Source organism: Larimichthys crocea, chromosome XI, assembly GCF_000972845.2.
Source record: "Larimichthys crocea isolate SSNF chromosome XI, L_crocea_2.0, whole genome shotgun sequence".
Classification (NCBI taxonomy): domain Eukaryota; kingdom Metazoa; phylum Chordata; class Actinopteri; family Sciaenidae; genus Larimichthys; species Larimichthys crocea.
The window spans coordinates 14,219,163-14,363,341 of NC_040021.1; the positions used below are offsets into that span (position 1 = coordinate 14,219,163).

The 144,179-nt window shown below is 40.1% G+C and overlaps 8 protein-coding genes across 13 annotated transcripts in view; 4 read left to right on the forward strand and 4 right to left on the reverse strand.

Moving 5' to 3' along the window:
- Positions 1-24,092: 24,092 nt before the first annotated feature.
- Positions 24,093-25,623, forward strand: LOC104924692 (thyroxine 5-deiodinase-like). The gene has a single exon (XM_010738117.3). It carries the CDS (start codon positions 24,215-24,217, stop codon positions 25,019-25,021), a length of 807 nt encoding a protein of 268 aa, XP_010736419.2. The 5' UTR covers positions 24,093-24,214; the 3' UTR covers positions 25,022-25,623.
- A 19,441-nt stretch (positions 25,624-45,064) lies between these two features.
- On the reverse strand, positions 45,065-70,830 carry ppp2r5cb (protein phosphatase 2, regulatory subunit B', gamma b). Of its 4 annotated transcripts, XM_027284132.1 has the most exons (16): positions 70,703-70,830; positions 70,141-70,200; positions 66,893-67,055; positions 55,383-55,582; positions 52,294-52,404; positions 52,093-52,185; positions 51,854-51,984; positions 51,684-51,743; positions 51,455-51,563; positions 51,306-51,359; positions 50,690-50,860; positions 50,450-50,577; positions 50,256-50,357; positions 49,942-50,014; positions 49,470-49,586; positions 45,065-48,023 (listed from the first exon to the last, which is right to left on the reverse strand). In XM_027284132.1, the coding sequence occupies exons 1-16, from the start codon at positions 70,727-70,729 to the stop codon at positions 47,889-47,891; spliced, it is 1,734 nt and encodes a 577-aa protein (XP_027139933.1). In that variant the 5' UTR covers positions 70,730-70,830; the 3' UTR covers positions 45,065-47,888. The 4 variants fall into 4 exon arrangements, with proteins under 4 accessions (XP_027139933.1, XP_027139934.1, XP_010736422.1 ...); XM_027284133.1 differs by lacking the exon at positions 49,470-49,586; XM_010738120.3 differs by lacking the exons at positions 66,893-67,055; positions 70,141-70,200; positions 70,703-70,830 and adding an exon at positions 60,294-60,493.
- Positions 70,831-72,962: 2,132 nt separating this feature from the next.
- On the reverse strand, positions 72,963-79,439 carry hsp90aa1.2 (heat shock protein 90, alpha (cytosolic), class A member 1, tandem duplicate 2). Of its 2 annotated transcripts, XM_027284130.1 has the most exons (12): positions 79,273-79,439; positions 78,864-78,926; positions 76,838-76,987; positions 76,255-76,621; positions 76,011-76,144; positions 75,588-75,926; positions 75,317-75,482; positions 74,999-75,189; positions 74,417-74,564; positions 74,029-74,297; positions 73,596-73,929; positions 72,963-73,424 (listed from the first exon to the last, which is right to left on the reverse strand). In XM_027284130.1, exons 2-12 carry the CDS (start codon positions 78,864-78,866, stop codon positions 73,312-73,314), a joined length of 2,214 nt encoding a protein of 737 aa, XP_027139931.1. In that variant the 5' UTR covers positions 78,867-78,926; positions 79,273-79,439; the 3' UTR covers positions 72,963-73,311. The 2 variants fall into 2 exon arrangements, with proteins under 2 accessions (XP_027139931.1, XP_027139932.1); XM_027284131.1 differs by lacking the exon at positions 78,864-78,926 and having other exon boundaries at positions 79,273-79,438.
- Positions 79,440-79,746: 307 nt separating this feature from the next.
- On the reverse strand, positions 79,747-84,285 carry hsp90aa1.1 (heat shock protein 90, alpha (cytosolic), class A member 1, tandem duplicate 1). Its single transcript, XM_010738125.3, has 11 exons — positions 84,067-84,285; positions 83,105-83,254; positions 82,631-82,997; positions 82,406-82,539; positions 82,002-82,316; positions 81,730-81,895; positions 81,368-81,558; positions 81,117-81,264; positions 80,738-81,006; positions 80,302-80,635; positions 79,747-80,189 (listed from the first exon to the last, which is right to left on the reverse strand). The coding sequence occupies exons 2-11, from the start codon at positions 83,252-83,254 to the stop codon at positions 80,080-80,082; spliced, it is 2,184 nt and encodes a 727-aa protein (XP_010736427.1). The 5' UTR covers positions 84,067-84,285; the 3' UTR covers positions 79,747-80,079.
- A 2,057-nt stretch (positions 84,286-86,342) lies between these two features.
- Positions 86,343-93,285, forward strand: wdr20b (WD repeat domain 20b). The gene is made up of 4 exons (XM_010738127.3): positions 86,343-86,643; positions 89,369-89,551; positions 89,685-91,124; positions 91,431-93,285. The coding sequence occupies exons 1-4, from the start codon at positions 86,395-86,397 to the stop codon at positions 91,485-91,487; spliced, it is 1,929 nt and encodes a 642-aa protein (XP_010736429.2). The 5' UTR covers positions 86,343-86,394; the 3' UTR covers positions 91,488-93,285.
- Positions 93,286-98,670: 5,385 nt separating this feature from the next.
- On the reverse strand, positions 98,671-102,345 carry mgat2 (alpha-1,6-mannosyl-glycoprotein 2-beta-N-acetylglucosaminyltransferase). Its single transcript, XM_010738128.3, has 2 exons — positions 102,166-102,345; positions 98,671-100,617 (listed from the first exon to the last, which is right to left on the reverse strand). The coding sequence occupies exon 2, from the start codon at positions 100,370-100,372 to the stop codon at positions 98,960-98,962; it is 1,413 nt and encodes a 470-aa protein (XP_010736430.1). The 5' UTR covers positions 100,373-100,617; positions 102,166-102,345; the 3' UTR covers positions 98,671-98,959.
- A 1,996-nt stretch (positions 102,346-104,341) lies between these two features.
- rps29 (ribosomal protein S29) lies at positions 104,342-105,368 on the forward strand. The gene is made up of 3 exons (XM_010738129.3): positions 104,342-104,498; positions 104,920-105,019; positions 105,255-105,368. The coding sequence occupies exons 1-3, from the start codon at positions 104,386-104,388 to the stop codon at positions 105,261-105,263; spliced, it is 222 nt and encodes a 73-aa protein (XP_010736431.2). The 5' UTR covers positions 104,342-104,385; the 3' UTR covers positions 105,264-105,368.
- A 36,885-nt stretch (positions 105,369-142,253) lies between these two features.
- LOC104919830 (MAM domain-containing glycosylphosphatidylinositol anchor protein 2) overlaps positions 142,254-144,179 on the forward strand; it is a 242,050-nt gene continuing 240,124 nt past the window's right edge. For both annotated transcript variants that reach the window (XM_019279067.2, XM_010731923.3), the window contains exon 1: positions 142,254-142,482. The gene's annotated coding sequence lies outside the window, so the exon portion shown is untranslated. The remainder of the gene's footprint in view (positions 142,483-144,179) is intronic.

A 144,179-nucleotide genomic window follows, 5' to 3' on the forward strand; every position in this document is an offset into this window, starting at 1 on the left:
AAAAAAAAAATCTGTCATCATCTTAGTCCTCATATGCAGGATGTTAGAAGCTACAAAAATGGCAAAAAGGGTGGCCTGTGTCTACAGCATTACAGCACATTGCCATTTTTCTATTTTTCACAACATTCAACTTCTAATGGTGCAAATAACTGGTGAGTCAGAGATACAGTGGGCAGCACTGTGCTCAACGAGAGACTGAATAATGGGTCAGCTAGAATAATCACCAAACAAACAGATACTGTGCTCTGAATTTATTCTGCAAATGTTCTGTATTTAAGTAGGTATGAAGTATATTTTCAAAACTGTAAGTAGAATTAGCCTTAAATCAAATTTCTACTCGAAATAGAAGATATTATTGTATTTTGTTATGTGTAGGTGTTGGTATAGTGTCTCTGATATTAAAGTTTGCAAAAATTAAACCTCTCATAGGTCTAGTTTGTCCAACAGAATATTTTACATCAAAGAAAACGTAAAGAAAGAAAACCAGGAAAAAACATCAGAGTGAGAAAGCAGAATGAAAGGCTTTTGAAGTGCTGCACAAAATGATGACAAAAGCAGGACATGCTGTAATAGCTTAAGAGTGTCCTGAAATGTTCGTGGACACATTTGGATAAAAGAAAAAACATCAGTGCAACAACCAAAAGGTAAGATATGGGTTGAACTCTACACTTATCTGTCTTCCTGAAAAATACTGTGCTTTGGAATTATTGACTTTCTCATTTCGCCCGCAAGGATTTTTATGTTCATAGCTAATCTAACAGCTGAATAAATATCTCAGATTACAGTGTAAATCCTTTGTAAGTCTCTTGTAGGATTATTGGATTTTATCAGATAAACACAGTTTGCTAAGCAATTTCATCATCTAAATGTGGCCCAACATTGTATTTCTAACAACTTAATGCAGCTGTAATCAGTTCAAATACAAAATATTATTTCCCCAACATGCTTTCAGCCATATATAGAACAAATATCCTAATATGGAAAGGTTCATTAAGATAAATAATGTCTTTCCCAACCTATTTAACTCATATTTTTAGTTTGCAAATGCATCATAACAAACATGACAAAAGTATAAAAATTTAATGAGGCAAAGCTTCTGCATGCAGACTGCGTCAAAGTCTCTGATCCACCCAGAATCATTACAGTGTGTTTTATTTGGCACAGTATTCTTTGAATATTATACAATAATTGGGTCAGACCAAGCTGATTAATTCCCACTTCTTACCGACAGCCACCAAACGTGTGAATAAAAATCTGTGTGTGCAACAATCCGGTAATCTTGGCCTCATGTGTTTCCTGTTTTATTTTATTTTTTTACTAATCTTTGCTGTTAGTCCCTGATTATTCAGAGTTCACCTGTACTCTATGGTACTCTAACCGAGTCTGTTTAAATTCTTTGAATATTATACAATAACTGGGTCAGGGAAAGGCTGATTAATTCCCTGTTTCTACCACTAGTCAGTACACTCCAGACCGGACAAAAGGCTAGAACTATAAATGGGCGGCTGAAGCTCCATGGAAGTTTACCATCTGTAAATGTTCTGATATCTATTTCATATATACAGTTTTATACTTGTCCGCTGTAAATGTATTTTATCCTAAATGTACTGTATTAGCCACATTTTTGTATGTCATGTGTGTCTGTGTGTGTACAGTTGGTGTACATCATGTACAAAGGGAGAGTGAGGTCATGACGGACAGCAACAGCAAAGCAAATATTGGATTTATGAAAACATGTAGGAGCAGGAATTTTTATCCCAGCCACATATAAATTATTTACTGTACTTGTAACACATGATGGGTTCCCATGAAAGTTAACTTCTTGTGAGAGAGGTATTCCAGCACTTAGCTCTACTCTAGGCATTATGGCAATTTGCTGAGGGTCAAATTTATGTGGTGTGAAGATGAAAACCTGTTTGTCCAGTATATGTTCTACTGGATGCAGTTTTGTCAATAAGATGAGATCTGCTATGGTCATTATGTGGCTTTTGCCTCCTCCTTTCCCATTTTTTAAATGCTATGTTCCTTCTTCTCTTGTACCTCTGCTTTGTCTGTCTCTGTTTGTGTGTTCTGCTGTGTGGCCTTCTGTTTCGCCTACACTTACATCCCTACATCCTTCTACCTCTGAATTGCGTGTTGAACCTTGCTACTGGAATCAAATTGCATGTAGGATTTAGTGGCATCTAGTGGTGAAGTTCCTGATTGCAGCCAACTGAATGCACCTCACCTCACCCTACCCTTCCAAGCATGGAGAAACTTTAGAAAACGTTAGTAGCATTATGCACTGTATGTAGGCCCTTTCCCAAACAAATAGTATCCTTGTCCATTAACGGTACTTTCTCCTAACAACCATGCAATGCAACCTATTTTGTAGATGTGGTCGGTTGTACAAGAACTAAACAATAAACAACACTGTCGGATGAATGTTCTTGGGGATACTAAGCAGGGTTGGCAAGAATCTGGAGTCCTCAAAAATTGTTGCATTTAGCTAATACTGGAATGTCTGAGTTTGAGCCTCATGTTCTTTGTCATCTAAAAACTCATCTCAGGCTCATTCAGGTAGCCCACATTGTCTGAGTTGACACCCTGTCAAGCTGCAAGCTATCTTCAAGTATGCCAACCACAACCAGCCACAAAATTATGTACACCACAAAATTATATTTTATGTTTTGTATTGAGGTGTCTGCACGTAGATGCATAGTTACATACTAATGCTAGTACTATTATATACATATGTTTTACATCAAGATAATTGTTTTGCTTGCTAGCTGTCATTTTGATCCATCCTGATTATTTGGATAGGGGTGCCAAAGAGGCACCAGGTTGGCGCCGCTGTCACTGTCAGGTATGTAGATGTTATGATGTAATGTATGTTGAGGAGGTCATGGGTGTTTCGGGTCTTGTGTGGTGTCCTGGATAGATAAGAGGTCAGGTCAAATGATAAGGCCTATATGTGGGGCATCCTGGGAAAGGAATTTCTCTGATCTGCCTGTCCCTCTGACTTGAGCCATATGATATTGTTTATTTTAGTTGCATGTCTTGGGGGCATAATCTCCACCGTATATAAGGGCTTGTCCCACATAGATCAGGAGAGTCTCATCATTCGGCCAAGGGCTCTCCAAGTAACGTTTTACTTGTTACGATACTGAACTTATTGTAATAAATTTGTTTTTTTTTTGTTTGGAGTTTTTCTTCAAACATCTTCAACTGCATCACCACCGATATACGACAGCACCATGCCAGATAGTGTTGGATAGTCTACAGATCTTTTCTTTCTTTGATTTTAGCTAGCTCGTTTTAAAAATAAATAAATAAATAAATAATATATTTTTAAAAATCTTGTATTTTGTTTTTTTTATTAATCTGCTTAATCCTGATTCTGAATAAAACACTTTTTTTTCCCATATTCCCATGTGGTTCCTGTCCTATTTATACTAGCATCTGATTAAGTTAAACCATTCCCAGGTCATTAAGTTCAGGTGGACCCATAAGGATCTCTAATGTGAATATTATTGTGAATTATTGATCCTTCATTTAAATAACTTCCTTAAATTGCCCTTGAAAAGTCCTTAATGTATTGTAACAACTTCCTTGCTCCCACTCTCTGTCCAAATATTAATTTTCTCATTTAGGGATATGCACCAAGTAAGCACAAGACTAAAATAATAAAAGTCTTGATACTAGATTTTCTCACCGTGAGACCCTACGAAGATACAGAGCTTTTATGGTTCATAGTAGTACATTTTAATTACAGTAAGCCCAGGGCTCCGGAATTTGGACACAGCCAATATGCTTTGTAACTTTTTGTGTTATTGACAAAATTAGTAGCAGTCTTCTTCACACACTCCACTCTCATGTTACACTGTACTAAACATCAATGAGACCTGTCACACAATAAGCAAACACTCAGTCGAGTGTTGCTATAAATCATTTATAAATGTGCTCCCTGAATGCATCATTTCTAATCATGCATTTGCCTTAAAACACTGTTACGTCAGTGCTGTGAGTGTTTGTGTACTTTTCAGGGTCAGTTCAGGTGGATTGATTGCCTGCTGTGGTGACACTGCTTGAAAGCCACATCAATAAAGGACATCACCATGAACAAAGGAATTAACACTGGGGTCATGTCCCCATTGCTGGCTCAAAGAGTCTCTTTAGGGTCCAAAAACTCTGGCCTGTGAGTGAGATTAGGAAGAGTGGGGAAAGACCAGCAAAAAGGGGGCATGGGAGACAGCAGATGATGGGATACCGCCACAAGAGCAAACATGTTTTTGAGAGAATGTCCTCAATTCATCCGTAACAGAGCGTCATATATTTTAATGACTCTGTTGTTTACATGGAAACTTGGTCGAAGCACTTGTAGTGAACTGTAAAATAAAAAACCTCTATCTAACATTTTATTGTGCACAGACATGTAGTACATATAATATCTTATGGCATTTTCATATGGAATTCATTAAACATCAACCAGAACTTTATGAGTTCTTATAGAAAGGATTCCCCATGAAGTAGAACAACTGATTTAATTATTTGTTTGACTGAAGCTGAAGAGGAAGGAGAGATGGTGAGGTCAGCATAAGAAAGGGAAGGGTTAAAAAGGACAAGACAAGAAAAGAAAGTAAGTGACCGGACACAAAATAAAAGGAAGGAGAATGGAGTTGAGAGGAGGACAGAGGACGAGAAAGGAGGACAGGAAAAGCAAGGGCATGTCCGCTTTGTAAATGATCACAGAGTTTGCGTGGATTTACGGTTGTTGCAGCTGAGTAATTTTCCGGTGCATTTGCAGGCCACCTGGCACAACAGCCCCTCTAACCCCCAACCTCCCCAGGACCATTACATAATATGAGAGAATGACACACGCACCTAAACTGTGTTGTTAATTAGTTTGTGACAGTGGCTGAACAACAATGAATTGAGACTCACCATAGATGACCTCAATCAGTTCACGGCTGTCACAGCTATCTCATTCTTGCAAATCACACCGTTACTACCCTTTGGATTCTGTCTCACTCCAGCAGTATTTAGAGATTTATTGCACAGTGGGTGTTAACAGTTGTAGTCGGGTGGAGGAGGATGTGTTGTTCAGCCTAGGCCCAAGCTCATGGGATCTATAAAGTTCAAACGAGGTGACAGATTTACTCAGATGGAGTTAGCTCAGGTCAAGTGGTGATAGTGAATAAGCACACGTCTCATGTCCTCAAAACCAGGACAGACTGCTCTCATAAACATCAGAGGGTGTTGTAATGTGTGTGTGATGCATGCCATGACTCATCTGCAGCCTTATTTTCAAAACTCTTTTGCGCACTGCTGAAAAAGTTTAATATCTGACTGTTTTGCAACTGAGAGGAAATTATACTTGAAGGATGCAGCATTTTCAGTCTCATTCAAATGTATATTACATAACAGGCGGTTCAGAAAAGCCTGAAAAATTCCATGTGGCACAGATCCAAGAAAGAGCAAATTTCATAATAGGAGTTTAACTTCAGTGACAAGTCACACTTCTGACATTAATCTGATAATCTCTGACGTCATTAATGAGGATACTACTACACAAATATTGGATGTACGTCTATGTGTTATTTATAGTATACAGCCGTGATCCAGCAGTTTCTGTGTCAGTGTCTGGTCATGTGTGGTCATTCTCCTCTTACAGTACATCATCATGGACTGCTGCTTACAAGATGTTTATTTGACGCTGTTAACGTTGTTAGCCAGACGCTGAGGTACATAAAAAACTCGGGCGGCCAGCTGTTCTTGAGATTACCAGTATGCTTCAAGCCAGATGTCATACAGTATTCAGCATGACTTGAATCATGTACAAAGTTTAATGTCTTGGTAATTCTTGTGAGTTTTTAAATGTTTCAACCAGGGTGATGTCTTCTAAACTTTTCTGTGTCCCTGCAAATTTGATTTCATGATAACCTACATCTTGCAGGATATGTACTTTCTAGGAAAAGAACATTTTGTTCTAAGCCAGTCTGACCTGTTTGAAAGGAATAGTTCAACATTTTGCTAAATACTTATTTAATTTCCTGCGGAGAGTTAAATCAAAAGGTTGCTACCCCCCCCCCCCCCCCCCCCAAAATAAGGCTGGAGGCAACATCTGGTTAGCTTAGCTTATCATAATGACTGGAAATGAGGAGAAAGACTAGTTCTTTCTCTTTCCAAAGTGGCAAAAATCTGTCTAATTCCCACATAGCTCTTTGTAAAACCATATAACATAACATAACCATAACATAACCATATAACACGCTAAACAAGTCTTTATGCTAAGCTAAGATAACTAGCTGCTGGCTTTTTCCTGGGAAAACGCAGAACGCTACTGAGTGATGTCCATCGGTTTGTACCCTGCACAACACGGCTGTCTATAAGTGTGCAGCATGAGTCATGAAAAAGTGGTATGTGTAGTTGGCATGGGAATCACTAACTTCTTAATGGAGCTTGTGACCCTCATAAAATATCCCAGGGCTGCTGATGTGTCAGTTTACCTACAGAAGAAGGAAACAAGGGCTTACACAAGAACACGTGTAAACCTCAAAAGATAAGGGTTTCTTTCAAAGGTGATTTAATTTGTCCTTAGTCCAACTGAGCAGACTTTACGTTACACCCTTTTCGTTAATCTCAACTTTGCGTTGACCTCTGCCATTGTAGGTGCACCCTTGTTACCATTTTGTCCTTTCTTTATGATTTGGAACCTGTCATGTGTTTTGCGTGCTCTGCATGTTGAGACTATATACTATGTGCTGCACACTGATAAGATGTATTATTACCCAGTGACATGCCTGTTTACAGCTGAAAGGCGAGGTTGAAAGAGGTTAAGTAAAGATAGTGAGCATCAACAGTTCTACTGTAACAGCAAACAAATGAATAAGCTAAATGGCACCATGTAATTGTCCATGTGAGAATTTCCCTAAAACATAATCTTTTTTAGCAGTCATCCATATTTTGTCATGTAATGGAAATGTGAAGTTGACTGCCACTCCCCCCTTTGTTTACATGGTTAAATACTACTACTACTACTAGTGCAGACAGGACAAATGGAATGACATAAAAAAAACACACTGCAAAGAAAATAAGAAGATTCAGAGGCGGTCCTGGCTAGATTTACGGCCTGGGCGAACCATCCCAACCTCTGCAGTTGCAAATTGATCCCCCTTCCCCTTGCCTCTTCTGACACACACACAACCTGTATGACTCCACTCCACTAACTTGACATGGAAATAAGCGGCAGTCTAGAAAACTGGCGAGTTTTGTTTTGAGTTTTTTTTTTTTTTTTAAAGGCGCTCGTGGGTGGTCACCCACATTGCCCATAGCAAAAACCGTTCCTGAGAAGATTTGCATGTACAAAGTATTTCCCCTCAGGGACAAACATAAAAAGTACATGTTTTCATACTTTGCACTTTGTGTCTTCTCTGTTTGAGCAAGTTGTTTCTCATTTGTTAGGCAAACAGTATGAGAATTCGAAGAATTGAATGAATGAATGAATTACCAATGTTGTCTCATTCTGAAAGCATTTTACGCCTTATACGACTTTTTCTCTTCTTTTTCTTTTTGTCTCAGTTCCCATAATGTTAGAGGTATAACTCGAATGTTGGGAAACTTGAGAGTTTTATTCTTACAGTTTGAAAAGCATTTCCAGTCAAGCCTTCGGACATTGAGTTCCGTCATAGTACCGCAGACTCACCTGACAATTTAAACGAGCACACACACACACACAGAGTTCCAGGTTGTGCAGCCAATCATGACACACTTATATATAGGTTTAAGATAGGTTTGCAGCATTTCAAAAGGGAAATCCAGGGCACTGTGGGGCATACTGCTTTTATCATGCCCTTGATATCAACATTCACCTCAGATGAACTAGGTATTACCTCATTCTCTGAAACTGATTCACCTGGTTTTACCTTGTGTTTCACATTCCTTCTGATGTAGGAATGAATGTCAAAGTATTTTGCATTTCTATGGGCTTCTAGCTTTTAGACATATGAGCCATACTAGTTAGACTAGTCACTCAGACGAATTCGGGGACACAAATCTGCAAGAACAAATGAAACATTATCTTAAAGATTCATCCAGTTCTCAGGCTAGCAGAGTGTTTTTGTGAAACACTGAAATATCTAAACTATTGGACGGATTTCCACAAAATGTGCTAATGACTGTTATGATCCACTATTCCTCTAGATGCCAGTAAGTCAAGGTCTTTATGATGTTAGCTTTTAGCTCAAAGCACCACTGTGCCCAAAAAGTAGGCTCTTCACTCACCAATTTCTATATATTTTGCAGTTATTCTCCTTAAGGTATCTGAGATCCTTTCAAAATGGTGATCACTGAGGATCAGGACCACACAGTTGGCTTGTATGTACTGTAGGTCACTTGATGTCAGTAGGGTCAGTCCCTTTACATGTAGCATATTTAACCAGGTGAAGTGGCCTCACTGGTTCAAAATATCATCTTTTAATCAGTTTAGTTACACTTAAGGTGGCCAAACAAACATTACGTATTTCTAGTGGGAGTAGGCAGAATAGTGGGATTATGAAGGCTATTTCTGTTCCTCAATCAGGCTAATGGTTCTTGACTGTTTTGAATAAAATGTGAAGGTATCTTTACTTTGTTTGCCCTAATCAAATCTGCGTAAGTTAGCTGTGGAACAATTTAATGCGATTCAGCTTGATGATCTTGAAGAGCACATGGTTCACACACATAACTTTTGCTTAACCACGAGCAGTTTACATCGTGCTCTGAGACTGAAATTCAGTGACAGCCCCACTCCCAATATCTATTTATATTGACCTAGTTTCACATTGTACAGAATGTATTTCGATATATAACACTATCAAGCAACAAAACCAACAGAGATATTACTCATGGCTTTGCTTTTGCTATACAAAATAAAGCTCTGCATGCTTGTCCGTATAACATGTTTTGTTGTATAGATGGTCCACTCCTGTCCTAGTTGTGTGGTCTTTTCTGGGTTATGGTTACATATTAACAACATGACTATTCATATGATAGGAACTGGTCTGCTATTGCTAATGTGCTCATAAAACATCACATGGCTCACATATTGCCATAGTGTAAAGATTATGCTCTAAAGGCTAGAATGGTCCAAGTTCAATGAATCATTTCTTTATGACTTGAGAATGTTTGGTGTGGTTGTTTACTGAATTTGAGAGGGAGTACATGAAATACACACAAGTAAAAAAATGTTGCCATGTAAAGATGTTAAGGATGCAATAGTCTACATGACTGTACAGTATTACCAACAAACCACATAATGAAAACCTACATCACCATCATCATAATGATGTCACAGACTTTCAGTAAATGAAATAATTGATACACACAAATTGTAAGTAGGAGAGCATGATTTTTACTACCCAGCTATAACTTCGCCTGTTTACTGGTGACAACCCACAAAATGTATCGTAAAGTTGTTTTCAACCCACTTTTCTTGGTCTATGAGACTGATTTTATTACTCACTAAAGTATGTCAGCAGTATGTACACCACTAAGCAAACTAATGAAACCTTGGGAGATGTGCCCTTCTCTGGAAGGGCACTTTGTACTAGATAGAGATACTACAGTATCTCCCTTCCTGTGACCCTGGTTCTTCACTAATCTCTCTCTATATTTACCAGTACATGTCTGGTACTGTTGCTGATAGTGCCCAACCCAGAGACTGCACCTTAGCCCCAGTTATTCATATTTATTTAATCTTTTGTTCAATTCAGTTAATGCTATTTCCAGTCATCTTCTCTCATTGCTCTAATCTAATATAACACCGGCATAATGTAATGTCATACATTAGGCCAAAATAAATTCATCTATGCTTGCAAAAGTGTCCTGTGGGTCTAGTTTTATCAGTGCTCATAAATAACCACAACTCCTCAAGCATTGTTTCTGTGCTGCTGCATATGCGTGTGGAGTATGTGTGCGTATTTGTGTAGGCCTCATGCATCCAAAGCTTGACACACTCTGGAGGCCCATTAAACACGTCACTGCAGTCGACAGGGATGGTTGGAACTTTCCCTCAGATAAGATCTGGTGTTGCAAGTTACACATCTATCTCTGCGCTCTGGCAGGCTTGTAACCTGTTCTGTGACTCATGTTGTCTCACCTGCTCTCCTCTTTTAACCTTATTCTACCCACATCCATGCCAGCTTTTTCTTTTTGTTACGTGTCACCCATCCACATGCCCAGCCTTTGCCTTGTACTCTGCTTGCTGTTCCTTGGAGACACCCTGGCCTCATGTGACCCCGCTCCCTCTGCGCAATCTCTACTTCCATGCCTCTTCCCTCCTGCTGTTACTCCTGAGTATCAGAGCGAGAGCCTGCTGTTAGATAAAAAAGCTTTCTCCCAGTAACTCCACCTCTGTTCAGCACATTTCCCAGTGCTGTGCGGCTAGGCTTAAACCTAGAATGGCGGTGTGAGGGAAACTTTAATTCTTTCTTTTTTTAAGGCTCGTCCTTATTTCATCTCGCTTTTCATTCCTTTCACTGAAAAGAACATGAATCAATCATTAATTCCCTTGAACACTGATGACTAATTCCTCTTTTACCCTTTCCCTTGTGGAACAGCTCCTCTATAACTTTTAAATGACATCCTCCACCTCTGCAGCTACTCTTTGAAATGTGATCATGTGTATCATAGTATGTGTCAAAACATATGGCCTCCTGTTAAACGCAATCAATTTGCAATACAGACTTCTGGTCTGGTGTGAGGTTTCACTAGGTAGCATACATGTTTTGATGGAAATACCATGTTGAGCATATCAATCTGAATTATTTTGCTGGATGCCATGGGTGCTTTAAAGGTGGCCTGTGGAGTTTTGGACCACCAGTGGTGCTATGGTGCAATGTTTAGATGAGCAGCTTCATGTTTTGTTTATTTGTATGCTCTACTAGCATAATTATCCATTATTAATAAGAGGAGAATGAAAAGAACATGTAAACCTCCCATTATTCTAATTATGAAGTATGTACGTATTACCCCCACTGATTAAACTTCTATTTTTGTTGTGTTACATATTTGTAGTGTTAGCTTAGGGTATAGCTTCTTCACTTGTACTGATTAGCGTTAATGTTGTTGATAGCCACAAAGGTTTTTTTAGACTTATTTATTATTATTATTATTATTGTTGTTGTTGTTGTTGTTGTTGTTGTTGTTGTTGTTGTTGTTTTACAATACAAATAAAAGCCACCTCTAACCATAAAACAAATTCAAGAGGCAATTGTGACCATTGTCACATGAAGAAGTCGATATCCATAAAGTTCTTTTCACAAAAAAAGATAATCAGAGCATTTCCATCCATCTGTTTGTCTACACATTTTCAAATTCACATAACAACAATGCCCTGGTTCAAATCCTGCCTAAGACATTTGTAGAATGTCATCCTGCCTCTTTCTTCTCATATTTTCTCATAACTATTGCTCCAAGAAGTTCAATCTTTCAAAATCAAGTACAACATTTTGCTGCAGTGGTGATTAGTATTTAATACTGAATAGACAAATAGTTGGTTTGCCGCTACTGAATTTTTACTCTCACCCTTATCAGATACACTTGCTCTGATCTTATTCTGTATACTGTGTTTATTCACAGTGGTACGTTTTGCTGCAGATATATTCAATTCATTGAAACATGAACATGAAGAAAATTAATTCATAAATTCAACTCAGTGAAGTTCAATCATGATGTGAACACATGGTGATAATGAACTTGAAAGCCAGTTATGAGGTCGTTTAGATCATAACCAACCTTGAACACAACAAAAACACTTTTGATAACACTGGATCCTCTCTCTCTCTCTTTCTTTCACTCTTTCTCTAAGGGGATGAGGCTCACTGTTCTTTCATCCTCAGATAAATGAATTTTAAAACTTTATTACATAACGCAGAGTGGAGAGGCATATCTCCATAGTAACAGCAGTATAAACACCCCATGATGTGGTAACTAAAGCTGTTCAGCATTCAGCCCCCTGCCTCTCATTTGATAAAGGCAATGAACATCTAAAGATGCAGCAGCCTGTCAGGGATGCCCCATGAGGGTCAGAAACACAGGATGATCATAAGTCGTGCATCGAAAGTTCAGTCAAAGATTTTGGGATGAAATGAAAAAGAGATGATGACGTTGTTTTACGTAATAAAGTACCTTGATCCACCCTCTCTTTCCTTTAGCACAAATTGTGCCAAGGTTGGTACTTCTTTGAAGCACAGTGAATCTGTAACTGCTGAAAAAGAAATTATATATCTCTTCTACACACACACACACATATATATATATAATATATAATATATATATATATATATATGGTACAATACCAGTCATAAGTTTGGACACACCTTCTCATTCAATGTTTTTTCTTCATCTGTTTTACGTTCTACATTGTAGGTTAACAGTGAAGACTTCAAATGAAATAACACCTATAAAATTTGGTGGTAAACAAAAAAAAGTGTAAACAAAGTCAAATGTTTTATATTTATTCTTCAAAGTAGCCACAGTTTGTTTTTAAAAAAGTGGCTTGTCAAAAATTCATTAGTGAAATTTCTTTGTTGGCATGCAGTAAATCACCCTATTCGACTACTGTAATAATCCAATTTATGGTGAGAACAAGTACTCAGTTAATTACTTTAAGACCTTTGAATGTTTTCAAGTGAGGTCACAAAAAACAATATGATAAAACTGGGTTTTATGAGGACCACTCCAGGAAAAGAAGACAGAGAGTTATATCTGCTGCATAGGATAAATTGATTACAGTCACCAGCCTCAGAAATAGTCAAATAACGGCACCTCAGATTAGAGGTTCACAGAGTTCAAGTAGCAGATACATCTCTACATCAGCTGTTCAGAGGAGACTGCATAAATAAGCCCTTCATGGTCAAATTGCTCCAAAGAAACGACTACTGAGAAAGAACGACAGCAAAAAGGGCATTGCTTGGGCTAAAAAAGACACAAGGAATAGATATTAGAACAGTGGAAATCTGTACTTTGGTCTCTCTGACTCAAAATTGTCATTTTTGGTACCAACAGGACACACAGAAAAGGTGAACAGATTGTGTACATGTGTGTTTCTACCGTGATGCATGGAGGATCAGGTGTGACACCGTGGAGCTGCTTTGCTGGTGACACTGTCGTCGATTTAATCAGAATCCTTAATAATCCTTAATAAATATACAAAACTGTGTGTAGGTGTTGTTAAGAAAGCCACTAACCTTAAACACATGAAACTGTCAAAGAACTATCTGTAGCTGCTGTGATGATTTTGGTGAAACTGGATTATATTCGAAGGAGTTTCCTGATGAACAGTAAGGAAAACTGCTATGAAATATAGCCGCTGTCAGCTAATGTTAGCTTAGTCTGTTAGCCAGGCTATGAGCTCAGAACAACTAAGTGTTTGTACCACAGGCGATTTAGATGAATGCGAAGATGAGGTTTTAAAGCCCTGGACGTGGGGGGAATGCAGATGGGGAGCAGAGCCAGTCTTTACTTGAATTCCTGCATTTATTGTGTTCACTATTTGGGTTTATTGTACAGTTTATCAAATGTTACTGTTACTGTGTATACTGTTATTGTTATGCATTGAATATAATATTGCATATCCATAAAATGTCACTTAGTCGGGGGTTGTCGCTTTACTCGATGACAGAAAAAGTGTCCTTGAACGAAAAAGGTTGGGAACCAATGGCTTGGCTCATCACTAACGATAAGTTTACACAGTTTACTCAATATTAGCAACCTACTGTTATAGTGCAGGGTAAACTCAACATTTAGTCAATCCAGTGATCCCAGTTGTGACTGAGCCTTTGATCAAGAACATGCTAATTCTGTTTGGCTTCAGACCTGCTTTCCATCTTACTAAGTAAAGGAACTCTTCTCTTGTGTACATTGGGGATTTTTTTGAGGATTACTGACTGCTCAACCCATACCTTAAAGGATAAGGCTGGCGGCATCCTGTTTTTCATACTATCAACAAGAAGACATTTTGTCAATATTTCCCAAATCCCCCTAGCTGTCTGAACACAATTGTTCCTACTGAACATTTGTCATATGTGTCATAAAGGTATTATTTCATTTTAAATAGTAATATAAATGGTTTACTAAAACATCTGGGAACTTTGAACAAATGTCACTCAAATAGGAGGAAATGTTGTATTTTCCAAGGATTATATTTAGCCGTGGATTTGCTGCTCTTCTAAGTATTTGTAGCAGCATGTGAGATGTATTACAACTGTACCAGTGGTTAAAAGAATAGAAAACATTTTGCGCATTTGAACCATGACTGTCTTGTGCTCAGTGCTCTCCCTTAGTGTTTACACACCGTTATCAGGTCAACATTATTGTGGCCATACTACATAGACAGCTTCATTGTCTTTTGTATTTCCTGAGTAGTCTCTTATAACTTTAATATTTCATATTTCAATTCTATAGCAAACAAGCAAAAAATTATTATTATTGTAAAAAATGTTCTAATCTCCTTGCAGTCTTGTCTGAGTTGGTGGAAACCCCCGTGCATTAGTGGCTTGGTATTTTAAGAGTATTTAAGACCATACTATTTGGAGGGAAAGTCCCAAAGTGGTCTAGTGCTATTTGGCCTTAAACAAGACCTAGTCAAGTCTTAATACTGTCTCTGTCAAAGAGGGCAGTGGAGTTTCTAATGGAAAATGGAGCATAAACTCAAGTTGACATAAATATTTAAAGGAAATTGTGTTTATCAAGAAGCAGCTGAAATAAAATCTCTTATTTTAAATTTTTCATGAAGGCACAATATTGCCATATTATGCGTTTAATAAAAACTTTATATTTGTGTTGTGTGTGCTCATGCAAGATCCGTGTATGAAGAGATCTTCATTAATATGTGATGTCTTGATTAAAGACAGGCCTTGGCATGTTAAAAAGAAGGACAAAAGAATACTACAGATGTACCCACCTCCTACCTGTTTTTCCCTTCTGTTTACAGCCACGTAAACCAACCTTCAGGTCATGTGAGGTGAAAACAGCTCATGAGGGAACAAGAAAGTGGTCTTTAAATTATGCAAAACTTTGCTTAGCTGCACTACTTAAAGAAATTCATATCAGCTTTTAAAGTGCAAAGGTTTCAGAAAGCACTTTTAACTACATGATACTTGTTGCTAATTGACAGTTTAGGATTTTCACATGTTCCATTACTGTTGTTGCAAACTACCTGACAGATAACAGCTGATACGTGATGAGCTGGACACATGTGATCAACGTGACTTTTTGAGGGTCAATGGTTCAAACTGAAAAACAAACAAAGTAAAATATATAGATTTTAAAAAGTAGAGCAAGTATGGCAGAGGTGTGTTCTCACAGAGTATACTGAAATATGAGAAGTACTGTTGCGTTATGATAAAGTTAGTAAGCTACTGCTAAATCCCAAGACATACATTTGACAAATGACAAAGATATTTTGTTTAACTTGATTTTAGAACGAAGACCAAGAAGTCAGGAGAATGTGGAGCATTAATATTTCTACCAAAAACATATATTTCAAAGTGAAGGTCACTGTGCTCTATATACTTTCAACACAATTGTGTTAAATATTAAAAGATGTTTTGTGCCACAGATTAAGTTGAAGGTTTTCCGCTTTGTTAACTATGTTGAATGTATTCCAGCTTTGATATGAACCATACAGTGGACGTCCTGTTCTTACTATTTAAAGAACCCGTAAAAGTCAAATGACTTTTAATGCACAGGTGAGCATCCACAGGCTCGCCATTCATTTCACAGACTGCACAGAAATACAGTTTCCTGCTATAAATATTCTGTGTTTGGATTAGTGAGGATCCTAAAGTTTACAAATCCCCAAAATATATGAATTATTATGCTTTTAACACAGTTTCCAGTGTCGTCTTAGCAGTAAATAATCAGGTCTGACCTAAAATCTATTCGCTTTGCAGGCAAAGCTATTAGGAGAGAAAATATAAAAAATAATACATAGATTTCATTTTGTCCATTTAACATATTTGCTGTTACTTTTTATCACAGGTTTAAAAAAGTATGATTTTTACATTAAATGTGACATATTGCAGTATAAACTCATTTCCTTTCTTGTCGACTGAGAATATCACTATATATATATAGTCTATATATATATAGTCTATATATATGTATAGTGATATATAGGTATATAGACAGCTACAAGTACCTTGGCATCCCACAGGCTAATGGAAACCATGAAGAGGCCACAAGGTAGTCAACCACAGCCAAATACCTCCAGAGAGTAAGGCAGGTCCTGAAAAGTCAGTTGAATGGTAAGAACAAGGTCCAGGCCATCAACATGTACGCACTACCAGTCATCAGATACCCCGCTGGCATCATAAACTGGCCAAAGGAGGAGATAGAAGCCACAGATATCAAGACTAGAAAGCTCCTCACCATGTAGGTGCCAAGTCCAGCACCCTGAGGCTATACACTAAGCGGAAAGAGGGAGGCCGAGGGCCAGTGAGCGTCAAGGCCATGGTCCAGGATGAAACATCAAAAATACAAGAATACATCAGAAAGATGGCCCCGAAGGATGAACTGCTAAGTGAATGTCTCAGGCAGCAGAACCCTGATGAGGGTGCAGAGGAGGAGGAACAGACTGGATGGACAAACCCCTACATGGCATGTACCACCGTTAGATAGAGGAAGTGGCTGATATCAAGAAATCCTACCAGTGGCTGGATAATGCAGGACTGACAGACAGCACAGAGTCACTAATCATGGCAGCACAAGAACAGGCCATAAGCACAAGAGCCATAGAGGCCAGGATCTACCAGAGTAGATCAGACCCAAGATGCAGACTGTGTAAAGAAGTCCACATAGTAGCAGGGTGTAAGATGCTAGCTGGATCAGCATACATGGAGAGGCACAACTAAGTGGCTGGGATAGTACACAGGAACATCTGCAACCAGTATGGAATAGAAGTACCTAAATCCCAATGGGCCATACCACAGAAGGTGGCTGAGAACAACAGGGCCAAGGTTCTGTGGGACTTTAGCTTCCAGACTGACAAACAGGTCCTGGCTAACCAACCGGACATAGTGGTGGTGGACAAAGAGCAGAAGAAGGTAGTGGTGATAGATGTGGCGATCCCAGCTGTCGCCAACATCAGGAAGAAGGAACATGAGAAACTTGAGAAGTATCAAGGGTTGAAAGAGCAGCTGGAACAGATGTGGAAGGTCAAGGGTAGCGTGGTCCCCATGGTAGTGGGGGCACTTGGGGCAGTAACCCCCAAACTGGGAGAGTGGCAAATCCCAGGAACAACATCTGAAGCCTCAGTCTAGAAGAGTGCAGTCCTAGGAACATCGAAGATACTGCGCAGAACCCTCAAACTCCCAGGCCTATATATATATATATAGCTGTTTCTGGCATTTATGCACACAAATGTAACTTCTATAGCTGTTTCTGGCATTTATGCACACAAATGTACAGGCACAAACAGATCCTCTTATCTAACTCTCTGGAAAAAAATGATGTGCTTCCAGTGTGTTTATGTGCCTAGTATGACGAAACAGATGTACATTACATAAAAAGTAGGCCAAGGCAAATCTGTGCTGTGACTGATCTAGACACGTAGTGCCTATTTTTAACATTATTAATTCACATTCGCCTTTGTTAGACAGAAAACAGCACACATTGAATAGATGAATGTAAATGTCTTAACCACCTTAAACCCAGGATGTTAACACTGTAACAGTAAATTTAATCAAACACTAGAGACGCACAAGCTCTCCCATCCTTCACATAAAAGATACCAAATCCTTTTGTCTTTGTAACTTGTGATGCCTAGACTCAACTTTGCAATTGTAGTAGTAAATTCAATCAACCACTACTGACATACAAACCCTCCCCCCTTCTTAAGACAAGATACCAGGTCTTTTTGTCTTTGTAATGTAATAGTTAATTTATTCAACGGACAAAAGGGTGTGAAAACACTTCCTGAAGGGGCCGTCTCCTGCAGCAGACAAAGAGGTGTGAGAGGAGTGCCCTCCAGGTATAAATATCTAGGTGTCCCCATATTCGGGGTCTTTTCTCCATCTTTGACCGCTTGTATGTTGAACTGACCTTTTCTTTGCAAAGAAAATAAAAACCTTGTAGGCCGGCAGAAGTCTCTATTTCATTGTTCACCAGCAGCAGAACATTTCCACAACAACACTTAAAGTTATGTTTGACTATATACTGTATCTCTGTAGAGAAGTGGGCTAGCTGTGACACTCTCCAGACTCAAAAATGTAAACCTCCATGACACATCACATGGGGTTTGCTTTTGTTGAAACCACTGTCAACATGAAAGGAAAACCATGTGAAGTCAGTTTTTTGGGTGGGGACTTCTGTTCTCATTCACACTTTTAATTTCCAAGTGGGTTAAACAAACACTCAATTCTAGGAAGACCTGCACCAGCAGAGCCTCTGTTATTATGCCCTAATGACAAGCAATTTTCGAGACACACTAAAGACTATCTTAGGGAATGGGTTGGGAATGAACTAAACAGTGAAATTCCTGTCCAAATCAGAATCACGTTAGTACCCTTCCTGGAAAAAGTCTTATCTGGATAATTACTTTGACATTTAAGAATGCTCTCTAATTTTCACAACGGTATCATATCAAACCTCAGCTGACGCACTTTGTCCCAGCTTTATCTGCTTAGTTTTGGTGGCTGAAAAGTCAAAAGAGGCAGCGCAAATCATCTCTGAACATACTGATAAACCACAGCGAGGAACATGGTGTAAGAACCTACCTATCTTCCCGAGCACTGACTCTTTATCAATACAACAGATTAGTTATTTTTCTGAGCTAAATGACCAGGCTGTGCAGGCGTGATAAAGAAGAAAAAAAAAAGCCTCCCTCCCTAAAGACGGTGATGTGCTGCTCATGGACAAAGGACACTGGTGATCCAAGGTGATGTATCAGTGTGCATCGAAGGCTCCATGCAGCCACAGCGGCCTAGATGGATTAGACTGAGAGGGACTACGTGACAGTTGCTTAGTAACTACAAACCTACTCAAATGCTTGACGAACATAAAGCAAGGGCTGTATTTTTGACCATGAATAGTTAAAAGTGCTTTTTATTGCAACCTCACCTGGCCTTGAACTCCATGCAACATGTTGTGTGACACATGATATATATGTCACGACAGCCTTAAAACTAATGTCGCAATAATGGTTGTACATGTGTATGTCCTATCTGAGACGTGTGGATTCAATGACTCTCCAGTGGCCAGTGTACTAATAGTGGTTTATGCTGGATCCCTGCCACTCTTAGTGCTTTGCTGCAGGCTCTGTCCGGGCTGTTTTTCCTATTCTGGGCTGTCCTTGTATAACCCACACTCCCATGCCAAGATCCAGGCTGTGTCTAATGAAAGTAGCGTTCCAGCAGTTTATTTCAGAAAAAAAAAAAAACAGAATCAAGGCTCAGTGTTTCATTAAGCCATACTTGTCAAGGCGGCGGTTGAGAATGTGAAAAGTAGCAGTAGCTGTGGGATTGTGGTGACAGAGAAGGAGGTTTAGAAGAGAAAGAGCTATTTACACAATGAAAGGAAAGAAAGCCTTTCTTAAGTAAAACAGACTATATTGCTTATTCTAGGAAACAATGTGGTAAAAGTGATCAGAAAAACCCCAAAGAGATGAGGGAAAAAAACGTTTGTCTTTGTTTATCTCTTGCATCTCGCCTGATTTAGTTTTATTTGTTATGCTAAATTAGACTTCAATATCACAAGTTTTATGAGGCTCGCTGACAAAAATGAGCAAATAAAGAGAGCAAAGGTTCAAAAAAGTAAAAGGTGATCGGTGTCAGGGTGGACATGTAGTAATGGATGTAAGGTAAGAAGCTAAGTCAGTGACCTATTCATCCTGTCGCATACAATATGCAGTCACGTGCACAGGAGGTATTTATCCCTCAAAGTGGGTGTGTGTTTATGTGAGTGAGGATTGGGCCTGTGATCTGAAGGACTCATGTGCGAGTGTTTAGTATGGTGACAATCTTTTCTGGAGTTAATGAGTTTAGGAGGATTTCTGTGATGACTTCTCGGACCTCTGGGTCATACGAGGCCAGTCTTAATGATTCTCGGAAAAAATCACATTCAGCCCAAAAAAGCAAAACTTGCCAGGAGTTCTCCACAAGCCACGCTCTTTTCTTTTTTGCCTGGGTGTAAACAACCGATAGATGCCAGTGGTGTAATCCAGATCACAACACAGCAGTTTCACAGACTGGGGCGGAGAAACCAAATTCACAGGAACTCCTGATTACAGAGCGCTAAGTGTTGATGGTATGGTTTCACTATTACAGACGTTACGTGACGTTTCTTACTTTTATGACAAACCCATTGTTTGGCATCATTTCAATGACCTTCAATCTAAATTACTTTAGAATATCAATATAATAACAGATTGATCCCTAGGCTTATTTCTACAAACTACACATGCACAACTTATTGTTGTGTCCTTTCAGTTTATTTAGCGGTCACAGAGACTAACATTCAGTTTAAGAGTATTCATTCATCATCTGTAACAAGTGTTTAATCAAACCCCATTATTACTGTCATAGGCAAAGCTCCTGCACACAGAAAGTACGTCATCAAGTAAATCCGGTTCATGTCAAGACTGGGATGAAATTAATAAATTCTACATGTCAAAGTGAGAATGGTTCAAGAGGAGAAACCTGCATGTCAGCAGTTAGCTGGTATTTTTGTGTGTGTCTTTGGGTGCCTTTGGGCCGTTTGTATATCAGCATCTGAGTCACACTCATTTCTACGGAAAGTGTTCTGTTAGGACTTTTTTTTGTGTCCTTTTTTTCTTCAGGATTTCGCAATTTCGGATTTCAGACGTGAGCTTATGGTTTTTTCCCAGCTTGGGCACAAAGTTTTTTTAAGGACAAGGTTAAATCACTTGTACAGTCTGTGACATTTTTATATATTTCATTTAAGAAGGGCACTCCTTTTTTCTGAATGGCAGCAATATATTGAATTATGTTTTTTTTTTCTTTCTGATTAGAGATAAATCTAATGAGATGGTGGTCATTGAAATATGCTCCAATCTAATTTTGATGCTCTTAAATATTATTTTATTTCTTCTAAATGATCCAGTAGGTTTTAAACATAATCACACTATGTTATATAACTATGATATAAATTAAGTACTGCATACTGTTTTTGTTAAATCCAAAGTGCTGGGTGGTAATAAATAAATAAATAAATACAAATAACAGCAGCTTCTTTTGTGTGAAACAGATGTAGCAACAAATATCTCTCCTTATGTTGACACTCTTTTCCACCGCTTTGTTTACTAAACAAACAGACTTGCAGATGCTTGTGTAAAAGCAGCTGAGACGTCAAATTCGCACATCTGGTTTGTTACGGCCATTTCTCACCAGGTCGTCTGCTTTCCCCTCTTGTACTTCTCTGAATGCCATCAGAGGCCTCCAGCGCCACAGCTGCTAAGAAGTTCCAGGTGCCTCCTGTCAGCGTCAGACATCTGTGCTGTGATTGTGAGCTGTAGCAGACGGAGAAATACATGCATATTAAAGGATTAATTCAGTTTATTGGGACTTTTGGGAATTGGGAATTTTATTTGGTTGCCATTGGTTCTAGATCTGTTATATGATCCAAGCTCCTTGCTGAGATCAGACAGGTTTTGAACAAACCCCTAGGGTAAGACTTAATATGGAAGAGAAACAAAGGCACACTTCCAAATGAATTCCAAAGATGCATGTTCAACTTTGACCTACTTGCTGTTGTTTTCCACCAAATAAGTTTTCCTGTGAAATGCATGATTCAATGAAATGAATCTGATACGTTTGCTTTCACTTTCTCCTGAAACAAAACTGGTAGGAATCATTTCTAAACTGTTGGCAGTTTCACAATCTGTCTTACCGTTTCTGTTTTCCCCCACTATCTGATTTTGTTGTGGTGTGTTGTGGTGTTCTTAGATTTATACACTGCTTCTTCCACCCCCCTGGTTAATCTAAATATCGGCAAAGACGTGCATCATCTGCAGACCTGAGGCAGGCTGAATGACGCCCGGGTGCTCTAATAAGCCATGTGTAAAGGCAACTACCTGTCAATCAAGCGGCCACGCTGTCAGTTATGCATAACTTTAAGCCTTAATATTGTCTGAATGGGTAAAAAAAATTCTATTCAATTTAGCATTGAAACAGTAACGGTAGCGAGCCTGTAAACAGCGATGTAGTCTACATGATATGCAGGTTTGCGCCATATACCCACTAAAGCTCTAGGATTTCGATACCAACATAATAATGTAGTGCATTTATTATTATCACATCACTTATGATCAAAAAGAGCTGAACAATAAACAAGTGCAACAACACAAGAGTTAATATTAGATAGCATTAGCTAACAGCAGCTACAGTTGGCAGCAGTTTACTTTACTCTCCATCAGTAAACTCTGTAAATCACAGAGACATTGACCTAGTTTCACCAAAATAAACAGTTGTTGGTGTGTGAATTAGAGTCGTAATGTGTTGTGTACTTCTTGCAGGTGATCATACCGGGAGCACAAAGTTACACAGTACAGAATCAGGCGTACAGGATACCGAGTGATGATAGAGACACCATTTACCTGATTACACGTCAATGTAGCATCAAAATTATTTCAAACATGTCATTTTATCATAGAAAAATTGCACAAAGTGGCTCAAAGATTAGCATTATTTATTGTACCTTTGCACAGCTGGAAAAAAAAAAAGATTGCATCTACATTAATCATTCACTAATTTAATGCAACATCAGACGAGCACGCTAAGTCAGAATGTTTAAGGAGATTTAACCTTAATGACCCAAGATGTTTTGATGCCTGCAATTACATGTGATCGCATGAATTGTATGCATTAGTGCGTGTGTGATGGTGCTTATTGGGTTATTGGGACAGGTGTTCGCAAGGCTACCATAAACTAGGCTACACACCTGCAAATGAGCTTGGCTTGACCAATTAATTAATACCACTTAGATCTTGCACTTAAAATATAATCCAATACAGCCGTCTTGCCATAAGGTTTGCGAAAGTCTTATGGTTTTGTTTTTTGTTTTTTTTTGCTGTGTCTCAATTCATGTACTTCCATTTGTACATTTCTATGAGTACACTATGTACTTTCTAGTGTGGGCACTAATTTCGACAGGGTACTGTTGCCTCAGTTTGAGTGTGGCCATTGTACGCTTACCAGAAATGAAGATTACAAATGTTTTTTCTTCTACTTCTTCACTAAATTCCAACCAGAATTGCAAGAAAGTGGAGCATTAGCACCAACATTTACCTGCCAAAATATAAATATAAAACATATGTACAACTTACATATTGTAGTATTCATTGCAAGCGCTTCAGCACAAGCAGCTTCTGCTGCCATCGTTTTCACAATGCTGGTGGTCGATTCGCTTCCGCTATGTAGATAAAATGGCAACCAGTGAGGGCAAGATCTGTCCAGATTTTTGACAATTATGAGTGCACCATCCAGGTATTTACAGTACTCTGTGTTTTGCCATAATTGACAGTGTGAATGCTCTTGTGTTCTCGAAAAAACTGCAAGCGTAAGTGTGGAAGTATGTGAATTGAGACACAGTGTGTGTTTAGATGTTGTAAGAAGGGTCTTGGTAGGGTTTTTGGCAGGTTTGTACTGTTTTTATTCCTCACAGGGAGGCCAGAGCACATCAGTGAATGACTCATCCCACTTTAACAGACTGTATGAATCCAGCGCCGTCTAGTGGTCACAGAGGCTCCTGCACTCATTAAAGGGAGTCCACAGTCAGGCAGAGTGAAGTCAAGTCAATGTTTTTTTCTTCTTCTTCTTCTTCTTATCCTGACTTTCCAGGACCAACCGTGCGTTCAGCTACAGCCAATTAAAACTAACCCAAGTGTCTCACATTGATATAATAAAACATCATCATGTGTCATGTTTTATCTACACGTGTGGACTCAACACCCGTCTTTCGAGCACCTCTCCCTCTCTCTCTCTCTCCCTCTCTGGGTCTTTGAAGCCCAGAGTGGACGAGAGGTAATCCCCACCATGTGAGTGGGCGGTGCGGGTACCGGAGGCGTGTTTTTTTCCCCTTCTTCTTCTTCTTTTTCTTTTTTTTCTATTATTCAAATGGTGCTGTACCTATAAAAAGAGTGGCTGTGTGCGTCAGATAGTTTTCTCCAATGGGTAAAGGTGACTAAATAGTTATCTCTTTCGCCGGCCCGGTCGCATCCTATCGGCAAGGGGAAGAGATGACGCACGACTCTGGCGGTGTCCAAATGGCGAGGGCGCTGAAACATGCAGCCCTGTGCCTGATGCTGCTGCCCCGGTTCCTCCTGGCCGCCGTCATGCTTTGGCTCCTGGATTTCTTGTGCATTAGGAAAAAAGTGCTACTGAAAATGGGAGAGAGGCAGGACAGTCCGGACGACCCGCCGGTGTGCGTCTCTGACTCTAATAAGATGTTCACCTTGGAGTCCCTCAGGGCCGTGTGGTACGGCCAGAAACTGGACTTTCTCAAATCAGCGCACCTCGGACGCGCTGCGCCCAACACTGAGGTGATGCTGGTCCAGGAGCGGAGGCAGGTCCGGATCCTGGACTGCATGAAAGGGAAGAGACCGCTCATCCTTAACTTTGGCAGCTGCTCCTGACCGCCATTCATGACGCGCCTGGCGGCGTTTCACCGCGTCGTGAGCCAGTACGCAGACATTGCGGACTTTTTAGTTGTATATATCGAGGAGGCGCATCCGTCGGACGGCTGGGTGAGCTCGGACGCTCCGTATCAGATCCCCAAGCACCGCTGTTTGGAGGACAGACTGAGAGCAGCTCAGCTGATGCTCACCGAGGTGCCGGGGACCAACGTGGTGGTGGATAATATGGACAACTCATCCAACGCCGCGTACGGAGCCTACTTTGAGAGACTTTACATCGTGAGGGATGAGAGAGTGGTGTACCAGGGGGGCAGAGGTCCAGAGGGATACCGGATTTCCGAGCTTAGAAACTGGCTAGAGCAATACAGGAACGATCTGGTGAATTCCAATAGAACGGTGCTCCATGTGTAGTGAAAACAAAAAGATGCTGAACTCCCCATTCCGCTTAAATGTCCAACACACAGTGCAAAATATTCAGATGCTGCTATAAAATGTTCACACATGGCACATTATGTTGTTTTGTTTTTTGTTTTTTTTCGTGTAAAGATATTCAGGACTCTTTGACAGATAGCCTAAAGTCGTGTTTAAGCCCAACTCTAGGCTGTAGGCTGTTATATTGTGCTGGTCTCGACCTTAATTGATTGCTCATAGCGATTGTCTTATTTTTTTTATTTTTATGGAAAAGTCTTGAATCAACTGGATTCAATTAGTGATCACTCTATTTTTATACAATACTGGTGTGTGTGTGTGCGTGTGTGTGCGTGTGTGTGTGCGTGCGTTCAGGCTGATATGTCACTCTGGTGTTTCTGTGAAGTTCGGTTTTTAAAAGGCGAAGCCAGAAAACCGACACTGATGATTCTGACACCGGGTCCATGTCAGCAGGATGCCTTCCTCAATGATCGATTGCCAAACGATGTAATGTTGTTAAACCTTGTAACTGAACAAATGTTTTTAAATAAATGTCAGATTGATGATTTTACTGTCGACTGTGGAACAAACACACTCAAACTTCATCCTTTCGTTGTTGTTGTTCTATTATTATTATTATTAATTATTATGATGATTATTATTATTATTATTATTATTATTATTATCTCACCTTTTCAATTACAAAACTGTTTGATTGTCAGTCTGATGACGTTATACCTGCTCTTCCTGTACAGTTTGTCATGATTTCTTACATCCTGTTTTATTTGGCTCTTGAAATCCACTGACTCCTTCAGTCAAGCCTATCCAGGTTAGAGTGACACCTCATTAGCACACAGAGGATAAATACTGCGTGTCCTTGTGACTGACTGATCACTTTTCATTAACCCACCTTTAATCTGTGAGATGCGTGAGAAAAAGAGAAAAAAAAAATAAGAATCAAGTCAGTTTTGTTTAGTCTGTATAGAGAGCAGAAAAGAAGGGAGCTGTTTCGTGTTGAGTAACAGGGTGACTCAGAAGAAGATCAGGCAAAGGTCAGAAAAGATGAGAATTTTGCAGTTTGATAACAGGCACTTGAAGTTTCTTCTAACTTAATTCTCTTTATTGAATTTCAAATATTCCCCCTTTTGTTTTTGCAGTTGAGGAAATCATATCTGAGCTCATCAAAAATAACTGGAGGACATCCACAGCCACAAACAGATCAAAGTAAACATTAATGTCATAAAAAAAAATTAAAATCAGTCACAGTCACATACGTGGATCAGCCTGGAGAAAGCTGATTAGTTGGTGTGATGCAGCATAAGGTTAAATCTCCTTAAACAGTCTGAGCACCCACTACTGACAGGCACTATAACACATGGAGTTTATAATAAATAAATAAAAGAAAAATCAAAATAAAAGCTTTTTTTTTTTCGGATGAAGTGTTTGTGGCAATTATAGCTTTTATTTCTTTCATTCATTAGCATATAAACTGTGTATCACATGGCATTCAGCCTGTTCTTCTTCTTCTATTTTGTTTTTGTTCTTTTCATAATGTCCTAAAAAGTAATTTGGGATTCCATCTCCATCAGATCTAAATTTCCAAATTTCACAGAATTTTTTGATCCTTTCAACCGAAGAACTTGTGTCAGAGGGAAAATATTAAACCAGCTAGGTGACGCCAGCCATAAGATGTCTGAAAAAACAGCTGGTAATTGCGTACCTGCGTGTCCTGACAAGCAAGAACTGACCCCAGTCCAGCCAACGAAGCCCGACTGCGTCTAAGCCCGTGGCTACTAAAGCTGCAGCTGCTGACACCTCAGATTGGTCAACTGAATAAAAGAGCATCTCCAGCTGAAGAAATCTGATTTTTCAGCCAGGTGGGAAAGTTTTCAAGATCATTCAAAGCAAGTTGGTTTCGACAATAGAAAATGGGTTCATTATGTGAAAGAGTCTTCGTCTGTTCTCAAGCAGGAGAGCTGTCAACACTTTGGTTAAAGTTAGCTTTTCAAACTGCTCCAAACAAGCTGGCGGAGCACAAACAGTCACGTTTTCATCTGATTCATTAAGAAAACAAGCTGATTAATGTGTCTACTCCCTCTGAGAGGCCGCTCCCATTGCTTGTATGGTATCCCATCGTATACCAATGTATCCCATTGCCGCATCCCATCCCAGTTTTCAGTGACTAGTCAGGAGAGACAGTTGGATGTCCGATATGATACAGAATTAAATAACAGAACCCATTATAACTTGGGCATCTGACAATAAATATAACTCACTGCTGACAGAGGCATAATTTTGTCCCTGTGAGGCAGGGACCCTTCAGAGTAAGTTTGGTGGTATCATGATCTGCACTTTAATTTAAAACTATCATAACTTGGTTTGCTGTGTGTGATTACTTTGTGATAGTTGTTGGCACTTGTGTTAAATTGCATTCTACAAAGGCTGTGCATCATAAATAGCTCTTATATGATGATGTTGAGTGTTCCAGACATCTATACCAATGAAAAAAATCTGAAGCACCCTCAACTCCAATCACTTTTCCAGCGTCTCTGAAGTCAAGACAGATGTTTTTTGCAGAGAATCTGAGGTCAGTCCTGCTTGACAGTGATAGCCTTTCTTTTTGTGTTATCACCCAGACTCAGGTCACCACTCTTAAAAAGCTCTTTGGTCAGACATCACTGATTGACTGACCCTCTTATCACTGTGCCTGAAGGGCTGTAATTGATTTAAAAAGAATGTTCAAATGGGGACAGGCTTCTTCTTTTTTTCCTTTTTAGCATAGAAACAGTGAAGGAGTTTTCAGAACGGAGGGAAGAGGGCATGTCAGGTCTCCTGCTCTCGGCTCACCCCTTCACTTATGCATTAAGGACACGCACAGCCATGCAAACCATGCATGTTGCGCTATAATGAGAATCAACTGAGGCATCAAGGAACCTGAATACATTAAAACCACTCAGTGGAGCTACGTGCAGAGACACTGGAAGGTGATTGGAGTTGGGGGGTGCTGAAATTATGCAAGGGTGTTCAAAGCCATGAGAAAGATCTCTGTGAGACACGAACACAGCTGGATCAGCTTTTCCACTTCACAGGGCCCCTTTTTTGTGGATGCAGGTTCAACATAAATCTTCCATTTTCAGGTTTAGTGGGGTCACATGGCATCATCAGCTTGAGCTATAAAGACGCTCCATCGATGATAGGGCAAGGGCTGGACAGAGCTCCGGACAATGCCAAAACCATTGTTGCAGTGTTTTGTTAATTCACCACCAGGTCATACAGCAATGTAGTCATGGGTTTGGTTTTTAACAAATCTTTTTCACAGCTATTAATAAAAATGTGACTTTCTAGATCTCTAAAGTTTGAAAAGCCTCCTTTCACAAATGTCTTGTCAGTTCTCATCGTGTCCTGGTTGAGAAGCCAGCAACAACAGGGGACGCACAAAGTTTTATCAGTCTCTTTCACATAATGAAGTCTGTGCTGCCATTGAAACCAATCTGCTTTGAATGATCTTGTTTTTTTTTTTTTTTTGGCAAATGCCTGTCTGTAAAATCAGACTCCTTCAGCTGGAGAGGCTTAGTTATTTAGTTGACCATCTGAGGTGTCGACAGCTGCAGGTTCAGTCGCCATGGGCAGCCAAACTGGCATCAGCTCTCTCTCCTCTGAGGCTGGGGCTGCCTAGAGGAAAAGGTTTTTAATTACCACATACTGTAGCCATCTTATATTAAGCTTTTAGCTTTTAGCTTTAGCTTGGTGCATCAATATTGCCTCTCTCTTCCTGTCACCAGTGTTCGGGTTTAAAGGATGGGGCGGGAGGCTCATGAAAAATGACTAAGACTGTAAACTAAAATTTAGATCTGATGGGACCCGGACTCTTTACAAAAAAAAAAATCCCTAATTCTTCAAATTCTTTTCTGTGACAACATTAAAAGTCAGCAATAAAAATAGAACAACTACCACTTTATGAGATCAGGCTATGTACCACAGTGGGCCATGTGATAGGCTAATACAGTTTGTTCGGAAATTAATCTTGATTAATGAAGATGAAATGAAAGCTATATTTGCAACAAACACTCTCAGACATGCATTTCATCCGAAATACCAAAAACAAAAACAAAAAAAAACCTTCAATCTTAATTATGATAAACTGCTTGTTCTATAATTCCTGGCAGTAGGGGGTGCTACCGCCCCCTCAGCACTCCCCAACACTTCTCACATCTATGTTTGACAGGTCATTTTATTTTGGATTTAGCTTTAGCCTCATAACATTGTTTCCCCCGAACAAGAAAATATTAGAAAGATTTTATTTTTTTTGGACTACTTTGATTTTGCTGTCCCACACCTGACTGCAGGAAATTTGTGAAATTAGTTTTGTATCTTCAAAAAAGGCAACACATTCATGTACACAGAAGGAAAATTTCTTGAAACCTATGATTTATAATGTAAACAGGTGATATAATTTACAATTTTTTTAAATTATATTTTAGTAGAGTAGAAATACTTATTTTGAAGGCAACTATAATTTGTCTGGAGTTTGGGACACACATAAAATAATGACATACTACAGGCAGTACATTTTACCTTTTATCAGATCACTCCACTGTTTGTATCAGACAACATGCTCCGCCAGGGAATCGTATTTCCATAAAAAGTGACAGACCACTACAGTTAATAACCGTGAAGCGTTCAGGTACTTTTCTTTATTGTTACAGAATAAATGCATTATAATTGCATCTGTGAGATGACAGACTGTCCTGTAACTGCTATTCAGCTGAACTTCAACAAAACAGATAAAAAGATTTTTTTGTCTGCACATACTGTATGTTCATGTATAAAACGTATAGTGACATTCTGTGTTCAAGCTAACCAGTTATGCTGCTTAATTTCTACATTTATCTCCCAGACATACAGGCACCAGGCAGAAGTAGCAAAAACATCCTATTTGTTGCCGGGACGTTTTACTATGTTATAAAATGTGATTCGATTTAGAAGAAACAATTTCTTTGGTGTCTTGGCTGGCACACAGAAGATGCTTAATCTCAGTGAGGCATTTCCTGGTTAAATAAAGTTATTAACTGTTGAATAAACACACAAAAACAGTCTCAACTCATAATCCCTAGCATGCTGGGAAATTCCGAGGAGGGGCAACATGGGACTCTAAAATATAAATTATAAAAAAATGTCTGAGATGTTCTGACCACATAACCGATTGTCTTTGATTCTCTGTTTATATAGCAACTTCTGATCCAAAATCCTATCACATCCTGCACACTGGGTGTATCTGTACAACAGTAGATTTTTTTTATTTATTAATATTTGTAAGTTAACAATGGATTTGTAATGAGAAAGCGGTCACCTGAAGTGATAAATCCACAAAGAATTACAAACCAAAATATTGCTGCTTGAAAGCATTATCCTGTGGCATTGGCTTAAAATGTTACAAAAGACTGAACACTGGCAAGGGAATGAAATTGCAATCATTTTGAGGATAATGTTGCTAACTGTAATGTTCCTATATGTTATTTGGACCATTGGCTCCATGATAATAACACACAAGCAGCCAGCTGGCCCCTGCCGTGCATTGGTCTTAGCTAGTCGAATTGTTATTGTCATTTATTGTTGGATAAAGTCAGAACATTTCTTCATGCATGAATCAGTGCAGATATAATTTGTCAAGCTATAATATTTCCACTCAGATAGTATTTTGCTAGTTTTGTTATCTAGCCAAACTCTACTGTTTGCTTCTTCAGCTTGCGGGCACAGATACCTGGAAATTATTGGCTCATTAGGAGCTAATATATATGAGCGGCACTGAGTATCTCAGTCTAATGTGGCTAGGGAACAGGCTAATCTCCTAGAACACTTAAAAGTCTTTTATTGATCAGTGTACCTCTCTTAGTGCAGGCAATTTAAAGCAACCTGTTGCCCAGACCCTGCATGTTGGATACGCTGTTTTAAAGGTATGGCTAGAGCCTTGTCTCAGTGCAAGATAACATGTGGCAATTGGCGGTTTTAACACTTTAACACATTTTATATATAGGTAGCTGTTGTGCTGGAGCTCACCACAGGAAAGGCATTGGGAGTTATCCCACTGAAGTAAAAGTTACCTTGAGTTTAGTCATTCAGGTATACAAAATGTACTTGCATTGTATTGCAGCTGCCTTGAACATCCTGTGGTTTGTTAAGGAGGCTGTAGAGCCAGATCTGGGTTATCAGGCACTGCAATGTTTGAGATAAATGATTTTAGAGTTTAGGGTTGTCAGCCACTGCTGTGACTACACTACTGACAGTGTGGTGTACTGCTGGTGGCCCTCTTGCCTCCGCTGCATATGCTGATTTACTGTAGTAACTTTGCACTTCAGCCGCTATTGTCTGATTTTGTTATTTAGATGATAGCACATGCTGTGTGTGTGTGTGTGTGTGTGTGTGTGTGTGTGTGTGTGTGTGTGTGTGTGTGTGTGTGTGTGTGTGTGTGTGTGTGTGACATTGTCCAGATACCTTGCTAGCACTCAGGTAACCCCCGAGATGTCAAAGGGTCCGCAACACTGCATGTATCTGTCTGCCTCACTACGCCAGCAAACAGAGTAACCTGTTTACGGCAAGTCAACCAATTTACCAGCCTGGTCAGCCTTGTGAGTTTGGATAAACGTTTTTGTCAGGAGACTCCATTTTTAATATTGCCCATTGTTGCACACTGACACTGCAGGGATATGGAGAAAGAAGGCACTCAGGAGTGTGCACAGACGTCACATCTCTCGGATTCTTTACAGAGTCCTTTACATATAAATCAGCCTGTTTATGGGCACAGAGAAAGCCATGGAACGGCTCACTTACAAGCTGTTATACCGCATTACAACCTGTTAGCAATTTATGAGACAATCTATAACATTTATCATGTAAAAATATTTAAAAACAAACATCAGAAAACAAGGTACAGCATAGATTAACACTGCTTCAAGTCTACAAAAGAAATAAAACGTTGCTTTTGTCTAAATATTGCAAATGTTGTACACTCTCTGTTGTTGCTGTGCATATACTGTAATAACTATATTTTGTTGCTGTACAACATACCTTAAGTTCCTGCTCCTGAATCTGTCCAGACTTACAGAGTGGAGGATTAGCTGAACATAGTGAGGCAACTGGCAGCTTAAGAGGGAAATGTTACCAACCACAACAACGTTCAATCTAAATATGTAAAAAGGCAACTGTCTGCCAACGCAATAATTAAATAACTGCCCCCAAGTGGCCAAAAAATAAAACTCATTACTGCAGCTTTAGATAAGCACTAAAATCATCATAGAAAGAATGGTTTATTCCTCATAAAATATATATTGTATCAGCTATATTTTATAGAATTGAAAGGAGCACTGTAGGCTTGTTGACAGGTTGTTGTTTTCTGTAGGTTGCATTGTAGATGTACACATTACATGTCTGCATATTGTTGTTGTTTCATCCATGACTCCACCCTCTTCATGCTGGATTACTTGCAGACAACATGAATCGGGGCTTTAAGTATCGACTTGGCATATGTCCAAAGATATTCCCAAGCTCTAGTGTCGTGTACAGTTTATGCTAATGAAACTGATGATAAAATTATCATTATGCTGTTTGAGAAAAGGTACAGCTCATCGGGACATAAAATCCCTTGTTGAAATATCTCTTCATCTAGCCAACCCCATGACTTTCTATTTAGCTGCAAGCCCTTGAAGTCATATGATGAGGAAAACAAGGTTTGTAACCATGGGACAGTGTATCCATGCAGAGAAACACTATAACACACTTTACAAATCTCCTGACCTTGGGGTCCCTCAGGATAGCTTGTTAGTTTCGTCAGTGTTCTTCTTTCTTTTTTTATTGGGTATAAGACTGAAGGCAGAAAATTGTCTGTTTTATCAGTGTCGGGTTCACTTTATTCCAAAAGTATAGTAAATGGCATACAGGTGGCAGAAGCAGGACTGCACACCTGCACTGAACAGGACAATATTATAAGAGAATCAAGTCTCAATTGTAAAGATCTGGGTTTTCATTTAATATATAGAAATGTGCAGACAATATAAACTTTTGAAAACAACATAAACTAATAATAAATCAAATGAACTAGACAGTACTAGGGGGGTTAGAGTATGTTTCATAAACTATGCACACAGCATAAGCAATAATAATATTATTGAAAGAGTCATAGGAGCGGTGAGGAATCATTTCCAGAGGGAACTGTATTTGACTTTGATGTGCTGTAAGTTCGTATAAAGGTACATGACCATTGTTCACTTCTTGACTGTTATTTCACATTTGCACTCCTACTCTTTGGTAAAAGATGGCGTCACATTTGTTTGTGTCGTGTGCCTTATGAAACAATATTCAATACAGTAATCATTAATCATGTACAACTGAAAAAGTTTCTGGGTTGTTATCATTCCGTCTCTCCATATTAGCTGTGAAGAAACCATTTACTAACGTGATTTGTAAAGGATGAGGGACAAAATCTGTTGCCCTTTTTCGGTCCAAAAATAAATAAATAAAATACATTTCAAATTCAGCCAAAGTTATTTTGAGGCTTTAGTAGTTACATAAATCTCTGAGCTACAGAGCTAATTGATGCATTTTTTAAAAGTAAATTCTGTCAGGCACATCAAGATTCAATTCATGTGCTAATAAGTCAGCGATGACATAATTAAATGTGCTCCCATCAAATGTCATATGAAATACATAATACAAATAGGGTAATAATTTTATTTCATTAAAAAGAAAGTCATAGTCTCATTATTGGTCCCCAATGATCTGATGTTTTCTTCTGTCACCCTTAGAGTAGGAACTTCAGTGGACATTTAAAGGTCCAGTGTATAAGATTTCAGGGCTTGTTATTGTATCATCACCTAAAAATAAGAGTTGTCGGGGCAGTCGGTAGCGTAGTGGGTTAAGCAGCCCGCCCCGTGTGTGGAGGCTACAGTCCTCACGGCAGCTGGCTCTGGTTCGAATCCCGCATCGGACGGCCATTTACTGCATGTCACTCCCCCTCTCTCTGCCCCCTGCTTCCTGTCTATCTTCAGCTGTCCTATCATAAAAGGCCAAAAAAATAAGAGTTGTTATGTTAGAATGAGCCTTTTATATCTACAGACGTTGTGGGTCTGCCTCTATGGAGTCTGTCCATTTTAGCAGCACAGAATAGACAAATAAAAGACTGACCCTAGCAGCGCCGGTCCTGGCCACATTTGCGCCCCCCACGGAGACTGCGCCCTGGGCGGCCGCCCACATTGCCCATAGCTAAGACCGGCCCTGGACCCTAGACAGGACCTTTCACCTGCCGTTGGAAGTAAATCCTCTGCTGGGCTTTCTTGATGAGGGAGCTGGAGAAGGTAAGGCAGTTGTGGAGATGCCCAGGCCCCTGCTGACCTTTGGAAAGAAGAGCTGATGCACTTGGACGTGGTGGGGGCTGTCAACTGTCGTTTACCTTCTCTCACCTCCTTGCTAGATCAGTAATTTAACTCTTTAAACCTGCCCCTGTCCTTACTCCTGAATACCTTTGTGAACCTTAGCTGTCTGAGCTTAGTTTTGAACCGGGGTTTGTTGCTGTTATACAGTAACTCACCATCGTTCATGATGGTACACAGCAGTCCTCCTAGAAGCTGATGTATGACATCTGTGTACTCATTCAGCATAGTCAGTACAGTTCAAGCCCGCCTAAAGATCATCCACAGCTTCACTGGTACTTTTTCTACTATCCTTCAGAGCACAACTAGCTCCCCCTGCAGTAAGTGTAAGTACACCCCAAGTTTTTCAATGATTTCTGTCATAATCACAACCAGACATAAGAGTAAACACACTTTAATAATCTCAGATCTCTATACACATATAAACCACCATCTGCTAGTCCACCTCTTATGAGAACTTTACCAGTGACCAGTGAGTTTGATGAATACATGTTCAGAATATCACTCCATTATTTTCACCAGCCATCCCATACTGCCTGTATGTACCTTTTAAAATACACTTCCAATTGTCCAATCAAATTTAACAGTTAATGAAACAATAATTGATTTCATCATTGGACTGGTAAATGTCTATCTTTGTAATAAATACATTTTGTATCTAAGGTAATGACAAAGAAAACTTTAGAAGCAGGAAGGAGGTAATGATTTTGACTTTCATACGGCTCCTTGAGAGTGTGTTGCTTTCCAGCTCCATGACAACCTACTTGAGTGCTTTAAAAGTGTACTTGAGTTCAGGAGAGTAGTTTAGGTTTGTACAAAATGGCAGGCTGCAAATGCACTTCCCTAAATCTCGCCACACCATCTTGACCTTGAGCACAGTCCCATTGTCTGCTGGTATACTGTATAGGCACACACAAAATCAAACAAGATGCGATCAAATAAAAAATATTATACAATATTAAGCACATTTAGGAATGAAGTCAGTTATAGTTCAAAATGTGTACTTCAAACGTGAAGGTTCAAGGTCTGAATGGAGCCACTTCAAGTAAAGAAATCCGTAAACATATCGTGAAACACGCAAATGCCATATGCAGGTTGTTGGTGTGCATTCCTCCAGCCCATACTGTCTGTGAAGTGACTACACTGTATGACATGGAGGGCAAAATCCACAGACCTCACTCTGAAGTTCAGGCGAAGATAAAGTGAGCCAACATTAACAGTCCAAATTACAAAATCATGTGGTATCTTCCAAAGATACTGACTTGCAGTCAGCTTGTTTGTTTTATGTTCTATTTTTAGAACTTAATAGGATAAATGTAAAATACTAAACTCTAATTAATTAGACACACCATGTTATACAGGCGGTACCGTTCCCTTTGTCCTAAATCAGCCCCATCATCCTGGTCAAGACAGAACCGTGGAAAAGGTTTTGATTAGAAATATCTAACTCATATGTTAGCAATGTGCGAAAGCAGCGTGCACTCGTTGAAAATATCTTCAGCAGCTTTTCAGGTTTCACATCTGGACTGCAGGGGATCGTGGTAATACATAAATACATAAATTATGTATATATTCTGCATATACCTGACAGTGCAGCAGCAATTTATAGCAATAATTGTTTTCCAACTACCTTGAAGCTTTTGATGCTACCACAAAGTCTCTCCCTTGGCTGGAGGAACACCTGATATAAAAATCAAACATCAACATTGGAAAAAAAAAGGTGCATAATTTGAATTACTGCTCTCGTCTGCTTTCACCTGAAATGAAACACACATTTGTCCACACACACTGAGCTGAGCTGTTAAAACAGCAGCTAAAACCTTTAAAACCGGAGAAACAAAAGTCAGACAGAAAAACAACAGTCAAAAGCAGCTGGCTGGCTAACTAGTATGGAAAAATATACACTATTGATTAAAGTGAAACATTACTTAATTTAATTAATTATGCTAATGTAAAATATCAGATAGAAGCAACTTTTGTGTATGGTACTCATTACTCATTATGAGTCTCCACATAATTAAGGGTAGTAGATTTTACATCCCACAATATTAAATAAACTGTATATTTGTGAATTGAACAATCCATCATCTTGCATTTTTTCAGCGAATAAAGAGCAAGCAGACTGTACAGATACATTAAATGATAGTCCTTTAATTCATATTAATAGTGAGTGACATACAAGCAATCAAAAGATGTGAATGAGTGAACAGTGTGAACACAATTACGTCATTTGCATATATATGTGCACGTCCGCTCAGACTTCTAATGACACCACTTAAGCTGAAACAATCTTTTTTCTTAATTAATTTGCATGAAGAGTAAATAACTAAAAAGGAAAGAGTAAAGCACTTACAAGTGTTACCTGTGCCAACTTTTACGAACGTCGCTGATCACATTTTGAAGAGGAACATCAATTATGGTGAGAGCAAGGTGCTTTGGAGAAAAGGTAAAAAGTAATTAGTGTAAGAACAATAGACAGGAAATGGTAGGAGGCCAATGATGCAGACATTAATTTACGAATGGAAACTTGATGAATCATTCAGTTGTGTTTTTTTTTTTTTCTTCTTTTGGAAAAAGTGTCAGTCTGGCAGCCAGTCACTTTGCATATCATCTCAGCATGGCATCTGTATGCCGGTTGCCATAGCAATGCGGTTGCTATGAGATCAATTTATCTGGAGATCAGGCGTTTGCAGATGTCACAGGGTGCAGCTCTCAATAACAAAGCCTCGGAGAGTTAAGGCTCACCCTCATTTCTCATTCTGACCCCAACTGTTCGAAAAAGATTTTGATCAGATGATTTGGATATCATTGTGTAATCTTTCAGTTTACTGAAAGCATCTTCCATCTTCTCATTATTCTGTCAAAAAATACTGAACCAAACACTCACTGTGAAGTGTTCAGTACATCAGATTTATACCAGATGATGCCAGTCAAGATCAAAGTGCAGCTTGACATACAGTCTCTTCCCTCCAGCCTCTCTCTTCCCTACCATCCGCCTGCACTTCAGAGGGTGCTGTGCGGTACAGTGAGGTCCCTGCATGACGCATGTCTCGGCACCTCTGACGTGTGGATCTGTGCAGAAGTGGGAATACCACCTGCTTGCTTTCCAGTCATTAATACCCCTGAGCTGCATGTGAAATTATATCTATATCTCTGCTGTCTTCATCACAAATAGGCTAAAACATGTTGGAATCGTCACATGTGGGGACTCATTTCCCACATAGGCACAATTCTCACACTTATCACAGTAGGGTTAAGATTTATTTGGATTGAAGAGTTATGACATGTGTAAGGTTAGCTGAAGTTATGTCTAAGCTTAGCATTGACCTCTAGGGCATGAATGTAAGTAAATATAATGTTCTGACAAATAGTACAAGTTTTTGCCACGCTAGCCTGGAAGAAGCACCATAAAAAGATGTGGGAATGCTGCTTATTGAAGAAGAGTTGAATCAGAAATAGCCAAACGTGCCATGTGTTAAAGTGGAAACTGTTGCTGCTTGACTGTTTTTTACCCCAAACAGCCAATGTGCATTAGTAGATCTTAATTAGATTAGATATTATCAAATCTTAATATGGAAGCACATAGTTAATATCTAAACTTAGATGCTTCCTGCCACAGTCAGACTGTGAAAAGCTGGTTCAGGCATTAGTCTATAACTACAGCACTAAGCCATAGTCATAGATCTTTACTGAATATACACTAGTCCAGGGTTTTCCAGGTGTGTGAAAAGTTCTCATAGGTTTATAAAGTTTATATTTAGATTTAAATTGTCTGGTTAACGGGCAAATTTGTTATTTTACAAGGAGTATTATCATTGTTCCCCTTTTAATAATGATAATAATACCTTCTTGTCTTATTCCTTTTTTATTGCAATGCCTTCCTTTTGTTTTTTTCTTTATATTTTACGCTCCTTTATGCATTTGTAATATATTTATGATCTTTGCATATTTCTTTGTCTTTGCGTTTTATTTTGAATCACATCCGGTATGTGCTTGTCGTATGTAATGTGCTGTAAAAATAAACTTGCAGCCGCTTATAAGTGTGCACTGGTTAATGGCATGTGTAACAACAACAACAACAACAACATGTTTTCAAGTTCCAAATAACCATGACCTGTGACTTATCTTGAGAAGGAAGTCGGCCTCCTCCTGAAATTGAGGTCAGATGTCCATCAGATTATCCTTCTTTCACCATCGACAAATCAATAGCCAAATTTTTCTCTGTCTGCATGAGACATTTTAGAGACTGAGCAGCACTAAACCAACTTGACCTTACTTGACTACCAGAGATGTGGATAAAGTTTCAATTAGCTCCAGAAGAAGAAGCTTCTATCTGCTTTCTGTCAATGGATTGCACCAGTTCAATCACGCGTGACTGCCTGACTTTCATGGACAAGATTATTTATCAGTGCAGAATGTACTCAGTGTAATCATGTTTGTTGTTCCCACTGCAGTTTGTATTCATGTTTCTATTTATGAGGAAGGATTTATGATACATTTCTGTCTTGAAAAAAAAAACATATTCACATTCAGCGATGATGTAGTGGACCTCATGCTCATACACTATAATTTGTGGAAAATGTGTTCAGACACAATTTACCTCCTTTCTACCTACAGAGTAACTGCCAAACACATATATCATCCATGTGCATCCATGCATACGCTCAGAAAAATCATTCACCCATGCTGTTTAAAGTCTCTCATCTGAACATCCCCTTCTGCGAAAGGTTGCCTCCATCACTTTCTGCACAACGCTTAGCCAAGTGGAAAAAGAGCAAAAGAGTGTAAAAGACTTCTTCTTTCCTTATCTTTCTCCCTCTGCTTGTCTCTTTCTCCATCCACTTTCCTTCCGCCTTCATTGTCCTGTTTTAAAACACAATGCAGTGCTCTGCTCTCTTGGTTTTCTGCCCCTTGTGTCTCTCAAGTGTGTTCTGACCATAACAGTGAGGCTTCAGACAGTCAGGTGAGGACAGCATGTCTACACTGTTCTGGTTTATCTGCCCTACATATAGTCAGACAGCTACCTGTGTCCCTTGTACAGACAAAGGCTTATGTGTCTGTGTGGCCTCAGACAAAAGGGTTGTCCCCAGGTGGCCCAGATACTGGAAGTATAATAAAGGTTGTGTGAGTGTGTATGTTCCAGACAATCACAGTAGAAGAGCATCCTGATCTGGCTCTGTCGTGCCCAGACTGACAGGCTACAGGATTACTGCTGAAGAGGTTACCACAGTTTTATCTCCCCGAATGCACATAAGCAAGCGTGTGCACACGCATGTTTTTTTGGGGAGCAGACTAACAATGTCAACACTTTTATTTTTGTTCAGGCAGAAGTGGCTTTTAGGGTTTGGTAATCTTCTTATTTATCTTAAACTAGAGTCCAATCAGGCCTGAGCTGTCCACAACATAATCAGAGTTGGATCTGGATATGCAATAGGCAATGATCAGTGTCCACAATATCCATATTTGTTTTGCAGGAATATCTTGGTCATGAACTTTAAAGGACCCATTAATAGGATATAGGATAGTGGTATCTAACGGTGTAGTTACTAGGCTACCGTAGAAATATGGCAGTTTAAGAGGACCCATAGATCAGACATGTCAAACTCAAGGCCCATGTGCCGCATCCCGCCTACAAGAAAATTTCATACTGCTCACAAAAGATAATTTTATACATCTATTATTAACGCCCCTACCACTCATACTACAGCTACTGCTTAACGCACAGCTATATTAATACCCCGCAGGAAATGGCCAAATGAAAAACTGACTTTGAGAACAGGGACTTTTCAAAGCAGGTGGGAGGCAGAGTACCTGTTTACTGACACAGGAGGAAAACTTGTGTGCCTTGTTTGTGGAGCTAGCCAATTTGTCTGTAGATAGATAGAAAAGATTGATTTAAAAAGGCTCATTCTATGGTCACAAAAACATAACAATTATTTATTTTTTTTGTGATGATCACAAAAACATAGTTATGAAGCCATATTCTGCAAATTGAGCCGACTAAATCTGTTTAAAGTGTCTGTTTTTATTAAAAATGAATAAATTAAAGGAAATACTTGTGATTTTTTTCTTTCAGAAAACTGGTAAACATGCACATCAAAATATTATGTCTTCACATTAGAACTAATACATATTACAAGACAGGGCTTGTCTCAGTCTGCTGTGAACTCCCATCTCAGGAGTATTCACATCATTAGTGAGTATTCGGGCTTATCAAATGCACCATGAATAAATTAGCGCTGCAACTAAGGATAATTTGCATCATCAGTTGATCGGCTGGTGTTATTTTTTTTGATTAACTGATGAATCCTTTAGAAATGTCAAATAGTGACACAAGCCAGGCATGATTTCTTCAAAAGTCAAAACAAATCCAAAGAGAAAAAAAAGAAGCAAATACACGTGTCTGAGAAACCACAGCAATTGTTTTGTTGTTTCTAAATTTGCATAATTAATTATTAAAAATGGTTGCTGATTAAATTTCCATCGATTGACTAGAAAACATTCTCATCATTTTGATTAAATTTCCATCGATTGACTAGAAAACATTCTCATCATTTTAGCTGCTTGGATGCCTCAGAGCAGCTTCATCTGACAGCATCACCAGGATACTCTGGAGGTTAGCACCTTCAGTGTACTTCATTATCATGTGTTGTAGCAAAACACTCTTTATGTATACTCTATCAATTGTCCGAATAAATAAGGAGCAGGAATGTTTGTTCACACGTCTTGGTTACATGATTTCTTACATATCTATTTTATAGAATTAACATCGTGCAAAGAATGTGTAGTCTCTTTAACAAGTAGCAAACTGGATTTCTAAGTCACTTCTATGTATTTACCAACTTCTCTAGCGGCTTATGTTGTATCATTTAAGTCTATAATGTAAACTAGAGGAGGAACTATCACGGTTGTCTGTCAACTCATATCGCCTTTTATTTCTTCAAGCTTCCACGTTTTAGGCCTTGTGCTGTCTGCAGAACTAAATCCTGCAACCTGGGTAAAAGTTGCATTTACTTTGTCTTCACAGTGTTTTTACATGTCTGCATTATGCACTCCATCAAGTGATTGGATGTCAGTATTTTGAACAATTTGACGTGTATTTATATTGCTATAGGTTTTTGGCTTTTGCACCTTGTCTGAGTAACACAGAGCCTTCTGTGCCGCTGCACCCCGCCTATGGAACGCCCTCCCTGACCATCTCAGATCATCACAGACCCTTAAAACTTTCCTTTTTTCCTCATCTTATCGTTTTTAATGTGATTTCTTTTGTTGTGATTTATTGTACTTGTTGCTTTGTGTGCATATACTTTGTGTGTGTATTGTAGCACTTTGAGATTTGATTCAAATGTAAAGGCATTATAAATTAAATTTATTAGAAATTTATAAATAGTGAGAAAGGAAAATATATTGAATGTCTGACAAGCCAACATGTTTATATCTGAGAATATCGCAAGAGATGGAATTATTAGTGAAACACTTATTTGCTGATTGACAGATAATAAGCTGCAACTGTTTTAATAATCAGTCTATCATTTAAGACTTTCTTTTAAGCAAACATGTCAGATTCATTCAGTTCAATTCAATTCATTGATATATGAAATGTCTGTCTGAGTTTTGAGCTTTTGATGAATTCATCAACTTGACTAAAACTCTGATTTTTCATTTATTTATCATGAGACTAATACAGCGTGAGTATACTGGAAATAAGGCTTCTCGTGTAACATGGCTGTAGACAAGCAACATTTTCCACATTACAGTAGTTGCAATAATTAGTTCTGTACAACCTAATATCTTATTATTCCCCTGAGAAAATATACTTTTATCACGCTTTAGTCCTTAAGTGTAATTTCAACAACTTTGTTTTGACATGTCTCCTGTAAGGAGCCTTGTTAAATCCGGATGAACCTAAAGGGAAGACGGCTCTATCCTGTCTCTCTCTTTTGTGAGTTTAAAGGCAGGATGCTGGGCCGCTGCTGGGCCTGATCCCAAGTCCCCAGCTTTGATGCAGAGGACTTTGAAGCCCAGTGTCAAGCATCAAAGAAACTGGGACTGGCTGCACCCCAACCTCCGTCCTCAGGGGAAGAAGAGGATGGAAAGGGAGGACGGGTGAAGTGCAACCTGTGACTTCTGACTTTTGCTCAAGAGGACTTCAGGTGCTACGGAGCTTCAGTCTGAGAGGAAGAGATGAGGAGGTGGATTCAAGACCATCTCAGACCCCCAGGGTGGCGTGATGAGTCACTGTCTGACTCCCAGTCCTCATAAACGCCACCCCTCTCTCGCTCTCTCACACACACACACACACACACACACACACACACACACATATATACCCACAATGCACTTTAGTGTAAAGTAATGCAGCGCTGAAAGCTTTTCCTAAAATCTGATTGGATGTAGTCACAATGGGGGTAGACGCTCCAAACTTTTGAGCACTGTTTCCATGGCAATAGATTCTGACATCTCCTGTCGTGACAAGATGGGCTTTTTTTTTTTTTTTTTTTTGGTTGCAAAGACAGGGGGGGGGCAGTGGTATTGGTTGCAAAACAAGATTTGAACACTGACTGTCAAAGAAGACTGTCAGAACATCCTGATCAGTATAAAAAAAAGAGAGAGAAACACAACGCACCATATTTCAAGTCAAGAACGAGACAGCGCTCCGACTGCAGGCAAAAACAATGAACTCAAGTGACCTCATCTGAGAGCAGAGTGAGAGATACACTGGGTCTTTTAACCGCACACAAAACCCACTGACGTATTTCGATTCTCTGTGGTGCATCCAGCCCAGAGGAATATTTTCTCTTAGATAATTGGAATACAATGTGTTGATAATGAGGAAAATTGGATTTTTTTTGTGGGAGCCAGTTTCCTTTCCTCATTAGGGCAGTCATTTAGAGACAAAAGCTATTGTGATACAATAGGCCTATTTAGTAGTAAATACAGAAATTTATGTTTGACCCTGAAAAACTGGATCTGTGGAATGTACCCAGGGTGAATCCATCCAAGTTCAAATGAACAAATCAGTGACTGGATGTCTTTTTCGCTGTCATCATCATCATCACTGCCCAACATTTGTGTTTCAGAGGAGAAAGAAAAAAGTCTTGCTGTTTTTAAATCCCCGCAGGTTCATTTGGGTTCAGCGCAGATCCCAGCAGGGGTGCTAGACATAAGAGGGTGGGCGGGTGCCAGACCTCACTGTTGTCTTCAAATGAATAGAGGAACTTAGGTGACCTCAGATAAGCCAGTGTAAGGGCAATTGTGAACAGCTGATGGCAGCACCTAGCAACATCATCTGAAAGGAAAGTCAGTGATACATAACCCGTTAATGTCTCCTAATTCAATACTGCTGCATGGTGACACAACACACAACACAGTATATTTAAACAATCATGTCAAACCATTCAGAGAAATGCAATAAGTCTTGTAATAGAGTTATGTGATAAAATAAATACAGATTGAATTGTGTAATTTTAAAAAATGTCATTGTTTTAATTCAAATTATATCAAGAGTTTCACATTGATGTGTATTTTTTTCTTTTTCTTTTTAAACTACCAAGTAAGCGTCCGGAAATCTTCATTAAAACGTTCCCACTGGGAGGTCGCAGTCTGTAGAAACTCTGGATTTAGTGTAGCAGTACTGTGTGCTAGGACTGTGAAACAGTAATAGTGTAACTCAGTACAGAAGTGATCAAAAACATGTATGATTTGGATACGCTTGTGGAGATGAATCATCAAGCTTTCAATGATGCTAAATGTAATTGTTCCCAGCAGGTGGCAGCAAAGGACTGCATTCACATTTGATTTTGTTGAACTCAATAAAAAGATCACAATTTTAGGGTTTATTATTTGGTTTGTTTCTTGCAGTCTTGTTGTTTTATTATTTAAGAGTCATGAGTCTTAACTTCCACGGTTGACACTGAAATAGAATATTTCATAAATCCAATTTCACCTACTGTTTACTCATTCTGTTATATAACCGCTTGATAAATGCATGTTGCACTACCATAAAATCCTAGACTTTCTTATTCATATAAGTGCAAATCTGTGTTTACTTCTTGTAGTTTCCGCTGTTAGTTCTTGGGTAAAATGATCGATGGAACAACTGACTGAACCAACTCTGGAAACTTGAACTTTGTTTTTAAACATCAAAGTTTCAGTTTCCAGAAGTAAAGTTTGAGATATTTTTAATTCACTGTATTGGATTAAAACTTTAGTTTGTTGAGACATGACCTGACACACAGTCATTGATGACATAAATTTGGCTTGCTGTTTTCACAAAAAAAAGCAATATTTTGTTTTATCTGTAATCTTTGTGTATGGTTTTGTTTGACAGAATATTTGACATTTTGCCTACCAGAGCTTTTGTCTGTCAGCATAAGTCTTGTGCGATTGTGTTGGTTCATTATGTGGAAGCATCATGAAGTGGCTGCAGAGATGTTCGTACAGTAGAAACCCATTTCTGGGTTTTGCCTAATAAACATTCCCCCTCCTCCTCTCTGACGTAGAAGTGAGAAGCTGCATTGTGTCACCTGTCCAGGAAGAAACCTTCCAACAGGTCTTTTTCTGGACCGGAGGTGGTCTGGAGTTCATCACTCAGACTAATACGACCAATGACGACTCAGAACAATTTTTTTTTTAGGATGAAAATATAAAACTCACATGTTCTCTTTATTTGCTGTATATAGATAGATGTACACCACTGGAGATTTGGATAAAAGCACACACAAGAAGCTCATGTATGTAGAATCTCAACACATGTCTGGAGATGAAAAAAACAAGAACTGAATAGATGTCAGCTTACAAATAGATAAAAAACTAGCCAAATCTTATACGGCTTCTAAATGTAAATAGTCACATGTGTTGGAGTCTGTGCCACATACTAACTGTCTGCAGTTGCTAATAACCTCTGTATTCTGTACACGGGGTGTTTTTGTACAAAATATGAAATCTACCATTTAATAATAGTTATAACATAAAATAAAAGTACATTATATGTACAATATTAGATGAAGCCATTTAGTATGAGACGCATACTAAAGGACACTTCATTGTTTTCGAAGAAAAAAGAAAACAAAAGCTTATGTAAAATGAAGTGAGCTCCAAAGAAGCCAATATTAAAGCCATTTCAAGAAGAACAGCAGTCACCAACGGGACAACCCGGACGACCGACAAACCAGCAGATCTCTGAAGGGATGGAAACACTTTGCTTTCCTTAAAAATCCGCTAAACATCAGGGCGGAACAGGATGAGGTTTTATCGGAGGAGCCTTTGGTGAATGTTGTTCTTCAAGACAAACATGGGAGAGAACGGAACAACGCGGCTGCAGTATTATTTACAATTTGCACATTCAGTTGAAACACTGACAGAAAGGAGGTTTTGCAGGCAAAGGAAGAAGAAAGAAAAAAAAAACCACAACAAAAAGAACTTGCAAGCATCCAGAAGCAGATCAAACAGATAGGGAGCCCTACAGGGTAAAGAAGAGGTGGGTGGGGGGGTTACAGCCAGTGTGCAGGTCTGAGCAGAAGGGGTCAAACAATGGTACAAATTCAGCGGAATGGGACAATGAGGGCACAGAATGGAAAAGTCACGATGGGAAGTGATTTCCTCTCCTGTACGCCGAAAGGTGACCCCACGCACACCAAGACAGACAGCATCGCGGATTTCAATTCTTTACTAGTTTGTTCGGGGGATTTTTTTTTTTTTTTTCAGTTGTGTTTCGATTTTCTTTCAAGTTTTATCAGGAAGTGCTTCTTCTTGCTGAAGTGGTTTGGGGCGACCACTATGCTGCTCCTCTGCGGCTCTTCTAACTACAAAAGACGACTTTGTAGCTTCAACAAGGCAAGCAGCTGGAAGTGTGCCGAGCCTGTTTTTGGAGATCAATGATGCATTTTTTTTTAAATTTTTATTTTATTTTATTTTATTTTTTTGTGGAATTTTATTTCATGCTACTACTCGATTCTCAGTTGAGCAAAACATCCCCTTAGACTATAAAAGGCACTGTGAAAAGAAAGGCTTAATGTTTGACCTCTTCAAACCAAACATACCTCACACGTGAAGCAGTCTAATCTCAAACAAAGTGTTTTATAAATAAAAGGGTCTTGCTGGAGAAGAGTAGAAAAAGCGAACATCGTCATTTTCAGCGCAGTTTCTGCCCGTTTGACCTCTCTCGACCACGCTACAACGTTGTGTAAATCCCAGACGAGCCACTACGTCTCGCTGACCTCGCATGAATGACAGCGACTTGTACTGAATGCTAACGACCGTGTTCCGGCGGCTGGGTGCAAACGGGCAACCAAAAATAAATCCCACAATCCCCTCTCATGTAACTTGGCGCAATAAGCCGAGCTCAGGCTCAAAAGGATCTAAAAACGTGTGATAACCTATCCGACCATTGTTTGAGCTGCCGACACACACTGCTAACCTTGTTAACTTGTTGCCTGGACATTTTACAAAGGATCCGTTTTTAAGAAAGGAGATAAATTAATGAGAGAGGTTGGCACCAAACTAGTCTTCTACGCATCTGTTAGGTAAAAAAAACTTGAACCTGGATGACCTCTGTCAGGCCAGCACAGAACTGTGTTGTAACACTTTAAACCCAGACACACTCTACTGGGTGCCCCTGATGACCCTGTCCTGATTAACAGAATGATCGATGAATCTTCACAGCGAATGGAAAATGAACTGGGGGGAAAAAAAACAGCAAGCTCCAAACAGAACAGTTATACAGATAGTAAGTGTTTGACTCTGAGAGGAGCTCCTAAATATACTATGTAGGAAAAAATATAAACAGCTGTCTTTTTTTTAAATGTTATGAGAAAAATAGCTAATATTAAATATATAGAAACAACTGACATTTTCTCATAAACTGATGCCTTTTTTTTTTCTTTTTTTTCTTTAAATTAGACCATCCTCTGTGCAGTTTGGGGCTCATATTATTTGTACAAGCACCTGACATCTATTAAAGAAGAGGCAAGAAGACAGCTCACACACACAGAACAGAACACCTGAGAGAAATGACCAGAAGGGGGCAGCACAGCACCCCGAGGGAAAAAACAAAACAAGGACAGGAAAACAGAAAAAAACAAAGGTGGAAAGAGAGATAACAACACTACAGTATCTTGGGTGAAGTTCAGGGCACGGTGCATGTCCTGGTCATACAGGACTGTCCAGCACCACCAACGTCGCTGCTGGATAACAACCAGGTGGGTAAAAGAGTGTGAGAGGGGCCTTGTAGGGACCGAGCACCGCTTGTCCCCAAATAGCCGAAATCAGGCTTAAGATGTGCGACATTTTCTGTGTCAGGTGGAGCTGAGACTGTTCAGTTCTGTGTTGTGCTGGGTTGTACTGAGATACCAGAGTTCTGTTGTTGTGCTGGGCCCCGGTTGGGCCTGTGGTTCCTGTGTGGTGGATGCTGCTGCTGCTGGTTTACAGGTGGATCTGGGTGGTCTCCTTTAGTGGCCGTCGTGTGTTGTTATCATTTCCTCGGCTCTCCGGTGCAACTCCAAGGCCGTGACAGTGCAGATGTCCTTGGGGAGTTCAGATTTCCTCCTCATCAATGGGCGCTCTCTACGCTGATCTTTTTGGATCTGGACACACAGGGACAGAGAGGGATCGTGAACATTGAGCACTAATAAACACTGCAACTCGTCTTCACAGTCAGTTCACTTCTGCAAAGGACAAAAGAACAAACCTACTCTGCCTTCTCAAGCACCCCGTTCTCTTACTTTCAACAAGCACTTTCCAAAAACATGTTTCCAAAAGTCTCAATACAGCTGCACGTCGTCCAAATCACAATGTATCTGTGAAGACTAAGTAATTCCATTGCACGACGGGATACGTTTCTCTGTCTGTTCCACTTGCAAGCTAGAAGACAGCTGGGATGACACTTTAGGAATCACGTGACGCATGTCTGCTTTGAATAATCATCTTGACAGAAGAAGTTATTTATGGGACAGAGTGAAGGGACTCGGACAGTTTTTCTTCCTAATGTGTAACATTACCTGAAATGGCCTCATGTTTTAGCTGCAGTTGGCTACAAAGTGAATTTGTGTCCCATCATATGTGCATAGTTTGAGCTAAATATTTAAAAGGCTTGTGCTTTCCATTTAAGCGTAGACGCACTATAGACAGTAAAAAATTTAAACATAATGAAATATGAACATATAAAAAAGGGCCCACAACCATTTTACTGGAACAATGTTAGACCCAAGAGCACAGTGAAACATCTGTATGTGACTAATTCAAACAGCCAAATGATGCAAAGATGCATAAAGTGAAAGAGGACAAATGTCTATTTTGGATTAATGCCTGAGATGTCCGGCATGATTTATGTAAAGGCCGTTAGACATTAACTCAAAAGTATGAAGCGGCTTCCAAATCTTCATCATTAGAAACGTAGAAAGACAGATTTGGGTATAATTATGGTTATTTATATATCAAATAAAAGTAATCTGTTGAGAAAGTGTTTCTCTAAACTAACAAGATTAAAACCATTCTTTCAGCCAGTCTATTAAATAATAGCCTGGACTGTACCGAATACTTCGAAGCTTCATTGACATGCTGACATTCAAATGCTGTGTAGTTTTCTTCTTCTTGTTTTTGCACATTTATTCATTCTGGTTAAACATACGCTTGGGTTAAACAAACTGTTTGCTGTCCTGCGCACCTGAATTTACAGGGCAGTCTAGCACCAATTTACAGCACCATTTCATGCCATTATTGGATCAGCCTGCTGCCTACATGAATTCATGTTGATGAAACTGATGAGTTATATTCAGTCAATAAAGTTGATTTAATAAAAAAAGACTAACAGGTTTAATCCAATGAATTACTTTATACAATGAGGTTTTTTTCATAAAATATGACAACAGACATTTGAAGCTTCGACTGTAAAAAGAAAAAGACGCTTGGTTACACAAAGCAGTCACACTGCATATGTGTCCCTGCCACAGCACCTGCCTCACACAAACACACACCACACCACACCGGTATTCACTGCTACACTACACTGTACAAGCACGTGTTCTCCTGACCTGTGTGGCTTCCTCTTCTACTGTTTTCTTTAGCATGTTGACATCATCTAGCAGCGGCCCGTCTGTCTCCATGTCCATCGAACTGTCTGAGCCTACCGAGTCAATGTACATCAGAAACTGTGCAGGGGAAAAAAGAAGAGGAGGGGAGGGACGGTTACAAAAAAAAAAAAAAAAGGCAACACCACCATTGAAATAACTCCTCCGGTGTGTGCTTATTTAATCCTGTTTTTAGCTTTTTCCATCAACTTGAAAAAAGGTTTTGTTGTCGCATTCAGACTCTCTCTCTCTTTTCTCTAGTGCCACTATGAACATATATGGAGTGTCGCATCTGCTTCTCCAACTCAGCTGTTTTTTGGCTATATCGGTGCACTCAAAAGGTTCTCACAAGCATACCCTACCTCATACCATACTTTTATAGGTATACGGTATACTATAGTTACTGAGGCATCAGTACTGAAATCTCTTCACTCACCTGTGGGTTTGATTTCGCAAGATTCTCGATCTTCAGCCACGCCTCTTCTCTCTCTTTCCACTTGGCCTTCTCTCTGAGACACACAACCAAACATGCAAAATCATTAGAGACTGCATCACCAGGAAGTGTTTATACAAAGATTTCAGGAGTGTATGGTTTTGTTTATTTTTCTGGCTTACTTGCCTTCTTAGTCACTTTTTCCATTTCTAATGATCTTTGTATGATGTTTTCTATGATGTCTGTGACCGTCCAATTAAGAGACACAGCTGTAGCTGTACTGGAAACTCGAATGTGATGTTTCGCTTGTGACTTACTTGCTTTTCTCTGCCCTGAACTGTTGGGTGCAGTCGTCAAACAGCTTCTGGTTCATCTCCATGAAGAGCTTCAGAGCATTGTAGATCAACCCGTGGATCGTCCTGCAGGCAGATTACCATGGGTCACTTGATTTACGTACTTGGCAGAGAAACACAGAGATGGACACGAAGTGAAAGCCCATGTGGTGACTCACTTGTTCCAGTGGGTCTTGGAGTTGCGGTAGAGGGATGGGAACATGATGGGCAGGATCTTGGCGGCGTTGTCACTGATCAGGCTCATGATGTACTCATTGTTCCAGTAGTACAGAGCTCGTTCTGCCACCTGACAGACACGTTGGTTTAAAGCAGGGTTGCATTACGTACAGACATCTTTTGATGGAAAAAACATCTAGAACAAACATAAACTAAAATGTGTACTAGGATGTACGTCATACCTGAAAGTGTGGGCTGGACACACACTTGGCCAACTGTCTGAAGAGGGGCTCCATGACTTTTACAAACTCTGAAGGTTCGATGACGTCCAGGATCTCCTCCAGTTCATTGAGGAACATCACCTCTTTTGGACTGTGGGTCTTTGGCCAGTACTTTAACAAAGCCATCACCGTCTGCGCACAAATGGTTTATTTAAAGGTTTATTAAAAAAGAAGAAAGAACTAAAATTCAGACACACTTAAAGAGATCAAGCACAGTTTTGTGTATACTTTCTATATAAGTATATTTGTCGTGTGGGACTTTTGAATCCACCAAAATCAGACTCAGATTGTTTTCCTATGTCTTGCGCTGAAATCACAAAGCCTTTTTGTCTGCTCTTTACAGAAATTTTAATAGAATACACGCAGGAAATCATAAAGACATAATGAAAGACTGCTGAAGTCAAATATATTGCACATGAGTACCCGAAAAGTCACGTTTCAACCAAGCATACACGATAATATAAACACTGGAGTGGGGTTCAGACGGTCAGTAACTAATCTGGAGCAGACAGGATACTGAAGGATAATTCAATAAACAATATTAATGACATAACAAGGTGGATAAATCAAATCTTACCGGTTCTGTGAGGGTGCTATCCTTCTCTAGGAACTGTACCACACAGTAGGCCAGCTAAGGGAAGAAGACATCATATTACCACAAAACTGCAGTCATGTTTATGGCAAAGCAAAGTATAAGACAAGATTTAAGACTGCCAAAGTGGTTACCTGTGGGTGATATACACTAAGAGACTTGACTTTGTGTAACGGCAGCAGAACTTTCAGTAGGAATATCTTGTGCTCTTCTTTCAATGGTAATGCAAATCCGTTGATTATACTGTAAAGAGAAGGGTGGTCATAAAATAGAGTTGTTAACACGTGGTCAAAAACAAACCCACACCCTGAACCATAAACATCAGAAAAGGTTTTATGAGTGCACCACTCAGAAATACCTTACCTGCCTAATATTTCCAGTAATTCTGCTATTCCATTATGATGCTCCGTCTCATAAATGAATCTGAAAAACAGCAACACGTTGACATATTGTAGGGGTACATTTAACAAAACACACTCCATTAGACACAAACACAAATGACACTAATGTAACTGACTCAAATACTCACTCACCTATAAAATATGTTATTAATCTGTTTCCTAATGTACGCTCGCAGGCCCAGGAACTTGCCATAGATGCGATGAAGAGTGGTCTTTAAAAAATCTCTTTCCCTGGGGTCTTCACTGTCAAACAGGTCTAAGAGCTGGGCACCACAAAAAAAAGAAAAAGAAAAAAAAAACATTACTGAAACTCATTCACTCAACTCGCACCATTTAGAACCACGCACACAAGCTCATCATTATATGCTCACCTGCATTACAAACTTCTGGTCAATATACTTTTTGGCTATGTTTGGTTGAAAGTCAGGTGACTCTAAGAACCGTAGGAAGAATTCATAGACGAGCTGAGGAAATAAGAGCAGAGGACATGAAGGTAATTGAATTGATTTACTCTTATCAATTTACAGAGCAGAAACAATACTGTGTCTGTCGTCTGTGTGTGTGCTGTGTACCTGTAGATGTGGCCATGCCGCCTCTAGCGTGGGCTCATCTTCTTCTGGGTCAAACTCGGCACCCGTGGGGTTGGATGATGGAGGCAACGTCCTAAACATATTCACAGCAAACTGGGGACAGGGAAAGGTAGGTCAGCTCAACAATCCAATGAAAATATCAACCAGTGACACAGATATCAATTACATATTCAATCAGGTTATTTTAAATTACAAAATAAGGAAAAACATTGCGATGGATTCACTGGACAACCACAGGAAAAGTCAAACTTTGGTATCCAAGGGCTGTGCAAAAACATTTGACTGCACTTCAACATGCAGATGGCGAAATACCTTCTAGTCCAGCATTAGCCTCATATCAAATAACAATAATAATATCAGTGTGGGGTACGGTTGACTTATTAAATCAAACAAAGGCAAAATAAACTGATAAATTAGGAAGTAATATGAAACGGCATTCCACTTAACGCTTGACCTACTTTAATATAAATAAATATCACTGAAGAAAAACTTAATTCTAGGGAGATGTGAAGAAGACATCGTCTGTAGAAACTAAATGCAGGCACTGGAAGCAATAGACATTTACACAGGGTGCTCTTGTAACCCACAGTGCACATTGACACACACTCACGTTTTAGACTGCGTTTAGCCAGAAAAAAAAAATAGCAGCTGTGATTGCCAAACCCTAGTAAACATTAGCTTTGGTTGTTGCGTTTGTAGACTCCACCTGACAACCGCGGATTCAACGTTTGCTTCTAAAAACCATCTGACAGCTGAAATAATGAACCTGATGAGGGATTCGCACATGCATCAGCCACGGTGTTTGACAAGCAAACGCGGTTGTTTACAATCAGTAACTTATCCCACGATATTACAACAAATAATGAATGGGTTGTTGGGGGAGTAGACTGCTAATACTACGAAGAAACAGCGTTGCCATGGCAGCATGAAGTCAATCAGTGAGATATGTTGGCTATTGTACTGCAGATCACAGTGCAAATACACGTTAAAACAAACACTTGTGCAATGTTATATAGCCTCTGTAAACTGGTTTATCTTCAGGTTTGATTTTGCTTTTCAGAAACGACTTGTTGCCCAAAACTGTTCCAAGTTTCCACTATGTTAATGTATCTTCATAATCTGCCTACAAAGTGAGAAAGTATTTTCTTTATGTAAGCTAATGAATGAAAATTTATTTTGAAGGTTGAGTATTTCCTCTTGTGCTTGCTCAGACAGGAGCCTGTTTCACTGGCAATGCCTTCACCCAAAGTGGGAAGCATCCATCATCTATCTTCCCCTCTTAAGTCTTTTCTCACTTTCCAGACAGCACACTTAAGGCAGCCTCTCCAGAGTGCAGTCGACCAAAGGTCAAAACACACTCACTCTCCATCGTGTTTATATTCTTTGCAGAAACCGTTTCTAACCCCCCACCACCCCCTTGCCCCGAGAGAATAAGTCTAATGGAACAACCACTGTCGTGTCATCCAAAGGTCTGTCAAAATACTGTTCTGAAGCCTGAACATTGAGGCATCAAACATGCCATGAAAGAACAAGGGCTTATGGGAGAAAATAATAGGTACAGCCTTAACATGAGAATACACTCTTTATGGCTATAAATGAGTTTGTCGTGTCAATCTCCATACTTTGATGATGAAAGCCATCAGTGGGCTTCAAAGAGTCTTTGTCTTTAAGGGGGCACAGCGAAAGAGGCTGCAAGGTATACAAGTATATTTTCATGCTGATTTGACAGCTCTGTTGCATTTTCTGCTGCACTGATCAAATAAAGGCAAGACAAGGACGATGGGGGGAAATTTGCACCTTGATCGCCTGCAGTTTACCATGTGGCATTGAGGCAGGGCTTTGATTAACATCAAAGGCTTTTTAATTTGGCTTGGGAAAGCAAACCTGGCACCGTGAACACATCCAGGCCACGACCTCAGAGGAGCACGTTTCTAATAAATATACGATGACGGTTGCAGTGAATACAGAGCAACCGAACAGGTTCAAATCTGTAGAGGTAGGAGCGACAGATGAGTGAGGTTTAGTGACTTTATATGGATGAACTCTCTCTCTCAAGGCCTTCTTTAGACAACCCCCACTTGACAAGTATATGCATTACTTAATGGCTAACCAGCGATTTTAAAAAGATAAAACAAAGTTTCAAGAGGAAGGTTCAAAGTAAGGTCATTGATGTTCATGTGAGTTCCGTATGACTCAGTGAGGACTAAAGGGGTCGGAAAGAAGTATTGCTGGCAGTAGGAAACACAGTACATTCTCTTCCCATGGCGCAGAAATTAAGCCCACGTGAAAAAGAAAGATTGAACATCTTAACAAATAGCAGATCTTTATACAGAGGTTAATGGAATATAAAAGCAATAGCTGGAGCACACTGCTGAGTTAAATGGCTCTTCATGGTCACACACATCTAAGTGATTAACAGCCGAACGCCTCATAGAACTTTACAGCGAAAGGAATCCATCTCACTTCACTTCAGTGACGACTCAGGGACATGTAGCTGAGGGATTAATGTAGGGAAACATTTTTAACAGACTACTGTACTGCTACATGTGTCTGAGCCAGACACACACGAGGCAAGGCATTTATGGATTGTAATAACACAGGCTTATTATGTAAAATTGGCTTAATCTAGCTGCAGGATAACATCACTAGTTAGGGTAAGCCTGTGTCATCCATCGTGGGTGATTATGGCTGCCAATTTAGCAATTTAAATTAGGAGAAGCCTTCATTTGTAGGAAACGGGGATGATAGGAATAATGTTCTTAATGCATAACAGAAACACAAAACTATTCTGTTTTATGCATCATGAAACAAAGAAAAGGTCGTCTTTGCAGGCCCATGGAGACATTTAGGACGGGAGAAAAAGAGCTTACACTTACACAAAAGAACTGAAATAGAACATTCATTTCTTATTGTTAGCATGTATACATGAATCAAATCACTAGACTGAAAACAAAACCAAAAGGCTCAGTTTGATAGCTCAAAATAAATGAATATCAATGACTGTGAACCTGGTTTGATAACTTTGTCAGAGACAAATCAAAGTGTGTAGTTAAATGTGTTTAAATACTGACCATGTGAACCACTTCTGGGTAGATGGGCTCCGTGATCACGTTCCTGTTGTGGGTGATGTACTCCACCATCTCGCTCAGTGCCGCCCTCTTTACCTCCTTCCATTTCAGATCGCTCAGTGGGTCTGAGACAAAATCGAAGAGGACGCAGCACTGCCGCAACTTCTGGATGAACAGCTTCTCCTGCTCTGCAGGGGGAACATCTGCAAGACAGAAGTGGGAGGAAGGTTGGAATCAACACTTCTTTGGACTTTTGGAGCTGACACAGACTTAACATCTTAGAATCGCAGTTTGGTTTGACATACAATCACTGTCTGATTAAAAACTGTTTTATCCAACTATAATCACCATGGATACAAGTTTAACATCATACAAACCAGATGGCGGACTTAAGAAATCCAAAACTGGATCAAATGATACAGAAAAAAGGTAAATGTTGCTCATTGTTGGTAATCGGTGTTTAAAATCATTTCTCGACCATCCCTTTTCTCACAGTCAGAGATCATTTGTACCAAAACTTCAAAGTGATTCAGTTTCAGTATAGCAGTAATTTGCTGTTGCAGAGTTCATGTGGTGACACGTAGAGACTTCATTTAAAGACTTCATAAATCAATAATTTAGCCCTTCAAAGACAGTGTCGCTGCAACATCAATGATGCAGAGGCTCTAAAGTCTGCCTCCAGGAATATTGAGCCACACCTGCCCGTGTAGAATCATTAACTTGCAATTTAAAAATCATTACATGTTCTTGTAGATACTGCACACTCACCGTCAATGAGCCAACCTCCGTTCTGTGCCAGTGTGCATGCATTATCCCCGTACAACAGCTACCTCTCATAAATCAATGATCAGCAGGAATCGTTCTTACACAGCATAATATACAATCAAGAATTCAAATTAACATTAAGACAGGTAAATATGAATAATATAATAACTTCTAAAATGTTCCCAAATATGATCTATGAACATCTTAATATAGAACTATTTTCAACAAACCTCCAAATAAGCAGGGAGCACTGGAGTTAAATTTAAATGCAGAATCACTAAGCATTTTTGTTCTGCACTTTGGAGCCATTACAAGTCTGCTCCCAGAGGGCCTGAAGGGCTTTCCTCGTGCACCAAAAATGTTTCACTCACATAAGAACTGGAGCTTAAGGCCATGTAATACTTTATAAACAAGTCAGAAAACTAGGCTAGAACTCCAGGTGCAAGGATTTGAAAATAGCTATTGTTTGCTCTAGACTGTTGCTGACTTACGGCTTTTTGGAAAGACCAGACAGGACACCAGCATAAGCAGTAGTATTAATAAATATTCTGTCATGATGTAGATACTGCAATGGAACAAGCTGCTTTCACTCTGGGAATAACTATTTTACTTTAAAATCAACAAAACGCCAGTAGCAGCCTGTAAGCAATGACACAGACCACTCGTTCTCAAACTGTGGTACGAGTACCACTGGTGGTACACAAGCTCCCTTGGGTGGCACGTGGAGGAATCACTAAACTATGAGATTGCCGGAATGTAATCTAAAGTAGGTTATGCATTTTTACTGTAATGTTTTGTTTCAACATCAGGCTGCTCTGTCACATTCATGCAAGTAGCATAATCATTCATGATTAGTTACGAGATAAAATGTGACAGAGCTGGAAATATCAGGGAGAGAAGAGTGGATCAGGAGAGCCGCTTTTCCACCCAAGAAGCTCTGATTGTGAAACAGATTCTGTTCAGGTTTCCACAACAGTCAACAATATAAGAAAAAATCTCATTATGAATAAACCTGCCTGCTGCTAAACTGAAGATTCATATTTTTTGAGGCGGTACGAGATATAAAAAGAAACTGATACAGACAAACAGCTTCTCCTGCAAATCATTTCGCCTCAGCCAGTCAGATACAAAAAGTACCAAAAATAAATGCTATAGCACTCATTTGATTTCCTCCGACATCATTATCAGGGACTTAAAACTAAATGTCACCTCATAAAACCTATGAGTCAGTCTTGACTCCCCGTTAACAATCTGCATGTGTACTGCACATCACCATGGTGACCATATGCAGGGAAGGGGACTTTGGACCAGGGGGTGACCACTGCTAATCAAAGATATATGTGGGCTGCTGCTGCTGCTGCTGCTGTTACTCTGGAATGATATGCTGCTGGTTTGCTGTGTCCATCAAATGACGTGTCAGCCAAACAGGCCGCATAAAAACACGGATAATACCGACTGAGAGTCCAGACCGATCAGTCAACTTTCTACAACACTGACAAATAAAAAGGGACTTGGTTAGTATGCAACAGGTAGGAGTGTAAAACACAGCTTTAACATTGTGACAACTTTCCCAACAATACACACACACACGCCGATGCCATAAATCAAATTAATGCAACTTCACAGCACAGAGCACACAGTGCCAACATCAGATAGTAGCAGCTAGTGTCAGGTTGAAGAAAACATTTTGCAGTTTAGGCCTATCGAAAGAGGCAGCACAAGAAGGCGAAACTCGGATTCAGATAGAGAGGTGGTGTGTGTTTGAGGAATGAATTTTGCTTTTCTGTAGCAAACATTGCCATGAGGTTATGTTCATGGTTACGAAAGGTTTAGGTTATGAAAGCGTGCGCCACACAACCCCAAGTACCTACGACACAACGTCAGAATGTACCGACATGTTTACCACAAACACAGCAATAAAAATGGAATGGAAGCAGACGATACTGTGACCTGTAATTATTCATTTGCGGGATTTACTGCACAGCCCTTTTTTTTGCATATTGTCTCTACGCCATACGAGGGCACTGGAACAAACATTAGAACTGATACTAATCAAAAATGCAATGACTGAGGACTGGGACTGCCAGCACCATCAGACAGACTTCCCCAACACCTCCACATTTCTGAGTCACAGCTAGTATTCAACACACAAATATATATTTTTTAAAAAAAGCTGCTACCTGTGTGCTACCTAGAAAAGCCACATTTTCTGTTCTATATCCTGTTTAATGATACTTGAACCAAAAATACCTCTGCATTACATTTCCTCCCAACGCACAGCACTTGAAAAAAGTTATTTACAACCCTTCCAGAGGTAGTAGACGAGGTACCGAATTGTACGACTTGTTCTTAGAGCCTTCAGGGCTTGTTTGTGCCGTGCAGTACCTTGGAACATGGAGTCAAGCTGGCTGAACACAAAACACTTGTCTATATTGTGTAAGACAGTGACAAATCTGCAAGTAGCTTTTCAGTAGTATCATTCTTCACTCCCTTTATCCAAACTACTGTCCACAAACAGGATCTAATCGGCCGCATCAAAGGTCAAACAGCTGGCATTTTTGGCTTCACCCCTGAGCTTTAGCTACCACATCTGTGGGGAACCCTGATGGGGATCTGTTTTTGTTTCAACACTGTGTTTTTGTAAGACACAGCTGAATTTATTCTTCTGTTTGTCTCTCTCTCTCTTTCTGTGTCTTCCAACTCACAAATGTGAAGCTGCCGCCACTGAGCAAAAACTTTTTTCGTATTTCTACCACTTTATGTGTCCATTACTGTACTATTTCCCTGCCCTCTCTTTTTACCTTTCACGTATTCAGCCTTTGTATGACACCAAACATGATGTGTAAACAAATTAACAGGAGCAAAACTAGTCAGCCCTTTGGATCACCACCAAAATCACTACCTGAGGAGCTAATTGCCTTAAAGTTTATTCGGTTAAATGGAGATCATCTGTTCATGATCTAAAATCTAATAAGTAATTTGAGGCTGAATTCCCCAGCACATGAAAGACCTGTGTCTGTTACTAATGAGTTGAAACATGGGTCTAACCCATGAGCACAACATCTCATCAACCCCTGAGTGCCAAAAGATCTACCAGCTCTCGTTACACAACAGCACTAGGGTTTCTGAACAGGCCTAAAATATTAAGAGACATGCTGTGCAACTGCAGACTTCACACACAGACCTCTCGGCATGGATTGGCAAATGACCTTTATTCATCTAAAGACTCCAGCGGGCATACAGGAAACCGGTCATGGACACAAACGGATCTCGAACACTGTAATATCATAATGAACTGAATATATAATATAATGAACTTTTATTAATGAACTTTCGTCAGGCTGTCTCTGTTAATGCAAACATAGGTCAACCAATGCAAGCTGTTACAAGTGACGATGTGCTCCGTGACTTCAGTTATCCCTATACTTTAAGAGGCCATTTTAACGCAAGTCACAACAGGAGCCCAGCATCTGGCTGCACGTGTGTGCAATAATAGACTTTCGTGGTGAATACACACTGCCATATCTGTTTCAGGAGAAAAGCCGATGAAGTAATATAAGAACAAACATTAGCCTTGATACTTATTCACGGGTACTAGAGTAACTCGCAGAAGGTCCCAGCTTCAAGTTGGTCTGGTTAGACTGTAATTCAGAAGCCTGCAGCAGATACAGCCACAACAAACGGAGCACTTCAACATGCACGTGTGTCAGCTGACACCGACACATACATACAACACAATACAGACGCGCACCAACAACAAGCTTTGACCTCACTTCCTATGACATCGGCAGTCTTGTTGGGGGATGGGAGACTCAAAACTAGCACTCCTTCTCACTCTCCCCTCGCCCTCCCTCCCTGACTCAAGCTAAGCTATGCAATGTCTTGACAAAACCCTTCCTCGTTGACATACAAACAATCCCCTGCTTCCTCCTCCAAAAATACTGCTGGCACAATAAGAGGAGGATAAATGCTCTCAGTCTCCCGCAGCAACTTTTACAAAACTCTTCTGACACAAATATTTTCTTCTGCAAATTCTAAAGTAGCAGCTGCAGTTGCTAAATGGCAACAAATCTTGTCCATCTCCACATGAAACACACACACACACACACACAGACAGAACAGCAGAGGAGGCAAATTTCCTATTCTCACCTCTAAAATGCATGAGAGCCACAGGCTGGAAAGGCCCATTGGAGCTCAGTGCATCCAGAACCATCCCACTGGCAGCTCTAGCACATGCCAACATCAGTGAGCTGAGGCAGGAGACAGGGGAGACGAGGGCAGCCCAGGCTAAGGCGAGGAGCCAGCCTCCATTTTAGCACGAACACTCGGAGCAGAAAATGAAGCTCCCCTGCTGCTGGAGGGAACTAGCTAGTTAGTGATGTCATACCCCAGTGCAGCCGCCCGGTTGGCTGGCTGGAGTCACATGGGCTGGCTGTCAGAATACATAAACATGAGGGAAGGGACTGGCTGGTGGGCTGAGGGGGAAAGAGGTGGGACTGTTACTGTGATTGGAGCGAAAGCAGCTACATCTGTCAAGAGTTTTAAAAACATAAAGTACAGATCTGACATCAGTTTAGCTTGTTTTGTTGGTGAAACACAAGAATAAGGCCAGGAAATACACATTCCTGTCTACCATGTAGGGTGCACGCGATCAAGAGGACGGCTTAAGTGACATTACTCATTCCTCTTTTACAACCTAACACCCAGCAACAGACCCCAATACCACAACTGACATAACAAATTACAATACTCAAGTTCAACACAAAAAGTTCCAATACTTTAAAACTAATACATGAAACCACAAGAGTTAACCATGCACGCCACAGGTCAAGTTTAAACGTGATTTTTTCATATATATATAAAACAGCTGCAGAAATACTAGACCATCAACTATAAACTGAGGTTTGAACAAGACGAGAGACTGCCAAACCGTGTCAGATAAAAGCCCTTTTCATGCGTGTGCTGCCTTTGTGTGTGTGTGTGTGTGTGTGTGTGTGTGTGTGTGTGTGTGAGAGCAAGTGTGAGCTCTTGCATGACAGATGGCTCTCCAGGACCACAGCCTGAGCCCAGGTGTATGTGACAGAGAAACAGGAAGGCAGGAAGTCTCAATGTGAGCAACACAGGATGTGCATATGTAGTGAACAGCACAGTGTCTGTCGCACTGGGGACAAAACCCTGCACTGTAAGAGCTCTGTGTGTGTGTGTGTGTGTGTGTGTGTGTGTGTGTGTGTGTGTGTGTGTGTGTGTGTAGTTAGTTAATTACACAAACTAAGTGTAATTAAACAATCCTTTATTTGTCTAAGAATCACAGTAGAAAGGTCGCGGCATAGTGCGCATGATCCCCCCGTAACCACAACCTATAGTATCACCACGTAAAAGCCATGCAAAAGCATGCAAATGCGATGAAGTGAACGTTCTTTGCATCTCAGTGTAGGAAAACGTTGAGTACAAAATTTATTTTGTGAATTTGCCAATGTCTGCTGCACTATCATACATTTTAGGAGAGGCACTCCATGAAATATAGCAAGCAGGAGACTACTAAGGAAAAAGTCATTTCCTGTGCACTTGGCTTACCCCATGAGGATTAACATTATATAATCAGACCTGTACCAACAAAAACAATCCACACATATTTTCTATGTAAACAGAAATTGTGTGTAGCATATTCAACTAATTGTATGGTAGCTTTGTTGTGAAGAACAAAGTCTAACATTTCAAACTAGTTAGAGCATTTTTACTCCTCATGATTGTCAAAGCTATAAAGACAGATGGCGCCTAATTTTTACTTTTTATATGCTAAAAGAAAATATGCTAAATCATTGTTCGTTGCTGATAACCTGTCTCCTTCCCAGATGTAGCTGTAAACTTTGGTCTACATAAAAATACGCTTTTTTTATAATATAGTTAAGAAACTTTTTCACAGTTTCACAATCAAAGTGTGTTTTAGGTCAAAGACCCACTGTGTCTGTAGTTATGAATGTACTTGTAGTTACATTACTATGTAATGTGTAATGTGCGCACAAAAAACTGAAAATTCACTGCTGGGTTTTCCGAGAAGGACAAAAGTTTTAACACATAATAATGTGCCACAGCTCCTCCCTGTGGGTTTGCGCGTCTGCTTTAGGAGGTTGCAGGAGGTGTTAGGGTGGTTCAGATCAGGATGTCGCATTTGGGCGAGAGCACCTGATTTCTGTGGCCTGTTAGTATAGCTTCTTGTCTCCTGCTGAGCAGTGTTGTTTTAGGGTTATAGTATATTTGATTGCTGAGTGCAGAATAAAAGTTTACATTCTTTCTCAAGGATTGGTAAGATCACTGGGTGAATTAAGCTCTCACTAAGTATTTTTGTTGGTTCCATGAATTAAGAATTAAAAAATAAAGAAAATATCTGTAAAAACATTCACTAGCTGACTAGTAAGCTTACTCTTGAGAACAAAAATATGACCCAGTATCAGTGCTTGCTCTGTGTTTTTTACCTTAATTGAACTCTTCCCAGGTTTCTGGTGTGTGCTTTTACTACACTTGCCAGAAACCGTTTATGTTTGAATGTCTTAAACACGGCTAAAAGCTACACAAACATGGGAGTGAATGCACAGAAGTGCCACACAACTCTAACATCAAGTCTGTCTGATCCTAATATCTACAATAGTGGGGTGTTTCAGCAACAGGGTCTAGTCTGAGCATATAAAGGACCCTTTCTTGCCACCCTGTTGCCTAGTCATGAGACAACCTCCCATCAGAAGATCTGCTGTTCTGACCAAGACAAGACAACGCTAAAACACACTTGCTTGTTACAAATACTCTCCAAATGCTCCACTGGCACATGCATTCATCAGACTTGAGCTTTTTTTTGCTGCATCTGTGCTATTTCTGGAAGTGGAAAGAGAGTGAACTTGTGAGGCATCATGAGTCTGGTCCGGGATGGGATGAGAGTGTACTTCGCTTGTGTTGTGGCAAAGCTTTCGCTCAATTCATCATGGATAGCAGCAGGCTAGTCTAAAATACACAGTTGAGCGGTTCTTTTACAGGTCTGCTGATCTTCAGTGTCATGGTGCTCTGTAATTAGCACCTAAGGCTCAAATCCATTTGAAGAAACAGACCAATCAACACAGCTGAACTTCCCCCTTAAGCAGCTTCCAATGATAGAAACACAGCTCTATCAGTATGCTTGATGAATTCTCAAAGTGGCCTATTCAAATGAAAAGTCATGTTCATTGGGGCTGCTCTGTATAACTTTTACATAAAGACTGAAAATATTAAAAACAGCTCAGACTCTCATCTGCAGTTTTTGTATGGGAGTGTAACTTTGGGACACAGACAATCACAAATGTTGGACATGCCAAGTGGAAACACCTGTGCTTGCAGGAACATGAGCTGAATACACTTGATAGCAATCACCATAAATACTGCTGTGAATATAATTTTATCATACTTATATCCAACAGTTGACAATTTCCTTTTGCACACAGTGAGAGCTACTGTTAATGACAAGTTTCTTTACAAATACTATTACAAAATATTTCATATACCTGTGAGAAGTTTCCCGCAAAAAAATGAAGCAAGATTACATTTGAACCCATTATTTGCCCTTCACCTAATACTTATTTTCAGTCATAATGCAACTCAATACAACCTAACAATAATGAGGTGAAGAGAGCAGTTCAGTAACCTGTGTCTTGGGAAGTTGTCACTCTGAGCTGGTTATGGTCTTATTCTGTCCAAACTTGTAGGTCGGATTCAGTTCTCTTGTTGGTGAAATGGAAGCAGAAAATGTAACCCTGTCATACATGTGAACCTCTTACTTACATTGTCACATATGTTCTTCTTTCTGTTTCCGTGACATACCTTGTCAACAAGTACGCAAAATGACTCAGCGGTACAGGTCTGGTGGGTAGCGACTAGGGATAAGTTATTCTTTGTATTATATTTGTATTTTGCATATTGTGAAATAAAAAGACCTTGATAAAAAAAAAAAGGTCTTTACAACTTCCACAGTCTGTCTGATTTTTATGCCTTTTTTTCCCCACCAGGGAAGTCTCTCTCAAGAGGTGTGTGGAGTCTTTTCCTCTACCACCTGCAGGAGTTGGACAGGAAACCCTTCCCTGAATCCTGCCTTCACATCCTGCTTTAAGTATCTGTTAAAAACATGTCTATAGGAGTGTCACTCCTACACTCTGTCAGACACTCAAACTTTTAACCTGGGTGTTAAACAAAGAATATAGCTATTAAGCATTAAAAGAAACATACATAAGGAACTTGAGAAAGGATCAACCTTAAGCCAATAAGTTGACTCTGCACATGTTGTATACACACCTTAGTCTTCCACAAGTTAAGCAAACATGATAGTACGCTAACTGTGTGAAGAAAACAATATGACACTGTGTGTACTGTACAAACTGCACTAACTGTTTATGTCTCTTCTCGGTACAAAGATGAAATAACGATTCTAGCTTACCCAAAGTGTCTCTGAATGTGGTGCACTAAATCGTATTTGTTCCACAATTGTCCTATTCTATAATTTATGTTATTTGTCTTGTTAAACTAACAAATACACCACACATAAAACACTTAAATCCATTCATTAGATTAAGCAGTTTTGTTAGTCAAAATATCACACATAAGTTATATTAATGTCCTGACAACTGACAAGTTTGTTCCAGTTAACCAACATTACACTAACTCAAATATTCGATACTTTAACCAGCAGATGGCGACAGACCCTATGAGACAGATGCTTCATGGTGGAGAGCTCCGGCTTCAATAGAGAACACATACAGAGGCAACAACTGTTGTTCTTCTGGGATTTTTGGCAAGTATGTTTACACTCGAAACATGACAATGAAATGAAACAAACAGGCCCCTGTAGATGATTCATCTCCTGTTTTACAAGCTGAAGTCAGGCTGACGTCCAGCAAATATTTGTCCAAAACAAATACCTTGATTTGTGCACTTCAGCAGAGCCTTTTAAAAACAAGCTCAACACATTATGTCTCAACACTAAGTATTTAAACGGCTGTGTTACCATATACAAACAGTTCAAATGTATTCTGGAGTCACAACAAGCACACTTGGTTTTGGGGGGGGAGTTCATGGGAAAGGGTGTGCTTCTGGTCCTGGGTTTTTTAGTCTCGCCTCAACCTTATGGCTCTGCAGGACAAGCTCTGAGACATGTGCTTCCATCGGGAGGTGGTGAACATGCCTAGAGAGAAAAACAGGCCAAGCGAAGAGCATGTTTGGACAGGACTAAGCGATAACATCTACCGGGGAGTGCTGTGCAGAATGTTATCAAAGCTTTCATTGGAGTGTGGGAAATGAGCAGCCTTTATCAGAAACGCGGCTATCCTTATTGGTTTCTTGACACAGCACAAGGGTATTGGTTAAACACGATAAAGATACATGGGGATTTTATGGAATCAAACTCCTTTGTTAGTCCAATAACTCTAATCTCACAGAAGAGACTGACTGGTGAACAAATGGCAATAACACAACAGCTGCTGTTGCCTCTGGTCACAGATCGTAACACTTTGTCCTATTAGCCAAGTCTTACAAAGAGAAAAATAACATTTGAAAATTCTCACTGACGAGGAATGTTGCCTTTGCTCTAGTGTGTTGTGCTCGCTGCAAATAGGGTATTCAGGCTGAAACAGCGAGGAGAGGAACAAAACAAAGCCACCGTTCTCTTCAAAAATAAAAAATCATATTAAGAGCAATGTTTTAGTGGCTGAAAGTTATGTCTGTATTGAGGAAATTCAGGTCTTTCTGATGGTACCTACTCCTCTAGTTAGCAACTTAAACTTCTAATGTGCATGCCATCATTTCCACTTCACACGCAGGAACACTGTTAACACAATGTACTGATGCTTGTGCACATGTGGGATTGTTGCCCCTTATGAAACAGTGAGATCACGTCAATACAATTCAGGTTGCACCGCCAAGTTATATAATTATTTTTTAAAGTGCTGGGAAAAGGCAGCGGACAACGCTGTTGTGTGTATTCATGCATGCATACACAGAAACATGCATCACGGCCCGGGGGGCATAACGGCCGCACACACTCCTCGCTTTTCCATCTGGTGCTATCCCGCCATTGAGCTTCGACATTAAACGTCAATATACATCTGCAAAAAGATCCACCGGTTTCTCCTCTGCGAGAGGAGGAACAGAAGTATAGCTGGCCAGACATTGCTGGTCACTGGCAACATCCTGAAACACAAGGGCCGTGGAATTAAAGCTTTATCTCTGGATTACCACTAAATATAGACGCTTGGGTTAAATCCAGCGCAAAGTCCATGCCATGTACGTCCTCTGTTTGTTTCCATGTATTGCGTAATGTCATGCTCGCCTGGTATTAAAATGAGGATGATGCAGCAGCAGGGGATGTTCAGAGATATTTCGGCGTGGAAAGAGTGAGTAAATGACTGAGCGTGTACCTGTAAGTATGCATATCTGTGAGGCCTGCACTTATCCGTGTCAAGATTACAGGGATTCCTTACCACGCCTACCTAAAGGAAAATTCGGCTCCATGTATAGCTTCTGGGTGTTTTCTTCAGTCTTGAATTAAGACTTCAAAACATTTTGAATGCATTATTTTTGCCAACAAAAAGGCAATTTGTCTACAACTGCACAAGCAAAAACTTCCAACCTGAAAACAGCAAATCTATTAAAAGGTGCTGTAAATTTATGTATTTGCATCAAACCCCAGGTAATTATCTGATGAGTTGACAGGATTTAGTCGTCACTATGGTAAATACCTTTGAAAGCAGGCAGTTTTTGCAGCTCCCTGTTGTTGCTCAAGCTGAAGCGAGAGGAGCTCTGCCTCTTGTCCTTTTTGACAGGTGTCTGGGAACCTGGCTGCTTCCCCTTTAGCAGCTGAGTGGTGGGAGGAACACTGTTGCTAGCCTTCCTGTTAGAGCCCTGCCGAAACAAGAGAAAAACCCACATTAGTGACATCGAGCAAGCACATGTGGTGCACAGAGTACAGGAGAGAGTGCAGGGACCTCGTTGGGAAATCTGATAAAACTGTGCGTGTAGACACTGGCTGAGCAGTTCAGCGGCCATGCACTACATGGGACCTTTTAATTCGACACAGTGTGTCACTATTTACTTAACAAAACAAAGAGTCTTGTAACTAAGGTCATAAACCACACTTTACCCAATGCACAAATACTATTAATAACAGCACATTTATCTCGGGGGGTCATCAAGTTCACATGCAAAAAAACAAACCATTATGATTTTTCTTTTATCCACTCATCGAGCCACCCAGCTGTGTCTCAGAATAAAAAAAAAAACCCAGAAGGGATTTGGAAGGCTCGACCCAATGTGGCAAGTTCCTCACAGCTGGTCCCACCTGCCTGCTGGCATCCATTCATCAACACACACCTGATGGCACGGAGCTTACCCCACCAGATGCAGCTGTGGAGCAGCCCGAGTCACAGGGGAATTATTAAATTCATTTAAGACCCAGCTAAAGTTGGCCACCATCTGCAGAACTGCAAGACGGCAGCTTAGGAGCTGTGCCACTAGTAAGACAAGAGCTCTCCTACTTGCAAGTTCACAAAGTAGAAACATCTGTGATTTTCTCATTTAATGCTTTGGCTGTACCTCATGACTGGTGTGACAGCAAATGAAGGCTTCTTATATATTCTAAGCATTCCCTTCAGTCTCAACAAACACTTCTGATTACCAAGTATAGGGGACAAAAGGAAGGGCGGGGGGATAACAACAACAGCTTGCGGCCTAGAGATTTCAATCTGTCACAAGGTTGTTTGCTATTATCCTGTAAGACATGGCTAGGAGACTGAAACCACAGTTTGAGGGAAAAAAAATGGAATTCAGATGTTGACAGTGAAGAGAACATATGCCTAAATCCTGCAGAACTCATTTGGATTAAGACAAAGAGTAGAAAAATGTATGTATATACACCAATTTTTTTCTTCTTTTTAATACATGAAGCAGATAAGCCTCCTAACTGACGTGCATTTTATCTGAAGGCAAACAGGGTCGTGTACTTTACTGGGCAATAAACAGGTGGCGAGCAGCCATAACAATATTAATATTAAATGTCTAGTTAAGGAGGAGCACGACCTTTTGCTTTTCAAAATGCGCAAACAGATGTCAGCGATCATACCAGAACTGAAACGAGTGTATTTTTTGACTTTCCGTGAGAAAAGAAAAAGAAGGAAGCTAAAATCTTTCCATGATTGTTCAGTGATGTTTAGATGTGGTGATTGCAGTGGATGAAGTCTCATCTGTTGTTTGTTGAATTTGTTGACATGAATTTTATCTTGGAACAGTGTCTGAAACCATACCGTGCACCTGGTTCCACTGGAAACCTTCATACTATTTTACAAATACAGCACATGACCATAACCATGCGCTACAATAACGTGACATAATGATTCAAACCAGATGCCTGTGTTATTACCGGACCAACACAATTTTTAACACTGCATAATATGGGCTCAAGGTACCACTTTGGCCTTTCCAGATGTGACCCAATCCAGATGCAAGCGAAAAGAAAAATCGATGTCAGCTAAGTAGACGTGTGCATTCGCTTTCAATAAAAGTGGTTTCTGGCAATCTTATGACAAATTCCAGCCCTGAGCTGCTCACAACAAACTGTTCTAGATGAGTTTCTGATAGCTGTGGTTATGTTTGAGGCACCAATCCTGTAGAGTGGTCACTTTTCAATTTTCCCAGCGCAATTTGTTCATGGTTGTTGATTAAACTATTCTCCTTGCCACGTTACACATTGATTTCTTTTATAGCTGATGGACTTACAAGTATGGCAAGGACTATTTACCTGCATACCAACATAAATAAGTGGCATGCATTTGAACAATACTGTATTTAATATTAGTATTTAAACTGCATACTGTAAATAGTACATGGCAGTGATATTAGAAAGGGTTTGTAAAAGTACATGTTGGATGAAAGCTCATTTTTAAAGCATAGCAAACTGTCCAAGTAGTAGAGAGATCTCAGTGAACTCTCCTCTTTTTTTGCTGCCGTCCTAAACTGATGTCATCTACACGCAATTTAGCACCAGGTTATCAGCAAACAGCAGCTTGAGTCACAAGAACAGCAACCGTGATCCAGGTACAAGCTGGTCCTGTCAGTGAACGCACCGCTCACTAACAGAAGCCGGCTAAACGGTCTAACCAAAAGATCCAGAGGACATTAAATCAATATGATATTTCTGATTTAGAGGATTTCAGTCACTATTCCACTAGCGGTAGCTTTGTGCCACTGACTCCACAATCACAAGCACATTAAATGCCTCAAACCTGTGATTTAGTTGTTGATACACAGCTACTGCAAGACAACGCGAGTAGGGGTATACCAACACATCTCAGCCTTATTCAGCCATATTCAATGTTACTATGTGAGCAAAGTCGGATGACTTCTATCACAAGACGACAGAAAATCTGCGGCATTTGACACCCTCAATTCAGATAAGTAAACTCCCCAAAATAACCCCTAAAAACACAGAAGAAAAGCCAAGACAGGCGTCCTCTTCCTGACAAGTGACAATCCAATCTGCCTCGCTTTTTGGTTAAGGTAAGACGCAGCTAGACAAGGCAACACAACCTGCAAATAAAAACAGCAGTTGTATCCACAATAATGACATGATATAAGCTCTATAAATAGTCGATTTCAGACACGCCTGTACTATTTATAAACTGTGATTCACACAATATAAATAACTCTATATGCAGCAATTCTATCCGATATGAAAAGCAATGCGATATAATATGTTGCAGGATTTCCCACCGTGCATTGAATAGTTTGATTTGAAGGCATGATCCCGTACCCCTATCTGACAATCATTATTCACTGACCTTCCCCTAGTTATCACTGCAAAAGGACATTAATGGACGCATGAGGGGGGGGCATGGAGTTTATTGTCACTGATAAGGCGGTTCAGACTGAAGCAGTAACAATATAATATCTGTGTCAGACAAAGTCCTCACTGTCTTCATGTGTTTAAGCCTACCTCATGATCTGAATTCTCCTGTCCTCCACCCTTGCCCACTTTGCCAGACTTAGGGGTCTCCTGAAAGGGAAAAGAAGTGAAGAAGTGAAGTCAGCTGGGCATTAAAACAGATGAGCAGGCCGACAACATCAGTAAACAGTCTATCAAAGCTAAATATAGCTCTCCTGCCCACCCAGTCTCTCTCACACACACTCCTGATTGAATACAAGTCCGCTGCTAGCTAGCAAACGTCACTTCAGAGTCACACGACCCCCGGCTTTCAGCTTTTATTAAAAGTGTTTAGATTTGCACCTAAAAAACACACGCTAAAGAAAGCGTGTGCACTTAAAGCAGACTAACACACCTCACTTGTAGTTGCAGGGCTTTGTTTAAATAAGCGTACCGAGCGCTAACATGTTAGGATAGCGGCTAGCTGGTGATTACTGCTGGCTGGCTAACGTTAGTGTGATGGGACACTGAGCTGGTAGCTTTACAACAAAACACCATTTTTTTTATTTTTATATACAGAAAATGCAAACTTTTTTTTCCATGTTGTCAATTCTATAAAAAAACAAAAACTCACCTTGTCTTTTTTCGTCTTGTTCGGCATTGTACAAACCGTAGCCGCCCTTGCTCCCCTCTCGGATACTCCACAATCAAAACCTTGACAACTCTCAGGGCACCGCACACACACACGCACACGCACGCACACACACACACACACACTGTAAGGCGGTTCAGCCCGTCCTCGCTCTGTGATTGGCTGCTGTCTGTCAGCTGACGCCAACAGGCTCGGGATTGACAACGCTGAACATTGTGCTGAGAGCCCCCTGCTGGTGACAGGCAGGCTATTACAACACATGATCACAGCAGCAGCAGGATCATCGTGTTCTCTCTCTCTCTCTCTCTTGAAATCTGCTCAACCAGAATCAAATTATAATAACACACCCGATTTCATTTAGAAAATAAATGAGCGGGGCCTCCTGTTTGTAAATAACTGGATTTTGGAGTGTTGGAGAACACAAATCAATTTCATCCTATGTTATAAAAATTAAGATTGTACTGGGCTGCAGATGTTTTAACTCTGAGAGGGAGTGTGTGTGTTTTGTCTTTTGCATATCTCGTGTACTTCCCTTATCTAGCATGTGTTTGTTGGAGCTGCCAGGGAAAGGTAATTAAAAAATTGTTCAAGGACAAGAGAGATAGATTAAGGGAAGTGTCATTTTGGACAAGAAACATAATGCTCATTACTAAGGGGAAAACCAAAAAAGGAAATTTTGACAGAGCTCCACAGGGAGCCTTTTTCTCTGTAACCCTCTTGTGTGTTGCACTGTTAAACGCTCCTTCTTGTACAAGAATATTAAATTCAACTTAAACTTTGATATTCTGAATCCAGTCCTCCTTATTCAAAGGTTCTTCTTAAAAGAATCTCATAACATCCTAAGACACATTTGTTGTTATTTCTTAATTCCTGTGCACATGATGACTTTCATATTAAATTGCACTTATGTTCTTTCTCAATATCTCTTTCATTCTTCTTCAACATGTTTAGCTTATCCCCTGTAATCATTTCCTGTGTGTTTTTAACCTAATTTAACTTAACTTAACTATTTTCCTTTGGCTAGTAATCATCCTGATGCCACAGGGTTTTCTAGAATAATTGAATGCAGCAGCCTGCATCCTGAGTGTTGTATTATTGCCATCTACTGGAATTTTACCGTCACTTACTTTGTCTATATTCACCCTGAGTTATATAAATTCCCAATTGTGTAGTGCTATATAGATTATGCACACTTTGTTTTTCTATGCTTCCATGCTTCTGCTTTGCATATTTGAGTCAGTATCTAATGTTTTTGAGTCCTTCATTTTATAGTTTTGTATTTATTATTGTTCTGCATGTGTATGTATAATCTCAATAACTTTGTTATTTAAATTGTATGTTCTGTTTTTCTGGATGACTTTCTAACATCTGTGCAGGAACTATGGATGAAAAATAGACTCTTAGTTAACACTTTTATAGATGTGTTTTTATTAATATCCATGTTAATTAAACCACAAATAAATAATAAAAAAAAAAAATCCAATACATGTTTAGGGAAGAGCACAGGTGGCTGAGTGTAACACTGTCATGGCTTACTGGGACATTACGAAGAGAACAGAGCCACATTAATGTTATTAGTAATGTGCTTTCCTGACTATGACAAGCCAAAATGTCTGCTGTGAACAGGACCTATGGTGCTATGAAGCGATTATAATCATCTGTAATCTTGACACCCCTTCCTGCCCGTTGCTCATCTTATCACAATGTTAACTCTCTGAACTAACTTTCCATTTTCTGTCTTAACACTCTTGTCGTTTTTGTATTCCTCCTTCACGGGCAATTGTCAGGTCTGTTATAATGATGTAGTTAGTAACTGAGGCGACGCCCTTGGAAGAATCAATTTTTCCAATTCAAGAGCTTTACTTTCACTGTTAAAATTGGTTGGAAGAACCCTGTCACAGAGGCAACAATGAGAGGTCCACGTCACTGTAACTACAGCCTGGAAAAGGTAACAGTATTGTAATATTTGTTTATCAAGCTCCATTTATTTCATTGCTATAGAGCCCAATTTAACTGAGTTTATACTAATTTCCTGCCAAGCATCAGTATCTACAATTTCTTGTGAATAATTTACTGCTTAAATTCCACTTATCCTCAATTATTTATTCCTTAATGCTGTAATTCTACCCATTTTCTATTGTCTCGTGGCAATTAACTACTTCAGCGACAATAGACCGGTAACTCATCTGCTGTGAACGTACCAGAGAACCAGTAAGGATGAACAGAAAGACTTGACAAAACGTGACTTGTTAACATGGTAAATCTTTATTTGTGTCCCACCCGTTCAAATACAGTATCAATTGATATATTTACAGTTAAAGTAAGAACACTCAAAGAACATCAGAATGTCAAAAAAATACAAAAACAAATACATTAATAAAACTCAGGATACAAAAAGTGACAACTTCAAAAATAAAGTTCTAAAAAGGAATGAATCAGAACTGCATGTGGTCAGTTCAAGGGGAGGGAAATAAAATGAACTTCAAAAAGGGGGGTTTGGGGGATGGGGGAAGGACACGCCAGTCTCATTTACAACATTAATCTTTAAATTGTACACTATTTCTGAACTTCAGCAGGTTAAAGACACAGGCCTAATCCACTTCCTCCATCCTGGAAGCATCATCATCGTCCCCTTCCAGAGGGGGCATCTCCTCAGTGGGTGCAGAGGTGACATCATCTGGTGTCAGATCATCTTCATCAATACCTAAAAAAGGAAGGAAGATTATGAGTCAGTGAGGGTCTGATAAGAGCTTTAAATCAGTTTATGGGCTAACGTGTTGCACAATAAACTTTTTATCACTCATAAATTTACAAAAAGTATGGCTGAAAATATCATGAAAGCTTTTTGGTGTGTCAATAAACACAAAATATTCACCAAGACCAAGCTTGATCATTCTATAGATGCGATTGGAGTGGGTCTGGGGGTCATCCAAGGTAAATCCTGAAGACAGCAGGGCAGTCTCAAACAGGAGAATCACCAGGTCCTTCACAGACTTGTCATTCTTATCAGCCTCTGCCTTTTGCCTCAGGGTCTCCACGATTGGGTGGTCAGGGTTGATCTCAAGGTGCTTTTTAGCTGCCATGTAACCCATGGTGGAGTTGTCTCTTAGAGCCTGGGCCTTCATGATCCTCTCCATGTTGGCTGTCCAGCCATAAGTACTAGTGACAATGCAGCATGGGGATGAGACTAGACGGTTGGAGACTGTGACCTGTCGGTAAACAGGAGTTAATAGTTGGTTATACACATTACTGAGTAATACAACATCTTGGGTGTTGCTTAAATCATTTTACTTTATTAATCTTCTCACCTTCTCCACCTTCTTCTCCAAGATGTCCTTCATAATCTTGCACAGATTTTCAAACTGAGCCTTCTTCTCCTCCTGCTTCTTCTTGTCTTCCTCATCCTCAGGCAGCTCCAGGCCTTCCTTTGTCACTGAAACCAGGTTCTTGCCTTCAAACTCCTTCAGCTGTTGGACACAGTACTCGTCGATGGGCTCGATCATGTAAATGACCTCGAGGCCGGCTTTGCGAAGGCGCTCCACAAAGGCAGAGTTAGCCACCTGATCTTTGGTCTCACCTGAAATGCAGACATGGGTATCCTGTCACACTTACTATCACAATAAATACATCAGTTGTCATTTTGAAATGATTTTTACAACAGATTTACAATAGTTTATAAATGAAGAGCACCCTCACCAGTGATGTAGTAGATGTGTTTTTGGCTGTCTTTCATACGCGTAACATAGTCCTTCAAGGACACCATCTCGTCTCCAGAAGCTGAGGTGTAATATCGCAGCAGCTCAGATAGTTTCTTTCTGTTTTGAGAATCCTCATGAATACCGAGCTAAAAGACAAATAAAACTGAATGTCAGGAACACACAGTTGAAAACAAAGTTCCAACAGTAGACAATTCAGTTGACATTAAACTTTGGTAAAATATTCTTCCTCATATTTATCTAAAATATTCATAATAGTCTATAAGGTGCAACCATGATGGCAGTAAGGAGCTCCAAACAAGACACAAAGGAGCTTTACCTCAGTACAATATGGCTAAAGGATCAGACAGATGGTCACTGCATGAAAGGTCGGAGGATAATACTATTATAATTAGCTAAAAGGTTCTTGTTGAGCTTTGCACTTTAAGCAAAGGACCATCCAGGTAACAGGGTAGCCAACATTTTAACATAGTATTTAAGAGTTCAACACAAAGTGGCTGCCAAAAGTCTAAATGTGACAGGATTAGAAAATCTTGCAGCTTGGTGAAGTGAGGACACTAACCTTGACGTTCTTGGAGAACTGCTCGTAGCACTTTTTGTAGTTGTCCTTGTCCTCGGCGAGTTCGGTGAAGAGTTCCAGACACTTCTTGACCAGGTTCTTGCGGATGACCTTCAGGATCTTGCTCTGCTGCAGCATCTCTCTGGAGATGTTCAGGGGCAGATCCTCAGAGTCCACCACACCCTTGATGAAATCTGACAGAAGGGTTAAAGACAAGCTGCTTAGAAATACATTCAAATTTCTAAGATGATATCAGATTATTTGATTTATGACCAAACTGTTTAAGCTCGTAATTCCCCATTTAATTGGGTGAATACTCACTGAGATACTCAGGGATGAGCTCATCGCAGTTGTCCATGATGAAGACCCTGCGCACGTACAGCTTGATGTTGTTCTTCTTCTTCTTGTTCTCAAAGAGGTCGAAGGGAGCGCGACGAGGCACAAAGAGCAGGGCACGGAATTCAAGCTGACCCTCTACTGAAAAGTGCTGTGAGGAAAAAAAAGAGTTTCATAGGTCAGATATATGGTTCATCTTCAAATTTTATTATGTTACTTGAATTAAAATACGCCCGACATAGACAATAAGAGTTACCTTAACAGCCAGGTGGTCTTCCCAGTCATTGGTTAGACTCTTGTAAAACTCTCCGTACTCCTCATTGGTGATGTCATCTGGGTTCCGGGTCCACAGGGGTTTGGTCTTGTTCAGTTCTTCCTGGTCAATGTACTTCTCCTTGATCTTCTTCTTCTTCTTCTTTTTGTCACCAGACTTGTGGTCGTGGTCGTGGTCGTGGTCGTGCTCCTCATCTGACCCGACGTCCTCAATCTCGGGCTTGTCCTCGTCCTTCTCCTCGTCTTCATCCTTGTCTTTCTCCTTCTCCTCCTCCTCCTCCGCTTCGTCGTCACTCACCTCCTTGTCACGCTCTTTCTCCACCTGAATTAAAATATCACTTAGTCAGTGACCATTAGATTGGGAAGTTGGAATTTTTTTAATAAAACAATTTAAATGAATACTTACAAAGAGTGTGATGGGATAGCCGATAAACTGTGAGTGCTTTTTCACAATCTCTTTGATTCTTCGCTCCTCAATGTATTCTATCTGGTCTTCTTTTAAGTGTAGGATCACCCTGGTGCCACGTCCCATGGGTTCAGCTATAAAAAAAAAAGAGACAAGTCAACCCTGACACCTCCTACAGATATCCCATTAACAATAAAATTAGAGTATCAAATAGTAACAAAGTAAGGCCTTTTTTTAAACTTACAGTTGTCCACTTTAACCGTGAATGAGCCACCAGCAGAGGATTCCCAGGCATACTGCTCGTCATCATTGTGTTTAGTTATAACCGTAACCTTCTCAGCCACCAGGTAGGCAGAGTAGAAACCCACACCAAACTGACCAATCATGGAGATGTCAGCTCCAGCCTGCAGAGCCTCCATGAAAGCTTTGGTGCCAGACTTGGCGATTGTGCCCAGATTGTTGATTAGGTCAGCCTTGGTCATGCCGATACCTGTGTCGATCAGGGTCAGGGTGCGTTCCTCTTTGTTGGGAATGACTTCAATTTTAAGGTCCTTGCCACTGTCCAGCTTGGAAGGGTCAGTGAGACTCTCATAGCGGATTTTATCTAGAGCCTAAAGGAAAAACAATTCCATTAATTCAACTATTTAAAAATTTTAATTTTAAGTTATTCAGTGTTTGACATTTTCTAATTCCATCATTATTGCCATATTATTCTAGATTATAGTCATATTATATAATAATACTTTTGAACAAAGAGCTTAATGAACATCTTTTACACAACATGAGATTTAGAAAGCAGCTTTAGAATAACACTATGACAAACTTACATCTGAAGAGTTGGAGATAAGCTCTCTAAGGAAGATCTCTTTATTGGAATAGAAGGTGTTGATGATAAGGGACATAAGCTGAGCGATCTCAGCCTGGAATGCAAAGGTCTCAGCCTCCTCCTCCATTGGTTGGTCGTGTAATTCAGGCATCTAAGCAAAGGAGCCAAAGTAATATTGTTTTTTAGAGCATGCATAATGAATTAAACATGCAGACAACATAAATACATCCTATCAGCTGACACCATTTGTCCCCCTAAAGCACAATGCACAAAGGCCTATACAATTACTTCAATTAGAGAACTGGTGAACCCACAATGCATAATGTTAGATGCTTTTGTACAACTCAAGTCTGACCCAATATTTTTGCATATTCTCATTTATTTTTTGCATTTACACAGGCATCTCATGGATCTGTGTGCGGGATCATGTTCATTGTTCACTGCGGGGCTGATGCATCACATTGAATCAGTACTATCTACAACAAGCCTAATCATCGTTGAATAATCTGCAAGTACTTAAATAATTACCTGCTTCTGATGACTGATACCAATACAATTTCACATTCTTGTGTTTTAAAAAGAAGTTCATAATCTGTAGTTTATGCAAAAGCTAAGCAAACATGGATAATCTAATATACAGTATATTTCAGACACCATTATTGTTACACAGTAAAAGCAAAGAACAGTTCTGATGCTTCAGAAGTTCATTTATTTTTTTCCTAAAGGTACATAAAACACTTCAAACATACACCTTTCATAGAATGCCTATGAAACATTTTCGATAAAATAAAATAACTTTTTCATAAATTATTCTATTATTTTCTGACAATTCATTATCTTTAATTATATTATTAGAGTAATCCATAATATAAATTACCCATGATCGATCGATAATTTATTGGCTCTGATATATATGTACAATATGTTTGTGTTAATTTGTCCTGTACACGTGACATCCATTGCACGTCTGTCCGTCCTGGGAGAGGGATCCTTCCTCTGTGGCTCTTTCTGAGGTTTCTTCCACATTTTTTCCCTGTTAAAAGGTTTTTTGTGGGCAAGTTTTTCCTCACTCGAACCGAGGGTCTAAGGACAGAGGGTGTCACTCCCTGTACAGATTGTAAAGCCCTCTGAGGCAAATGTACTTTGTGACTTTGGGCTATACAAATAAAATTGATTTGATTTGATTTGATTTGATATATATATATACATGCATCTCTACCTTTCAATATGATAGAACAGAATCAACAGCCCCACATACAACCTGTCTCAAAAATTACCTTATATTCTTATTTATGACACGACTTTTATGTGTGTCCATCACCTTTAGGTACCATAATCAAGATGCTGACCAGCTGTCAGCATCTGAAATGCACTAGTAATGACAATGAGGTCTGCATCAGTAATGACAGCTTATGGGTGAGCATGTATCACTTGTGCAAGCAGGTGGTGTGACAGGCGGTTTAGCTCTGCTCCTGCCTATAATCCATTATCACTGTCATTGCCTTTATGTGAGTGACATAATAAAAAAATATACTAATTTTATTTTTTCTGCAAATACAGGAAAAAGGTATACGTGGAGACAGTATAGAAAGTTCATTCTCAAATGAATATGACATGTACCTGTTCACCTCTCCTACAGATACTGTCATCGATAATTATTGGCTGATCAGAGAGGAGCACATGGCTAAAACTGCATTATCAGCATCAGCACACATGACTCCACCTGCCGGTTTCCCAGGCGAAATGCAAGTTTCTAGAAGGTACCAAGAGGGAACATAACTCTCTAGCAGTTTCCATAGGAATGAAAAAGCTCCTCCTCTTCATCTTTTTGAACAGATTATGTGAATGATGTCCTTATACTTCACCGATCCTGCTATGTATCACTGTGATAATCAGAGGATGGCATGGACCGAAAAGAAAATCTATTTAAAAAAAATCCCTCTGGCTCAGGAAATCTCATTTAAGGCTCATTAAACTGTGCTCCTACTTATCATAATTCCTGCCTAACAAGTGCACCGTGGACGCACCATGTGGCTGCTGTCTGTCTTCACAGTTTTGAGGAACGCAAAGGCGAATGTGGGCGAGATGAGCTGCCAGTGATAATGTTGAGAAAGAAAAAAAAAAAGTTTCGACATGTGCAAATAACGCTGATATGACAAAGAGATCACTTTGATACAGAGCCTGATGTGAAACTGTCAAAAAAAGACAACCCTGTGGTTCTTATGTTGTCATAATCTGATTATAACACGATGTACTTTAACTAAACTGTTTCTACATTTGCATCCAGGTATGTCAGGATATTTATCATCATTGTCTTTCATAAAAAAGCCATATAACAACTAAGCAACTAAAAACTAACAATGATTATTATAGTGTTATATATTTAAGCAGTTGTCATCTCTGTTGTTTTAATGTGAAAATATCTAATTCATTTACCTTGGGTCTTCGCTGTATCGAACACTTCGGTGTCAGCTGTGTGGAGGTCGCCTCTAAGTCGCAGACTACCCGGCTGGTGAGCTATCTAGTGCGGACACAGGCTTTAGTACCCTCACCGAGCGTTCGAGAAATCCTGACCTGAGCTTCCAGAACCATCTGGAATCTTCCTCGCCACTTGCTTGTTAGTGGTCGCTGACAGGTGCAATTGGCTGTCAGTCATGATATGTGCACACCCCCTCTCTCTATTCCAGCCTTAGAGAGGGTGGGACTTAGAGGGAGGGGAGGCTGAGCAAAGATGGGGAAGGCGTGTGAGACCGTAAACTAGAATGAACCCATGCGGTGCTCAATGAAGATTCCAGAACAACGAGGTTAGGACGAAGTTGGTCAATGAAAATGAACTTTACCTGTGTTTTGAATATCTCATTTTCAAAGTGATGTAAGTGAGCATGCAGTTGACTCATAAAGCAAGATGTCAGGTTTTATTTCTTAATAGATTTTTATTACAAATGTGAATCCATTTGATACAAAAAAATGTTAACAGTTACAAAAAGAGACATAAGCCAAATTCCCAGTGGCTTTATATCACTCTTACTGGTTGTCAGTAGTTTTATATAAGCAGCTTATATGATGTAGACTAAGCCACACTGTGGCCTACATTAATACCTTTAATTAACTTGCATTGACTAGTTAATACTGTTTGAGATGTGATAGTTGTGTTAGAATGAAATGTCTGTTTGAAGAAGCAATATAACTTATAAAAATAAAAAATGAGAAAGCAGGAAAGTCTACTAAAGTCTACTAAGTGTTTTAGTCAACTTCCTCCATTCTTGATGTGTCATCATCTCCTTCCAAGACTGGCATATCTTCATCAGCAGGCTGAATGAGGTCCTCAACTGCGGAATCATCGTCGTCAATGCCTGTGAATGAGAATGGAATCATTAGCAATCAAAGCCTCTTATTAATGTATGATGAGCAGAGTAATTACTGAAATGTATGTAATGTCAGTAGCCAAGGAGGAAAAGAACATACCAAGACCAAGCTTGATCATTCTGTAGATGCGGTTGGCATGTGTCTGTGGGTCCTCCAGTGTGAATCCTGAAGACAGCAGGGCAGTCTCGAACAGGAGAATGACCAGGTCCTTCACAGCCTTATCGTTCTTGTCAGCCTCAGCCTTCTCCCTCAAGGTCTCAATGATTGGGTGCATAGGGTTGATCTCAAGGTGCTTCTTAGCTGTCATGTAGCCCATTGTGGAGTTATCTCTCAGGGCCTGAGACTTCATGATCCTCTCCATGTTAGCTGTCCAGCCATAGGTGCTGGTGACGATGCAGCATGGGGAAGCCACCAAGCGATTAGAGACTGTGACCTGTCAATAATGAAAAGTTGTATTATTGTCATGATCCAACAAAACTAACCATAATATGAGTTTGATAGTACTAATATAAGATAATTTTTGCCATTTTCTTACCTTTTCAATCTTCTTGTCAAGGATGTCCTTCATGATCTTGCAAAGGTTCTCAAATTTATTTTTGAGCTCCTCCTGCTTCTTCTTCTCGTCCTCATCCTCAGGCAGTTCCAGACCTTCCTTGGTTACTGAAACCAGGTTCTTGCCATCATACTCCTTCAGCTGCTGGACACAGTACTCATCGATGGGCTCGATCATGTAAATGACCTCAAGGCCAGCTTTGCGAAGACGCTCCACGAAGGCAGAGTTAGCCACCTGATCTTTGGTCTCACCTGTTAATGTAAATTTCTTGAATCAATATGATAATTCTTTATGCTAACACATTTAAGAAAACATTTAAGCAAACGTATAGAAAGAATGGAAATAGAGTTCAATAGCTAACCTGTGATGTAGTAGATGTGTTTCTGGTTCTCCTTCATGCGTGAGCAATAGTCCTTCAGGGAAACCATCTCATCTCCAGAGGCTGAGGTGTAGTAGCGCAGCAGCTCAGATAGCTTCTTCCTGTTCTGAGAGTCTTCATGGATGCCAAGCTGTAAACATGAAGTGAGTGGTTACTTATACTGAACATTAAAAATTCAACTCAATTTTACAAAGTCAAGGGTTGTAGTTATAAGATCAATTCGGTCAACCAACCTTGACGTTCTTGGAGAACTGCTCATAGCACTTTTTGTAGTTGTCCTTGTCCTCTGCGAGTTCAGTGAAAAGTTCCAGACACTTCTTGACCAGGTTCTTGCGGATGACCTTCAGGATCTTGCTCTGCTGAAGCATCTCTCTGGAGATGTTAAGGGGCAGATCCTCAGAGTCCACCACACCCTTGATGAAATCTGAACAAAGATAAAAACTGCTTAGTCTTCCGAGCCATCATGAATATATCAAAATTGATATATAAGTGGAAAACACTATAATCCAACTAATAATTAATTAATAATTATGACTTATACGAGATAGAATGCCAAGTTATAAGGCTGTTAATATCCTGGATTGATGTTACTTACTGAGGTATTCTGGAATCAGCTCCTCACAGTTGTCCATGATGAAGACCCTGCGTACGTACAGCTTGATGTTGTTCTTCTTTTTCTTGTTCTCAAAGAGATCAAATGCAGCCCTTCTGGGTACGAAGAGCAAAGCACGGAACTCCAGCTGGCCCTCCACTGAGAAATGCTGCAGAAACAAGAGACAAGTATGAATATTAACTTCAAAACATCATACTAAGTGATGATAAAAGTTGCAAAGATGTAGTCACAAGGCATGTTTATCAGTAGCTTACCTTGACAGCCAGGTGGTCCTCCCAGTCATTGGTGAGACTCTTGTAGAACTCTCCATACTCCTCATTGGTGATGTCGTCTGGGTTACGGGTCCAGATTGGCTTGGTCTTGTTCAGCTCCTGAGCATCAATGTACTTTTCCTTGACCTTCTTCTTCCTCTTGTTCTGGCCATCTTTTGTGTCCTCATCCTCATCAGAGCCCACATCCTCAATCTTAGGTTTGTCCTTGTTCTCGGCAGCTTCTGCAGCTTCTTTCTCGATTTCCTCTACCTTTGCTCCATCCTCAAGGTCCACTTCCTTCTCCCTTGTCTTCTCCACCTTGAATATATGGAAAGTGTGTCATTATCGTTGTCATTATTATGTTTGAAAATGGTAAATTCTTATAGCTAATGGAGCTTAGAACTTACATAAAGTGTGATGGGGTAGCCAATGAACTGCGAGTGCTTCTTCACAACTTCTTTGATGCGCTTCTCCTCACAGTATTCTGTTTGATCCTCTTTGAGGTGAAGGATCACTTTTGTGCCTCTGCCAATGGGCTCTCCTGAAAAATGATGACAGCAGTGCCCGGTCATTTCTCAAATTATTGCAAATTATTGAATAGAGCATATTATGAAGTAGGGAATCAAACTTACCAGGGTCAGGCTTGACTGTGAATGAGCCTCCAGCTGCAGACTCCCACACATACTGCTCGTCATCATTATGCTTGGTTATGACTGTCACCTTGTCAGCCACCAGGTAGGCAGAGTAGAAACCCACACCAAACTGACCGATCATGGAGATGTCAGCTCCAGCCTGCAGAGCCTCCATGAAAGCTTTGGTGCCAGACTTGGCGATTGTGCCCAGATTGTTGATCAGGTCAGCCTTGGTCATGCCGATACCTGTGTCGATCAGGGTCAGGGTGCGATTGAGCAGGTCTGGCCTGACTTCAATCTTCAGCTCCTTGCAGGACTCAAGTCTGCTGGGGTCTGTCAAGCTTTCATATCTGATTTTGTCCAAAGCCTGTCCAGAAGGGATAAGCATGTTAAAATAGTAATGTTTGCACATATGTAAGGGCTGCTTACATTTGAAATACAGAGATGTCGTGATAAAGTGTTGTTTTTACTTACATCTGAGGAGTTGGAGATAAGCTCTCTAAGGAAGATCTCTTTGTTTGAGTAGAAAGTGTTGATAATAAGGGACATAAGCTGAGCAATCTCAGCCTGGAAGGCAAAGGTCTCCACATCTTCCTCCATAACGTTTCCGGCTTTCTCAGGCATCTAAAAGAAAGCAGGTTATACTCCTTTTAATCATATCTTAAACTGGATTAATTTGCTCTAAATAAAACATTTAATTTATATGTTTGATATCTTGAAAGTAATTTCCTGCTGTTAGACTTGAAATCTCTTTCTCCCCCTCCTCCAGCCTTGTGGCTGGAGGAGGCTATTGCTGACGGTAGATGAACACATGTTCCTCCTGTCAATCAAAGATTGCCATTTGGAGAATGGGTGGAGTTTTGATACTATACCCCAACCCCCAAAGACACCACGTGTCATTCAACACCTTTATGTTAAAGGAAGAAATAGCAGCTAGAAATTCAAAGATGCCAGAAAAACAAGAGTTTTAACTTTAGAGCAATCATGATCGATTATCTTTTTTAATGAGTGAGGCATTTGTGTTTAGAACAAAAAAGTTCTGCCTTGTCGTAACATTTCTCTAGCTTTTAGGTCTAACATGGTTAAAATAGGCTATGGATGCTAGTATTGGCTGTGTCTATTGGCTGTTTCTGACTTTTCTGCACAAATGTGAAATTGCTGTATCTGCTCATTGCACCAACCGGTATTCCTGCTCACCCGCCATTACTCTCACACTCAGGGTCACCCTGCCATGTGCTCCTTGCATATTACAGTCTCACCATGATTACTAAAGAGTCTGTTCTGCCACACTACCAGTAACTGCTATTAGTAACTACTTTAATTTATACTTGTGCAATTTTATCAATTATTCCATTTTTATGTGCACTAATTTGTTTTCTTGTATGTAAATTACAAATCAAAATCATAGCTATTGTCTTTGGGTGTTCCAGTCTTACCTTGAATACTTTTTCTACAGTTGCTTCTTGAAGATAGTCGTCAAATGTATCACTGAGTTCTTGTCTTCTCCTCTCGAAGCGCTCCAAATATGTGCTTCGCTGTGGCTCCTGTGGGCAGTATGTCTCTCTCGGTGAGTTCGAGTGAGTGTCTTTTTCGCTACAGACCCGATGACATGCCGGTGTCTTTTTATACTTAAGGGGTGGTTTCTAGAAGCTCCCATTCAGAAGCTTCCAGAAGATACGTTCACTACAGTGCAGGGGGTGTTGGGAAGAGAGAGCGGGTGGGGGGTGGTGAGTGAGACACCAGAGCCCCAAAGTTTATGTGCCCATATAGGGCTGCAAGGAGTGCCTGTCACTCACAATGAGAGCTTTCCTGATAGCTTGTCTAGCTCTTAGGCCCCATACCCCCCCTAAAAGCATCACAGCTGTGCAGGGCCTTTGCTATCAGCAGCTGTCGAGGTGCCACATTGGACACACACACACATGGCTTCCTATGGACAGCAGGCACATTTCTTTTTATGGCATGCAAGATTGGGGTGAATCTCAAAGGTTTCTCGCAGTTGGAAAGACCTTTGCGACCGCTGTGAAGATGTCTCAAAGAAGCGACAGAAAAGAGTATATATAGTATTTAGTAAATACTATATATACTCTGTGTAAATGTATAGTCACATTTTAAAACACAATAAACTTTATCACAACAGTTTGACATAAAATAGCATGAGGGCCATCAGCTGGACACTTTCCAGAGCTTTCAGACACATCTCGTGCCCTTCATCACCAGATGAAAGAATCAGCCATCTCAGAATGAAGATGTTTCCCAGTTCATTGGCCATAATTGCAAATGTTTAATTGTTATCACTCAGTCTGATGACCAAAGACAAGGCTGATGGAACTTTGAATTCAGAAGTTCAGCAATGTAGGCCATGCCCTGGGACTTTGACAGGTATGCCTTGTGGCAAATTAAAAGAACTGAATTGCAGTGTCATGATATGATATAAGTTGGTGTTTTACCAGTATTTCTCAGTTGAAGGAAACCTGGAAATAGTTTTGTAATGAGGTTATAACATAAGTCAAAACCAAACTCTTTTTACAAAGATGATAAATGGCTCAGAAGGAAATCCAGGGAATGCTACACAGGTAACAGTAATACTACATTTATACAAAGTTACCACTAACAAATATGCCGAACATAAAGTATGCTGATGAGAACTGTCAGAGCCACAATGGAAAAGGGTTTAGGCTTGCCAGCATACTATTATTCAAACCCATCACCCTCCACAACAATATACCAACAACTTACAATCAGGGATTTTCAAATGTGGGACCACATAGTAAAAACAACCTTATATAAGGTAGAGAAGTAGAATTCTCTAGTCCTTTGTGGAAGTTCACAAGCTGACCAGAGGATGGCAGTGAATTACATTTGCTACAGATCTGTTATGTAATCAACATGTTCCTATTTCTACTAGAAGCTGACTGACCAGGTTACCGAGAAACCTGGAGAACTTTCGCAATCGCTGTAAGAAGATATTTTCTGAAGCTGAGAGACCACATAGTTTAAATAGTTTGCTAGAATAAGATCCATGTACGTGCCATCAGTGATACAGAAATGAGTGTTTATGGGATCAAGAGCTGGATGATGGGGGGTGCATATCTTGGGATGATCGGATATCATTATTTTAATAAGTTGATTTAATTGATCACAGCAAAGTCCACATGTTTCATTCTTAGTCTGTATTAATCTCCTGTCTATGATAATGTTGTCCTTTCTGTGCCCACATGGATTTCGTTATTTAGCTATAGTCTATTGTTTTTCTGCATTTTACCCAACAAAGGATGGCAAATTTGCTGCATTTTCCCTGGGGTAAGCAAAAACACAATCACATTAAATCTAAATATATGCAGCACAATTATTTCTTGCCCGATGAATGTTTATTTTTGTATATGTATATCTTTCTTGTATATTCCATACATTTAGGACTTTATATTGTCCTTTAATTTAATTGCTTTGGGAATATCCAATATTCTAATAGACACAGTATATTATGTTTATGTAATAAAGTAGATAATAGCTTAGATTACAGCTGTTTGTTGCAATAAACCGTATTAAATAGGTGCAAGTCGTCTGTCAGGCGCATTTGTTATATATTACTGAATCAAAACATATATTAAATATACATCATGCGTTTACTACTTTCAAACACTGTTTATTTTTCTGGTTTTGTCTCACATGACTTTGTACGCATGGCTGCAGGACTTCAACCGTCCCGACGCATGCGCTGTCGGTAACATCCGGGGGTCGGACAAGGATGAACGCCAATTTCCAAGATGGCGGCGGAGGGAGGAGGGAAGGAGATGAACGAAATTAAAACTCAATTCACCACACGAGAAGGCGTCTACAAACTCCTCACTCACTCCGAATACAGCCGCCCGAACAGGGTGCCTTTCAACTCGCAGGGCTCCAATCCCGTCAAGGTCTCCTTCGTCAATGTAAACGACCAGTCCGGCAACGGCGACAGGATCTGTTTCAATGTGGGCCGGGAACTGTACTTTTATATCTACAAAGGCGTGAGAAAGGTAAACAACGCTGACTGCAGCGACGAAGCCCGCGCAGTCTCGGCAGCGAGCCCCATTGATTTGGCGTCTTCAAACGTGTTGCACCGTGGCTGTCAACTCTGTGAGCTTCTGTCATTGAAGTGCGCAGCTTGTCAAGACAAGGCCATGTAGCAGACCCGAGCTAAGTTGGGAGCTAATTAGCATGCTCGGCTAACATCGCCACAGTAGTTGTTTGTGCCTCGGACAGACTTTTTTGTTTGTCTGTGTGTGTTTATGTGTGTGTGCGCTCCAGAGCCCGCCAGTTTGTTTGAGTTATTAGTCAGTGACATGAGCTTTTTCCAAAGATAACGTGAGAAAAAGCCTTGTCCTGTCATGTCTCGTGATGTGTTTGTTTATCTTCCTTCATTTACGTGACAGTGCTACAAATGGGTGGCAGGTTGTCAACAGCTGGGTCAGCTGTGGTGTTTTCTATCACGGTGTCCTTATAGTGTTGACATTGTGAGCTTTGGGGAGTGGTAGTTGAGGGGTGTTGTTGGATTTGTTGTCCGTGATGTAATGATGTGTGCACAACTGTGCTGTCACGGTTTTGGATGGGATGCAACGTGAACCACGGTTTTAGTTGCACGCTGTGATGATGTCATTGCAGCAAGCCACGTTTGGTTCTTCTTGCTCAGGCGATGGGGATGGTGACTGACAGGGCTGATCATGCTGGTGATGTGGCCCGTCCCTGGAGCGCCTACAGAATGTGACACAACTTTCCAGTGTTTTATTTCTCCAATCCTGGTGGGGGTCAAGTGGTCCCACCCAATCTCCCGGCGTAGTGACAGGAAGTGACTTTTTTTTTCCTGTAGTGTTTTTTTTTTTATTGTTACTATTTTAAACAACTTTTAAAACTGACTCAGGCACAACCAGTTTTGCAGTTTCATTGCATATTAGGTAGCAGCCAGTGTAGCTGACAAAACATGGGATCTTCTTCTAGTTACTAGGCTTTTATTTAATATACAAATGAGCCTAGATGTCTTGGTACACATTCCTGACCAGTGGTGAATAGACTTGAATGCTGAGGTGAAATGTGATGCATTTTCTCTCGGCTTACATTCTTAGATTGCAGACATGATACAAATGCAAAAACGCTGGTGATGTTTTGGCTGTTCCCTCACATGTTAATGAGTTGCCTCTTCATTGCACACTCTTGATTGAATTAAGTCACTCTGTCATCTTCCTCCCTCCTTGCAAATATTCCAACATCACCAAGCTGGCATCTGAGGCTCTGTTGCAGTCTCTGATAGCACGGAAAAATGAGAGTGGGTCAGACAACAGGGAGTTATTTGTTAGATGAAAGTCCGAGAGGGACTACAGAGGAATAAGAAGTCATGCTGCCTGATTTCTAGATGGGGATTATTGGATAAGTTGTCGACATCAGTGTGTGGCGTACCCACTTATCTCATTAGGTGGAGAAACACTGTCTGTGTGACTGACCGTCTCGCCTATAATTCAGATTTTGGACATTCCCTTCTCCCGCCGAGTTGACCTACAAAACGTTACTGTCGTACATACAGCCAGTAGTGTAGACTCTGCTTGTGTTTGATTTTAATTACCGCTGTGTGGATTTTCATTGAGCAGCTGAACTTGGCCGGCAATATTCCAACTATTTCTAACCAAATAAACAAGACAAAAGCAAGTATCAGGTTGTTTATACCGCTCACTCTTAAACTTAATACTCACGCCGTCTCTCAACAAGCTTCGTTATAGAGCGATTCCGTGTCAGATATTTTGGTAGACATTTTTTAGTCTGCCTGGGATTCTTGTTTTATTTAGAGCTGCCTCACTTTGACAGCACTGACTCTTTATAGTTTTAGATCTAAGCTTTCTTTCTGCCTCTTTTTACTGCATCAAAAATAGACCACAGGAGCGTTTCAGCGATAAAGCATAAAAGATATCACATGTTCACTGAGCCAGTGCTAAATACATGCCTGTCAGATTAGCAACTCTGTCTGTCACGTCTGTATACTCACGTCCCCTTAAGATCTACTAATGATTGATGATGACTGTGATTATTATATTTAAGCTCACAGGACTGTCTCACATGTCTAGATGACTTACAGGAAATAATTTTTAATTTCATTGATTGGTTTAAATCGAGTTGTGTTCCTTTTGGAAGACAGACTATACAGTTAACACGTGTTGTCCAGCCCGGGCTGGTCTTCCTGCCTATTTTTGGATAATGACTTTCCATGTGTCACAGTTCATTATTATCATACACAGGGAACATCGAGTTGGCACTTTTTAGAAAGAGGAAAAAAAAGTGTTATTTTTCTGTAGACTGAAAGTGAAATTGACCCCATTCCTGGCTCTCTGATCTGGGATAAGTTGTCCCCTGGTGGTGTTTGAGAGAATCAAATGTAATTTATAGTCTTCATGTTCTTTACTGAGGCTGAAGTATGAATGAATTATGTGTCAATCTTCCCATACAAGAAATCATTGGAGGAAAAAGCAGCGAGATAAACAGAAGTGCAGAGCTGTGGAGGTCACCTTGGAGGGAGAGGCGATGTCTGAAATCTAATTCACATGGCAGTTAGGTTTTGTTTGAAACAAAATAAACGAGAGCCAAGTGTCACATCACAATCACAGCCTTTTGTCTTTTCTGAGCGGCGCCAAAATGGCTGACACCACACACAAAAGCTACTTTTTTAAAATTACCTAATTACCATAAATACTAATGTGTGTGTGTTTCTCATCGTTCCAGGCTGCCGATCTTAGTAAGCCCATAGACAAGAGGATATACAAAGGAACGCAGCCCACGTGTCATGACTTCAACCCCCTCACAGCTACAGCAGAGAGCGTCTCCCTGCTGGTGGGTTTCTCGGCGGGCCAGGTGCAGCTCATAGACCCAATAAAGAAGGAGACAAGCAAACTCTTCAATGAAGAGGTGAGTTCCAGTCAGCGTCTGACGTTCTGTTGCTTGTTACAGTTGTCAGACGTCTTCTCTTAGTGAAATAATGGAATAACTAGCTAACTAGTGTCTTTGTTTTTTTCTCTTTCTCTGTTTATTTGTCCCCCAGAGGCTCATAGACAAGTCACGAGTAACGTGCGTACGATGGGTTCCCGGTTCAGAGAGCCTGTTTTTGGTGGCTCACTCCAGTGGCAGCATGTATTTGTACAACGTGGAAAACACCTGTGGGACCACGGCACCTCACTATCAGCTCCTCAAGCAGGGTGAAAACTACGCTGTGCATACGTGCAAGAGCAAGTCAGCCCGCAACCCGTTACTGCGCTGGACAGTGGGCGAAGGGGCGCTCAATGAGTTCGCCTTCTCCCCGGACGGCAAGTTCCTGGCCTGTGCGAGCCAGGACGGTTTCTTGCGGGTGTTCGGCTTCGACGCCGCAGAGCTCCACGGAACAATGAAGAGTTATTTCGGCGGCTTACTGTGCGTGTGCTGGAGCCCGGACGGAAGATATATCGTGGCCGGAGGGGAGGACGACCTGGTGACGGTGTGGTCGTTTTCGGACTGCAGAGTAATCGCGCGGGGGCACGGTCACAAGTCGTGGGTGAGCGTGGTGGCGTTTGACCACTGCACCACCAGCGTGGAGGACGGTGACCCCCCCGCTGAGTTTAGCGGTAGTGATGAGGACTTCCATGAGCAGATTCACTTTGGTGCAGGCAGAGACCGAGCGAACAGCTCTCATTCTCGTCTTTCTAAGAGAAACTCTACAGACAGTAGGCCTGTTAGTGTGACCTACAGATTTGGCTCAGTGGGCCAGGATACCCAGCTGTGTCTGTGGGACCTAACAGAGGACATTCTCTTCCCTCACCTCCCTTTGTCCCGCACTAGGACTCACACTAATGTTATGAGTGCCACAAGCCCTCCAGCCACTGGACAAACAACAACAACTACTACGACTACTACTACTATTACTACTACTGTATCCACCACTAACCCCAGTGGCACTAATGGTAAAGACATTGTGAGCAATAGTAGCACCAGTGGCAACCCAGCTAACTCCCTCCCTAGTACCCTGCCTCGGTCCAACAGCTTGCCACACTCCTCCGCCCCAACAGGGGGCAGCACCCCCAACAGTCACACAGGCAGCAACAACAGCAGCACCACCACCACCACCACCACAACCACCAAGGGCAACAGCATCATCGACAGCGCTTTCATCGCCACCGGCGTGAGCAAGTTCGCGACCCTGTCGCTACACGACTCGCGCAAAGAGCGCCACGAGAAGGACCACAAGCGAAACCACAGCATGGGTCACATCAGCAGCAAGAGCAGCGACAAGCTCAACCAGCTGAGCTCGTCGCGGACGGCCAAAACGGAGGTAGCTAAGACTCTGGGCACCACGCTGTGCCCGCGCATGGAGGACGTGCCACTGCTCGAGCCGCTGGTGTGCAAGAAGATCGCTCACGAGAGACTCACTGTGTTAATCTTCCTTGAGGACTGTCTGGTAACAGCCTGTCAGGAGGGCTTCGTTTGCACATGGGCTAGGCCTGGGAAAGTGGTGAGTGACAGGCCTCCCGAGGATACTGTCATGTGACACCTCTTTAACATGCATTGTCTTGAGTACAGGCATCTTTTCTTTTTTTTTTTCCTCCTCGCTGCATTCAGAAGCCGTTAACGCCACTGTGCACAGCTAAAAGGTTTTTGGTTGTTTCACGCGAGATTTATACTAAACCCTCAGCATTTTGATGGTTAATAGCACATCTTCTCCGACAGTAAACCTCATGGCCTCACTATTCTGCCTCTTTTAATACATTCAAGTAACACTGTTGTTTGTTATCAATGTGTGTTATCTGTCTCTCCACAGGGATTGCTATCATCTCAAAACAACCCAGCCAACTCCCCCAGTGGAACAGTAGTATAGCCCCAGTGCTGGTGCTGCTAATGACAGCTCCATGCAACAGAGACGGGGATGACCAAGGCCCCACGGCCCTGCAGCGCTTCTTCACACACTGTCACACACCACATGACTTCCAGTGTCACCTTCATTTTCATCACTACAACCCACCCAGTTCTCTTTGTGTTACCGCTCATGTTCTAACCAATAACCGACGTTGGCCAAGCCAGGGTTAGAAACTCAAACCCCCTTCTCTTTTGTCCGGGGGTTAAAAAGGGTGCTTTCGGAAGTAAGAGTACAAGCTTTAAATCGTCCAGGAGGTTTATGGAAGGGGTCGACCGACTCATTGTTCCATTAGACGGTCATATCAAGTCGCGTCTAGTCTGAAAATAACAAATTCTAGTACCCAATCTTCTGTGCCTGTAGATCTTAAAGACTAGACACGCTGTAAGCGTTGTGGTGACGCCTCATCCTAACTTTTCTTTGTGTGTGTGTGTGGGTTTAATTCTGACACGTTCTTCCCCGTGTGTTCTGTTTCTTCAGATGTATTCACAGCTAAAGGGAATAAGATGAGGGATTGTTTTGGAGCAGCAGCATATCCCCAATGCCAAGTCTCTTTCATTTGTAACTTCCTGGGCGATCCCTTGTGCAGCCCCAGTCCTCTCTGGACCCCCGTTCAAGAGAGACTGGAGTTTCTTTTTTTTTTCTTTCTTTCTTTCTTTTTATACTTCCTTTACAAATCTTTTAATCAGAGTTATCACACTTTAGAGTGAATTTGCACAGATTTTCTTTCATTCTTTGTTTCTTTTTGTTTTCTTTTTTTTAAATTCATGACGGTGGAACACAGGCGAAATATTTTGAAGACAACTTTGGAAGCACTCGGGGCGGGGAAACAGCTTGTTATCGCCCTCTGTCTCAACGCTGGATGCTGCAATCATAGTTTTTTATATGGAAAAAAAATTGTTTGCACTTAATAGTTTGTTAGAGGAGAATGGCTTTACATTTTTGGAGTGTGTAAGGACTCCTTGACAAGGTTGAAATATAAATAGAATAAAAAAAAAACCCTTTGTATCTATTGAACATTTATTTTAATATTGTTTCAGATTAAATGGGCTCTGTATTATATGTAAATATTGTACTTCAATGATTTATGGGTGAAATGATCATTATTACATTAGTTCAAAGATCCTCATTTCAGAAAATAGTGATATTTCTAATACAGAAAGTCTATACATAATATTAAAAACGAATCTTGAATATGCAGGTGAAATGTTTCTTTTCTGTTGTACATAAAGAGAATTCAGGTGTATTTTTATTAATGAAATGTTTGGTATAGGAGATGTCTATGAAATCCTCTTATCTAACAGGTAGTGCTGAATGCTAGCTAGCCTGTCGCTGCAGATTCCTTTTACAACATAGGCAGATAGGCGCAGACGCAGCGGTCTAATTCAGCCATCACTCCGAGCTCAGGTAAACCACAGGAAGACTAACGCCGGCATAGTTCCCCCCCTCACTAGTCTCATCCATCAACATGTGTGTGAATTCACTTTAACTAACAAATAAGACTGACAAACCATGTTCTGCAGACAGGGCTGACATCTGTCGAGTCCTGCCATTGTGAGTAATAACTGAACTTGATGCTGAACTTGTGAACAAACAATTTGACACTGTGTTGAACTGACTTATGTCAGCACTCGATTGGTGGAATAAATGCTTGAGGTGAGTGTGTTTTTTCAAGCACCCACAATAGGAAGACTGAGGATTTTAACAGTGGGAGCCTTTTTTCCTCCATGTGACGCCTAATTAAAACAGCTTTGACAGATTACATTGTTCCATTTGTGTTACTTTATTGAGTGTATTGCACTTGCCAAGTCAATATGTACATGCTGCACTCCACATGAGGTCAGAGGTCAGGCAACGCGGGACTCGTATCGCTCTCCTGGCAGTCAAACATATGCATAGCACTTGCATTATTATTAGTATTTAGCTCAGCGAATGTATGCTGCCATTAGAACATTTTACCATTCTGTTACACAAAGAAGTAGAGTGGCCGCACAAATGCCTCTGAGATGCTGATTTTGATAATGCTGGTAATTAAATCAGATTCCACATCATTAGGAATTAAAGGAACTGTAATAAAGGCCAATTGCTGATCCAATCAAGAGCAAAGGAGCTCATCAGTTGCATTTGTATATCTATGATAATGTTAGTCCTGAGTCACCTCTTTCGTTCAAGCCAGGAGCACATTCACATGTAATTGATTTTTTTTATTTTTTTTTGTCAGTCTGAGGAAGGCAGAGTTATTAAAGACCCTGCCACACAGATGTTTTCATTTACCTAATTATACCTCCACTCTGGAGCCGTGGAGTCAAATTAAAATTCATATACTGATAAGAGTTACAGTGTGTTATTTGTTGTGTTCGAGCAGGTAGGCAGGGAAACAAAAATGCACCTTTAAGTGACAGGAGAGTGAGGGAGATGTCAATCAAGCACAGCTGGAATCAAGAGGTCTAATTAGGCATGATAATTGAGAACACCTGTGTGGGTGGGCCGGTATAAAGGCTACAACAAACCAGAGAGGGACGAACACGCTCATTCATAGACACAACACAGGTATAGATAGTATTAAGAATGAATTATGAGTTAGATTTGGCTGTGTATTTTATAAACACACTTTTTTTTTTATGAAGTCTTATATATTAGTAACATGTTGCCAAATTGACAGGGCAGCCCTGGGGTGGAATGTAACAAAGTACATTTACTCCAGCCCTTTACTCAGGCACAAATTGGAGGTACTTGTACTTGAGTATTTCCATTTTATTAACCATATACTTCTCTCTTATGAAAATATTGTACATTTGTCTGACAGCTTTCGTTACTTTTTACATTATGTTTACTTCCCAATTTTACTGATTAAAATAAAGGATTATGCGTTCCTTTATTGGGGAGAAAACTAGTGGGACTAGTGTGTAGGATTTGGTGGCCTGCTGATTACAAACCTGATGCCTCTCCTTCCTAATGTGTAGAAGAAAACTATGGTGGCCATGAAACGTACAAAAATGCAAAAGGCTCTTTTTAGAGCCTGTTTTTAGTTTGTCTGTTCTTAGCTACTGTAGAAACATGGCAGTTCAACACAGTGGACTCTGTGGAAGAGGACCGTCTGTAGATATAAAAAGCTCATTCTAAGGTAACAAAAACATAACAATTCTTATTTTCAGGTAATTACAAACTAATGTACTGGTTCTCAAATTATGGTACTGGTGGTACGTGACCTCTGTAGTCTGTCTCTGTTTAAATTAAATAAATGAATAAAAAAAACACATTATACTACCAAAATACTACAACATTTGATTAAAAAAAAAGATCATAGGATGTACTTTAAAATACAAAATAATAATAAAAAAAAAGTTTTACATTTCTTGTAATATTTTGTTGTTTTGTATCCCAGGAACTATCTGAAAAACAAGTGCAGATCAGAGGTTAACCTGTTCTACCACATTGTCTCTTAGGAACAAACCTGCCTCCAAAACACTGCACTAAAGTAATCATACGTAACTACCGTAAAATGCAACATAGGTATTAATGCAGCAGTAATATTAATCCAAAAACAATACTGACAGACACCATTTTACTGCACAATGAGTACTATAAATGTATAAGTGTTGTTCACACTTGTACTGGAGTATTTTCACAGTGGGATCTGAACACTTTTACCACTGCTTATATTGTAGCCTAATGAATACTCTGGGGCACGCTTGGGTTTCAGTTGGTCACTAGGTGGCAGTGTTGCTTAGACAAATGAAAGCATGAGAATTCCTCACAACCATAAAGTGAATTTACCTTTGATAAAAGCAATCACTTGATCAAATGAGGAAAACATTGTCTATAAATGTATATGTTATCTCTCTCTCTACCTCTCTCTCTCTACCTCTCTCTCGGTCTTCACAAATGCATTCCTATTTCTTCATCCTACTACTTCATATATATTTTATATTCCAAGTGGGGAATAAAACTGCTCCTCCATAATACATGAGTCACTTTTAGAAGAAATACGAGCACTCAGTGCCATTAAACCAGTGGTCTGTGGCATGACAGTGAGGGAGAGGGTGGGGAGTGTGATCAGACGGCTGCAGAGGCCCAATCATCCTGTCAGGGTGTCACTCAACACTTGACAGGCTCTGGCTGGCTGTCCGATCCCCCCCTGTCGCATCAATGCTGAGCAGGTATCAATCAGGATTGGTGCTTGAGAAGATGTTTGACATAAAAACATCACACTGACTATAATATATACACTCTTGTTTTGTTTTCTATCTCCGATCAACCATTGATTCTTAATATACAAACCACCCTTTACTGGCCATTTGAATAGCAATCCAACCACTGTAGCATACAGTAAGAGCTTAGAAAACAGCTATTTATCTTGCATCCTCAGGGAAATAGGTTGCACTTGATAGAAATTCAATAGATTGAGAGAGAATCCCATTGCTTCTGTGAGGTCCTGCTTTAATCATCTTTTGGGTGATGCAATTCCTTCGTATGCATGCCTCTATATATTGACTCAGAGTTTTGTTTACCTAGCAATATGTGCAATGGCTATGAATGATTAATACGGTCTGTGAGAATGAGCAGCGTTCGGACATTTGGAAACGTTTGGAAAAAACTTGACAGTTTAGGATCATGGATTGGGAAAATAAGTGCATACAATTAAATTAAAGTAGAAAAGGCTTCCTCATTTTGTCAGTAATAGATCTGCTTTGAACAAACGGGTCTAGTCAGATTATGGAGATTATCAAATTAACCTAGTTTTTCACAAATTCCACAGGGACCTTGATTTAACCCAATACTGAGACATGGAGTGAGTTTAGAAATGAAGGAATTAGTTATGTTAGGAAGCAGGGCTCGTGAAGTGGATGATACATAAAGGACCACTGGAATACAAGCACCCTTCTTTAAAATGGCTGTCATGGCAATTGGCATCTGGGAAGCTTGGACTGGGTAATTTTATACCTAAAACCTTGTTGAGTGAAAAAATGAGACCTGTTTTTCTGGGAAATAGAGAAAGGACAAAACATCACAGTGTACAGCATATTAGGATGCAAAGGTGACTGGATTTGCAATGCCTAAACCTACTGCACTAACAGACCAATGTCATAGTCACACTCAAATGTTTAAACTCAGACTAACTGCCTTTTTGAGCTAGTTGGGAATAGCAGAAACAAACTGCAAATAAAACACTGAGATATTACCTTGTACATTGATATAAACTCACTTGTCAACACCTCCCAATTTTATGGAGCAACCTTGGCATTCGTTTTAGAGTCTTTCTGCACACCTGCTGTATATTTAAGTCCAATATTCATTCTCCTTCACCAACTCCTGAAGACAGTATTAGAGCAGGGAAGTAACAGGTTATTAGCAGTTAGCTATCAACTAAAAGCAGACAATAACACTATGAAAGCTGTGAGAGTAAAACAAATCAAGCTGTGGCTGGAAAACCACAAAACAAAATGCTTAAAGACATTAAAACCCTCAACAGAACTGAGCTAAACTGCAGGGTCAGGTGATATTTCTCTACAAGTTCTTAATTATGAATGACTCTTCACACATTTCATGCATTATTAACACAGAAATAGTGATAGCTGCTTTGAACATGGAGTTACTGTTTATAAAAGGGTTAGGATGAAATACTGTTTTGTGTATTTATTATACTATCAATTGAAATAACTCATGGTTTGAAAACTTCCAAGGTTCATGCTTAATACGCTGTGCAGACTGGGTTTTCATTGCATGCTCCAACAACTTATTATTTTCATACCGGAGCGTTGGTAAAGACGAATGAAAATCCACTTTTACAGTAAATAATTCAGAGCAATGGTTAGCCCTGTGTATAATTGTATTTAACCCACTTCAGCCTGGCTGTCAGATAAAAATAGTTCTATTTGTTTTGAATTTATTCATCTGTCTTTTTTATTTTTTTATGTTAAAGGTTTACTGATCAGTGGGCAGTACTGGCCCACGTACATTAGGGTTTCAAGGGCTCCAGCGTCAGTTCATCACCAGTCACCAAGAATCAAGAGCACAGTGCCACTTCCTCCTATTCTCAATTCTATTCTAAGTCGTGTTTCCCTTGAGATGTGAGCCCAATAATTGGGCCTCCACCATGGGAGCAGCTGTGCAATTTGCCAGTCACATGACCTCATCACAGCAGTCCCAGTCACGTCTTCACTCCGCATTAGGAATTAAAGTTCACACATATGAAATAAAATGAGACTTCTTACCCTGCAGAGATTGTTTGTCACAGAGGGGGCTTTGTTAGGCCTCATTAGTGCTACTCTGTCTGAGTGTTTGTGTAACTAAATAACTGAGCTAAGGATATATGACTTACATTTAGCAGGTCATATTTAATTAATGCAATGTTAGGAATTTTATGTTGTGTATGTCCAGCTGAGTCTGCTAGAGGATGAATTTAATATCAGCTGTATGGAGAGTCCAGTCAGCGATAACATTGCAGTTATTCCAAATTTTGAACAGTGTGCAGAACTGATTGTTAAACATTGCCCGAGGGGGGGAAGGGGGAATCAATGCAGCGGCAGAGAAGCCACTGAGCACAGGACTCAGCGGAAACCATCGATACTGAGCCGTGGCCTGAGCACTTAAAATGTAAATGCATCTTCAACAGCAACAGCACGAACGCAAAAGTTGTATCGGTGTCTTGGGATCTCTCCCGGTACGTTGTGTGCATCTATCTGTGAAATCAAAATCTCTGCAAGATACAGGTACCCGAATTCTACACTTTAGTGTTGAGCTGGACAGTGATGTATTGCAACAAAATTTAAACTCCTGTACTGATCACACATTCCCTCTATCAAACACTGTTTCTACTGTGTGCCCTAAAATGTTTATTAATGCTGTGTACCTAAGGTGACATCCTTTCCGCAGTCACAGGTGTAATGAGACTCTTGGTGTGCTCTAGAAAACCTGTTGAAGAGAAGCTAAGTGGGAGATTATTTAAATGGAACAAGGTGTCCCAAAGGATCTCCTTTGATCTCAGCAAATGTATGTGATATAAATATCTTCAACTTAATTATGCATGCACAGTGGGATTGCTAAATCCACAGATTCACCAAATTTATGACTGCCCTGATGAGCGCTTGTCTGCTCTTCCCAATTTACCACGATTTAGAGACGTTCTACATTTCGGATACCATAAAGCACACCAATCTGAAAGGCTTGTTAGGGAAAACACAACAATATATTGTTTAGTGTATTATTAATTACAGCTTACAAAACAAAGCATACTTGTCAGGAATCACTTAAATAATTTGACATAAAGACATATTTGTGTTAAAGAAGCAAAAATCCAACATTCGTCTTTATTTGGAACAGTCCAATAAAACAGGCAATATGAAGAATAGTCCATAAAGATTTACTTTTAAAAGGCTTTTTTTCTTTATAGGAGGATGCAAAAGAGACAATAATATATAATAGTAGCAATAAGGTCACTGTAATCGAACATAACTCTTGCAGAGTTCATGGTCCCTGATATCTCCCCAACCCCCGTTTTTCACATGTGGGGCCACCCCTCCGGCCCCGTTGGCTGGCAATCTCTTTGCTATCAGGAGGTTCTTTGGGAACAGTTGGTTCCCGCTGCTCTGTAAGATGTTTTCTATCTTGGTTTTCTGGCTGATCGGCATGCAGGAAGCCTTCTTGTGGTGCATGCCGCAGTCTCCGGCATGGAAAATCCGTGGAGCCTCGCTCACCATGACCTTCCAGTAGGAGGGCAGGCAGGACACAGTCAGGTATTGTAAGGACCAGTCCCAGTTGTAGTCGTCGTAAGTGCAGAACGTCTCGGTGCACTGAATGAGCTTCAGGTACGTCTCTCTACTTAGAGCCATCCCCATGTTGTGCTCAGTGGACTTCCAGGCCTTCACCTCCACCTTATTTGCTTTGCTGGAGTAGCCGATGTGGCTGTAGCTCCCCAACGAGAGGATGTCGCAGTCAGTGCACTGCTCCCTTTTGAGAGCTGACATCAGCTTTAAGAGATGGATAAAGTCCGGTGACATGTAGTGGTCCTCCTCAATCAGCAGGAGCAGACCCTTATGGTCTTTCAGAATCCGGACTCTGTCCCATACAAAGTGCAGCTTCCACCACCAGTGGTGCTTAGTCTGGGAGAACTTTGCCTCACGGTAGTGGCCGAACGAGTCAGGGTACTCTGCATTGATGCAACCCAGCTTTAAGGCGTCTTTTTTGGGAATGTCTCTTGGGCAGTCCCTGGGGTCGTGTCCAGGGAACTCCTGGGGGTACAGCTGGATGCTGAAGGGGAAGAAAATCTGAAGTACCTGACAAAAGTCAACAGAGGCCACCACTTTATTTATCTCAGGGGACCAGAAGTCATGGCTGAATATCAGCAGTATGCTCTCCACACCCCTGGCCTTCCTCAAACTGTCCACTAATAGCTTAAGGTAGTCTGGTCGGTTATGGACCTGAACCACCACAACCAGATCGTCCTTCTGCCGCGCTGACTTAAACTTTTCCTCATTTCTTATTGTCTGGTCGAAGTTGAGCTGAAAGACAATGCCACGGTATACTAGAGTGGTGTTATCTACTTCTGGCTTGAGTATCTTCTCTTTCTCTTTTGCCTTTTCCTGGTGTGTGTCATTTGCTTGTATAATAGGCGGTGGAACAGGTGCCCGGCTAACTGCAGGTGTGGCCTGCACCTGGATATGATTGTTGATGCTACTGCTGCTACTGCTGCTGCTAATGCTGCTGCTTCTCCTCGCCGTCTCCACTTCCTTGGGGAACGATCCGCTGTCGTTCTTCTTCTGCCTTCCGCTGCTCCAGAAAGCTAGGCCACAGATGACAACCACCAGAGTCAGTATCACCACCTTCCTCTTGTAGATTCGGAATCTCATGATAGGGGGTCAGCCTCTTGCGAAGGGAGAGAAGCTGATTGTAGTGGTACAAAAAGCACAGGTTTGCAGCTGTGATGGTGTGGTTTTCGCAGGGAGCAAGCCTGATTAAAAAGAACCTGTTATGAGGCTAATTATTGGCAAAATGAACTGTTGTTGTAAACATGGATCCTGCTGGAATGTCATTGATGGCGGATGAATATTCCATAAGGCATGACCGTTGCTGGGAGGCAGCGAGCATGAACCACCTAAATGAAAATCAATAAATAAAGTTAGGGCCAGGAAATATGGTTGAAATCACTATCACAGTCTAATTTCTAAACAATATGCTGTATATCACAGTTTGGCAAATGCATGCAAAAAAGACAAGTGCTGAGAGCACACAAGGACGACTTTAAATGTATGTTTTGTTCATGGATAGTCCAGCAGATATTACATTTAAAGTCTAAAGGCAATTCTGAGATTTCTTTCCAAATACATATTATTCTCACTTTACACAGACCTTAAAATAACAGACACCAGAGATAAGCAAATCCTAATTTTTCAGAAGCATTTCTGTTTAATAAACAAATCACACAATTAATCCATTCTCAAAATTGGCCAATTTAATAATTTTCTGCCTATCAACTAATTGCTTCAGCTCAATAAACTGAGAAAACTCCAATAGCTCATGAAGATGTTGAGGTGCGGTGTGAAGCTATAATCATATCATATTATGATATGTTTCTGCTGAATCACCCAGCTCTAATGGAAGAGCACTTACAACAACAGTAATGATTTCATTTAATATATGTATAAAAGGACACTGCTCACTATGAAAAAGTATCACCAAAGCCACAATCATGGCTGAATGCATGTCTGCCTGCTTCAGGCTGGTGCTCTCTCTCTCTCGATTATATTATCAGTTGATTATTTCTTCATACTTCTATATTTACCCCTGCATAAATCTCTCTCCTTAACCGAATTATTCATATTGATTAGCCGGTTCTGCTGAACAGACCTCGATCTTTTCTTCTGTTATTAAATTAGAGGTCTCTCTGGCTTCCTACTTGACCCTGTCATCTGTCTTTTCCCCTGCCAGAAGACTCCTCAAGTGAATGATCACCAACACTAACATGATATAATAATGAATACCTATGCTGCTACAAAACTAAATAAAGTAAACCTAATTGCTACCGGTAAACATGCACTCTACCAGAGTAATGTTTCATGTACACTGACAGTAATTAATGGCTGATTAAAAAAAAAGGCAAAGCAAGGCGATATTAGGTTTGCAGTGAGCATGTCTCTACACGGTTTCAATGGTTTCCATAACACTTGCAGCTCGCCAAATCCGAGTCAAGCGTCCGTCCTGCAGCTGAAAGTACTGTTTTTATCCGCTCTATTTATATTTATTTCGATTTAATCCACACAATATCCGTGTCTTTGCTCGTGTAAATATGTTTCAGCCTACAGACCGTTAGTTTTTTCTCTGCCTTGTGTTGGCCGCCGTCAAAGCACACCGAGCCAGCGACAGCTTTCATCGACAACATACCGTCACCGTTATTTCACACACTGATATGAAATGCTCTCGTAACGCACGAAAACAGCATTTTTTTTTAAAGCGTCGCAGCTTCATTTGTTTTTATTTTTATTTTTTTAAACTGACAGCGAGCGTAACCCGAAAATGCTAACAGTAAGTTAGCTCCACGGCTAGCAACTTACAAGCAGCAAAACCTCCCCAGTCCAAAACCAAACCTCGCCAACAACAACACCGTCCATGGCGCACCACAGACACCCGTGTAAACACGACTCACCTAAATCTAGACAAGCCGTGCGGTCCTTTCAACGACAAACATTAGCACGGTGGCGTCCCGTTCTCCTCCATACCTTCCAGCTGGATGCATGGAAACGAGACCAGACTACCAGCAGCTAGCTGAGAAAACCCCAAATACTGTCTGCCGCTGTCCCACAATGCACTGGTCCAGCGGGGGGCACCCAAGACACCCTAAATATCATGTATCCCTGCTGCTGGCAGCCTATGTTTGGCTCATTATAGGGTGGAATCGGTTTACTATACCTTTAAGCGCTTCACAAGTTCATACCACGGGTAATATATACATGTAGACATTAAAATTGGAATTCCACCTTAAAACTGAATTTTGCAGTTAAGTTGGTCATTACACACAAATGACTGTCTCCTTAAGCTACAAACCAGAGCATCGTTGCTTTATATGATTTGATGTGAATATAAGGCTTACAGCTGTGTATGAGAACATATATCCTGGTTAAATCACAAAGGGTGCTGCTGTCACAGTGATCTATATACTGCATGAGTTGTCCCATCACTCAGTGTCTAAGCAGCAGCTCCATGTCTTATTCATTTACAGCAGCAGTTTTTCTTTAATGAGATCTTTCATAACAGCAACAATATAGAGGCACAGATAAAACATCTGTTATTCTTTAGAGAGGTATTTATCTAAGTTCTGTCAGGATGCACACAAAAGTGCTGTTTTTCTTTCCTGTATCGTTTTAGATGTAATAAATGGTTTGTTTTCAAAGTCGTTTGAAAGCAAGTAAGAAATATGAACAGATAATTTATGTGCCTGTAAATGTATAGCATCTCCTACTAGGAGCAATGATTATATTTTGAAATGATATCCTTTTCTTGTATCAGAATCAGGTTTATTGCCAAGTAGGTTTTCTCATACAAGGAATTTGTCTACAAAGATTTAGTAGTAAGTAGTAAAATCAAAAAATGTAAGGAAGATAAGATCAAGTACTAATAAAAATAAACAATTAGTCCAGTAGTAGGTATTTCATTTATTTAAGGTAATTGTAGGCAAGCCACTTTAAAAAAAACAAACATACTAATATATCTTAATATTTCGTAATATCAATCATTCCTAACACAAATACAAAATAGGGTTGGTGATCAAGAAAGAAAGAATGACATTTTTCTGGGCTGAAGTATCAGTTCTCATATTTTATTTAATCCATTTGGAGTTTCAACCGATCTACTTTTTTTTTGTTTTTAAGAAATATTGTCCAGTTTCAGGTCACAATTACATGTGACTCCAAATTAGACCTATTCAAAACTTACAGAACATATGAAAAATATATTTTCTCATATTCAACCTGTAGTTCCTGTCCTTTAATATGTTATTCAGTTTACCCAGTTTCACTACAAACAGCTACAGTATGTGTATCCATATCAAAATGGAGAAACTCTAAACCTTCCTATTCTTGTTTTATTAATGAATTCAAGATATATTTTAAGATATCACTTAAAAAGCTAAACAAGTATGCCAAAATCATCATATTGAAATTGAAATTACCTTTCGCTGCTCTGTTTATGTCGAACTTGTATGTCTGTATTTTATTTATTTGCCTCTATTTTATTTGTTTTTGTGTTTTTGTTTAATGTTTAATATTGTTATTTGTATCATGGTCACTTTCTCTGCAATATTTCTTACACTATGGTCACTTTACATTACAATACTCTTTTTATATATCATGCCACTTTTACCCTTAGTACTTGTCTGTTTGAAGGTTGATTGTTTTTTGTGTTTATTGTGTAGGTTATAGATATTTCTGTCTGTTTAATTTATGTCTGTTTATTGTGTTTTTTTTGTTTTTTTTTCCTTTTCTACTTTGTTCTAATTCTGTAGTGTATGCTACACTTTCCTCTGCTGCTGTAACAAGTAAATTTCCCCATGGTGTGATGAATAAAGCATATCTAATCTAATCTAATCTAACTGTTGTTTGCACTCAGCACTGTACTATTTTTTCTCTCTGTATTGCTGATATTATTGTCCTCTTTGAGAGTTTGTATTTTGGTATTTTGCTTAATAAAAAAAAAAAGTATGTGTATCCATACGTTCTTATTCACTTAGATGCCTCCACTCACTGAGTTCACTGTAACGCCACCAGCAGGCTGTCCCTGGACCTGCCGCAGTTTGTAGTTTCTACCACTAGGAGGCGTTACACACCAACTCCACATCCGGAAACACGCCGCCTGAAAGATTCATCTGCGCATGCGCTGCAGTCTTTCTTCCTTTCCGACACTCGAGCGAGAGAGAGACAAGATGGGCCATCAGCAGCTCTACTGGAGTCACCCCAGAAAATTCGGTCAGGGATCCCGATCCTGGTCAGTCCTGAACTAATTATGTGATTTATCGATATGTGTGCTGAAGCGGGGCAGTTTTAAGGTGTTTGCGGCTTTCAAAACTTTGAAATTAATGACGGAAGCGGTCACCGCATGGAGGCTGCCGCGGAGCTAACATGGCGGAGGAGATGCAGCCTAACGATAGCGTTAGCATTGTGATTAGTTAGCCGCTCACTCTCTGTGGTTGAGTCTCTAAAAGGCGGGTAACCTTTTCAGATATGAGCCGTGAGGTCGGTTAGAGTAAAGTACATATGAAATATTTTGAACTAATTGAAATATTTGCTCAGGGTTAGCAGTGATGCCCCAGAGAAAGGCAGCGTCCGTGTGGATGAGTGACGGCTGTGGACATTTGACACTTTCATGTAAATGTAAGCAAACTAACCAATTTTACTTTTTGTTCCAGCCGAGTGTGCTCGAACAGACACGGTCTGATCCGTAAATACGGGCTCAACATGTGCCGCCAGTGCTTCAGGCAGTACGCTAAAGATATCGGCTTCGTCAAGGTAAGTAGTCCTGTGCATTTTATCAATGAACTGATGTTGTACTCATAACTATGGCTCTGAACTTTGCTGTGAAACTGATTAGTTTTCTGTTTGTAGCACATCTTTGCAGAAAAAGTCAACAACACACTCGTGGTTCACTTACTTTCAGTTCCTTGTGTGGCTAAATGTGTACTAATAAAGCTGTTGATAAATATAATTTCGCCTTAACTAATCTTTGATTTTTATTTTCACACAGCTGGACTAGATGTCTTGCGCTTAACACCTCTTCAGATGGGTCATTGGATTCCTGGAAGGCGAGCCAAGATGGGATAATTCAGCACTGCAAATAAATGTGTTTTTTTGTCCAAGCTTTAATGTACAGTGTTTTTATTTATTTATTCACTCTGATGCATGCATTGGCTTCTCCATGTGATGTAGTGGTAATAACATACAGGGAAGACGGAGGGGAACGACTTAATGATGTGAACACCACAATGAAAACAAGTTTGTAGTTGAAGGTTTAATACACTGAACTAAATTACAATATTTATACACGGACATCATTTAGAAATGATGTGCTAGCTATTCATATCGGATTACCTACCATCCTTGAAGTTGGAATATACTTAAATATAAATGATCAAATAAGTGCTCTTAACTCTACCAAGTATTTGATTTATGACAGGTTTAAATTAAGTTTAAAGTAAAGTTTTAATTCTCACATAATAGTTGGATCTGTTAAGTTTATAGCACATGAGGGCTTAAATATAAAGTGCCTACTGGACACAACCTGTCTAATCCCTTAAACTCTCATGGATAAAGAAACTCCTTTGGGGTTATACATAAACTTTAAAATTACACTGACAATAAAAATGCAACAGTCCTACCATAAATATACTCATTAAATGTAACATGTTGACTTGACTAGTTTTCAGGGCTCCATGCCAGGGTGTTGCTCTGTTGTAAGATGTGGAGTATGTTTACTCCTCGGTGTATGCATGCATGTACAAAATGTTAGACACCTGCCAGACCTGGACTGGTCTCTAAACGACCCCAAGTAATTGCGAAGTCAACAAAAAGTTATTTTAAGGAAACATTGTGTAGGATCATGTCCAAAAGGTGTTTTTGTTCACATTATTTGGGTTCATTTGTGTACGCATTTGTATAATTAATGGATAACTCCGGGGGAGGTAGTATCCGGGGGTGGTATCATTGGAAACCAGTGCACAAAACTGATGGAGAGGAAAAGTACAAGTAACAGAAGAACTGCTCTGATGTGACATGAAAAGATGCCAAGTATATCATGTAGAAACTCAACTTTGAGGCACACATTTCTTCATTAACAACCCTTAAAGAGCTATTTCACAAGAAATGAAGTAATAGTCCCCTGCAGCTGTACATATGATAATAAATGGCACCGCAGTAAAGAGCAATTGATTAATTTCCAAGTCAGCGTGCATTCACATGGAACGACTTGCTCCCCCCTCACATCTGAGAACACGCTGACATATTGGTCTTGTTCAAAGTGGATGAAATCTGATAGATCCCCTGTAGTGTGGCTAATTGCTTAGTGCCTTGTGACCTAGGATACCAAAACTTGAAATATTAAGTAAGCTCAGCACAAGCACCAGCCTATTAAATGTTGCCCTGCAGACTTAGAAGTGCTCAGAGTATGTCTTGTGCTCTCTAATCTGTCATCGGTGCACTTCCACAGTCAGGTGGGGTTCTCTGCAGATCCACATAGACTGTAACTAGAATTTACGAGGTTAAGGGTGAAGCACTAGATGGCAGCAGCACTTCACATTCACAAATCAAGACCAGGGACAGTGAAAATTGCTATTGCACTAAGAAATGCCATTTGAGCATTCAGATATTCTTCAGCATTTACCTCTTTTCATCAAGCAGCTATAGCAGCTTAAGTTAACCTTTTCAGTCACTAAGTGTGTGGTTAACATGAGGTTTCAGACTGGCTGATGAAAAGGACTGTTCCTGAAAGACCACTGAAAATATTTAAATGACTTATTAAAAAATGATTTAAAACATATATTTCATGCAGAATCCACAGCGTATATTTAGAACATGGCTTGTACTTTGATGATTTATCAGCCGGGGGGTTCGGGTTTTGGTCCTATTTAATCCCAGGCAACAAATAAATGATGTTTGGCAAGAGTCCTGTTTATCATAAATAACAGATCTCTTTGTGCACAGCAGGATTAAGATGGAACTTAAATGATCCCAGTGGGGAAATTGGAATGTGGCAAAGCATTAATAAGTCCACAGAGAAGCGAAGGTTATACGAACACACGCAACCTCACAGTGTCAGCACAGGAGGAACGTGTTAAGTAAAAATGATAAGACGAATGAAAAAGAAGAGCAGTGTGTGAAATTGGAGTAGCACGTTTTATGAGGAAGCACAGAATGTCCAGTGTACGTAACAAAATGTTAGAGCAATGAAATATACCCATATACTGATGAAATAAAGAAAAATAAACTTGCAATATTACAGAGGATGTACACTGCACATTAATAAATACATGAGGAATCAAATGTGGGCATCTTTATCCCATCAAACAGGGCACGGTGTGTGTATTGTTAGCTCGAGGATGTCTATATATAAAATGTAAGTGTGTATTACATAAGCATTCCTCACTCATATGCATTAAGGAGAGTTTGTGAGGTGTGCTTTAACACGGGCTGGCTCCATGTTGCATCAGTCCGCTACAGAGGCGGCAGGAAGGTGTTGTCTTTGATGTTCACTTCAGGTTCTTTTTTTTTGCACCGGTGTATTAATGCTCTTGTTAGGCTGCCTCCTCAGCACACCACCGCAAAGACAAGGCGCTGATAGGACACTTTGAAAAGTCTGTTTCATCCAACCTCAGCTTTCTCGACAAGGCTCTTTCTTGTTCGCTGCATGTTCAACTGTCTGACCAGTTTTTCTGGTGAAATGTAGTTCTGGTATTCACAGAGCTAAGCACTGGCTGTCTGAGTCTGCCAGTGTTAAAATAATATTATATCTGTGACTCAGATTTAAAGTCAAACTACTACATCTCTGTAATAAAGCACAAGGAGATATTTAACCATTTAAAAGGCCAGCTGATTTTCAAGCATGTAGGGCATGGCCTATATAGCACTGAATTGTGTTTTCTCCCACTGACGCCCAGTGAACCTCAGCTGTTATGGAGCCACCCTGTGCCAAAGTGGGTGAAGAAGTTGATGGAGGAGAAAATTATTTGACAGCAGGTGGCGCAAAAGAGCCACATAACCTGAAGGTAACTGAATTTATCTGTATTGCTTTCAACTAAAATGGGTAGAAAATGTAATTGCATGAATAACGGAGGGAGATGCATTGGGACGAGGGACGAGAAAAGAAAAGAATAGAGTAAACACCTGGAATAAAAAGGACAGAAAAGAAGAGAAAGGAAGAGGTGAGAAGAAACAAGAGAACAGACAAGACAGAGAAGATGTATGAAGATATGAAGAGAAGAAACAATAGACTTCAGAAAGTGTGAGTCTTCTTATATTTAATGTTATTATCAGATTTCATGCAGTGATTAATTATACATTAACTGTTAACTACAGCCCTCCTTGTATCCCATTTCCATTTGAGAGAGATGTTTTACACTTTACTCCATCATCGGAACCCATTTATCAAATCATTCACTCTTTTGGCAAAAAATCTAAACTCACTCACTAAAACACATTTTGCAGCGCGATGCCCTTGTGTTGCAAAATGGGAAACACGGGTATCTGAAGCTGAGCACACCACAGCTCAAAACTGTTCACACTTCTTTTTAATGATGTGATTAATCCAGTTGGCTAGAATAGATGTGTCTGGATATGACCCACTGAGCCACCTGAGCCACAGCACTCACTCTACACATTTTTCTCATCTGTTGCTGCCCGTTGGTGGAACATGCTACCAGCTCGTACCAGAGCAGGGCGTCCCTCTCTACCTTTAAAAGATTCCCGAAGCTCTCCAGAGAGTACCTCCTCTCCACACTACCAACTGGGAATGCTAAATCTATCCCACTCTAGAACTGCCACTTAATTCTCTGCCAGTAGTACTTATTGCTGCACTAACACGCCCTTGTTGCACTGTACCTGGATTGTTCCTTTTTTGTAAGTTACATAAAAGCGAGTGAGCTCTGTATTGAATTGTGAGCGCACATTTTTAAAAGTTTTTTGGAATATGCAAAATGTGTTTATACACACAATAAAAAAGTGTGGAACTTTTTAAGAAATGTTTCATAGCCATTGTGAAAGTGTCAACTCTCCACCTTAAAAGGTAAATATCAATGTACTAAATTTTTATTAGAATGATGAATAATGATTTGTCTGTTTTTTTCTTAATATTTTAACTATAATCCCCCTTTTTAGCTACTATTTCTTACAGTTATAGTTGTTATTTTTTTAGAGTGAGTAAAAGAGAGAAGAAATTATATTTTAAAAAAAAGAAAAAAAAGTGTTTTAAATAATGTCAAACTGAAAATAAATGTCTCAGTTTAATTTCTGAGGTTTATGTTTTACCTCATGGTTTACCGTTGCATTTTTATATTGATATATTTTTCTGTTTTGTACAACGCATAAAACAAATCAGAGCCGTGGATATACTTGTGTTTCTCCCCTCAAAGTTAACTTTATTTCCTCACAAGGTGCATTTCATATTTTGTATTTTTCCAAACAAAAGAGAAAAAAAAGTTTGAATTTCACAGTTCTTGTGACCATCACAAAATGCTGGATCGTACACATGCATTTATACAACTTATGCAACTCTTTTCATTACACCCATTTTTTAAAAATATCAAGTCTCAAGCTCTACTAATATCATGTAGGAAACATTATGAACTCTTCTTCACTTCAAGGACGCGATGAGGCCAACAGTGGTTGCTTGTGTGTTGCTGATGCACACTTGGTTGTGCTGAAAGGCTTGTCACTATGCACCCATGTGTGCATGTGTCAAGCCTGTACACACTCCCTTATAAATATATTACCGTGTACACACTTTATGGATACAGCTACATCTTAACATCGAAAGTAAAAGTGAATAAAACACTAGCCCGAGAATATCAGAAGAGAAGGCTTGTGTGATGGCTTGGGGGGGGACTTAAGTCTCAGTGCTGCTGCTGCTCCTACTGCAACTGACTGCCAGGCACATCGCACAGGTCGCTCATCCATCTCCTAGATTATAGGGAAAATAAGTGAATTGAAGATGTTACGGTGCACGGTTGGCATGGAAACATTCCACTGGGTTTACCTGCTTTCAATTGTTAGACCAAGAGGCACTTCTCACTGCAAGGTTCCTCAAAAGGCCCGTGAGCAAATACACGGCTTGTTCGTGTTCTACCTCAATTTTGACCGAGAGGGATCGGTGTTGGCTGAGTGGTGGCAAATAAAAGGGAAATACAATAGTGCAGCAGCCAGAGACAGAAAGAACAAACAGAGAGAGTAATTGAAATAAGAAATAAATACATTTTTAAAAGGCGGGAGCAGTTTGTTCTTACAGTGAAATTATGCAGTGACTAAGAGGCTATGGTGTAAGCAGCTCTAAGTATTGATAAGTAGCAGCTGTTTTGTTTATGATACTGTCATTTTCTTACGGCAAGTGGAGAGGTTAAGAAAATCCTCAATAATCCACACCAGGAAACCGCAATATCTATACCCACCAACATCACCAGACTACACTGTTTTCTAGGATATTTTCCCCTGTTTCTGTGTTCCCTCGAGAAGTGAGCTGTGCACTACGCAGAGCTTTATTACAGTCCAGTATGGAGCACCTGGCTGACTCAATTGTTCCAGTCAAACAGATCCTAATTCTCAAACCACCATGGGATACGCATTCTCCTGCTGCAAAGCCTCAATTCAAGCTTAGATGACTTTTGCAAACATTAATTTCTCCCTAGATTTCTGGGAGGAGGGGGATTATGGAAACTGGGAAATTGCTCCTGCAGTGACTTTATTCATATCACACCGTGGAGAAATGTGTCTGTAATCTTCAGGCTAATGTTACGTCGAACGATAACTAAGCGTTATCAGTCCCTCGTGAAAGACTCACAGGCAAAGTAAAAAACGAAACAAAAAAAAACCATCTGACTCATTCGCAGCTGACATTCCACAGCAGGAGAGGCAAAGGTGTGATTAATGCCACTAACAAGGGCCGCTTTCCATTTAGGTGAGCTAGTTCCAGAGTTCCTGCTGCAGTTTGGCTTAGTCGCATGGCTTACTGGGGTATTTCAAAGGAACAGAGCCGTCATTAGTGTTATTAGTTACACCTGTGCTTACCCTGCTATGACAAGTAAAAATGGCTGCTGTGAAAAAAAACTGTTTTCTAATCCAGAAAGAGGTTGTATGATAAGTGTCGCTCGGCAGGAATGATACTCGACACTGCATGACAAAGACCGAGCTTTTATTTGAAATGTGCAACATAGTTTGAAAAGCTGGTTTCACTTATTCAGCCAGTAGCCTAAATATGATGTTTATACCTTAGCTTTGTTGAAGCTTATCCTTAAGAGGTGCTCATTTTGACCTAACTAGTGGTACTAGTACACACTACACCTCGGCTGGGGCCTTCTATGTGGAGTTTGCATGTTGTCCCCGTGTCTGCGTGGGTTCTCTTAAGTACTCCAGCTTCCTCCCACAGTCCAAAGACATGCACTTAATTTGTCTATGTGCCCTGTGATGAACTGGCTACTTGTCCAGGACGTACCATTACAGGGATCAGTAACTTTCTAGCTTTGATCTATGAGTCTACATTTTACCAAAGCCCAGTTGACATCAATATTTTTTAAGAGGCAGTTCAAAGCCCATGTGTTAGCTTTGTTGCTCTTCTCTAATTTGTCTAGGTCAGCTGATGTCATACGAGCGCACCTGAAGTATCCAGGCTTCTTTCCTTCCCTTTGTTCTCTTCTGAAGACTGTTCATAGTTCAAGTCAAATGTTGTTTGTGGAAAATGTTCATCTTTACAGTTACAAGGTTCGTTACGATTTAAGATGGATAATGAATTTAGAACACCCGTGAGTGATACATGTATCTACATCAGCACTCATGGATGGACTCTTGTCCAATCAAATTACTTGGTGGAAACCAACTGTTGGACTGCTGGTTGTCATGTAGTATAGACATGCAAGTCTTAGTCCAATGACGTCTGAGTTGATGAACTCTGATTAGAGAATACACAGCGAGATAATGTCACACTGAAACAAATAAGCGGGTAATCTAAAAGATCAGAATCTATGAGCCGCAAATAACACTATCAATGAGGAAATGAGACATTCTGATTTTAAACTGATGTGTTGTGAATATTTTAGGAAAATAGTAAAACATTTTTGTTGGTGTTATGACCTTAAGAACTGACCCTAACATTATTGATTGCAACAATAACTACAACAACAAGATGATTACATTACAAATGATTCAGTAGTACAGATTTTCAAGTTGCATCGGTTCGCTTTCAAACAGTAACTTATGATGAAGTTCTGGAGATTTGATCAAAACGTGGGTTTCTAAAAGCATCAAGAGTTGGTTGGAAAGTCAAACCCAATTTGACCTTTTTAATGTTTGCACATCCTGTATGTATCTCCTTACTCCAGGGGAGAAATTAAATACACATAAGGTTGAAGCAATTTCCGAGTTTTGCAAGCATACCGGCAAGAAAGCTAATTATTCACCTGTGATGCTCAAAAGGCTGTATTCTATACACAATATCAAGCTGAATATTAATAGGCAGGACTCTTACCTGGTGTATGACGGGAGAATATGAAATGTTCAAGTTAGCCAGATGATCTACATTTACTCCTCTTAGTCAGTGTGTAATTTCACAGCTGAAGTAAAAAATGAAAAAGTATCCTGCAAAAGGCTTTCTGGTATTCAGCGTGTGTTGTACTGGTATTCACAATGCTAAATGTTATAAATCACACCGTATGCGTGCAGAGGAATCAAACATCTTTGCACAACAGCAGAGGATCTATTATAAATCCATGGATCTTTAGTATTTAAGTCTTTTTAATGAAAAGACCTAAGCTGAGCTTGACCCTCATTCATTAAAGCAAAAGTCATGTCAGGCAGATTTACGTGCATGTTACAGATCCCTGGTTTTATATGAATGAACAGCCGTCAACTGATATGATTTGACATCCCACATTATCATATGTGAAACCAACTCTCATGAGTCAGTCAATAAATCACAGTCTGCTCCCCACCATGCAGTGATAACGATCCCGCAAAGAGCCCAAACACAACTGTGGGGGCAGTGTTGCACCACAGCTGAGACAGAAAGTGGCAGGGATGAGGAGGAAGGCATGGAAGCACTGGAAGGTGAGGTGACAGGAGGTGTTGTGCTGCTCTCTGGGGAGAAGCACTCCAGTCGCAGCGAAAGAAGAAAAAATAAAAAAATAAAATAAGAGAGGGAGATGCAGCCTCGATCAGGCTGTCAGCTCGGGGCATATCTAATTGAATACGCCATGCCATTTGAAGTGGAGTACAGCTGGAGCAGGAAAGAGAAGCAAGCGTAGGGCAGGCTCAGCGGGAGAGCAGCCTTCGCCAGACAAAAAAAAAAGACGAATCAAAGAGTGAACACAGAAGATGCTCAAACACACAGCCCTGATCTTTGCTCTGCGTTCCACTTCTCCCTTTATGTTCGTGCCCCTGGTGGTAACGTAGGAATAAGAGGAAGAGGAAGCTGTGTGGGTCTTCAAGAGAGTGGTTTGAGGAATAAGTAGCAGTAGCATCATTTTAGTAAAAGACACAACAATGCTGAAGAAACTTAACGCAGGTTAAACAACCTTAAACTCCTGCTTTGCAGATGCACAGGAGGCATAACACGATGGCTGGAGGTCAGCGACTGTTTTCGACATTTGACTGGCCTCCCATATGTGGCTTAGCAAAGCACGGTGCTTAGGGGCAGCGGATAAAAAATGTTACTCATAAATGGAAAAGATCAGAAAGTGGCATTTAACAATCCACGGGAAATGGTGTCATGGAGGATCCTCGTCTTTCAGCTCTCCTCGGGGCTAAGAGGATGTGGTGTTCTGTCAGCATTGTAATTTATTTCTCACACAGGTCATAGCTGGGCAATCAAACCATATACTTTACTTTACCGGCGTGGTCTCCGTCGCTGTAATCCCCTATTACAGTCATGCCCATATACAGTATATGTTCACCAAGCTAAAGGTATGAAAATGAGCATATTCAGACTTTATGGTTTCAAGAGACTAGACACAGCCATAATCCTTTATGCAATATGGAAATATCTGACCATAACCATGTCTGTCGATCTCTTTTGTACACTGGTTTGGATGTTAACCTTTGAAATCACGACGCCTGGCCTGAATGTGACCCATGCTAACATTTTCCATTACCCCCGCATTTATGAATCTCCGAGAGAGCCAGAGCGGACGTGAATATTTAACATGATTTGCATGGACATTTATACTGAAGTGCATATTAAAGAAGGGGAATATATCTCTCTCAGTATGCACACTTGATGCCAGTCATAGTGCGAAGATGACAGGATGAGAAGGGCCAGAAATGATGGATCAATATATGCGATTTCCATATTTTTTGTACAACAGCACCATGTATACATTTGTCATGCTCCGCTGCAGAATGGCTTCCTCTGAATTGTAAATTCCTGTATTGTTTGATATGATAAACAGATGTTCAAGATGGTGAGCGAACAGCTGCCACCCACTGATCTTATTAGTAGTTGCTAATTCTTTCCACCGTGCCTCCAGTTGTGAATTGTGTTTTCCCTTTCCGCCCAATTGTCACACTCTCGCTATCCTGCTCGGCCTCGCTGTCTCTCCGCTCACACTTTGGCGCTAGCACTTCTAATCCGGGAGAGAAAATGAACTGTCACGCATGTTTGATTGGTAAAAGTGGCTGCTGGTTTCCGTGACAACACCTCTACCGCATTAGGTTCGGAGTAATGGGCAGGCGAGACTTTTTCATCCAAACCTTTTTCTCCCTCCCTCTCCCTCTCTCTGTCTCTCTCTGCATTTTTGAATATTTGAAGGAGGTAATTCAGATGGAGGACGATTCACTGAGTGACAATGTGACAGATGCAGCTCCATTTTTCCAGGATGAATGTGCGAATGATGCAGCCAGAGAGGATCAGAGAGCGGTATAAAACCCAGCAGCTCAGATGGAGGCACAAAGAGCAGGCTTTCCTCCTCACTCCAGTTCCAGTCCTTTTTATTTTTTTATTAACCCCACTCCTACCATAACCATTACGCCTCTGGCTATTACGCACAACATCTCTGCGGACCGACCAACATGTCAGAAAATGACTGGCATTAAATATGACACACAGTCCTTATGTGATTGTTGCAGAGAGGGCCATTTTCCTCTTGAGTAAAATGGAGTATGGTGCAGAGCGGATTTTTTCCATTCTTTTTTTGACAAATAGGCCTAATGCAGCATTTGAGTCATCTAACTTCTCCCACCTGCGCTGCTTTTAGAAAACTACCAACAAACCAGAGTCTCCTAGGATCCAGATTACACGGGAAGATGAGCACTTTCATGGGGTTGATCACCTTTGTCCTGTGGCTGAGGAGTTTTTTGACTGACACACACAAATCTGCGTTCAAAATGCAGATCGACAAACGTGCGCGGTGCAGTGTTGCCTGCCTTGCACTGTCTCTGCGTGAGATGCTATTTTGACCTTGCAGCACTCACTGCTGATTGCTTCTTCTTCTTTTTTTTTTTTTTAAGTGAATGCCTCCTTGGGTTTAGAGGACGTCTTCCCAGCAGACGATCCCTAAAGCCTTTCAAAGCTGTGATTTCAGCAGTAATGGCATGTTGTTGTTAAGAAGAACAGTGCTTTAGATTAGAGGTTATGTAAACTTTCAATATGTTTTATTCACTTAATACACCCTACAGTATGTCCATTTTAAGTCATGGAATCGCCTCGTGGTCCTTTGTCTAAAACTAAAACGTCTTCAGGGATCTTGCAAGGTTAAATCGCTTGGTTACATCGAAATGGTTTGTTGCCCACAGCAATGACAAGTACAGGATTAAGAAGTCATGCAGAAAAGGGTAGTATAGTACATTGTTGTTTGGTGCTGAGATATGTCTTTCCCAGTAGATTCACCGTCTGTTTGCCTGCGGCAGCATGACCTGCCCACTCTCGGCTGTGTGCTGTTTCTGCTGCACTGGGGATCCTCTCTGCTTTTATTGATTCCATCCTGTCTGCCCACCAGAGGATCCGATACCAGTTAACATGATGCACAGTCCACATATTTAGAGGCCCGACGGTATCAGTAGGCCAAACTCTGATTGGCGTAATTGAGAGTGATAGGGATCAGTTGGAGCCAGGTTACAATTGATTAGCTGTGTGTGAGGGTGTGTGCGTATAAACAAATAGAGAGATCAATGATGTCAGGTCAATAGAAATTATAAGCATTTTAACAAGCGTCACTGAGTGACACCAAGAGTTAAGAGGTGTTATGGATTAATGCCAAGGACCTGTGGAAATGAGCGATTATTCTTATTTTTGCTTTTTTAAGTGTAATGCAGAGAACTGTAAAGTAACTAAGTATACTAAAGTATACTTTTGTTGCAGAAACATCATGCAATTTTTCTACCATTGATGATTTTAAATGTCCAGTGTGTAGCATTTAATGGTATCTACTGACAGAAATGGAATATCATATTCATAGCTATGTTTTTTACAGTGTCACGGCCACTGTAGTTTTCCATGCTTCACCAGTAGATGGCACTAGATTCTACACACTGGACCATGAAATAATTTGATGATGCACCAACTGACACTATGTAACTTTGTGCTCCCGGTACGGCCCCCAAGGAGTATTATTTCACTGTTTTACTGATTTTGATGAAACTAGATGATATTTTTTGGAGAAAATGGTTTTTTTGTTTTTGCTCCAGTGTCCTCCAGCTGAAATTTGACATTTTTTCAACTCATTTGATTTACAGAGTGAACTGTAGCTGCTGTTAGCTTATGTTAATTCAGTTAGCCAGCTGCCTGAACTGTGAGCTCAGAGCACTGGGCGGAGTGTTAGTATTTTTACCACAGGTTTTTTGAAGGAGGATGAGGAGGAAGAGGAAGTTTTCAGGCTACAAGGAATGTTGACAGGGTGCATAGCCAGTGTTGTGCCAGAACCGGAGCCAGACAAGCGGGCAGTGTTACTGGGCTCAGCAGCCACCATGCACGAAATGACGAAGGGCCAAGAATATTGACGGAGTTAGTAAGAACAGAGTGACTGAGCAAAAAGCTGGCCTGTCTTGTGCTGTTAGCAAAGCGATCCACTTGCTAGTTTTTGTTATTATAAGTAATATAATTCTAACAAACACACTTGTACAACTTGTACTATTTACCACAGTGGTATAGCACTCTGATTCTGGGGGTGCTAAATCACAAAATACCATGTATTCTATGTAAAATCGCTTAGTTGTATCAGGCACTTGCACCCTGGTATACCTGCATGCAGGTCTAATATATCATACATCTACTTCAGTTTTACTGCTCTTATTATTTCTTCTGCACTGCTGTGTTTAATATTTTTACCACTACATTTTTCATAAATGACTGTGTCCACTACTCCTACTACCTCTCCTCACAAAGAGATATTTTACAGCAACCAGCCCATGCGTCTGATATGATTATTTCTCTTGATTATTCCTACACATCATTTTATAGAAAGATGTCTTTATTAGCCAATTTGCATATAACTGGTGTCACGTTGGCATCTCATCATTCATTTTCTCTTTATATGGTAGCCCGCTCTACATCATTACACTTGGATTTGGAGTGGTGCTCAATCAAGCCTCAGGATGTTAATAAAATATGCTGGTTACCAAGATGAGATGAATCATCGCAGGAGTCAAGTATAATTTCTAGCCCCACCAGGTTGAGCACGCGCAGCCACCACGTCACACCTGGGATCGTGGACAGGATCGCCCAGCCTATCAGGGGCGCCGACTGCGAAGGTGGCGATGTAAGGGAAGGCAGACTTGGCATGGTGTACCGAACGATAAGGTTTCTGCACTGCTGTGGACAGCACTGAGGGATTGTGGGAGAGCGCTTATCAGTCTGTGTCAGGGTCTATCAAAATCTGTCATGTTTACTCCTCAGGTGTGCTGGCTGCTGGCTGACTGCTCTGCCAAGGCTCCTTCATATCAGCCAGCTGAGAGCTAACCGGGAGCGCAAACAGAAACCCACCCACTGCTGCTGCAAACCAACCAAGCCTCCCTTTTACAGCACTTCTTCTCTCTCTCTATATAAACATCTTTTTCACAAAGTTTACTTGTTATATTCTTCGCTACTTGGCGCCTCATCCTTACACAGCTTGCCATTCACTGTGTAACCTCTTCACCACTCTATTCACCTGTTTGGATACTGAGCAAATCATCCCTTAACAGAATATCAACAGACCCAACCAAAAAGGGCCTTGATTTACACCAGCACATGTTGCCTTTTTTTCCAGTCAAGTGGGAGAGTGTTATCCCCATTCAGTCCATTTCCTCTAGTCGCAGTTCACAATTGCTCCCCTGCTCTTACAGGAGCTAAAAATGTTTCCAACAAGGTCTACGAGGAAAATGTGAGAGAGGAAAAGCAAGGCAGGGAAAAGGATGACATGAACTATGACAGGATATAAATGTTACTATACTATCTAATTGTTGCATACAAGATGTGTGAGTGCAAGAGAGAAAGACACACACACACACACACACTGAAAGGTGAGAAAAAAGTTCAAGCAAGAGAGAACGAGAGATTTGAGAGAGATTGTCAAAATGTCGCAGGTGGAAATGTCAGCAGTGAGGTGGAGAGGAGTCAAACTGAGCGAGTGCAAGAGGTTGAAACCATAATTAGTGTCTGTGAGTCACTGCGAGTGGCCCTGTGTGATGTCACCAGCTCCCTGTCCTGTATCCACTGCAGTGGACAAGCATAGGGACTAGCACGTCCTGACCTCTGGCCTTTCTGAAGAACATGGTGTACTCTCTTCTGTTTTACTGGCGCACAGCCTCCAGGCTCCCGCTCTGTCTGTGTCGGATGTAATGACCTCATCACTATTTGTGGGGTCAAACTCATGCCTGCTGTGACTGTCGATGAGCATGAGAGTGTGTGTGTGTGTGTGCGTGAGCCCCCCTTTTTTCCAGTGTGCGTCTCTGTTATCTCCAGCAGAGCACAAGCATCTGCTCCATGACTGACAGTAAAATCATACTGCTGTAGCAAATACCGTCTGTCTGGCCATCTTGCCGGGAAATCAATCTAACATTGGAGCAAATCAGAGCAACATATGAGAGGTGGCCTCTGCACATTCCTCTTCTGTGAGGCAGACGACCATGGTCCGTGTCATGCTGTTTTCTCCCCACTGTGGTATCGCGGGGAGACAGGCAGCCAACCACTATGAAGGAGTGAGCTCGGGAATGACAAACACCCACTTGATCTCGTGAACCTGCATAACAAATGGTGCTCAGAGCGATGGACATGGCCATGGAAGGTTGAGGAATTCAGACAGTGCACACAAACAAAACAGAGCAGAAATCCCAAAAGTGTAAAAAAAATAAAAAAATAAATGTGAATAACTCAAATTATGGTGGTGCTGCTTAACATAACGCATAGCACAACACTTAAAAATCATCAGAACATCAGTCTGTAAAAGAATAGAATCAAATAGAGACAGACAAATTGATAAATAAATAAAAGTTAGGATGCATTTACATGCAGTAAACAACCTAAAATATGAATGCACACCACAGATACTCTGAAAGTTTATTCCAGCATACTATTTTGAGTACATAAGCACTATAAATATATATATGCACTCATAACGGTCAAAAAGTTGAATGTGGAATGCCGGACACTTTCGACCTCATGTATTTTGGCTATGTAGTGGAAGGAAAGGACGACCTGCATTGTGAAAATGGTGGCCAAAGAAGCTGTTGCGTTGAACACCGCAATATACAGTTGTAAGCTGTACATACATAGCTGTACATTTTTTATTTATTTATAGTTTGACAGTTAAATGTTGTAATTTAGAGACAGAGAAAGAGTGGTTAAATGTTGCAATGGTCATACCCAGTAAGTGCACAGTAGTTGTGCCTGAACTCAGACAACACTACCCTGTCAAAATTAGTGCACTAGGCTAGGAAGTACATAATATACAGTACACAGTGTACTCATAGAAATGTACCAACAAAAGTATTCGAATTGAGACATAGTCGAAATTTTGTAGAGCTGCTACGTAGTTGGACCAACTGACAAAAGTAACGTTAGTTTGAACATAAAATACTATTTTGAATTACCCTCAATCTAACCCTTGGAAACTCAGAAAAGTAAAAGCCTGGTCTTGCTGACATAATCGTCTACCAAGATAGATCATTACTCTGCATCTTTGGGTGTTGGGAACATACCCATCAAACATCTATCTACCTTTATATGCACTGACTACTAAAGTCTTCAACAATGTTGCAGAAGAAAGCATAGACTACCAGAGACAATTTGTACTAGAAGGATAACTTTGGATAACATTGTTTTTTTAGTCCGTTTATATACTAAATATCTCATCACTCAGAAGACAGATGTAAAGTGCTACGTGTTATATTAGGGGAATATAGAGCTGTGAAATATGGGGATGACCCCCGTCATCCCTTACAAAGGATTGTCAGGTTTAATATATTGTTCGGCGCTCTAAAACTGTTATTTCTGAAAGTTATGTTAGAGCTTGTAATGCTACAGTGACCTTCTGTTGACACAGATTATTTACGACTGGATGGAGCTACAGATTTTTCCTTGCAGCCAATTTACACTTAACTGAAGTACTCATCTAAGACATTTCTTGGGTTTTAATGGTACAATAAGATTTTGCAAATCACCCGTTTGAAACTAGCTAGTTGTAAACTCATTTGAGATTCACAAATATAGCTGGTGAAACTCCGCAACAAGCTCTCCGACCTGAGAGGTCTGGTGACAAAAGCAGATTAGGGATTAATTCTGATCCTACAGCAGTAATATAATTTCTAAATGAATCCTTTGACACAGAAAGAAATTGTGGTGTGGAAATGCAGGCTTCTGTGGCAGTTGTCTGGCACAACGTGTGCCAAGATCTGCTGATTGTGTTAGTAATGCACCATGTTAAGCAGATGGGACAAAATGGAGGGAATAGCACTGTGCATGTGTATCTGACCCAGCTATGTATTTCAATAGAAGAAAAAAAAAATCAGTCAGGGAGGCTGAGCAAAAAATACCACCCTACTGGTGCTGAAAATAAGCAGGCTCTTCTGTCTGTCTGGTGTAATTCTCACAGTGTTCAGCCTCTCATGAAATTATTAAGTCCAAAATCCTGTGCTGTAGGGATTTCTCTGTCTTGCTCCCCACTCTTTCTCCTGATCAGTCTAGCAAAACATGATGTATGTAGATGGTCTCCAAGCTCATCTGTCATTTAAAGAAGACACTGTCTGATTCCACCTGGTTGGGAAATACACACTTTTCTGCATTCATCTAGTCCCCGCTGCCCTGTACTCACCCACACACCAGTACACACACTAACAGAAACAAATGGACAAAGCTTACTTTGTGCTTTAAATGAATGTTGCACTGGGGCATGGCTGTCATAGCAAATCACGGTAACACTCAGCAGGCTTCTATCCCCCTGCTCAAAGAACAGCAAGAGCTCCTTCCCATTTATCCATCTCGAGCCCCAGTGCATGAAAATAGGGCATTTTTACTGAATACACAGTAGTATGTTAGTAGTATTCATTATGTATCTGGTATACACCATTTAGTGGCCTCATTTAGAGTAGCTGATTTTCTATTACTGTATACATGTGAATGTGTGCGCATATGGCAATGAGAAAGAGCAAACCAAGAAAGAAAATATACCCCACTGTGGACTTGCATATGTTTGTGTGTGTGCATGTTTAAAATGTATCTGTGTTACATTTGGAAGAAAGCCTAATGCACACAGTACACTGTACACCAACACTATCTGGGCAAATCTACAAATAGATAGGCTGACATTCTGCCATGTTTTCATTAATTCATAAATGTCAGAGATGAACACCATGGGGCTGTGACAAAAGGCTCAGGGAATTTCAAAGTCTTATTTATAGCAATTTAAAGGGAAGCATCCCCCCACGTATGGCCCATTTCTCCTCTCCACTCCACATCTCTTTGATCATCTGAGTTTGTCCTCACCTCTCACTCCACTTCTACCTTTCCATAGCAATCAGTGTTTTATATACACTTCATTAAAGATGCTTCGGGGGGGTCATTTAGCTCAGTTGGTAGAGCAGCCACCCCATGTACAAAGGTTCAGACCTTGCGGCGGCGCGTCATTCCCCATCTCTCAAGATAGCAACACAAAAGGCCACTGTTTGATTTCTGACATAGATCTGGAAAAAAAAGGGACAGTCTTGTTTTCCTGCTTGAAACAATCTGCATGGAGAGATTTAGTTGAGGTGAAGACTCCCTAACCGACGCCATTGTGTGAAATGGAAACCTGCCAGCCACAGACTTTGAAATACACATTAAATATCAGACTAGCTATTTGTGTTTTCTCTCTTATTAGTTTCTTGTTTTTTGTTTTTTTCAGTCTGTACTTCAGGCTACCTGAGTAAGATTATTAACTCCTGCTGTATTGTAGAAAATCACTCAATATAGTATAATACAGCATGTGTGTATACAGCGCAATATTTCTGTGAAATGATCAAACATATATAGTGTATATATATATAGATATAATATATATATATATATATATATAGATATATATATATTATATATATAATATATATAGATATGGTGTGTGTGTGTGTGTGTGTGTGTATTAATATATAATATAGCTAATATATATATATATATAATATATATTATATATATATATATATATAATTACAAAAATTACAACCCACTGGCCAAGCTAACGTCACTTAGCTAGCTTGTCACGTTTGTTGAGGCGAGCTACACAGAGCCTCATTTTACGGTAGAAAAGTGCATAAAGACTGAAATTATGTCTATTCCATGAACTTTTCCATTTTATAACTGAAAATTAGTCGAGGAAAACACCCCTGTAGTAAACATCATGTCTTGTGGCTGCGTTTGCCAAGTCAACAACCTCTACTTGTTAAATTGTTAAATTGATTTCTGCGATTGTTGAACTAAAAAGTAAAACAGAGGATCCTTTTCTCTTGGACACCAACGCATGGCTATAACTATAACAGAATAAACATCCACAATAAGCCATTAGATGACCATACATGCTTCATTATCACAATGGTATGCTTAGCAGCATGTTGTGTTTTCCCCTGACAGCAGTCCTGGCCTTTCTCTGCCTTTGTTTGCAACAGAAATACATCCGTTAGCTTCTGCTAATGCCTGTCTGTACACATCCCAAGAGTCGTCGGATAAGTGTACGCATTACACATGTAAAGACACATAAAATATCTTTAAATACCTCTATTAGCAAAACATGAATAATTCAGCAGCTCTGGACCTGAGAGTGTTATTTATAATCAAGATTAGGGTGACAACATGGAGTTTATGATTTATGAGTGTTGGGGTCAGGGGTACCCTTCATTGCATTGCTCATCACAGTTGTAGCTACCTAATTATGCTTACGACACATGCTATACATGAGCTGGAGGTTGACTGACCAGCCTCATCTTAAGGGAGGTAGCAACTTCATTACGCTGTCCGAGATCAGTGTGAGAGCCCGCTCAAACAAGCGAAGACCAATTATTTAGATTAATTTGAAACACCCTTCCCAACCTCATTCTGCTTGGAGCATCTGCTTAGGCTCAAGGAAACGATGATGTACGAGGCATAATTTAGCCTTGGGAGAGAGAGAAATCACCGTGGGTGATTGTGGCCAAATGGAATTTGGTTGAACAGAGCTTATTAAGAGGTAAAGGGGATGGGAAAGTACAGGTAAGGGGTTTATCAGTGTTAATAAATGCTACGGTCATCTCCTCCTCGAGCTCGAAAGAGAGCCATGGGGGCCTTCAATCGTCCAAAATGGACTTCACATCATCTGTGCCTGCGCATGATTAGAGATATTACATCTGCTCAGTTCTGGGAGTTAATGCTGCTTTTATGTGCATGTCTCCCAGCAGTTGATGAGGAACATGCTGAATGGGTGTCGTCATACGATCGTGATGGTGGCGGTGTTATGCAGAATTAACAGTGATACTTCTGAATAGGTTTCGATGAAGCATCCCCCGTTGAGTTTGCCCGGCGCAGAAATTGGAAAGAAGCACAAAACAGCGGCGACAGTGGTCCAAATGTCATTATTACTTATGAATTACACCAGAGCTCATTTTAGCAGCAATGAAATCTTAAATGGGGTTATGAGAACATCATCACCACTGTGTATCGCCAAGCTTTATAAAGTAATGGATTTAAATGGAAACTCACTGCTAGCTTTAATGAAGCATGAAAAGCATTCCCAGTTTACACAGAGAGAGGGAGAGTGAGAGGGAGGGGTGAAAGGATAAAAGAGGAAAGGGTGTCTGTTCTCATATGTTTGTGAAATGGACGGGCATTGAGAGAAAATGTCTATTTTTTTCTCATTTTATCCGAATAAACATCAACGGGATCATTAAGGTTAAGGTTGACTTTAGATGAGAATGCAGAGAGCCTGATGTTGAAGGCTTAACATAAATGGAAGATGACCACACAACCAAAATTGAATCTTAATCCTCACAAGTTCTTCGAAATCAGATGTACTTTTCCATTATTCTCTTATGATTGCGTTTGTCGTCACTGACCCATAACAGGAACATTCATACATCATATTGTCTCTGCTCCAGAGTGCACAAAGATATGTCACCTTGTAAAGCCTAAAAAGGATTTATCTTTCCTTCTATTCAGCAACTGAATAACCTGTCCTTTCCCCGTAGAGTTTCACAGCACTTTCTTTTACGAGTTTCACAAGTAGGAATCGAGAAATCCATCCATGATCTGGAGTCAAGTTAGATTAAGGTGGGTAAACATACTGCCGCTGGTGTAGCAATCAATCATCTCTCCAGGACAAGCCCTTTTAAAGCCTTAATTCAAATAACAGTCCGTGTTTGTGCCGATGTTTCCACGTATATCTGTATGTACGCTGGAGTCCACCCCGGGCTATAGATTCATGTCTTTGTTGGCGCCAGGATGCAGCCATGTGTTATGCTTGCTAATGAAGCCTAGTGATGAGAAGAAAGAAACCTTGTTTACTCAATGGAGATAACAACAGCTCAGTCACCTACCTGATCAAAATCCTTAATTGGTATCATTATTAAACTTGGGACAACTAAAAGAAGATAAGTTTCCCATTTGCATCGCAGACCGGAGATGATAACTGACGCTGCGTGTCACCTGAAGACAAGGAACTTCAATCATAGCATCTGCTGGATTTATAGCTCGCTTACAATCGCTTATTTGAACAGTGCGTGGAACGCATTTAATCATTTAATCTGTAAATAGTAGACAAACACATGCATACATTTGTCACGTTTAATATGACTGTGGCGTCTTTACCATATGGCAATAAAAACTTTATACTATAACTGCTGCAAACACTGCACAATCCAGAAGCACCATCTGGAAGTGACTCTATAAACCTGGTCAAACCTCAGTGAATTTGCTCTAGTGGACACCAGCTAATCTCAACTAATCCATTTAGGGTTGAAACTCTGATATTGCTTCCAGCTGAGTGCTGTGACAGGTGCCATCTGATGTGCATGCATGCATTATCCGGTGGCACGGCGGCAAGCTTAAGTGAAATGTCACTTTTTACAGTGTGCCTGATTGTATATGCTTCTCCGAATGACACAGACCCAGGCGGAACTCACTGGAGGCTTCTCAGGCTAGATATTAATTTTACTCAGATGCGCCTACAGTGGGCCTGAGTGCATGAGTGGATGAATGCACACAGCCACACACATAAAGCCACAAAACCTCAGTTTGAGCCCTTGCTGGAGATTTCATTATCGCTATGACTTTATTGCCATTACCGCTCCGTTGGCGACTGATTCGAGAATGAAATGTCACTTACCCTGTTATTTGCATGCTGATTATAACATGCATGCACGCTCTGTGTCTCTACATTATGTCCGTATCCTATCCTCGCAACACACTCACACGTGTTTGGACATGACTGCTCTTTCCAGGGGACTTGATGGGTAAAGTCAGGCGGTAGTTATAAATGTGTGAAATGTGACAGGCAGCCAATTTTACACCCTGCTCTGTGATCAAACAAATCCATTTTATGGCCAGTATGTGTCTATATAGAACTGACAGTTCTGGCTATAACTGTAAATATGATTCATGAGCCAACCTGTTATCAACAATGCATAATTCCCCTCAGAGTTGTGCAAACAATCCAATCCTAATGGAGACTACCGGGGTAGAGGTCACTCAAAAATTTAAAAAACAAAAAAGGTCAATCAAATCTATTTTATAAATTATTTTATATTGTCTGGTAAAGTAAGACAGAGTAAAACATAATCTCTTGGTTATGAAAGGAAGAGGTAGACATTTTTGGAAATACACATATGATAAAACTCCTAACCGTCTCTTGGTTGTGCCTTAATATTTAAGATACAAACATGTGAGTGGTATCCAACTCTAAGCAAGAAGATGAATAAGGACATTTTATGGTATAAACTATTTCTTTAAGGATCCCACAAACTTACCATCCTTATTGCGACTAGTTTTGTGTTGTGATCACAAATTGCTCTAAGAGATGCTATGAAATCACTCTCTATTTTCAAACCCTAGGGTGTAAACGGCACATATATTTTTATTCCTTTATTCATATGCAGGCTTTCAAAGAACCCACTCAGCAGTATTGGTTGGAACCAGAGGAAGCCATAATATAGCCATAAATTGGCCCAGATGCGAGTGTCTTTGGTGACTTCGATTCATCAGGAGGGTAGGACAGGAGGGCTGAGGGGGCAGATCTTAGGTTTCTTATTGATGTGCTCATTACTGTCAGTTCTACCAACCACGGATAGTTCCAGGCTCGAACAGACTCACTCCAACAACTCCAAATTGGCATGTATGAAACAAGAAAATAGATTTTATCCATTACCTTGCCTCCACAGTGTGCATTTTGCATGTCATTACCCATCAGGCATCAGAACCCATTACAATAGGGAGTGGGAGGATAACTATACTCTCAAACTCTCTCTTTTCTATAAAGTAATTTGTAGCAAAGGTGTTTCAGTCAGGCCTCTGACAGTGGCCTAGAATATTGAAGAGTTTGTGTCATTCTTAAGTGCCAAGTATTGTGTATGTGTTTGCATGTGTGTGTGTGTGTACCAGCGTGAACTTGTACCGCTGAATACAGATGGTCTATTATGGATATAGAAAGCACAGAATGACAGCACTTGCTGTTCTCATAGCTCAACGGCCAACAGAGGAGCATTTACTGCTACGCCGACTGATCTAAGATGGCTGGATATGAACAAAATATATTTTCCAAGAAGTTTCCAACAAGTACCTGGTGTAATGTTAGTTTAGCAAGCTCGATCTCAGTGCATTGCAAGAGCAAGAATTGATTGATCATTTCATCCAGAGCTCCTCTGCTTAAAGTCCTTGCATAATGAGTACCCAGTTGGCAATCTGAATGCAAAGAGCAGCGGTTGCTATTGAGCCTGTTCACCAAGACGGTAATTATTCAACAGCATTAACTTAAATACACTGCAGTTGTCTGCTTCAAAATGGGAACACTTCAATCACTCCACATCTGCTCTTATTAGTGTTGAGTCTTATTTGTTGGCCTTTCATTAGAATAACAAAGTGCAGCTAGGAGGACATTAAATAAATTGCATGATATACTGAATTCATCATGTATATTAGTCCAAGTCAAGTTTGGAAATTCACAAGGCTAACTGAGGAAAATGCCCTTGAAAGTTCATAAAATAAAATGCCACCAAGCTCATAAAATGTTCCTAAAATTAGTCCAACAAGACAAAATCTATCTTGTTATATATTTTAGCAACATTTATGACTAAAACAATATGGGCAAAGATTATTGGATCGTTAAAACATTAAGACACTGGCACGCCTTCAGTCCCCAGGAGCACTATATTATTGGTGCCACCATCAAACTTCCAGTTTAAACAACAGCAGCAGAGGTTATTGATTACACAGTAGCACTGTAGTCAAACGAGGGAAGGCGTCCGATATATCATCTTTTTCTCAAGGCTGGAAAACAAACTGGAAAAAGTGGGCAAGCTAGATTGTGTGGCAATTTATGGTCATTTGATTCATTACCAATCTTTTTTGGTATTATGCACCACCAAACACAATTAAGTGAAATAGTAAGGGCCTCAAGGTGGCACTCTTACCCAGTCTTAAAGGGGGAAGTAAATTAGTGTTTATTTTAATTATGACATACCAACTGACGCACAACTAACCTGGTGCAGGGTACTATTAAAGGTTGGTTTATCGGGTTAAATAGAGATCACTGCTGACTTTTGTCCCTGTAACAGGTGAATTTGCCACTGTAAAGGTGGCTGTACTTGCACCTTTATGTCACCTTTATGCCTTTGTCACAAGAATGTCTTAAAGGGCTTAAAAGAGAAAAAAGCCCTACCCTGGATTCACTAATTAACACAGGACAAAATGAAGCAATTAGTATGCAGCTACATAAAACAGTGAGTGCAGCAAATTGCTGAATTTTAACAAGGCTACTATACCCCTACATCGGGTAACCAACGGCAGGTGCCTATATCAATCCTGTCAACATTAAGTTTTAAACTAGATGGCACTAAGGCCAGTGTTATACAGCTGCCTCCGTTCTTATGGCTTTGCTCAGTCTGTCCACTGTCCCTGCCTCCAGCCATTCCTTACTTCCCCCCGAGCCCATGAATTACAGAGGAACTCTCCAGACCGTCCATTCTCTACCTGTTCAGCAGGTACCCTCATCATTCCTGGTCACCCGATTTCAACATCCACCTGCTCATCTGCTCACATTCCCATTTCATTCACACCTGCTGATACACCTGCTTCTCATAATCTCATCAGTCCCTCAGTGTATATAAACAGCTCACCAGCTCTTTCCCTTTGGCAGTTCACTATGTAGTCAGTATTATGCACTTGCATTCCAGCCATCTGTACCTGTTCATGATTTTCTGCCTGATACAGACTACTCATGTTTTGACTTGCTGCCTGTTTATGACCTGCCTGCTTTGCCTCTCTGTATTTGTTTGCTTGCGGCTTCTCATGCCTGACTGTAAGCCTGCTAATTTGGACATTGATTAAGTAAAGTCCCTTTTCTTCGACCTGTTCTGCTTCGGTGTGTGCATGCAGGCAATCCTATTGCCTCACGTGCACATCCAAACATTCATACGAGTGCAATGAGAAAGGATGTGTGATTTTTGGATTTAAAGGCTTCCACTACATTTTTAATTGCAACGGGATTTGGTGCCAAAGATGAGCAACTGCTAAAATACCCCGCTGCTTGCAGATTTCTTTTTCGTGATTCAGCATGCTGACAACATCCAGCAACTGGCGGACATGACTGGGTAGATGAAGGACGATGAGGTTGACTAGTGAGGTAAAAAAAACAAAAAAAAAAAACATGTAATGATTTACAGCAAATCATATGTCAACAGAAGCACTTCAAAATCCAATTCAGCTTGAATTGGAGCCTTTCAGAACAGGTGCAATTTGGTCAAAATGTCTAATAAATGTCCAATTTCGAACAGGTGCAATTTGGTCAAAATGTCTAATAAATGTCCAATTTCTACTTTATGTTTTGGCAGAAATGTTTTGAATTGGAGGATTATATAAACTGTGTGTAAGCTAGAAAACAGGACTTTACAGCAAATGGATATACACTTTATTGGACCTCCAGGTAAATATAGTAATAATAAAGAATAATATAATATAAATAATAATTCTTTTTACAGCACTTTTCAAAACAGGATTCACAAAATGCTTGTCTAAATACCTCAAACACTGCGAAGAATAGTAATGATGTAACAGTGCAGCAATGTGTTCTGGGACTTTAATATGTAATGCCTTATAAGTAATTTAAAGAAATAAAATCGATTATAACATAAATTTGGAGCCTGTGTCTTGATGGTACTGTAAAATTGGAGTAGTGTGTGTGTGTGTGTGTGTGTGTGTGTGTGTGTGTGTGTGTGCGTGTGTGTGTGCGTGCGTGTGTGTGTGTGTGTGTGTAGGCTGTTTGATTGTTAAAAGCCTGTTGATTCTGAAATAGAAAATGCTGGGAGATTACAAAGGCTTGGTCTTGACATGAAAGGATGCATTCAATTTTTTTGCAATGTTTTTTTGGGCTAGATGAAACATGATTGGACCAGGTTGTTGTGGTGATTGTTGTTCTGAGACTGTTAACATATTCAGTAGACCTTTGTCAAAATAAAACTGGAAATTCTTGTATGTTGTATGTTGGTCTTGCATGGTCTTCTAAAGAACCCAAGGACTGCTGGACTGTTTTCACAAAAAGAAATTGATACATTAGTTTGTCAACATTTATGTACAAAACATGTTGTTTTTGGTCCATAGTTCTAGTTATAGACAACATATAGTCTGTTCAGCTCATTAAGATGAAAAGAAATGTACAACTGTGTATCATCTGCATAAAGATAAAAAAAACAGCTGACGATTTAAGGGTAACATATAGATAGAAAACAATATTGTTCCGTGGATGGACCTCTGGGGCTCTCCACAAGATAAGGAAAGGTCATCAACTCCTATAATGTCCTATTGGAGAGAGAGAAGCCATTTGAGAGCAGTAACAGAAACACCAGCAATCCATAATCGAGTCGAGTTGTCAAGTCTTAGTGAAATAAAGCATGTGTTGTAAGTGAATTTCAGTATATTCAACAGAGAATTTAGAGTTTTTCACCCCCGACATGACAATTGATGTTTTTTTGTTTGAGAGGAGGTCACTTGTAGGAGATACAAGGTTTTCATGGGAGGTTGTTAGTATCAAGAATTGTTGAGTCTGTCTCCCAGTTGCTCAGGAGTCATCAATCTACAAGAGCTGTATCTCAGACCCACATAGTTAATCTCTTCACTATCCTGCTCTGTCAGGATAAGTAACAATACTAAGTCTTCATTTGCCTCCTCTTGCTGCTCACCTCCCTCATAAATAAACTAATTAACTTGGGCAGTGCAGGGTGTGTGGGGAAGTAAGCTGCCCCACACACACATACAAACTCTCACAGGGATGTACACACCTGGACATGCACGTACATTCTGAGATATATATCCCAAACACACATACACTCACGTATTCTTGCCCACTCACTCCTCCTTTCCTTCCACACTGTCACGTTGTGTGGAGGTCCAGATGAATACAAATCAGTCCTCTCCTGTCTGTCTGGGTTTAGGGGATTGCAGCTCGGTAAATAATCAGAAACAATGTGCAAGCAAATGGAAGAAGAGATATCACAAAGGACAGACAGATAGACGGATGAACAGTTGTGCAGCTTTCTCATGACACCATTAGTCATCAGCGGGAAGAACAGCATTATTTCATGGATGATGATTCTTATCTCTTACTGTATGCCCTCACATGGAAACCTTAAACTGCCAATTTGCCTGCGTCCAGATAGTCCAGAGTTATTACATGATTAAGAAGACATAATTTAAATGGGAAAGGGAAATACAAGATTAAGGGTCAGTGCTGGTTGGTTTTTGCAAAGCTAATGACATTGCTCTGTGGATAGAAATGTCAGCCTGTCGGTGCACCACTTTAGTCCAGACTGAAATATCTTTCCAACTGTTGGAGTTTAATGCAACTATACAGACATTTATGATCACCAGAGAATTAATCATTCAAGATCATCTGACCAGCACCAGATAGTCAAAGTTTTTATCTATTCAGTGAAATATCTTGAAATCCGCTATATGTACTGGACCATTGAATTCTTTGGTCCCATTGGTGACCCCATGACTTCCTATAGTGCCACTATGAGGCTGACATATTGGGTTTTATGTGGATTGCAATTAAATATGGCACATACATTACTAATTTGTAATAGTTTTGGTGATTTCTTGACCATCTAGAGCCATCATCAGGTCAAATATGAATGACCCCATCAGCTTCAGCTCAGCTTTATGTGACTGTGCTAATTAGGAAAAGTTAAGTTAAGATGTTGAGCAGGGTCAACATTATATCTCCAAACATCAGCATGTTTGCATTAGTATATTAGCATGCTGCTATTAGCGTTCAAATGAAAGCACCACTGTGGTGTGAAGAAGAGTTTGAAGACTCACTGCATTTTGTAAAGATAGAGCTGTAAAGAGAAGAGCTGTCACATGTTTTTAATGGTTAATAGTAATAATCATTACTATATAATAATCAGCAATATCAATATTTATTTACTAATGCTTAAGTAACAAGAACACCTTTGATCTTGTAGCTCTGCTGCATGCCATCTGTTCCAAAATCCATGTTCTTTATTTGCTTATTTATTTCTAAATGAAATATTCATGCAATGATTATTTTAAAGTCACAGCAAGCTGACAAGTTGTTCAGCTTATAAAGCATTAGTAATTAATTTATTATGATTAAGTGAGACGTTAGTTAGTTATCATTTCTTAGTAGACAGTGATGCCAATAATTCTATCAACTTAAACACCAATTTTGAAATTTGCTTGTCAGCTTAGTGAACTGCACAGTCTACCTTATAATTACTTTATTACTGTGTATTTCATGTCAGCAGTACAAAAAGTCACTGATTGAGCCTGCTGTATGTGTAGTAGATAATGACTGCAATACTGTATATCCCCTCATGATGCTGTTTTACCTCCTCAGCAAAATCACTTCCTCCAACTACCAACCACCATCTACCAACAGCTCCAAAATAACCTCACCTACTCCTTCAGGAAACAGATATACAAAAAGCCAATCTATTGCAAAAGCCCTGACAGAAATCTTATACAATATTTTTGGGGAGTGCAAAGAGGACAGTGAGGGTGGAGGTAATCCATTTTAATAGAGCTGTCTCTGTATTATTGGCAACTTTCCCTTCGTGCACCTCTTTTCAGTTTCATATAAGACACTACATGCAGTAAGAGTGTGTGTGTCAGCACAATACTGTAAATAATAAAAGAGCCACAGTAGTGATAGGAAACTGCAAGTCTTGAAATAGCTTTGAGGGGAGAGAATATTTATTCACTTTAATGATCAAGCCCTTTATTGACTTTTTGGAAAATCCAATATTCAGCCTGCAAGCCAGTGAGAATCTTTCTTACCGCACTGCAATTTCACTATGGTCTCTGGGACAATAAGCATTTATAACCCTCGAACAGACATCAAATGCAAGCACATACATACATCTCCACAGACCTCAATGTAGGCAATGATGTACTGTATATGTACATATATGAGCACACATAACTTCCATAGCTATAGGCTTTAAAGTGAAGCATGGATTACTAATAAATATCTATCAAGTATGTAGCAATCTGTAACACTTCCGTCATCACATTTTCATGGGGAGAACATTCATGTAGACGTGCACAAATGCACAATGTTTATGTACGTATGCATAGGGCTGTATACATACCTACATTATGGAAATATAAACCTCCTGTCATCTTTGTCTCTGGTCACACCTGGCTTTCTTTCTCTTGTTCCCAATGTCATACGCTGTTGGCCCTCATCACACTGCAGTAGCCAAGGATGAGACAAAACATGATTTTGTCTGGCAGCCAGTTTCTGGCACTGCATTGATACATGGTAATCCAGCTGTCAGCAGGGAGCTGAGGGGAATAGCTGCAATAGGGAAGAGAGGGGGGAACAGAAAGAGAGAAACAAAGACAGCAAGATGGAGAAAGTAAAAGAAATAAACAGGAAGCACATATATGATATAGATGGTGTGTGCGGTTTTGCAGTTTTACAGCAGATGTGTGGTGTTGCATCAATGAATCCAGTGGAGAATTAAACATAACAACCTGCTAGTGAAAGAGAGGTACCTTAAAATTACACTGATGTTAAAGCGACTATAATCAATATTTTTCATATCAATGGATCACACTTGTGCACTGTTAAATTAGCAACTAGCTGGTAAACAAAGTGGAGGTTTCAGCGGTTAAATAGATATTTCCCTCAGGAGGTAGACACAAACACGACCTTGAATGAATTCTAATATTTCTCCATAACAACTGCATGTGTAAACAGGAAACTACTAACTGCTAACAGGATTACCATACTGACTTCAAAGTTTTAGTATGTCAGTGTGATTAGTATATATATAGTCTGATATTTTGAGTAGTAGCTCAGACCACACAAGATGGTTATATCACTGTTTACCAGCCAGTAACCAGTGCTATAAAAGAATTTACAATAGTAATAACTATTGTAGTCATTTTCCTACTGGTTATCTAATGTGCAAACTTGTGCTTATTTAGAACATTTGCTGTGCATACTTAAATTTAAGTAGGAAATAGGAAAATCAGTCCTCAGTGTATTGAGACAGTAAACTTGGACGAGGAGAAATGCAGTCAGCTGTTCAGGCATAAAAGACACACATCAGTGCTGACAATTTTCTTGCTCATACCACCGACAGCACAGAACATGACCCTTGAACCCAAGACTTGATTATCAGCCGAGCAGGCAAATTCATCATTGTCCCCTGACCATCGAGAGCACTGAATTATTACAAGTAATGCAGATAGATTTGTGATATTTCATGAATGTCAGTTGGAATCTGGCTCCATTGTTCACCAACCTTGGTTATACAGTATACTATCAATCATACAGTGGTGCATAAATGCTTTAAATTATCCTGCTATGATAGTGAGAGAAGCTTTGAGAGACTGTGCTGATGAAACGTCTGCAGTCTCAGTATTGATGATGTATTGATTTTGCAGTTAAATGTTGGGATTGATTTGATGGCAGTTTAAGCGTTTCAATAAAGATTCTGGAGTAAATCTTCGATTTCTTTGAAGCACTTCACATTTCAACCACTAAAAGCTATTATATGTTATATCTATATTTTTTTATGAGAGCCTGTACAAATTGTGAAAAATCTAAATTTATGATTTAATTGTTGTTTATCATTGATTCTCTATCAGACCCAAATGTAGTGGTTCCACTGTAACATCCTTCAAGATAATAATATATTAAGGTGTTCCTATCATGCAAAAACAATATATATCCCAAAAATGTCAACATTAAGACATGACAATGCACAACCCAATTGACTTTATGTTTTATATATTTAGATTTAGATATTTTAGCTGATTTGATTTCCACAAATTGTGTTGTGGAGAACACAACACTCGACCTGATGGGTACTTGGCGAGTCAGTTGTGGAACTACATGCTCAGAGATGGTGTGGCGGGTTGGGGTAGGTGGTCAGGGACTTATAAAAAATAGCCTATAGGTGGGATAATCCAGGAAAGAAGAAACAGAGTTACTCATGTTGATAGCTGGCCTGCAGGCACCTTGCTACACGGTTTCAGTGTAAATGATTTAGACAGTCAGAATGTATTCTGATATAACTATATATTGTTATTAAATCGGATAAAAGGACCAAGGCCCTCCTGTGCATGTTGCAAATCATTTGTGAACAATTTGTTATTCATATTATTCATATGGAAATGTGCAACTGAAGCCCGGAAGTTAAATCCTGTCAATGTATTTCAGACTGTAAGATGTTTTTTTCATGCTGCGTTTGCCATGTTTACTCCAAAGATGAAACTCAGTCTGCATGACATGGCTGTACAAATTTGAAAGTTTTATGTTTACTCTCTGTTTCTTGCTGTAGTAGTAGTGGAGCACAGTTGGCATACACAAATATACTTAGCAGTACTTGACTCCCCATGGATATAGATTGAGAAGCACCAAAACAAGTAGTGATGCTGGTGAGAATCCTGAGGCGGTACCAAACAAACAAGCTGCCTTTGCGGTATGTATGAAAAGGCTGCATTCTCCGCTTTAATTAGATCGTGTGAGATCAAAGCAACAATGACAAGTGCAACTTATATTTACAGCACTGTCTGCACCACAGAGCACTAAACCATGGACAACACATCTCCATGTCCAGAATTAGTGTGGCAGTATGTAGCATTAAAAGCAGTGTTGTAAAGCCCTGAGGAGGGCACTGTGGAGACGTGGACAGAAAGTTTGGATTTAAAGAAGGATACAGTTCAGCAAAACAGCTGATCAGACCTAAGATCTGTTCTAATAGGGGCCATGGGATTGACTTATTATGCATCTTGATAACTTCCTCCAGCTCAAGGGAAAGCAAATTGAACATTGTACATGGGCAATAAGTAGCCTACGCACAAAGGATGGATATTATTTTTTATAGTCAGTGCTGGTAAAAATTATATGGATTGCCCATACAAGTTTCTGCTCTTTCCCTAGTTATCTTTTTGAAATTATAATGATATTAGAGGGCATAAAGCATATGGGAATGGACACCTCATTTGGTAGAAAAAAACGAATTTATTATGCCTTTTCAATTAAATTTAATGACAGTGGTAATGTCTCCTAAAAAAGAAGGCAAGAGGCATGTATTACAAAACAATGTTAACACCATGGCCGCCACCTGTTTGTGTGAGTGTGTGATTGGACAGAAAACAAATCAACATACAGCATGCAGGTCAGATGAAAAGGAGCTTCTCATTTCTGAAAGTACTACATATCATGTGATATACGATATTATAATATATAAAAATAATTTCTGTACTCAGTAATGTAACCCTGAACTGACACGTATTATGATGAAAACATTTACATGTGGATATTACTTTTTCATTTCAGGATGTTGACAGATTGGATTTTCATTTAAAAAAGGAAAAAGGAAGCGCTGTGTGTTCATAGCAGGTAGAAAACACAACAACGTGTTCGTGTGTCAAAAAGAGACAGACGCTAAATGGATGGATGACTAATCAATAGATAGAATGCAGAGCAGATGAAGAGAGAAGATACTAATTTCTGAGGTAAATAGCTCCTTGTTTATTGTGACCAATTGAGTGTGTGATTAATTATTAAGCATACACAGAGGAGACTCAGCAACAATGAAGAAGAGCCACAGTGAGACTATACTGTTAGTGTCCTTGGTCCAGGGGCAATGTTTCTCAGATTTTCTACTGTATGAAAAACACACTGTAGTACCAAGCGAGAAAGTCACAGTTAGCAACTAGCTGGTAAACATGAGAATTTAGCAAAAAAAATAATAAAAAAAATTTGCTCAGCACCAAGAGTAAATATTGGATTTGCATTAATCAGGTACAGTGGCCCTGAGGGTCGAAACATTTCACAAAATGCAACAGCATTTCAGGTACGGAAAGGTTGAAACAACACTTAATGAAATGTTTTGTATGTATATTTGTGAAATGTTGAGTAATCAGGTCTCCCGAAACAACTCCAGATGAATGTTGCTTTTGTATGCTGGGTGTGTAGAAAGGCAACAGTTTGCTAACAAGTTCGCCATATATGTGATAATGTGATAATATGTGTTATTCTGTTTACAACTTGTTAATTAGGCCCAAGAAACTGTTAACTGTTCTGTCTAGTCTTTGCTCCAAAACACCACAGCTGTAGCTTGAATCACAACAACATGTGTTTGGCTTTTCGCACTTACTATTTTTGTAATTTGTGCTTTTAACTTGTAATTGTTATCCTGTGATAATGTTATCTTATCTTGTTTGCAAGTTATCTAAGATGAAAATCAAGTGTTTACAACCATACACATAGTGACTGCTGTCCAGATAAATTAATACTGTATGTGGCCAAAAACTAAACTAAATAGGCTTCTGTTGTGTAACACACCTGCTAAATCAAATTTATAAGGCAATAATATGTCAGTGTTTCTGTTTTGTTCCAGTGTCTGCTGCCCCCAAGTGGCCAAAAAAGGTTTAGCTTACTTAATTAACTAGCCTACCGCATATGAGGTATTATCTGATACAATACAAATACAAAATGAGATACATTTACTTGCTTCTCTTAAATTGTTCAGAGCTACTAAATGTTAGAACACTGTTGTAATTTTACCTTACATCCACCCAGTATTCAGCATGAGAGTAATTGCACATCAGAGTGTTTTAGTACATCGTTTGCTGTAAGCAATTACTGCCAGCAGAGAATTGCTGGTGTCTGTTTCATATAATAATAAAAAAAAACCCACAGTTCATGGCATAAAAAAATATGCCGAAAGGAATACAAAATATTTCTGGAGATTTTAATGTGACACAAGTGTAGGAACATAGCAAGTATATAACTAGAACTTTAATTAACATTAATAATTAACATTTGAAAAATCATGCTTAAATAGCATCAATTCCCAGTGTAATGTCTTATACAGAAATGTAAGTATAGTGACACATAACAACCAATCAGCTAATGGACATCCATTCTGGATTCTTGTGCCATTTAGTGTGGCTAATGAAGTTTCTTTCTTCTTAAGTGCACAGATGAAAAGGTGAGTTCTTTGTAGCTTGAACCACAGTAGGCAGCGAATCATTGCGCACAATACTGCGGCAACTTTATCAACGGAGGTGCTTTTGAAGACCAGCATTTCATAGATTTCATACTGAAAGAGCAGTTCAAATTGGTGTTTCACTTGACCCCGAGGGCATTAAAATGGGTCAGTGTATACCTCCCCTGCTATTTCTAAAGGCAATCTTCTTTTTTTGAAAGTCTTTGGTGGAACCTGAGGACATGAAAGCGACTCATTAAAGAAAATGATTTTTCACTGGATTTATGGTATATCAGGAGTCTCTTTCAGGTTGGGCATCTAATTAGACTCCTTTCAAGGAAGGAAGTGCAGGTACTGCAGGAGTGACTGATATAAAGACAGTGCCACCGTAGGGCATTAATACTTTAGATGAAGCACATGGGTAAATGTTTCAGAGTTGGACATAGAAATGGTGAAACAGGGACAGTCTGTTGTTCTTGCTTGACAGACTCTGTCCTGCTAGGTTATTCTAGTTTAATATTAGAACAAAATGAGCAGTTATTCTTCTGAGCATTTGATCTGCAGACTCCTCAAAGGGAATCTGTCATTTTTTATCCAGATATGAATCTTGCATGATAACTAGATTATTCTTTCAGTAGCCTACAACAACTAGACAGAGATGTGAGAACAGATAATGCTCACACAGGTACGTACAATACACGCGTAGGCACAGACAAATCTGTGTGTGTGCAAACCATGCTTGCACACGAGGTATTTTAAGGCAATGTCTTTTGTTTTTAAAAGTTAACACGTACGAGCAGGCAAAATCGCCTGGGGATTTGGAATCAGTGCAGCACCTACAATTGATTCTGATGTTTGTCCACTCTCTCTGCATCTAAATGAGGACAGGAAGCGCATGTAAATACTGACAATGCAACCAAGACAGTCTCAGTACAGGTCCCTCTGGCTACTCAGTCTGAATTTATTAGATGACATATGTGTCTGTTGCACATGCATGTGTGTGTGTGTTAATTCAAGCCACTGGTTTATGATTGGCATAACACATCACAGCCTTGTTTTGTGCCTCTCTTACCTCATGTTCAGTCGTCTGCTGGCTCATGCCTCCCGCATGCTGGACACTGTAAAATCTGAATTCACCTTACACACGTCAGGAAATGAAAAAATGACACTTTTTTTAAAATCAGTTTATGTCGCACTAAAGTAGTTCACAAAAATGAAAAAAAGGCTTAAAACTGACAAAACCAATGCCTATAGGAAGGTTGAACTCAAGATTTACCGTGAAAGGTTACATAGCCAACCTGCACATGGAGGTGTGACATTTTGATTGACATCCCTTAGCAAGACATGTGGGGAGTTTGTTTCCAAAGTAATGTGTGCTCACAATAAAAATGCCTTCTATGACCCTTCCCCCTCTGCTGCTGTTTTTTTTAAAATACCCACCAGAAGAAATACACTGTATACGGACACCATGCCACTCTTCAATGTTGAATCATTTAAGGTAGAAATGGAACATTGTTCTTAAAAAAAGAGAGAGACAGACAGAAAATACACAAAATGTGCCCGGTAGAAGATGAACATTTCAGGACACATCACAGCGTTGGAGTTGCAGTTGGGTACGTTTTCATTACAGCAGGGGAAAATTGCCAATGCCAATGGCCATTTCATTTAAAGATAGAAACCATAAGGGATCTAACAGACGTCAAAATTTTGACAGGACGCTCTGAGCTTCTGCTGAACATCCCATCATCTCCAAGATGATAAAAAGGTACAGATTTGGCACAGTCTCATTCCTTCATTGTCAGAAATTGTGATCGTCAAGGCCTACAATTAAATTCTTCCTATTGGGAGATCAGGTACACAGCATTGTTTACACTTTTGAGAGGTCTCTATTCATGCATATTTATAAACATGTCATGTTCTGATGTAATGAGGGTTCAATTTACACGTGCCTTACTCACTGTGACTTCTTCTCTACCTGTTTGCCAGCTGCAAATCTTCCTGATTACATGTTTTTCTTGCAACTACAAGTGAGGTGTATACGATTTCTTCTAATTGTCTACACTCACGGAGCTGCATGGCCTCTGTAAACCGATTTCAGAGTAAACACATCCCTGCACACTTGCTACATTTAATCACATACATCATGTTTCGATTTAGAATGGAGCATTCTGGCCAAGTGCTGTTCATGCCAAACTGTGCTTTCATTTCACATTCTCTGCAGGTGATTTCTGAGCCCACCCATGCAGCGCTGTTTATGTTCTGCTTGTGAGCAGAGCCGTCGTGTGATGGTGCCTGCCCACGACTGAACTGTAATGACATCACAGTCAACTGACTGGCTCAAGAGCGCGTGGCCATGCAGGGGACAGGAAGCGAGAGACGGTGACATTTTAAAAGACTCACTTTGTTGAGCATTCTGCAGCGTTGTGTGTCGTTAGTGCCATCAGTACTGCTATTTTTTCTTTTTTTTTTTTTTGAGTTATGCACCTGGGTTTTTGTTTCATTCATCTCACAGATAGCAGCAGTCTCAGCTCCCCTTGGTTGGTTAATGAAAGTCCATTACTCCCTTGCAATGTTAATCTCAACACTCCCTGCTGCTGTTTAACAGTAAAAGCCTTCCAGCAGTGCAGTACACAGTTTGGCTAAGCACAGGTAACGACAGCCCAGGGGAAATCTTCCCATACTGTCTTTTTCTTTTTCTTTATTATTTCTTTTATTGTTATTTAGGTGAGTGCCTCCTATGTCTCAGTTTTCTGCTGCCATGGAGACTATTGTGTTTTCTTCTATAGCTTTCGCACACTTTCCCTTAATGTATTGTGTCAGGAATGTTGGTTGGGTATGTTTTATAATCTTCACATGGTATATTATTAATATTAATTTTTCTTGAGCGTACTCCACTCCACAATGTACCAGGGATCACTGTTGTTTCAGTGCATTGGATAGTACTTGTAGCATTTGAAATAATCAAAATTTAATAATTAATAATTTGAGCATACATTGTTTTCTCTTGACATGAAAAGAACATAATAAGAATCTTAAAACTGCTGTAAAGATTTGGAGAAATTCAACATGAATTTTAATCACACATACTGCAGTGTTGACCATCCAGCTGCCAATTTTGAAAATTTCCTCTGCCTGTGATGCACAGACATAGAGGAGACATCTCAGTGTCTGAAGCTGAATTGATTGACCTGAGTGTGTCTCTCAGTATCACGGCAAAAATTGATTTCTGTGGATGCTATGCAACTGTTTCTGTGAGACTTAATGCCAGGCTTCTCTGCACCCATCTGTCGCCACTTACTTTTTAATATCATAACTGCTAATTAGGCAAATTATTCAAAACATACTGCAAGAATAAATTGTTGGATAAATCACCAAACATAGCTGCCAGCAAACATTTGTCTATTTTATCTATTTCCAGAAATAGCTGGAGATTTAGGTGACATTTGTTTAAACTGTATGAAAATGAAAACAATGCTTGCTGGCATCATTAATGACACCAGAAAGCTGGATTTGTGTTTGTGTGTTGGCTTCTCCTATAGTATTAGGGGATTACATTTTTGTGTTGCTATCTTTATAATAAAAGCTTAAATGCTACCTAAATAACAGCTTAGAAACTGGAAATGATTTAGCTATGTGGCTTTGAACTGCTGTAGTTAAACTTAAATCATCCCATTCACTATAACAAGACTGTAAGTTTAACTTTAAATTCTAAGAATATTTCTGCCACATAACTCACACTTACTGAGATCTGTATGTACAGTGTGTTGCTTTTTATCTCTTCCCCACGTCTTGTAGAGCTGTGTAAAAAGTGGTGAAACAGCGCCAACCCCGGATTGTAATGTGAACGTTAATTAGCGTGTGTGGTGAAAAGTGGTATTACACCGGAAGTAACCGAAAAGAAGCCAGGTGTAGCTCATATTCGCAAATTTAGAAGAATGTACGAGCAGCAAACACATTTTACGTGTGGAGAAGAAGGTGTGAAGTGAGCTTTGAAAGGAGAAACAAACTGTAGACAGTTAACTAACCCACATGACATTAGCTTTAAGTTAACTCCACAAAGCTAAAAGTTATGGGGCATGGATGTACTCACCACTTCACCTCCATGGATGGAAGGAGAGAAGACTTCATATGTGAGTGAAACACTGTTGAAAACCCAGCTGGGGATTTGCGTTTATGTTGGAGGTTGGTCAAATGTACAGTATACTGGATAAAAAAGCTGCTATGTTATTATTTATTTACTCTCAATAGTCTGGTACAGTAGTTGCTTGTTTTATGTTCTGTTTTTGTACTGATAATACTGTTTGTTGTATGCTGTCACTTTAAATTATAAGTGTCTGTGTGTGTGTGTGTGTGGGTGTGTGTGTGTGTGTGTATATGTATATGTATATATTTATATATATATATATACACACACACACATACATACATACATACATACATACATACATACATACACACACACACACACACACACACACACACACACACACACACACGATTCTCTTTCATGTAAACATGACATTTAAAATGGATCTGCACATGTATCCCAATATAAGCTTTGCAGTCCTGTAAATATATGGAAAGATAAGAGCCACAGAAGTCGTGTATCTTGTATTTGAGACGGATTTTTCTTCAGTTGAATTTGCGTCAGTGGTTGAATGCTGTGTAGTTTGTCTAATCACCCTTCTCCGTGTCTTGTGTTACTTTACTTTGCTATTTTGTTTCCCACCACTTTTGATGATTGCTCCCTCCGTGATTCGTTTTCACGTCTTGTCTTGTCGTCATGTGTCCTCTTGTGTATTTAGTCTCTGCGTTTCTTGGTATCCTCCTCATCTGCATTTCAGTCCAATACCTGAACTAAAACATCACATTTTGTTGTATATACCACAATAGAGAGGTGCTAGAAATCTTACTTAGTTAACTTTGTTGGTAAATGTGCAGTGTCCTACTTTTATAGCTTTAAAAAAAATTTAAGATGACCTGTCTGACTTGGCTGTCTCACAAACTTTTCCTGAGGCACATCTAAAGCTAAAATGAGCACTCACTGTAAGTTCAAGGTTAACTGGTGCCCCTAAAAACAACACCTGGTCTCTCTCCGGCCCAGGTGTTTTAAACAGACCACCATTGCCTTGTCTTTAAGAATAACAACGTCTAACAGTACAGCGTCCATAACCTTTCTTATGGAAATCTTATTATAATATGATCACTTTGATATGTTACAGATTAGGGTAGGATGACATGGAAACAATTTGATGACAAACATCTAATTTTACCAATGACCGTATAAAGAAAAAGCATGAGTGACATCACCCACCCCCTGTTTTGAAGCCAAAAATATCGTCAAAGATGTGGATTATCAGTGGCCCTGAGGCGGGCCGAATGACTCGGCCTCGGTGCTCAAATAAGCCATCTGTATTGGCACCACCTACCATAAACACAAAACACACAACATGCCTCGTTGTACATAAAATGACAATAATGAGTTAGACAGTATCGTTGTATTGCTCAACCTGCAGATATAATTCCTGTGTGGAATCCAAAAAGTTTGTTTGATTTTGTTTTGAGGCAACAATGTAATCACTAAATGCAGGTTAATGACATCATCAGCACGCAGTTGTATCCTGTAATTACCAATAACACAGGACTCTGTGGCCCCATGGGTTTGCACAGCACAACACACATTACTGTTATCACATAATGTGGCAGTTCATGTTCCCTTGACTAAATGTGAGTTAATGAGTCATTAAGTTTTGCACTGTGCAGTCATCCAGTTTTCAACACCTGCCTTTATGAGATTAATTGAAATTAAATTCATGTAGCTGATCTT

Bases quoted from the DNA above. Each gene is read 5' to 3' on its own strand.
- hsp90aa1.2 (XM_027284130.1), bottom strand. The intron at 76,622-76,837 runs GTAAGTTTGTCA...TTTTTCCTTTAG, and splicing joins TTATCTCCAACTCTTCAGAT to GCTCTAGATAAAATCCGCTA. The intron at 76,145-76,254 runs GTAAGTTTAAAA...TTTTTTTTATAG, and splicing joins CACGGTTAAAGTGGACAACT to CTGAACCCATGGGACGTGGC.
- hsp90aa1.1 (XM_010738125.3), bottom strand. From the start codon at position 83,254: ATGCCTGAGAAAGCCGGAAACGTTATGGAGGAAGATGTGGAGACCTTT. The intron at 81,265-81,367 runs GTTGGTTGACCG...TCATGTTTACAG, and splicing joins AGTTCTCCAAGAACGTCAAG to CTTGGCATCCATGAAGACTC. The intron at 80,190-80,301 runs GTATGTTCTTTT...TCTCATTCACAG, and splicing joins AATGATCAAGCTTGGTCTTG to GCATTGACGACGATGATTCC.
- rps29 (XM_010738129.3), top strand. From the start codon at position 104,386: ATGCGCTGCAGTCTTTCTTCCTTTCCGACACTCGAGCGAGAGAGAGAC. The intron at 104,499-104,919 runs GTCAGTCCTGAA...TTTTTGTTCCAG, and splicing joins GGTCAGGGATCCCGATCCTG to CCGAGTGTGCTCGAACAGAC.
- ppp2r5cb (XM_027284132.1), bottom strand. From the start codon at position 70,729: ATGCCGAACAAGACGAAAAAAGACAAG. The intron at 50,358-50,449 runs GTGAGTCACCAC...ATCTGCCTGCAG, and splicing joins TCCAAGACCCACTGGAACAA to GACGATCCACGGGTTGATCT. The intron at 50,015-50,255 runs GTAAGTCACAAG...TGTGTGTCTCAG, and splicing joins TTCAGGGCAGAGAAAAGCAA to AGAGAAGGCCAAGTGGAAAG.
- wdr20b (XM_010738127.3), top strand. From the start codon at position 86,395: ATGGCGGCGGAGGGAGGAGGGAAGGAGATGAACGAAATTAAAACTCAA. The intron at 89,552-89,684 runs GTGAGTTCCAGT...TTTGTCCCCCAG, and splicing joins GCAAACTCTTCAATGAAGAG to AGGCTCATAGACAAGTCACG. The intron at 91,125-91,430 runs GTGAGTGACAGG...GTCTCTCCACAG, and splicing joins GGGCTAGGCCTGGGAAAGTG to GGATTGCTATCATCTCAAAA.
- mgat2 (XM_010738128.3), bottom strand. From the start codon at position 100,372: ATGAGATTCCGAATCTACAAGAGGAAGGTGGTGATACTGACTCTGGTG.